The sequence below is a fragment of the Hevea brasiliensis genome, chromosome 8, assembly GCF_030052815.1.
Source record: "Hevea brasiliensis isolate MT/VB/25A 57/8 chromosome 8, ASM3005281v1, whole genome shotgun sequence".
In the NCBI taxonomy this organism is placed as follows: domain Eukaryota; kingdom Viridiplantae; phylum Streptophyta; class Magnoliopsida; order Malpighiales; family Euphorbiaceae; genus Hevea; species Hevea brasiliensis.
In genome coordinates, this window is record NC_079500.1 from 8,487,694 (window position 1) to 8,614,737 (window position 127,044).

Below are 127,044 nucleotides of genomic sequence, written 5' to 3' on the forward strand. Positions count from 1 at the left end.
TCTTGTTCAAAATTACAACCACACCGCAGTTGTCTCTTTTGCTTGTCTTGGTCAAAATTACAAACATGCGACTGTATAAATTTTACTTTTAGGGTGTATTTAGTAGAAGGTTAAAAAATTAAGGGTTACATTTTATCCTTATAAGTTTTAATATTTAATAAGGGTAATTATTAACCTAGGCTCCTCAAGGTTAACATTTAACCGCTCCAGAAGGCATAAATATTAATGATGTGAAAAGTTAATATGATTTCTTTAAAAATTTAAACAATATTAATGGAGGGTTAAAAGTTACAAGGGTAACAATTATCTCTTTGTTAACTTCTTACCAAACACGCCCTCTTAAAATTTTGAATTAATTACGTGATTGCCACCCTTTAATCGCTATGTAGATTCTGTCAAAATTTACGAGCACGCCACTAATTTGTTGTTTCTTACTCGCACTTTAGCTCTTCTTTGATCATTTTACAGTAATGTCTCCTCTGCTCGTTGCCATTGGTCTTTCAATTACTTATTAAAATATTCGTTTTATTTGTGTGATTATGTATTATTTTATTTAATGACGTAATTTAATATTTATTTTTTTATATTTTATAAAATTTATTAATGATTAATTTCTTAATTAATTATGTGAAATGGAAGTTAAATATGCATTAAAATTATTTTTTAAATAATTATTAATTATTTTCATTTAAATATTATATATATATATATCTTATATAATATTTTTGTAGTATGATTGTAATTAAAAAAAGACTGTACGGTTAAGATATATGTTCATGATAAAAAAAATATATATATATATATTAGTAAGTATGCTCCAATATATTACCTTAAATATCATGTTAATATTCAAGAAATAATAATAAAAAAATTATAAAAAGCCATAATCACTGAAATTTTGACACTACAAGAAATTTAAAAAGTAGTTACAAAAATTACCGAACATAAAATTTCATTGCTAATTATCGACGATTTAACAACTTTTACCGATAAAAAAGGGAAGCCACAAGAATTAAAATTTAACCAATTTATGCCGATAAAATTATTGACCGATTAACAATGAAACCTTTACCAACGACACAATTTTGTAGGTAAAGGTGGCGTAAATATTGGCATCAAATTTAGTGACAAAATAGAAAACGTACAGACTAAAAAATTCATTTGTAATTATAGACCAACTTGTATTTTATCAGTAATATTAAAAAGAAAATTTAAAAAATAAAAAAAAAATTGTATTTGGTGCTAAAGTTAGTGACAACATAAAAAAATATACCGAAGAAAAAATTTATTGATAATTACCGATCAACTCGTATTTGGTTGGTAATATTGAAAAGAAAATTAAAAAAAATTAAAAAATTTTATCTACAAAAATTTCTTATCGGTAATTACCAATAAATTTATATTTGGTTGGTAGTATTAACAGAAAAAAAAAATTAAAATAAATTACCTATGAAATGGTTACTAATTACCAACGAACTCATATTTGGTTACTAATATTAAGAAAAAAAAATTAAAAATCTTAAAAAATTTCACTTACAAAAATTTTATATTAGTGATCTGGATGAACTGGTATTTAATTGGTAATATTAATAAGAAAGTAAAAAAATAAAATTTTAAAATAAATTGCCTACAAAAATAATTCATGAGTAATTACCAACAAACTTGTTTTATCAGTAAATCAGAAAAAATGTGAAATTCTCACATCTTCTTTTAATAGATTGGAGAAGAGTTGGCTTCCCCATAAAAGGGAAGTTACTCCCCAACTTATGCAATCGTGGCATAGCCACTATATGGGGCTACTTTGGGCTGGTAGTTATTTTTTAAAATTCATTATTCTTAAAAATAAAAATAAAATTTAAATTAAATTAAAATGATTAATAGTTAATTTAAAATATAATATAACATTTTAAAAAGTAAAAAATAAATAAAATTAAAAATTTAAATTAAATTAGATTTAAATTAAATTAAATTAAATTTAGAAATTAAATTAAATTAAATTAAAAATTAGAAAATTAAATTAAAAATATGAAAAAAAATTACCTATGGAAAGTTGTCGTTGGTAATTACGTATTACTAACGCAAAGTGTCGTCATAAATAGTCGGTAATTTAAACCTACGATCCCCCACAAAAATTACTTACAAAAAATCCTAACTTACCTACAAATAGTTCATCAGTAAATTTAGCAATAACATTTTTTCATTGGTAAAAAATACCTATGCTATAATTTTTGGACAAAAAAATTTTGTCGGTAAGTATTCAATAATTCTAATTACCTATGAAATATAAGTATATTTGGCCACTATCTTTTGTTGCTATGTTTTTATTTTTTTTTTGTATTGCGATAAGTGAAAAGATGGAGATTTTAAGAATCCCTATATCTTGTATTCAAGAGAAGTGAGCAATGAATTTAATTTCGAGTATTAATAAATAATTTTTTTAAATGAAAGATAATGATATAACGATATAATAGATGATGATATAATTTTTTTAAGTAATTAATATGGCACATTACGATATTTTAAGTTAATTAATATGAAGTATGACAATTTTTTTGATAGTAGTGGATATAATTTTATAATAGTAGTTGATATAATTTTATATCTAATAATAATTTTTAATAGCAGTTGATATAATTTTGTAATAATAGCTGATATAATTTTATATTTGATATTTTTTTTATTGTTAGTTGGTATTGTCACGACCCAACTCTATATATGGGCTGGACTAATACTAAGACTTGAGTCAGTATAAAGCCCTCGAAGCTCCTAATAAGCCTTACTGCTTTCAAACCCTTGACTAGACTCAATTTTGAAGCTGAACAAGTAAAACAAAATGATATAAAGAATTATAAAATAATTTGGGCTAATTCAACCTAATAACTATAAGAAATCTACAACTAGGGGAGTCCAGCTCAACCCTAAAATCCAGTATGCGCAAATAATTTAATACTATTAATTTTCATTAATTAATATAATATATTTATACACTTGTATCACAGTAGAGTTCTAATAATTAAACAAATAGATAAATAAATAAATAAACACAATAAAAACTACTAACTAAGAAGCATAACATAGGGTGTGACGAAATTTTTACACTGGTTGTCACCTACATAACCCTCCTCTTTTATCAGGGCTTGGGACCGCTAAGCATAAACTATTTAAGCGGAGTTTAAGAAGCACAACATACAAAGAAAAATGTAGGTTAGACCCAAAAATAAACTTACTCCTCTTGCAACGGAGAAAAATATTTAAACAGAAATGAGTATTTGACTCAGAAAGTTTAAATATTGATTATAGATGTAATTTCTATAACTACCTAAAACTGGTACAATCCTACTATGAAATGAACACCCATTATATATGATAGATAATTCATCCAATATTCGCACGAGAAGATAATTTGAAACTATTCACGTACCCAGTATATCACGTCAATGAATAAATAGATAAAATTTTATAAACAACCCTCTATAAACCATTAAATTCTAAATGCATTAATGATTTAAATTGAATCAATATGGGTAAAGAATAACAGTTGATTATGTCGATAATGGAACTTTGATTCATTGATTGAGAGTCCTCATTAATGAATAGAATTCTCTAGGCTTTAATCGACATATTCTCTTTTGAATTGAAGTCTCAATCAAAAGAAATGAAAATCGAAACCGCATATTAGTTCAATTTTTATCCATTTTTTTTATATATCCACTTCACACATAGCACTCTATATTATTTGGATACCAATGATGAGATTAATAATGAGTAAGCTGAGAATCCTCCTTATTCGTTGTAAATCTCTAGGAATCAAATGATACCTCTTCAAAATTAGAGTCCTAATTTTATGGAGGACTTAAACAAAAAATAATCAGAGTCAAAATTCAATTTAGAGTCATCCCATTTACTTTTATTCTTGGGTCCACTCTAAATAGTGAAACATTGAGCATTCCTATAGCAAACACCGGAACCAATATCATAATTAAACTCCAATAAAATTATCGATATTAACTTATAAAGAGCACATTCTTCCCCACACGCATACAACCTCGAACCCTGAATCTCTATTTTTAGAAGCGGTAAAAATTATTTCCTCGACTTTAATAATAAATTATTTTCTTTAATTTTTCCACAAAATAGAAGTGGTGACTCCTCACTTTCCATTTCAGTGAGAATTGCCTAGCGACTGTAAAACTCTTGCGACAATAGTACACTAAAGAAATTTAATTATTTTTACATATAATATAATTCAATCTTAAACTAATTGAATTTATATTAACAACAACAACAATAATAACAATAATAATAAGAATACATGTAAAATAATATTCATTTAAAAAAATATCGTTAGGAAAAATATTAATTTAACACAATGAATAGAATAGTAATAATTTAATAATTTAATTAAAAAATATTTTATTAAAAAGAATCATGTTGTTATAGGTATAATTATATCATTATATTATTTTTTTAAGTTGCCAGTTGACGATTTTTTTAATAGCAGATGATATAATTTGTATTTGATATAACTTTTTAATAACAGCTAATATAATTTTTTAATAGTTTTGAATATAATATTCTATTTGATAAATGATATAAAGATATATATAATTTAATTTTATATTTTTTAATTGCATTTGGTATAATTTTTTAAATTGGTTAACATGCCATGTAGCAATTTTTTAAATTTGGTTAATATGGCATGGGGCGTTATTTTTATAATAACTCATATAATTTTACAGTAGTATCTGATATAATTTTGTAATGGCCGCTTATATAATTTTGTATCTTACATAATTTATTTAATATAAGTAGTTGATATAATTTTGTAATAGCAGTTGATATAATTTTTTAATAATAATTATATAAATTTTAATAGAATATGATATAATTTTATATTTGATAACAGATATTAAGACTAAGAATGACAAATATAAAGTGGTGGACAAAAGCATAAAGATGGTGTGAAACCAATTTCATAGTGGGAAAGGATTTTCCCAACTCCAAAATTTTGACGATTGTAAAAAAGTATTTTTCTTAACTTATAAACTGGTCAAATCGGCTTATAAATATTAAATATAGACAGATTTATTTATTTATAATAATTTTTATATTTATAAGTTGAGCTTATAAGTAAAAAAAAATAAGTTAGGGTGATCCAACTTTTCATTTTGATGTTTATAACTAATTCACTTATAGGCTAATTTGATCAAGTATTTTATTATATTATCTTCATTTAATTTTTAAAATTGCATCATAAATCTCATTTAATATCTTTTTAGTTATTTTAATAATAAATAATGTGTTTATAAACTATTTTTCACCAAACACATTAACTACTTATTAATCACTTATAATCATTTTAACTAAATACGTAACTATTTAAAATTTTAAATGCATATAAACCCAAATCAACTTAGAGCAGTAAGTGCTTATAAGCTGTTTTTTATAAGCCAAATGCCCTCTAATACTTTGGCATTGAAGACGCAGAACCTCAAATACTGTACAAAAGCTGAAATAACAAATTAAAGGGGCTGTTTTATGGGCACTCATTCTGTTGTTTAAGAATAAATAATTTTTTTATATAATAATTAGGTATCTATAATAAAGAATATCTCTTAATAAAATCTACTTATTGTAATACAAAAAATAAAAAAATTGAATTTTCTGATTAATTATCGTATTTCTTAAAAATAATTTTAATGTTTTAAAATTAAAAAAAGTTATAATAACAAATTAAAATTATAAAAAGAAGATGGTTTTCTTTATTTTATTGACTTATTTTATAAAAAAAAATATTTTGAAAATTAAATAAAAAATATAATTGGTACCAAATAAGCACCTAAAAGCAATTTTGTCATCTGATTTCTATACAATACAAAGAAGCACAGCTCCCTACTTAAAATCCAAACGGATTTTTAAACAAAATGTAGATTTATATTATATTGTTTTTCTTTAGTTAAAAAAAAAAAAACAAAAACTAATCATTTTCAACTAAAATGTTAACGTTTTAAGAAATTAAAATATAATTAAATTTTAATATTTAAGATATTAAGGTACAATATAAATTTATAATTTTTCTAAATTAGGATTAAAATTATAAACTAATAATACTTATTAAAATAAAAAAATATGGTGAAAAATCTCAATGAAATTTTAATTATTGTCATATTTTTAAATACACTTATTTTAATATTAGTAATTAATTCTTATGGTAATAAATATACATGAACTTGTTAACATGATGTATTGTTTAAGATAAAAAAAAAAAAGATATTTTATTAATGGTTTCACTTTCTCTTAAATAAATTTTTATACTCAACTCAACTCAACTAAGCCTTTTGATGCATACATTTTGCATAATCATTTAGGTTTAATTTCATAGCCATTTTATTTTATTATTAGTTATTTTTAGCTAATTTCATTAGTTATTTAGTTAGTTTTTCATAATTGTCAATTTTGGATTAATTTGTAATTTTTACTTTGTTTTGTAGGAAAAATGGTGTTTTTGAAGGACTGAAGAGAAATTTTGCCATTAAGGAGTGACTTCTACAGCCAAAGATGTCAAAAACAAGTTTTCAAGCTGAAATATGCATTGACCAAATTGTGCATAACTTGCCGCATAAGCTATGAAGATCTGCATAAGGAGAAAAATCAATGTTCCAATACCTGCCGAATGGTGCATAAGGAGAGTGCATGGCTTATGCAGATTCACGCCTCCCTTATGCACTTTCACGGAATTGTGCATAACCTATGCACCAATTCATGCGGTTTCGCATAAGTGAACCAGAAACAGCCGAAAACTGCATAAGGGATTGCATAACTTATGCAGTCCACTTATGCAGTCCCACAAAGGTTTCATTAATGTGCTGGCAGAAGATTCCCTCAGAAAATTCCTCCTAGAACACACCATTTTAGGGCTCCATGTCGGAAAATGCTATAAATAGTCCCATTTCCCATTTTAGAAAAAGGGGGGAGAAGGAGCAGAAAAGGAAAGGAAGGGGAGAGGCAGCAGCTGAAGGGTCACATTCACCTTCCACACCATTTCCAATCAGATTTGGAGATTTCTTTCTTTTCTTACATTTTTTCTACATTTCTAGTGTTTAGCTTTTTATTTCTTAGCTTAGATTAAAGCTTTATTTCCATTTAAATTCAGAATATTTTGTAAACATTATGGATAGTGAGTAGTTTTACTTTGATTCTGGAGTAAGGGTTATAATATTTGAGATATTTTGTGGATTTTGATTGGGTAATCCATATTTTGTGATCTTAATGAGTTTTATTCATTTCTTGTGTGCTTAATGACATGCTTAGTGTAGGATCCCATTAAGTGATGTTCTTAATCCATGGTTGAGGCACCGAAAGGAGAAGGCCTTGTGATAGATAATCAAGGAATTGGACTTAATTAACTTAGATCTAGAAATAGACTAAGGATTAAGAGGATTCACAGATTAATTAAAGAACTTAATGGGTCTTAATTAACTCTAACTCCACGAAAGTAGGATTAGATTGATTAAGGTACTCTTTGTCTCACTCGAAAGGGAATTCAAAGGATTTAAGAATTAATCTCCTTAAAACCCATAAGTTTCATAAGATTGGATAACCAATTTGAAATCCCAAAATAGCTCGAATATGAAATTCCGAAGTCCGGAATCGCCTTTTCATCATTGTTAATTTTTAATTGAATTTAATTGCTTGCCATTTTAATTTTGCCATATTTCAACTTGCTTATTTCAATTTGATGCAATTTTAGTTTAATTAATACATTGTTGAATAGATTATTAATTTTGCACATATAGATTGCATACTCAATACCCATCAATTTATTACTTTAATTTCAAAAATAGTTCAATTTAGTCAACTTTTTATATCAAAAATTCAATCATTAACACAACTCCTCGTGGGAACGATATCTTTTCTATATTACTTGTACGGCCCGTGCACTTGCGGTTGGGCCACATCAAGTTTTTGGCGCCGTTGCCGGGGAGTTGTTTGTTTAAGATTGAATTCTTGATTATTTTAGTTGTTTATAGTTTTATATTTGTTATCTTTTCATTTTGTGTTTGTTTGTTCTTTTTCAGGTACTTTTAATCTTTTATGAGAAGACCTAGAAGCACAAGTGACACATCCTCACTGTTTAATCCTGAAATTGAGAAATTTTGTAAAGCCAACAAGAAAGAAACCAGAAGAAGAAAAGAAGCTTTGAGAGAAACTGAATTAGAAGCAGACATGGCTGATGAAAGAATTAGAATTGGTGGCGGTAATGCTGGAAATGATCGAAACAATGAAAATGCAGCCCAAGGTGAAGAGGTTATAAATGCTAATTTACCTAGGGGAAGTATGATGGATCATGCTTTTCCTCGTTTTGATGACTTGAGAGAGAGCATAGCAAGACCAAGGATTGATGCAAATAGTTACAAGATGGATTTTGGAGTTCTTCAAATGATTCAAAATTCTCAATTTGGGGGACATCCTTCTGAAAATCCACACACACATCTGAAGAAATTTGCTATGATCTGTGACATGCAAAAACAACCTGGAGTGTCTGATGATGCAGCAAGATTGAAGCTATTCCCATTCTCTTTGAAAGATAGAGCATTGGATTGGCTTGATTCTTTACCTCACAACTCCATTACAAATTGGGAGCAACTCACTGATGCATTTCTTGCACAATATTTTCCACCTGGAAAAACTCAAGAGTTGAGGAATCAAATGACAGCTTTTAGACCAAGAGAAGATGAAACTCTTTATGAGTCATGGATGAGATGGAAAGAATTAGAGAGACAATGCCCACATCATGCCATTCCAAAATGGATGATAAACCAGAATTTTTACACAAATGTCACTCCTGCAATTAGAGGGATTATTGATGCTCAAACAGAAGGAGAATTCATTATGAAGCATGAAGATGAAGCTTATGAGCTATTGGAGAAAATTGCAAAGAACACTCATCTTTGGAGTAGTCCAAGAGGACCAGCTCCAACTCAAAAGAGGCAAGCTGCTGGAATGTATGATCTTGATCCGTTCAACATGATTAATGCAAAGTTTGATGCACTTACAAATGTTTTGGCTAAGAAGATGGAAGATTTGAGTATGTTGGTTAGTTCATCATCATCATCTGGAAGTTCACAACAAGTCGCTTATGCAGAGGGAACTACCAGCTGTGGAGTAGACTATGGAGAGCAAGCTGCATATGTTGGTAATTATGGAAACAAGTAAATGGGGAATCCTTACTCTCAAACTTATAATCCAACTTGGAGGAATCATCCTAACTTTTCATGGGGAAATCAGCAAAGTCAAGTTTCAAATCAGAATTTTCAGCCACAACAGCAACAAGGAATTCCATATCAGCAAAATAGGCAACCATTGCCTAATTTTCAGCAGAAAAATATGAATCCTCCACCAAAACAGCAAGAACAAAGTTCTACCACAGAAGCTGTATTGCAACAAATTCTTGCTAACCAAACTAAGCATGATGAGGAGATGAGAGAGATGAAAGCAAGGTTAGAACAGATGCAGACACATAACAGAATGCTGGAAAATCAGATTGCACAACAAGCATCTTCCTCAGGTACCAAGTCTTTTGGAAAACTTCCAAGTCAACCAGAAAACCCAAGAGAGCAGTGTCAAGCTATTACTTTAAGAAATGGGAAAGTTGTAAATGATGAGAAGAGTGAAAATAGTGAGAAGAGAGAAAATGAGAAAGAAACTGATGAGAGTGAAAAACAAGAGAGTGCAGAAAAATGTAAAGAGAAAATTGAAGAGAAGGAAGAGAAGTATATACCTCCAGAGCCCTACAAGCCACAACTTCCCTTCCCACAAAGATTTCACAAAGCCAAGCTTGATAAGCAATTTGGAAAGTTTTTAGAGGTTTTGAAGAAGCTTTATATAAATGTGCCGTTTGTTGATGCTCTTTCACAAATACCCTCTTATGCAAAATTCTTGAAAGAAATTCTCTCAAACAAGAGGAAACTTGAAGACCATGAAACTGTAGCTTTGACAGAAGAATGTAGTGCTATCCTCCAAAGGAAACTTCCTCCAAAGCTCAAGGACCCAGGGAGTTTTTCAATTCCATGCCACATTGGGGAATCATGTTCTACAAAAGCTTTATGTGATTTAGGGGCTAGTGTTAGCCTCATGCCCCTCTCCATTTATGAGAAGCTCAATATGGGAGACCTTAAACCAACCCACATTTCTCTTGATTGTTGTGGATCAATTAAGTATCCTGAAGGGATTTTGGAGAATGTGCCTCTGAAGGTTGGGAAGTTCTATATACCTGTTGACTTTGTCATTTTGGACATGGAAGAGGATTCTAATATTCCAATTATCTTAGGAAGACCCTTTCTAGCTACAGCAGGAGCATTGATTGATGTTAAGGGAGAAAAATTGACTCTTAGAGTTGGTGAAGAGCAATTGGTTTTCAATATTAATAATACTATGAAGAAGCATCATTCTGAAGCTGATACTTGCTTGAGAGTTGATATCATTGATGAGCTGGTTGAAGAACACTTCAGAAAGAAATATCCGGAAGATCCACTTGAAAATTGTTTGGTTCATGGAGGAGGCATAGACTATGACAACCCTCATGTGGCTGCATATGCTCAACATCTAGAAGGTAATCCACCATTCATCTCTGCTCCAGTTTTTCAACTAACACAAAAGGAAAAAGTTGAATCTAAGCAACCATCATTGAAGGAAGAAGATGCACCTAAGGTAGAACTTAAGCAACTTCCTTCTCAGTTCAGGTATGAATTTCTTGGCACCAATAACACTTATCCAGTAATTGTAAATGCAAATTTGAGTACCTTAGAGGCTGATAAGTTGTTAAGAGTGTTGAGGCAATTCAGAAAAGTCTTAGGATATACCATAGATGACATTAAGGGAATAAGCCCACACTTTTGCATGCATAGAATCAGTTTGGAAGAAAATTGTAAGCCATCTATTGAACATCAGAGGAGGTTGAACCCAAATATGAAAGAAGTTGTTAAAAAGGAAATTTTGAAGTTGCTTGATGCAGGGATCATATATCCTATCTCAGACAGTACTTGGGTGAGCCCAGTACATGTTGTCCCAAAAAAGGGTGGAATGACAGTGGTCAAAAATGAAAATAATGAATTAATTCCCACAAGAACAGTGACTAGTTGGCGGATGTGCATAGATTACAGAAAATTAAATATAGCCACTAGAAAAGATCATTTTCCACTTCCCTTCATTGATCAGATGTTAGAAAGATTGGCTAGGCATTCTTATTTTTGCTATTTAGATGGATATTCAGGTTTTTTTCAAATCCCTATCCATCCAAATGATCAAGAGAAAACTACTTTTACTTGTCCATATGGAACCTTTGCTTATAGGAGGATGCCATTTGGGTTGTGTAATGCACCAGCCACTTTTCAAAGGTGCATAATGGCAATCTTCTCAGATTTCATTGAAGACATAATGGAGGTTTTTATGGATGATTTTTCTGTTTATGGATCTTCATTTGACATATGCTTGGCTAACCTTTCTAAAGTTTTGCAGCGATGTGTAGACACTGACCTTGTGTTAAACTGGGAAAAGTGTCATTTCATGGTCCAGGAAGGGATAGTGCTTGGACATTTGGTGTCTAACAGAGGAATAGAGGTTGATAAAGCCAAGGTTGAAGTGATAGAGAAGATGGCTCCTCCTACCAATGTCAAGGGAATTCGAAGTTTTCTAGGACATGCCGGGTTCTACAGACGCTTTATCAAGAATTTTTCTAAAATAGCTAAACCTTTGTCTAATTTGTTAAGTCATGACATACCATTTGTATTTGACCAAGAGTGTTTGGATGCCTTTTGCAGGTTGAAGCAAGCTCTTATCACTGCACCAATCATGCAACCACCTGATTGAAGCCTACCTTTTGAAATTATGTGTGATGCTAGCAACTATGCAATTGGGGCTGTTCTTGGTCAAAGAAAGGACAAAAAGGCTTATGCTATTTATTATGCTAGTAGAACACTGGATGAGGCTCAAACAAATTATGCAACAACTGAAAGGGAATTTTTAGCAATTGTCTTTGCATTAGAAAAGTTCAGACCTTACATTATTGACTCAAAGGTGGTTATATTTTCAGATCATGCAGCCATCAGGTATTTGCTCCATAAAAAGGAGGCTAAACCTAGGCTCATTAGGTGGATTCTGATGCTACAAGAGTTTGACTTGGAGATTAGAGATAAGAAGGGAGCTGAAAATGTAGTTGCTGATAATCTTAGTAGGTTGAAATTGGATGATGAGGAAATGGATGAAGTCCCTATTTATGAGTTTTTCTTGGATGAACAACTTTTCTCTCTTATTGCTAAATTACCTTGGTATGCAGACCTGGTGAATTATCTATCTTGTGGAGTTTTGCCTCTAGGTATGACATGGCAACAAAAGAAAAAATTTTTGCATGAGGTAAAATTTTATAGATGGGATGATCCTTTACTCTTTAGGAGATGCTGTGATGGTTTAATAAGGAGATGTATTCCTGATGAAGAGACACAGAGTATTATGCATCATTGCCATGCTTCTGATTATGGAGGACATTTTGGAATCTCTAAAACAGCTAGTAAAATTTTGCAAGCTGGTTTCTTTTGGCCAAATCTTTTTAAGGATGTGAGGAAATTTGTGTTAGAATGTGATAAATGTCAAAGGAGTGGAAATTTGTCAAAAAGAGATCAAATGCCCCTAAATGATATTCTTGAAGTGGAATTATTTGATGTCTGGGGAATAGATTTTATGGGGCCATTCCCACCTTCATATGGTAATAGATACATCTTAGTTGGGGTTGACTATGTGTCAAAGTGGGTGGAAGCTATTGCAACTCCAACTAATGATGCTAAGGTTGTAGTGAAATTCTTGAAGAAATTTGTCTTGAGTAGATTTGGAGCTCCTAGGGCTATAATTAGTGATGGTGGTTCACATTTTTGTAATAAGCAATTTGAGAGCTTAATGAGGAAGTATGGTGTAGTGCACAAGATAGCTACCCCATACCACCCTCAAACTTCAGGACAAGTTGAAATTTCTAACAGAGAGCTCAAACATATCTTGGAGAAAACAGTGAGCAATTCTCGGAAAGATTGGTCTGTCAAACTAGATGATGCTCTATGGGCATATAGGACTGCTTACAAAACCCCTATAGGAACTACTCCTTTTAGGTTGGTGTATGGTAAGTCTTGTCATTTACCTGTGGAGCTAGAACATAGAGCATATTGGGCCATTCAGACTTTGAATTTTGATCTTAAGCAAGCTGGTGAGAAAAGGTTATTGCAACTTAATGAGCTTGAAGAATTGAGGATGGATGCTTATGAAAGTGCCCGTATTTATAAAGAAAGAACTAAAGTTTGGCATGATAAGCACCTTAGGAAAAAGGAATTCAAAGAGGGTGATTCAATTTTGTTGTTCAACTCAAGATTGAAATTTTCCCCTGGAAAACTTAAATCAAGGTGGACTGGTCCATATAGAGTTTCTAAGGTTTTCCCTTATGGAGCAATTGAAATTTGGAGTGAAAAATCTAGGAATTTTAAGGTCAATGGGCATAGATTGAAACATTACATAATTGGAGACCCAATAAAAGGAGCAAGCTATTACAAGCTCTCCAATCCCCCACCTCTTTTCAGTGAAATACATGAAAAGTCCAGCTAAGGACTATAAATTAGCCCTCTTGGGAGGCATCCCAAGTCCTTTTTTTTTTGTTTTTGCTGATTTACTTTTATTTTCATTGCTTTTGTTTTTATCTTAAATCTCCCCGAATTCAATTTTTGACATTATTGAATCTTGTCACTTGTAGATGTATTTTAATGGAGGAAGGTTGGTGAAATGCTGGGGAGTGATTCTTTACTTGAAAATTTTGTCCTTCAAACTCTCCCAAAATTGATTGATTTTTGCTGCATAACCTGTGCAGGTCTGCTACCTGGTTTATGCAGAGAGGAAAATGAAATCTGCAGTAAGGAAAGGTCTGCAGCAGATGAATTATGTTCTTGGGTTGCTACCTGGTTTATGCATAGCAAAAAAAAAAAAGACATTTTGCAGCAAGGAAGGGTCTGCAGCAGATTACTTATGTTCTTGGTGAGGTTGGGTGTGTAACTTTTAAGTATTTGTGCTTATAATGTTAATATAGTGGTAAGTGAGTCATTTTTACAGTTTTGAACTTATTTGGGTTGTGGGATTCAAGGTGGATATGCTGCATTTCCTTGGTATAACTTGGGGAGTCACTTCATCATTTATGGATAGATGCAACTTTATGCAGAATTTATTGAGTTTTATGTGCTAAAGGTTGATTTGCAGAATTTGAGTTGAAATGGCATGGTTCACAAAGGCCTTTTATGCAGGATTTACTTCTACAAGCTTGTGTGATGCAATTTTGATGCACTTTGTATATACTGATGTGTTTTTGATGACAATTTCTCATGATTTATGCTTCATAGAATTATATTTCTTCATTCTAGGGTATTTTTCACACTTGCAAATCATTTTCCATTGTAATCTCAATCTTGTTGAATTGTGCATAAGCAACTACATGGCTTATGCAATCCTGCATAACCACAATTCTTGTCATTTTCATACCTGTTGCAAACTGCATAAGGAGGTGCATAGCTTATGCAACTCTGCATAGTCACATTTTTGTCAAATTTCAAACCTACCGAGACTTGCATAAGTGTGTGCATGACTTATGCACTTTTGCATAACTTCAAACTCTGCATTTTCTCTCTCTGTCGAGATCTGCATAAGCGGAGTGCATAACTTATGCACTTCCGCATGACCAAAATCTCTGAATCCCAAAATCTGCCGAGACCTGCATAAGGAGGGTGCATGACTTATGCACTTCTGCATAACCACAAACTCTGATTTTCAAAACTTGCCGAGACCTGCATAAGGGGAGTGCATAACTTATGCACTTCCGCATGACCAAACTCTCCAAAAATCAAAACCTGCCGAGAGGTGCATAAGCAGGGTGCATAACTTATGCACTTCCGCATGACCGAACTCTCTGAATCCCAAAACTTGCCGAGACCTGCATAAGCAGAGTGCATGACTTATGCACTTCTGCATGACCACATTTTCCAAACACCAAAATCTGCTGAGACCTGCATAAGGAGGGTGCATGACTTATGCATTTCTGCATAACCACAAACCCTGAAAATCAAAACCCACCGAAAAGTGCATAAGCAGAGTGCATGACTTATGCACTTTTGCATGACCTATTTCTCTGAAATCCAAAACAAGCCGAAACTTGCATAAGTTAGTGCATAAGCTATGCACTCTTGCATAATCAGTTTTTCACACTTTTTTATCACCCACCGAATCATGCATAAGAGAGTGCATAAGTTATGCACACTCACTTTTCACTTATGCAGTCTTACACAACCAAATCCAAAATTTTCATCGGCACCCATTTTTCCCACCTCCCGTCTTTTCTGTTCATGACCGTCCGTTCACTTCTATTTCGCCCGGCATTTTCCCTCTTATTCTTCTCCACTCAACTTTCCGCCGCATTAACCCTAGCTACCATCTACACCTTTCATCTTCTCCCTCACCTCCTCCATCTTTACCATCGGGAACCATGGAGTCGCCTCCTCATTCTCCTCAAACTTCCCCTCTCCAGGTTTTGCCATTATCAATGCGGCCTCCCAACCCCGACTCCCCTCCACAAGAAACTCCTCCTCCACCTCCACCAACCACTTACAAGCGGAAAATTAGGTCGAAATCTACGCGACCCATTGCTTCTGCACCTCCTCTCTCAAAGCGTAAAGAACCACCCACCACCCCAATGTCAGAACCTCCACCCAAAAATCCAAAAACTTCAGCCTCCACACCCTCTTCCAGCAAAAAGCAAATGTCAGCAACCTCACAGGTCTCAAAACTACCTTGGTCCCTTCCTGATGCAACTCACAAAGCAACATTTAAACGACTTAAGGAAAGGAAGGTGCAACCCACTAGGTATATTTCTGCGGATTCCCTTCAATCACTTGGTTTATTTGATAATGTGGTTGCATACCTTGAGGGCTTAGGGTGGATGGAATTTGTGCATAAGCAAGAAATTGTTTACCCAGCTTTAGTTTTGGAATTTATTTCCTCATTCTCTGCCACCCTGAAATTGCATGATGTAGATTTTAAGCCAACTATGAAATTTAGATGTTTGGGGCAAAATAGAGAGTTATCATTGGACCAATTTCATAGCATTTTTGGTTTTGCAATTGATGGGCTATTTAGAGTGCCATATACAGGGGTAGAGGTAGCAAACAAGGGTATTTGGAATGCTGCTCAATTTTGGAGAATTATCACAAACCAACCTCAGACTTTTTCTGCTGGCAGATCAAAAACCTCTCAAATACTTGACCCTGCACTTAGGTTTATTCATAGACTGATTGCTAGCACTATCTTGGGCAGAGGGACTAGTTCTGGTGCTGTGGGGAAATCTGAATTATTCATGTTATGGTGTGCTTTTCACAAGGTCAAGGTTTCTCCTGGTTATTTCTTTTGTGAGCATGTGTTGCATATTGCCACTAAATCCATAGGTGACATTGTCTTGGGTGGGCTCATAACTGTCATAGCCAAGCATTTTGGTTTTAATCCTGAAGAGCATCCAATACCAGCACTTGTAGACACCTTATATTTTGATGCTACACACCTATCCAAAACAGGATTCAACCTGCCACATTCTGACATTGCACAACCAGCAACAGAAACTGAACCCATTGCACAACCAGAAGCCCAACCTATCCCATCAGTCCCACGACCTCTCATCGAACCTACCCCACCCCTCAATGCACAGACACCCCAAAGCCTTCGCACAACCTACACCTCCTGTAGCTGAACCTTCTTCATCCACAGCCCCTCCTGCCTTCAACACTAAAGCCTTATTCACCTATCTTGAAAGGCTTAGTGATGATATATACTTTGTGGATAGGAAGCTTGACACTGGTCTTGATACCCTAAAGGATCGTCATGATCAACTATTTGACCTTGTCATGGAAACCAGGGACAAGCAGAAAGAATTGAAGGAGATGATGAAGAAACTCATGATTTTTCTGGGAATGCCACCTCCACCTCCATCACCTCCTCCAGCACCATCATTTCGACAAAGCCCGGATGCAACCAAATTTCTTAGCAACATCTATGGACAAGGGCAAAACAATAAAACTAGATTAGTTTTTGTTTTACTTTTGTTCAAACTTGTAGGACTTTTTCTTTGTAAATATGTTCAAACAATTATAGTTTGTTTTGAATTCTGTTTTTCTCAAAAGTTCTATTGGCTGGCCATTACATTAGTTTTTCATTGATTTTCATTGCCTTTACTGCCCTCTTGTGCATAATTGTCTATACACTGTCTATATTTGTATGCTTCTACTGGTATTTGCACATTTTTCCTTGCTAATCATCATGCAGCAGCTTTTGAATATACTGCACAGGCTGTGAATTCCCTTATGCAAATATTTTGCATAGCCTGTGCAGTCCTCTATGCCACTCATGCAAGAACTGCATAGGCTGTGAATCCCCTCATGCAAATGTTCTGCATAGCCTGTGCAGTCCTTATTGCCACTCATGCAGAACCGCACAGCTTATGCACCTCCCTTATGCACTTGTTCGACAAGATTTCTTCTCGCATAACACGTGCAGCTTCTTATGCATCCCCATTATCTCTTGAATTCTCATCTGCTCTATACCAGGTAACTCTTTCTTTTTACTCTTAACTTTCACAATTCCTGGTAATTATTACTTGCTTTGAGTTTTGGTAATATACTGCTTGAGACATTGAGGGCAATGTCTAATTTTGAGTTTGGGGGTGCACATTTTGATTTTTGCTTCATTTTTCACATTTTGAGTATAGGAGCATCTCATCCCATTCCATTTACATATATTGTAAATATTTTACATATACATCCTTACATACCTATACATACAACATTTACACACACATTTTACATCACTTAGAAATTGTACACATTGCACACAAATAGACTTCCTCCACTTAGCTAATGCATTACTCATTTTTAGGAATCATGCATCATGCATTAAAATCTTTTGCCAAATCCCTTGAGTATTGAAAAGTTACCTATGAGAGTGATTTGACTTACCTTTAGTTGGGTTTGTGGATTGAAAGTTTCCTAAGAGGTGCAAGGTTTTGAAGTGTCTATCCCTTGCCTATATCTTCTTAGCCAAAAAGCCACCCAACTAGTCCTTTAGAGATTGGAGTGTTTAGAGGGAGTTATTAGATATAAGGTAGTCAAATGATGTCTCACCAATCCTAGAACAAATTTTCTAAACCTTTCAAGGCGAAATACTAGCTTGTACTTGAAAAGAGAGATGATTAGGCATTCTTTGATTTAAACCTTCTCATTTTAAACCTTTACCCCTTTTCCTAATTAAAATTGACCCTTGCAAACCCCTTTGAGCCTTTTTATCCCTAATTTTTCTTGAAATCCTTATTGCTACCTAGACAATGAACCAAACACTCCAACCCTTTTCATGAGGATAATTGAATATTATGTACACTTTATAAAAAAAAAAATACAATAAAAGGGAGAAGAAATGCTTGTCATTTTGTAAAAGTGCTAGTATATGTGCTTTTCACTATTGTCATTCAAAATGAAAGAAATCCACCCAAAGTATTAAAAGAAATGAGTTTGGGGGTGGCAATTTTAGGGACAATCATCAAAAAGAAAATGCAAGATACAAGCTAAAGTATCAAAATGTCCCTCCATTTTTATGTGTTTTGTAAAATATGCTAGCACTTGACAATTCTCATTGTGTATTTCTCTCCCCCATATAAATAAATAAATAAAAAATAAAAAATTAAAAAAAAGGGAGAAAAAGAAAAAAATATAATAAAATAAGAAGTGTACCTTATGTTGTTAAGATTGAAAATATTCTCATGCTTTGAATCTTTTTTACCCATTCTTCTTCTTAGCCTCATTTTGAACCCCATGGCCCCATTACACCCCTAAAAAGACCTTTGATCTCTTGATAGTACTTGCTACATTAGTGGAGATGGGAGTAGGGAATTTGCCTATGGGATTGGAAAACTATCCATTCATTCATTTAATTCCATCATTCTATATAGAGACACTTTGGTTATTGATGGTCCTAGAATTCCTTTTGAGCATGACTCTCTCTTTTGATTGGTTGATTTGGGGATTTTGAATGATAATTGACTTGATGGCTAAGCAGTGAAAGCTTGGATAAGCATTAAATTCTTTGCATTTTGAAGGATGGGTATATGGATTGCTGGTATGGCTGAAGGTGTGTTAAGTTACTTTAATAGGTGATTTTCATAGTTCTTTGGATAAGGCACCCCTAAGAATTGCATTACATTTTAAAGTTTGCTTGACGACAAGCAAAAGCTTGAGTTTGGGGGTATTTGATGCATACATTTTGCATAATCATTTAGGTTTAATTTCATAGCCATTTTATTTTTTTATTAGTTATTTTTAGCTAATTTCATTAGTTATTTAGTTAGTTTTTCATAATTGTCAATTTTGGACTAATTTGTAATTTTTACTTTGTTTTGTAGGAAAAATGGTGTTTTTGAAGGACTGAAGAGAAATTTTGCCATTAAGGAGTGACTTCTACAGCCAAAGATGTCAAAAACAAGTTTTCAAGCTGAAATATGCATTGACCAAATTGTGCATAACTTGCCGCATTAGCTATGCAGATCTGCATAAGGAGAAAAATCAATGTTCCAATACCTGCCTAATGGTGCATAAGGAGAGTGCATGGCTTATGCAGATTCACGCCTCCCTTATGAACTTTCACGGAATTGTGCATAACCTATGCACCAAGTCATGCAGTTTCGCATAAGTGAACCAGAAACAGCCGAAAACTGCATAAGGGACTGCATAACTTATGCAGTCCCACAAAGGTTTCATTAATGAGCTGGCAGAAGATTCCCTCAGAAAATTCCTCCTAGAACACACCATTTTAGGGCTCCATGTCAGAAAATGCTATAAATAGTCCCATTTCCCATTTTAGAAAAAGGGGGGAGAAGGAGCAGAAAAGGAAAGGAAGGGGAGAGGCAGCAGCTGAAGGGTCACATTCACCTTCCACACCATTTCCAATCAGATTTGGAGATTTCTTTCTTTTCTTATATTTTTCCTACATTTCTAGTGTTTAGCTTTTTATTTCTTAGCTTAGATTAAAGCTTTATTTCCATTTAAATTCAGAATATTTTGTAAACATTATGGATAGTGAGTAGTTTTACTTTGATTCTGGAGTAAGGGTTGTAATATTTGAGATATTTTGTGGATTTTGATTGGGTAATCCATATTTTGTGATCTTAATGAGTTTTATTCATTTCTTGTGTGCTTAATGACATGCTTAGTGTAGGATCCCATTAAGTGATGTTCTTAATCCATGGTTGAGGCACCGAAAGGAGAAGGCCTTGTGATAGATAATCAATGAATTGGACTTAATTAACTTAGATATAGAAATAGACTAAGGATTAAGAGGATTCACAGATTAATTAAAGAACTTAATGGGTCTTAATTAACTCTAACTCCACGAAAGTAGGATTAGATTGATTAAGGTACTCTTTGTCTCACTCGAAAGGGAATTCAAAGGATTTAAGAATTAATCTCCTTAAAACCCATAAGTTTCATAAGATTGGATAACCAATTTGAAATCCCAAAATAGCTCGAATATGAAATCCCGAAGTCCGGAATCGCCTTTTCATCATTGTTAATTTTTAATTGAATTTAATTGCTAGCCATTTTAATTTTGCCATATTTCAACTTGCTTATTTCAATTTGATGCAATTTTAGTTTAATTAATACATTGTTGAATAGATTATTAATTTTGCACATATAGATTTCATACTCAATACCCATCAATTTATTACTTTAATTTCAAAAATAGTTCAATTTAGTCAACTTTTTATATCAAAAATTCAATCATTAACACAACTCCTCGTGGGAACGATATCTTTTCTATATTACTTGTACGACCCGTGCACTTGCGGTTGGGCCACATCACCTTTATCCCAAAAATTTGGGGTCGGCTATATGGATTCGCTTTCTCCACTCTAAACGATTTTGGGTTAAATCCTCAGAAATTTGTAATGCTTGTAGGTCATGTTGTACTACTCTCTTCCAAGTCAATTTAGGTCTACCCCTTTTTTTCTTTCTATCCTCTAATCTAATGTGCTCTACTTGTCTAACTGGAGCCTCCGTATGTCTACGCTTCACATGACCAAACCACCTCAATCTCCCTTCTCTCAACTTATCCTCAATTGGTACCACTCCTACCTTTTCTCTAATACTCTCATTACGGACTTTATCTAGTCTAGTATGGCCACTCATCCACCTTAACATTCTCATCTCTGCAACTCTCATCTTAGACGCATACGACTCCTTCAATGCCCAACACTCACTACCATATAACATAGCCGGTCCTATGGCTGTACGGTAAAATTTTCCTTTCAACTTATTGGGAATCTTGAGTTCACATAAAACTCCTGTGGCACGTCTCCACTTCAACCATCCGGCTTTAATCCTATGACTAACATCCTCCTCACATCCCCCTCACATCCCCCATCTACTTGAAGGACTGAGCCGAGATATTTAAAGTGATTACTTTGGGACAGTACCACTCCATCGAAACTAACTCCTTCCCTATCGCTAATTTGGCCTTCACTGAACTTGCAATGCATATATTCTATCTTCGTTCTACTTAACTTAAAGCCCTTTGACTCTAGAGTACTTCTCCAAAGCTCTAGCTTTCTATTGACTCCTTCTCGCGTCTCATCTATCAGAACAATATCATCTGCAAACATCATGCACCAACGAATACTCTCTTGTATATGTTTCATCAATTCATCTAAAACTAATGTAAAAAGGTAAGGGCTTATAGCTGATCCTTGGTGTAATCCAATTGAGATCGAAAAATCTCTTGTGTCCCCTCCCACTGTGCGCACAATAGTACTTGCTCCTTCATACATATCTTTCAACACTTGTATGTACATAATAGATACCCTCTTTTGTTCTAACACACTCCATAGGACATCTCTTGAAACACTATCATAAGCCTTCTCCAAATCAATAAAAACCATGTGTAGATCTTTCTTCACATCTTTATATTTCTCTGTCGACACCATATTTTGGCCGATCCCCAAAACCGATAAAACTTTGAAACCGATCCCCAGCACTAGGTCTCCCTGCGCCAGCCAATGACATTTCCGATCTCTCTTTATCTTTCTTTGCCAGATAACCATATTTTCGAACTCTCCTCAAAAAGGAATCGAATCAATGCTAAGTCCCCATGTCATTTAAAGCCTCACCGACCTCTCAGACCAATTGTCAAATCTTCTAACTAGTCTATGACATTCCCGAGCTCTCCTAACAAACGAAATTGAACCAACACTAGATCTTTATGTCGCCAGTTTTATTGCCGATCTCCCTTTTAAAAGTTTAAAAACAATCAAGTTAAATGAAAATCCCGATCTTAAATGTTCAAGCCAAATCTTCAATTAAGTTCTGTTTAACGTTGGGTCCTTAACGATTTCATGCATGTTGTGTTTTCTGATCTCTCACACTTAGGATAATAATCGCTTTCAGTTATACTCAGACAATCAAGTGTTTAAAGATTTCCTGATCACAACCATTCATCGAACAAAAAGAGTCATTTCATTTCATTTCATTTCAGAATTTGTACAAGTTATTCGGCTGGGGGATCACCCCCAGCCTGATCTACATTTTGCTCACTCTCTCTCTCACCCTCTCCCTCCTCCTCACTATCTTCACCATCACCCCCAGGAGCCAGGTCGGCCATCCAAGAGAAGTCCTCCTCTGGGTAACGCTTCTGGAGTTCGGCCAAGAGGTCCTTGTGAGCATTCACATAGGCTCCGGCTATTCCCGTCATCATCTCTTCGTCTTTCTCCTTAAGCTCTTCGTCTTTCTCCTTAAGCTCCTCGATAAGTTGAGCGACCTGAGCAGCTTCGTTGGCCTGAAGAGCCTGGATTTCTCTAAGAGCCCGATTCCTTTCAGCTAGAACATGAGACTGTTCGGCCAGCTTGTCTTCATAGAACTTCGCCCGCCCCTCAACTTGAGATATATAATCCTGAGTAGATGAGAGCTGGGATCGGAGGGAAGCCACTTCCTGATTCTTCTTCTCGATCTCCTTACCCAGACGATGAGCCTTTTCCCGAACCATGGTCTGATTCACCAGACACTCCACGTTCAGGCTCATGGATCGAGTCAAGATATCATCAAGGCTGTTCGGGGATAGCCTGTCCCGATCCTCCCGAAGGAAGATGGAAGTCCCCAAGACTTTGGCAAAACCGGGGTTCTCCCGAACAGTCCGGTTATTCTTCAGGGAGTCGATCAGCGTCTGAGCTCCACGAGAAGAGGTCCTCCCAGAAGTTTGAGAAGGCCCCCTTTCTGTGCTTGGAACAACTGAAAGAGCCGGAGGCTGCTCTTCTCGTAGAGGAGGAGATTGGATGGCCTCTGAGATCGGTGGACCCGAAGGTCGAGGCGGGTCTCCTTGTATTTCCCCAGGTTCATGACTGGGTGTTTGTAGTGCCGCACGCTTCATCTCCTTTACTCTCCAGGAAATCTCTTTGTCCTTCTTCCGCTTCCTGGAACCCTCACCACCCGCCATACCTGCACAAAGAAGAGGTCAGTGAGATCGCTAAGGTCCTGAGATCTGAGATATAGAAAATACCAATGCCGAGGTCAGAGAGCGGAAGTTCGCGATCTTGGCCGGTGATCAGCTGCATGGTCCAATGGTGCAGCTCGGCAGTCACCGCATTTAAACAGGAATACTTTTGAGTGGCAGCCTGACTCTTCAGATCCATCACTATTAAGCTTTCCTCCTGGTTCAGGGTAATGCGCCTCGGAAGCAAGGGCCCCTGGTACCACCAGCTACGGGGGAAGTCCTCAAAGCAGCTCGGATCTTTGCTCCTCAGAATGAAGAAACGGTTCTTCCAATTCTTAAGGGAGGAGGGCAGATCGGTGAAGAGCCCGCAATGAGGCTTCGCCTAAAAGAACCAGTGGTCGTCGTCCTTTCGGCAAGTTAGCCTGTGCAGTTCGGCGAACACCTTAGCCGTAGGTCTGATTCCCTTAGCTCGGCATAGGCCTCGGAAGGCTACCAAGATACGCCACGAGTTAGGGTGAACTTGAACAATGAACACTCGGTGAAGTTTTAGGACCTCCTTGTAGAAGTCATCCAGAGGGAATCGAAGACCGGCCTTTAACTATTCCTCGTATACAATAACCCTGTCATTCTCTTCGAAGAAGTGATCGACACGAAGATTGCCGTGGCACTTAATGAGCTCGTACGAATCAGGCCGAATGTTGTATTCTTGGCTAAATGATTGTAGGTCGGTCTCTCAAAGGATCAACGGTAGCTCATCTATAGGGAGAGTCTCCCTCCCTGAAGAAGGTCCATGCCTTGATGGTATGATCCGCCCCCGAGCTGGAACGGAGACCCTAGGAGGTTCTGGTTGTGCGCTCGGCCCGACCACCTCTTCTTCATCAGACGACCACGAAAACTAAATGGAAGGAGGGCTCGCCGCTCCCTGACCTTCGGCACCGCTCATTTTCAAAGAAAATAAAGAACTTAAGCTAGAAAGAAGATCAAAACCCTTACCGGAGTCTGATCGGCGTCGGAAGAACTTGAGGAAGCGAGAGAACTTTGAGGTTGTGAGCAGGAGACTGAAAATGGAATGAGAGAACATCTGGCTGACCCCTCACCCCTATTTATACTAGTCCGAGCATTTAATGCTCACGAGGTTCCAGGCAGTGCATCGATTAACGGGATTCGCCAGCTGTTCTGACACGGCTCTCGAACGTTCCAAAGAGATCGGCATAATAAGTTGAATATTTTGAATAAAGGATCAGTTAAGAGTCGTTTTGTTAGGAACCGGATCGGACAAATGTATCAGAGATCGGAAAATAATTAATAAGATAACAATTGGCAAAATAAATTTTAATTACAAAAGATCGGATTACATCATTTGGGCGATCTAAGGATCGGAATACATTAGAGATCTGATTACATCAAAAGGCCGATCTAAGGATCAGCAGAACATCCTATCTAAAGAGTCCCGGGTTTATAACTGATCCCAAGGATGTTGCCGACCGGAAGCTTAATCCGCTGTCGGAACACCCAATGTGGAGGGAAACCGCTGTCGGAACACCCAATGTGATGAGAAGCCGAAAAAACTCAGTTGAGCGACTCGAGATCGGTACAACCGAGGTCCGCAATACAGATCGGTCAATTGATCCAGTTCTCTCACCATCATCAGTTAAGGTCACTACGTTTATTCGATCACCGGGATCGTAAATTTTCAGTCGGTGAGTAAAGAAGTCCATCGGAAAAAGATCTAGGCCACAGTTGTAGCCGGAACTTCCACCGGAGCAGCTAGAACTGGGAAGTCAGAAGGAAGAGAGGAAATCAGATGAAGGAAATGTCTCTGTCGACAGGGGTATATATAGGGGAAAATGAGCATTTATTGCTGGGCAGAAACGGCTTAACGCTTCGGGAATCGAGGGGTAATTAATGCTTTGACCGGACCGAACCTGAGAAAGGGAAAGATCGGGATAATAGATCGGAAGATGGGAGACCGGCATGAAAGATCGGAGAAAGAGCATATTAAAAGAGATCAGAAAAAGGGAGGATCGGAAGGCAAAAAGAATAAGACAAATCCCAAATAACCGTCGTCAGAATCAGAGCTGAGGTAGTTAAAGCGTGGCAGACGAGATCTCCACCGCACGCCTAAGAATCGCCCGCAATGCTGACAGGTGCCAGGGTATGTCATGACAGTCCTGTACATCTCAATCTCCACCGTTGATCTCACTTGTAAGGACGAACCCGGAACCCTTGGATCAAGAGAGAAGACGACAAGACCAGCGTCTTTCGCTCTTAGCCCTCAAATCGTTCCAGACGAGAAGATTTGGGACCGTTAGATTGAAAGAAGAAAAGGACAAATATTCTGAAGAGTGATCTCGGCCATTCATTTTGATTCTCTTTAATTCCTGAACATCCGATCATGTCCTTTGAAATCTTGACCCTCCGTCTCCCTCAAAATAAATCCTGACCCTTCATGGGGAGCACCCGATTCCTATAAATACCTGCATGAAAAACTGTTCAAGGGACGGGCAAAAAAAAGAGGTAGTTATTATAGCGGAAGAACTCTGAAACTTCATTCAGTTTGTTACTCTGCTACTTAGAAGGGTTGATTAAAAAGACTTTTGAAACAAGTTTTCTGAAGTGTCTTCTTGAAAAGGATTCTGAATACTGGAACTCTACATTTCCAGTTTGTTCATTATCTGGTCACACTCTCACTTTCAGCCCTTTATCATCTCTGTTTTCATTCCCATTGTCCAAGCTGAACTTCATTCCACTCGGTTTTTTTTATCTTAATCTGATTGCATTTTAGCTAAGCATCTTTCAGTTCACGACGAACATCAGCCCTCAGGCTAATCAGTCAGCTGCCTTATCACTAGTTGCCACCCCGTAGTTATTTTCAATAGATTTGGCTCCTCACAGGTAAGAGCTCATATCGTTGTTTTATTAAGTGTTTACGTTTACTTTTCGCAGTTTCTTTGTTCTTCTTACGTATGCGATTTTCTCCAAGTTCATTTTTGTGCAAGAGAATACCAAAGAACGTTACTCTCGAGTTATCTCTTTAGTGTTTAGTCCATCATTTTATTAATCTCCGTCATTTCTGAATGCAAATTTTCTAGCTCCTAGTAGCGTGTAAGTGGTCAGGTAAAACGTAGGTAACTGCATCTTAAGGGTCTCTTTTAAAAGAGAGGACCTGAATAACACGTCAGGAAAATAGCCAAACTATTAGGCTGACGTAAACGGCAATTCGGCAAGACACCATAAAGTGGAATAAAACCGAAGCAAACGAAACAGAATAGATCGGATGTTAATAGGTATTGGTAAGATGACTACATGGAAGGTCGGTAAATCAAGTCCAGTATTCCCCGTTTAGTCACAAGGTATCCAGAAGCCTTATCCCCCAGCATCTTTGAATGCCGGAATCCTTAGCTTTAGGCTCTTATGACATGTAGCTGAAATTAAAAATTCGGGAGATCGGAAAAGTCCTTTCCAGGATCCTGTTAATCTAAAAGAGATCGGAGGAGAGTTCTTATCCGGTCTCAACTCAAAATTTAAATAATATTAAATAGGGATCGGAGGAGAGTTCTTATCCGGTCTCCACTCAAAATTTTTAATAAATATTTAAAGGAGATCAGAGGAGGGTTCTTATCCGGTCTCCACTCAAAATTTTAATAAGTAACTTAAAAGAGATCGGAGGAGAGTTCTTATCCGATTCTCACACCAAATCTTAACCTATACACAAAAATAATCCAAAACCAAAAACGATATGCGATGTTAATTCACTAAGGTTGTCTCATTTACTTATGTATCTGGGTGATCCGAATTTAGTGAAAAATTAAAATTTCCTTTTGACAAAAGGATTAACATGTCCATTCAAGCCCTCCTAACTAATGCAAAGTTAAATCTACTTACCCTTATTAAGGGACGAGGTGGGGTGCCTAACACCTTCCCCACCCGTTTACGGGCCCCGAACCTAGAATCTCTACCTTGAAGTGGTTTCATTTTTAATTTATCTTCTCAAATGGTTTTCTTTAGTTTCCCTCAAAACTAAGGTGGCGACTCCTCACTCTTTCCCACTTCGGTGAGTGATCGTCCAAGCGACCGCAAAATCTCTTGCGACAGCTTGGCGACTCCACTGGGGACATCAATGTGACTTAACCCCGGTCTAGAGGTCCAAAAGTAGATTTAATTTTTGCAATCGAATTATAGTTAGATGGGCTCATTCGGCGATGTTTTATGAGTTAATTATTGTTATTGCTGCTAACTATTTTGTTTGTTTTGCCTGTTTTATTTCCTACAGTGCTCTTCATTTCAAAAGAAAAAAAAAGGAAAAAAGGGGAAAAACAAAATCCCCCTGAATTAGGAAGAGGTAAAGGTGTCCCTTCACACACTGAACACTCACACGATGTCCTCACACACTTCGGCCCTATACTCGGGTTTTCTTACCCTTTTAGGAAAGTAGGAGGGGGTCATGTAGCGGTACCCGTGGGTTCTACCCCGTTAGTATTCTTGAAGGCTTCTGCTCAAATTGAAACTCGTTCTATTCACCGTGATACCGGTGGAATTTTCCCGATAATATCATGGGGGTAGAATGGGGCTCTACTGTTTACAGTAGGGGCAATTTGGGAACCTGTGGCTTTTAGAAAATTAGATCCTGAGCTAAACCATCACGATAGCTGAAAGCCGTAGTAAGCTACCCTATAAGATAGAACTATCCAATTAGGTAGCACTCACCCGGTATCAGGAGTCTCCCTATTCTAGGACAAAAGGGGCATATTTACTCTTACCCTGCTCTGCTTTAATTTCTTTTGTTCATTTTTGTGAGGGTAATCTTGAATTCTACTAAACACATACACATTTTCCTACTTTGATAAATGTGTGTGTCACCTTGTCAACAGTATGATTCAAAATTACCCAAATTCATCTTGCTAACGGGTTTTTCCGCAGGCATCATCAAACCAAGGGTCTGTGTGAAGGATCGGCGTCAATTTTATCATGGCATCCTCGAGTCAGTCAGCAGAAGAGGTTCAGAACCCTAAACTTTGGTCCAAGTCGGCTCGTAGTCCTGTATTCTCGCAAGATGATGTTCCCAAGGCACACGCTAGCTTACTACCTTCATTGGATCTGAATAAAATTGAGGTCAGAATGAACAGCCTCGAGGGTCTGTCTAATGGATGGAGGTCGCTTCCCGATCAGGTCAGGGCACGATTTGAAGAAAAGTACGGGAGGATTGCAACCTTAATGCAAGTCAAGGTCCAAATCCCGGCGTTAAAGGCCATGCTGTCGGTTTGGAATCCTAAGTACGTGGTATTCTCTTTCAATGACATTGATACGGTTCCCACTATGGAAGAATATCAGGCATTGCTAGGGATTCCTTACTCATTGTAGAACTGGATCTACCTACACCTCGAGCATAGGCAGACCTGGAAACGACTGGCACATATGTTGGGTACTCCCCCAGAAGAGGCAAAGTCAAAAGAAACTGTCAAAGGGAACACGCATGGATGGTATTGGACCTACCTCGAGAAATGGTTAGATTGATGCCTCCGAGAGAAACAGTGGGATCAAGCTTCAGTAGCACTTGCCTTGGGAATCTATGGTCTGATTTTGTTCCCGGGACCATTGGGAATCATAACTTGCAACGCGGTGGAAGTATTCTGGACAGTAGAAAGGCAGGAGATCAACCCGATACCAGCAATTCTTGCAGAAACCTTGTTAACCCTAACCTACTGCAGACAACAGGGCAAAGGGACCATTAAGTGTTGTTCTCAGTTGCTATACCTCTAGATTATCAGCCACGTGTGTCCTGTGGAGACAAAGGGATTGACTTGGTACCTTGACCAGCCTCCCCTTGAGAAGATGACCCGGTTAGTAATCACTCTGAAGAATGAACAGCAGTGGTGGGAACGGATTTGGAGTTTCAATAGCCATAATTACTGTTGGAGGAAGCTGTGGACGTCAGGCCAACCCGTTCTGATCGGTACGGGGGGTAATCAGTTGGTATCCCTAATCGGAGTAACCGGATACACAAGTTACACTCCGGCATTGGTAATGAGGCAGTTTGGCTCAACACAGTCCGTGATCAACATCGAAGAATACCATCAAGGTCACTTCTACCATGAGCTCAAGGGAGAGGAAGGATTGAAAATGGCTCGCAAGTCTTGGGAAAACATTACTCTGATGGAGAGATCGCCAAAAGGCCCGAGTGCCTCGGGTGATTATCTTAAATGGAGAGCTGACAGGGGCCGAGAACACTCAACTGTAGAATTCGAGGACAGCAACCCTCGCCAAAGCGCCCTATTAGAAGAAGCTGATAATCGCCTGGCTGACTCACTACAAAAAGCAAACACCGAGAACTCACAATTGCAAGAGCGAATGAAACAGTTGGAGGACCAGCAGCAAAGGCTTAAAAGAAAGGTAAGAAGGCTCAAGGAAGAGGCAAAGGTCGAAAGAATGGGGTTCGAAGAGCGAGAGATACAGTGGGAAAAGGAAGGAGACTCTTTTCAAGCTGAGATCAAAGAAATGAAAGTGCAGAATAGTAAGCTTCAGGAAAAGATGAAATACCAAGAAATACTCGTCGAAGAGTATAAGCAAGAAAATAAAAAGAAGAGGCTCGAAGCAAAAGAACAGGCACTACTCATCAATGATATCTTGAAAGAGTGTGCTAAAGAAAGGAAAGAGAAAGAAAAACAAGCTGCTCTCTATCAAGGACTGAAAGAGAATGTGGACCAGCTGGAAAGAACAATAGCACAGGGAAAACAAGAGTTATTACCTGAATCCGAATATGCGCTCAAAGCATTCGACCCTGCCAAGCAAGAAGAAAGGTTATACAAGTATCTCAGAAGATGTCATCTTATTATAAAGAACCTTCCAGAGCCTAGGCCAATGTAAAGAATACGATGTACAAATTATTCAGTTAATGAAATGATTTTTGGACCATTGTTTAGCGAATTGGTGAATGAATAATATGACTCCCGTAGGAACTCCCTCGCTAGGGTTATGTGAAAAATTGGATGCGCTATATGGACAGGTATCATAAATGAGCATTCAATCCCGTCATTCACAGTCAGACTATCGAACGATGCCATGATAAAGTTGATGCGATTATCCTTTTACAGATTTCAACCTGGCTCTCAAATGCCACTGTATCCTTCGTCCAGACCAGGACTTTTAGTTTCTTTGCAAAATTCAGAATTCATTTAAATTTTTTTACTCCTCACAGGAAATCAATATTGCTTCAAACAAGGCAAGTCTGACCAAGCACACGATTCAACCCAAGCGAGTGTACTTAACAAGATCCCGAGCTAAGAAGATAATGGAAGATCAGGAACAAGTACAGAACCTACAGGGGCAGGTTTCCGATTTGAAGGATCAGGTCTCAGAACTTATGAGACTAATGAGGGAGATGTCCCAGAATAAACCCACAGCAGAGCCTAGCCTGCCGCTACCTCCTCCCACACCTCCTACAATGGTTGATTCTCACTACGCTTCAACCTCTTTCACTTTCCAGCCATCAATCCCGGATCCGACGGTCACTGTCAATCCGGTTCCACTAAATAATGAACCTCCTTTTTCTTATTATCCAGCCATCCCGAATGCCGAACCATCCCTTTTGGTCCCGAACCCTCCAATTCATTCTACCCCTCATTTCCCAGTTGGGGGAGTACCTCACACAACAGGAGGAGAAAGTAAGATGAGAGAAAATGAGAAGCTGTCCGCCCTGGAAGAAAGATTGAGAGCTATAGAGGGCCTGAATATATATGGCTCAGTTGACGTGGCATCACTAAGATTAGTACCAGATGTGGTAGTGCCACCCAAATTCAAGGTCCCCGATTTTGACAAGTATACTGGGAATTCGGACCCTCGAATTCATTTGGCCACCTATATTGCCAAGATGTCCTCTATGACAGATGATGACAGACTGTTAATCCACTTCTTTCACGAGAGCCTCTCTGGAGCAGCCCTGAGGTGGTGCGTTCAGTTAGACAGGAGCAGACTGCGCTCCTGGAAGGATTTAGCCGAGGCCTTTTTGAAGCAGTACAAATTTAACTGCGATGTGGCCGCCACAAGGAGGGATCTCCAGAATCTGGTGCAGAAAGACCGGGAAAGCTTCAAGGAATATGCCTAGAGATGGAGAGAAAAGGCGGCAGAAGTACATCCCCCGGTGACCGATAATGAGCTATGCTCTCTGTTTATCGAGACTTTGAAGGCTCCCTACTTCAACTTGATGATTGGAAACACTTCCAACAGCTTCTCTGACATCATCCAGGCGGGTGAGAGAATTGAGGCTAACTTAAGAATGGGACGACTGCAGAGTACCGAGAACCTGCGAAGAAGATCACACTTTGGCAAGAAGAAGGAGGGTGATGTGCATTCTGTCACCCGTCAAAACAATTATTCCCCATTCCCTCAAAACAATTATCGGCCATATCCTTCCTCCGCCTCCTCTCCCAAATTATCCACACCCGCGCCCACAATATCCCCCGTCCACAAATTTCCAACCAAGACCACCTCTTCCTCCCGTTCAACCAAGACCACCACAAAATAACCCAAGACCTCCAAGGAACCCTGATCCACCTCTTCCCCTCCCTCTCAGTGAAATATACTGATACCTTGTCGGTATAAATCAAATTGTACCAGTCCCCTTAGACCCAATCCAGCCGCCATACCCCAGGTGGTATGATGCCACTGCCCGTTGTGAGTACCATGGAGGGGCACAAGGGCATTCAACTGATAACTGCAGGGCACTCAGAGGGAGAGTGCACGCTTTAATCCGAAATGGGTGGTTGAAGATCGAGGGAAATGGTTCCCTCCCCAATGTTACCTCAAACCCACTGCCTAACCATAATGCGGGCAGTGGTGTAAATATGATAGAGTCTAATGGAGAAGGGTCAACACCGGAAGTAGACAAGCTGGTTCCTTACTTTAAAGAAATTTTTGCTATGGCAATGAGGGAAGGCTACCTTTGCCCCCAGGTGACGGGATTAGAAGAAGGTACGGGGTGTCCTTACCATGGAGGGGCAGCTGATCATGAGCTGCGGGGCTGTGAGGAATTCAGGCAAGAGGTTCAGAACTTGTTATCCCTCAAAGTTTTGAGATATCAGACGAGGTCGAAGACGGAAGGGGGAGTGAACACCGCTAGATTCAGCCAAACTGCTTCTACCTCCAAACCCAGAATCACCTTCCTACCCCCAGTAGCCTCAACGCCAGTAACGGTTATCCGAACTCCGCCCCAGCTCCCCGTCACCAATACTCACGCTGTCCCTTGGAACTATAATTTCCAAGTTTTCACTCAGGCAGCGTCAAGCAGTACGTCCACTCCTAATCTTGCCTCACCGCCGGCACCACCAAAACCATGTTTTGCTCCTCACGAGCATTTCAGAATGACTTATGCTGGACCTGCTAGCAACATTACTCCCCAAACCAGTTCTCAGCCCGTTATCGCAACTAAGCCCTCTCCACCTGAGCAAGAAGTCGAGTTTATAACTCGAAGTGGGAGGTGTTACGGGAACGAAGAAAAAGAAAAGAGGAAGGGGAAAGTAAAAATGGGAGAGTCACTGAAGAACACTGAAGAGGAGGATGAAAAGACAGAGAAAGTAGAGCCTGCTGAGCATAAAGAAGAGGAGGAACTGCTGCTCCAAATCATGAAACAGAGCGAGTATGATGTGGTGGAGCAATTGAGGAAAACACCGGCCCGAATTTCGCTGTTATCACTGATCTTGAGCTCGGAAATCCACCGACAAGCCTTACAGAGAATCCTGGATCAAGCCTTTGTAAACCCCGACATCACACCTGGGCAGTTTGAGAAGATAGTAGAACAAATCCAGGCATCCAGCTTTGTAGCCTTTTCTGAAGAGGAGGTAGACCCTGCAGGCTTAGGGCACAATAAAGCTCTGCATGTAACTGTGAAATGTAAGGGTTGTATAGTAGCCAAGGTCCTCATCGATAACGGATCAGCCCTCAATGTACTGCCTAGCGCTACCTTAGCCAGGCTGCCGGTCGACCAATCGTATATACGTCAAAGTGCTATGGTGGTAAGGGCCTTTGACGGTACCAGGAGAGAAGTACTGGGAGACATTGACCTACCGATCTAAGTCGGGGCCTGTACTTTCGACGTCACGTTTCAGGTGATGAATATTGAGCCGGCCTACACTATGTTGCTGGGGAGGCCTTGGATCCATTCTGCAAACGCCGTTCCCTCAACTCTGCACCAGAAAATAAAATACATTAAGGACGGCAAAATCATCACTGTAAGGGGTGAAGAAGCCATATTGGTCACCAAGCCGCAATCACTTCCTTATGTGGAAGCGGCCGAGGAATCGTTGGAGAGTTCTTTCCAGGCCCTTGAATTGCAAGATACCGGGAAGGAGGGGGCTATGGCTATGGTGGCCAAAGTAATGTCAAGGAATGGATATCAAGAGGGGAAAGGCTTGGGCACCACATTGCAAGGAATCGTGGAACCCATACCGTCTATTCAGAAGATAGGCCGTTGTGGTTTGGGATATGAAGAGGATGCCCTCATGGATGGACGATTCTGGATGAGGAAAATACTTCGGGATCAGAGGTTCGATCAGAAAATGGGAAGAATGAAAGTAGTCCCGAGAATTACAGAGATCTTCACTAAACCGGTCATTCAACATCCGGCAAATACAGAGGAATCACCCGATGATCCATCCATAGATGTCATCCAACTGGACTCCTTGTATGAGGCCCTAGTCTCGCCAATGGCTGAGGGGCAGGAGCTGAACAACTGGACAACAGAAGACATCCCTGTACTCAATCTCGAGTAAAGTACCTTTGGTTATCTACACTTGATCATTTTGTCCATGGTGACAAGTGTAATACTGTAAATGGACCTTTTCTTATGGCATTAATATTAATGAATTGATAGCGCATTTTAAATCCAATACTCTCTTTCTTTCCTTTTTAATTCCATCCTTATAACACATTCTATTCTTTATTCATTCAGGACCATTCATCAATTAACACCTAATAATCCAATAGACTCAGAAATTCCTCTGGTCAATTAACACCTATTGCATATTCAAATTTAGAATCACCTATTTTGCAGAGAATAGAAAATGAACCTGGATTCTTACACTTAGGGGGTAATTTTTGCTGAATTAATGCCGATGCCGACACATTTTCCCCCACACTGATATTCTCATTATTCCTCAACTTACGCTTTGTAGTGCATAGTTCCTTAAGGAATTTAGCATACTTAGGAACTTGTTTGATCGCATCAAGTAAAGGTATATTCACCTCCACCTTTCTGAAAGTCTCCAAAATTTCTTTCTCTTGTTCTTCTTTCTTATTTTTAGGCAACCTGCATGGGAATGGAGGAAGAACAAAATTATTAACCTTATTCAGTTTAGGTTCAGTATTTACCTCAACTTCAGGAACTTCAGACTTTTTTTCTCCTTGCTTTTTCTTTTTTGTTGACTCATGTGGAGTCTGATTATCAACTTCTTTCCCACTCTGTAACAGTATAGCACTCGCATTTTCTCTAGGGTTCATGATTGTTTGTGATGGAAGCTTTCCAGAACCTTGAGCTTCGAGCTTACTCACAGATGAGGCTAACTGACCAATCTGCCTCTCTATGTTTTGAATGCTATTTCTGGTCTCCTATTGAAACTGTTGGGTATTGTTAGCCAAATCCTTAACAATTTCATCAAGTGACATACCTTGATTTGAGGGACGCGGAGGTGGAGGTGCTTGATTCACTTGTGGTTTTGCTGCTGGTATCGGTTTTGCATCGGTTGATTCCCATAACTCAAATTGGGATGATCTCGCCATCCTGGATTATAAGTATTCGAATAGGGATCATACCTGCGTTGTGGCTGTCCATAATGTCCTACTGCATTAGCATGTTGCACTAATTCATCCTTTTATAACGTAGGACACATATCAGTAGCATGACCCAAACCCGAACAAATTCCACATACCTTAACAGTTTGCATGTTCCCTACAGCCAATTGTCTCACAAAAGAAGTTAAATCAGAAATCTATTTCTCAAGGTTAGATGTACTTACCTCATTAATCTTCATGGGTGTGTGATCCATTCTCATTCCAAACTGCTGAGAATTTGCTGCCATGTTAGCAATTAGCCTCCTTGCCTCTTCTGGTGTCTTGTCAACCAAAGCTCCTCCACTGGCAGCATCTATCATACTGCGGTCCATTGGTAGCAGTCCCTCATAGAAATACTGAATCAAAAGCTGCTCACTTATTTGATGATGGGGACAGCTTGCACACAGCTTCTTAAATCTCTCCCAATACTCATACAAACTCTCTCCATTGTACTGCCGAATGCCACAAATTTCTTTTCTTATATTGGCAGCATGGGAAGCAGGAAAATACTTCTCCAAAAATATCTGCTTCATTCCATTCCATGAATTGATAGATCCAGAAGGAAGGTAATACAACTAATCCTTAGCTGTGCCCTCCAATGAGAAAGGGAAAGCCCGAAGCTTGATCTGATCCTCTGAAATTCCTTGAGGTTTCATGCTGGAACACACAACATGAAATTATTTTAAATGCTTATGTGGATCCTCACCTGCAAGACCATGAAACTTAGGCAACAAATGGATTAGTCCAGATTTCAACTAAAAAATAACATTTAAAGCAGGGTGTTGGATACACAAAGGCTATTGGTTTAGATCAGGAGTATCCAACTCTTTCAAAGTCCTAGCAGCCATGGTTTCATTTTCGGAATTTAACTCTGAATTCGAATCCAAACTTAACTCCTTTGGAGATTGAACTCCTTCAGATGTACTCGGAATCTGCCTAGCTTGCTTAGCTAATTTTCTCAACCGTTTAGCTGTTTTTTCTACTTCTGGATCAAAGATCAACTCACAAGATTGAGAAATTCTTGTCATAAACCAAAAAAAAAAAAATCAAAGTAAAAACAGAAAAATGCCTCAAAACCCTAGAAAACAATCAAATTTGGCCTCAAGAGCATGAGGCCAGAGAATCTTATGGATTCATTGGTCTTGATCAGAGCGTCGTTTCCTTCAAGATAGGTATGGGCCACCCTCCAAATTCAACCAAAAGTCTTAATGAACAGTAACACCGTAATTTTTTTTTTCGAAAACCTGAAAATAGCAACACTCCACAAAACAAAGTTAATAACAAAATACCCTAACACTAAAAACACGAATTCCAATAAATTTTAGTCCCCGACAACGGCGCCAAAATTCTTGATGGGTGTCGAATCCACCAGAAATTAAATTAACTGAAATCACCAATTATGAAATATTTTCTGCAGTAAGTGGTAAATCCAAGTCCAACCCTAGAGACTGAATTATTAAATTTCGTGCACTTGTGTAATGGAAAAAGAAACAAAGGTTGGGGGGGTTAATTCATAATCCAAAGAAGAAATCAAAAATCTAAAATTAAGATATAAAAATAAGAAACTCTCCAATTAAACAAACTTCTGTCCAAGGTAATTCACATTCCAATGCATTGATTTGATCATAGACAAAAGAAAAACAATTATATCTTATTGAATACTTAACGTAGATTTACCAAACAGCGAGGTAAACCCCTGACTTCCCTATACTCATCAATTCGAGCTCAGCACTCTTATTGACTCTAATTATCAACTGAGTTGGTATTAAGCAATACTTATCAAATTAATAACTGCTTTAAGAAAAGGAAGTAGTTAAGCTAAACAACAATTTATGAAGCACAAATCATTTAATCTACCCTATTGTTTCCTTAGGTTATTATCGAAAACTTGGAATATAATCAATAAAACCTAATTGCTACTCATGTTCAATCTTACACAATAATTACGGATTATGAAGATGAACTAGCAATTGATCAAATCAAACAATTAACTAATAGGCTTTTTTAGCAAATCATTCAACATATAAAAAACAATTAAATCAGAAAACAATAGATATTCAAAAAGACATAAATTAAATTAAGAACCTGATCTCACAAATCACACATAAGAACTTGAATCCGTTAAATTGAATTAAAAACTTAGCCACTCATGTTCATGGCTTATAGAAAAATAAATAAGAAATCTAAAAAGAGAATGAAGAACGAAGGTTTTCTATGGAGAATGAAGGTCTGAATTGGGATGCTCTTAGCTGCTGCCCAAAGATGTATTTATAGTAAAAAACCTAATCCCAAAGATAGGAACCAAACTAGGAAAAGTTTTTAAACTCAAAATGCAGATTTTCAGCCTGCATTCACGTCTCTAGAATCAAGGCTGATTTTCAGTGACTTTCTTTCCGAATCTACCTCTACCCTCTTCGGGAAAGTTGTAGCCCTATTTCTTAGCTTTCCAACGGGTACTTATTTGCCCAAATCCGAGGTCTACAGCCCAAGTTATGGCCCAAAAACTAGGACTGGTTCAGACAGACGGTCCAGCCCATAATGACGACTTCATTGCCGTTTTTGACAATTAAAATGGCCTCATCTCATGTCTAGCCCCTCATAGAAGTTGTAGAGGTGGCTCTTAAGGTTCAATTGGGCTTGGGCTTGCTTCATTTGGACGTCTGAAACTCCAGATACAAAATAAATACTAAAACTGGTCTTGACACATCAAGTCTGGGCTTTTGCAATAGATCCATAGCTCATTTTGTCAACCTTGGAGACTGATTTGGGCTTTGGTCCCTCTTTATCATTTGAAGTGCTCTATCTTAGCTTTTCAATAGATTAAACAGCACTCAATTTGGAGACCCACAACTTTAGAAACACATGAAAAATACAGCAAAGGTCAAATGCTGAAAATTTCTCCATTTAACACAATTATTCCAAAATTATCTAAAAACATGCGTAAATGATAAATATATTTTAACTACCTGAATTAAACATAAAAACACACTAAAAACACTAACTGTGATGGGAGTAAAATTAATAAATTATGCACTTATCAATTGGTTTGGGCTTGATGATATGGATAATTGACCCAAGGCTAAACGGTGATAACTTTGGTAAGGATTGAATTCTTTGTACCTTGAAAGTGGGTATATGGTTTGTTGGTGGCTAAAAGTAAGCTTGAGAGTTTGGATAAGTAATTTTCATAAATTTAAGGTAAGGTATCCCAAATTGCATTAATTGTTTTTAATTTGCTTGAGGACAAGCAAAGGTTTGAGTTTGGGGGAATTTGTTGCACTCATTTCATATAGGCATTTTAGGGTAGTTTTGCATCCATTTTGCCCTTATATTTTAGTATATTTTATGTTTTTAGCTTTATTTTAGCTTATTTGTTAACTTTAGTTACTTTATATTTAATTTTTGTAATTTTATTATTTTTAATAGGTTTTTGTGGCAAATTGAGGGTCAATGAGTGCATTAGAAAGTGATTTGAAGAAATTTGGAGCTCCTTGAGCATGGAGGAAAGTTAAAGAAATCAAGCCTTGAAAGATCAAGTTAGCCGAAATTTGCTTGAGACTTTGCTTATGATGTTGCTTAGGGTATGTCATATTGCTTAACCTTAAGCCTGGTCAAGCCGCAAGTCAAGCACGGCTTAAATCCTACACATTCAAGTTTTCATCCGAAAACCTGTCGAGAATTGCTTAAGATCCTGCTTGAGATCCTACTTAGGGTAAGCAGCAATGCTTAAGGGGCAGCACAAGTTAAGCTGGAAGTCAAGCATGAGCAGAAAAACCCATTTTATTCCAAGCCTACCGAGATTTGCTGAGGGTCTGCTTAACCTTAAGCAGACAGTGCAACCAGAGGCTGAAATTTGCTGAAGAAGCTGCTTAGGGTTAAGTAGTACCCTAAGCAGACTGCCTAGAATGTGAATAATGCTGCTGACTTGGATAATTTTACACCTCATTTCCTATCCACTCCTTGGCTCTTATCTATTTTTAGGGCAACCTTTGGGACCATATAAAAGCATCATTTTCTAGCTTTTGCCACAAGAGGAAACGGGAAGAAACAAAGAAAAGAAAAAAAATTATAAATAGAGAGAGGAGGAGGACACCATTTTTCTGATGGAGGAGCTGCTGCAACTATCTTTGGGAGCTCTAGAAATCAGAGTTTTGGGTTCTTCTACCTGGGTTTTTCTATTTTTTGTCTTCTTATCATGTTTTTCTTTACTTTTCCATCAATTTTTCCTGTAAATACCAATATGAGTGAGTAAACTCTTTGGATTTCAGAGTTGGGAAATATGTTTTAGATTAATTTGTGGATTTGGACTGGGTATTTCCATATTTTATATAAATATGAGTTTTGATTCCTTCTTTGTGTGCTTGTTTTACTTGCCTAATGTTGGTACCCATTGGGTACTGTGTTAATCTTTGATTGAAGGATCAAAAGGTGAAAGTCATTGATAGATAATCAAGGATTGAAACTTAAAATTACTTAGATTTAGAAATAAACTAGAGTTTTAAGAGGAATTAATGATTGATTACAAAACTTAATGGGTTTTAAATTAATCAAATATCGTATGAAAGTAGGTTTGGTTATTTTAGAACACACTTTGGTTTGCTTGAAAAAGATATCAAAGGAATTTAGAATCAATCACCTTCAAACTCTATTTTCCCTTAAAATTGGAATACGCAAGACAAATCCCAATTAATTTATGCATAAACCCCCAACTCTGGAATCACTTTTAACATAATTAGATTTTGATTTAAATTACCCGTTATTAATTTAGTTTAATTGCAAACTAGATTTAGAATTTATTTGTTTGCTCTTTACCCATTCTAATTAGATTAATCAAATTACTTTGCTCATTTATATTTACCATTTATTCATCAATCATTAGTCTAAATAATCACTTCATTCATAGTTTGGTACTCAAACGATAAATTATCATGGGAACGATACTTGATTTATCACTCTATTACTTGAGACGACCTGTATACTTGCGGATACGCCCATCATTTCCCATGCACAAGTCATGAATAACTTGCGTTGGGGCAAAGGGCAACTGATACAATAAAAGGATGTCCACTCCCTATTTGGTAATATAGAAATAAATAGCTAAAAGAATATACCCCCTCATTAAAGAATATGCTTCCACCTAGAGGAACATGCCAAAGAATATGCAACACTCTCTACTTTCCCTATAAGTAGATCGAGGTAAGAAAGTAAAGGATTCTCTCTCTCTCTCTGTATATATATATATATATTCACTAAAACAAATGTAATTATATTAATAACACCAAAAATAATAAAAGAATTATAACTGTCAATAATGTTTATAACACATTTTTGATATTTTATATTTTTCATTTCTTTATTTATATATAACTTACATACACATTTTTTTAACAATGATCATTTATGTTATTACAAATTAATTTTCAACATGTTCATTTCTCTAATTTCTCAATTTTTTTTTATTTTTCAATTTTCCTTTATAAATTCTTAATTGAAATTTCTATTCATTATTAAAAGCAATATCATGTTGAAAGAAAAGATTGTTTAATTGTAATTGTATAGATAATTTTATGATATATATATATATATATATATATATATATATATATATATATATATATATATATATATATATATATATATAGTTATAAGCGTAATTGTATAAGAAAATATTACAATTTAATTAGGGGTGTGCACATTATCATTATAAGCGAAAAATCAAACCAAAGCATTTTAATTCGGTTTTTTGGTTGATTAATTTGGTTTTGGTTTTTGTTTATACAAAATTCAGTTTTTCAATTCGATTTGATTAATTCAGTAAAAAAAAATAAAAAAACCTAACCGAAGTGCTTCTATATAAATTCTATGCCGTTTAGGTTCCTTGTACGAAAACATTTTATGCTCTTCGTCATGCCTTCAGAGACTTCATTCAGTCCTTTTCATAGTTCCTTAAGCCCTCCCCTCCTTTACATTTTCTTCGTCTTCCATTTGTTTTCTTGAAACTGCGCCATTTCTTCTTTCTTTTCTTTACTCAAGCCCTTTGCTCTTCATATTTGTGTGGCTGTGCCTTATAAAGTTTAGGTATGTAAAAAAAGGCTTTGATAAAGTTGAAGGTGAACTTATGTATATGGTTTTCCTTAATTAGTTCAATTTTTATATTTCTAAATCCATATGTATTAACTAGGCAAATTAAATTTTAAAAGTAAATTAATAAAAAATATATATTCTTAATTAATTTTGCATAAATAATGTTATTTTAATTGTAAATAAAATGAGATAGAACATTTAACATATTGTATTAACATATATATTAAAGTGAATATATATATATATATATATATATATATATTAAAGCTTAACCTTAAAATTGATTTTATAAGAATGTGCTGCATAATTTAATAAAAATGCTTAAAAAAATGCTACGTGGTGTAACCTCATTTTTTATCTTTATTTTTGTAGTTTTTATATAAAAGAAGTTAACATATTGAACTTGAATTTTTATCTAAATATTTTTAAATTTTAATTACTAAATCTTATCCCACCCAAAAAGAAAATTAGTTATTTAAAATTCTTTTTTACTACATTTAAAAAAAATAATATTTTTAAGTATATAATTTCAGACATTATAAAACTCTACTCATCATCTTATATATCTCCAAAAATTAATTGTTTTTTAATTAAATTTTCAGTTAGATTGGAGAAAGGGTGAATTATTTTTTAAAAATTATATTAATATATATATTTAAATAATTATTTACTAAAAACATTTATAAAATCTAAGCACTTATTTAAAAAAAAAAACATTTCTTATATTTAAAATCTAGGAATTTTAATAATGATGCTTCAAAAATCATCACATGGCATATATGTTTTTTTCCCTCACTTTATTTATACTTTTATTAATATATGTTAATTAATTTAAAAAAATAATTTAAAATAATTTATTAATAAATTTATTTTAAAATTTAAAATGAAATTGTATATATTTTTGTATCTTTTATAAATGCAAAATTATATCAGTTGTTGTATTAAAAAAATTATTTATTAGCACTTAACATAACATTATAATTAATTAAGAATTTTATCATTAATTAAATATAAAATATAGAAAAATAAATATTAAATTATGTTATTAAAATAAAATAATAAATAATATGCTTAATGCGCAATGTGCAACAAAACGATTTTTTTTTTTTTTTTTTTTAAGTATTGGCTATGCGTGTGTTAGTAGCATGTTGCTTTATTCGTATTTAGCAAGGTGAATTCAGTTGATAGATGCGATAGGCCAAAAAATTATAAATCAAGATTTGAATGAAAAGTCAAGTACATTATAAATTTGAATACAATCAGTCTAAATCCATAAATAAATTTAAAATATTACACCTAACTCTAAAATTTTAAGGTAACTACTTATTAATGGTTGTATATATAATGGAAGATGACAAAATAAGTAAAAGAAATATGAAAATAAATTAAGAGTAGAAAAACTCAGTTGAAAAAGAATTCAAAACTCTGAAAAATTATAACTGAACGTCACTGGCCAGCATCTCCCCAGTAAAAACAACATCATTTCTCTTCTATTTCTTTCCTTGGTTTTCTCTCTCTTACTCTTTATGATTTTTTTTTTCCCAAAGATATATTCATTGCATTGCCTTAAATAGGCATTGAATTAATTACAAAGTTTGTTTGAGCCAAAGGATTAAAATTAAAGGAATCATCCGAGGTGATCTTTCTAGCAAGGCTATGGGCAGCCATGTTCTTTTTCCTATTGGCATAAGAAAAAACAACCTCTTGCATTTGTTCAGCCAGCTTTAGAATGTCCTGCACAATTCCATCAATTGACTGACATTTTGATACACCCTTAATTGCTTGTATCACCAATAGTGAATCTCCTTCAATGATAATTCTGCTATATTGACGAGCTTTGGCTAGGAGAAGGGCCTCTTTGCAGGCTATGGCTTTAAGAGTCAAAGGATCAATGACACCCTTGAAACGACTGCACTTCCAGCCAAATGGATTGCCATTTTGGTCTCTAGCAATCACAGCAGTTGCTCCACAGTTTCTTACTGAGTATGTTGCTGCATCTCAATTAATTTTAATCTTCCTTGTGGGAGGAGGAGACCAAACTGCAAAATCTTGATGGGTCCCCCTTTGTGGTTTGCTTGGGATAGCTTGAGAAGAGCATAACTCATTAAAATTACTAAATTGCCCTTACCATGACATCTTGAGGAGAACATATCTGATCTCTGAACACAAAATTGTTCCTATGCTTCCAAATTTGCCACAAAAGGAAAGCCATCAAGACTACTAGATTATCATCATTATTCTGGTTCCCCAGGGAAGACACCAAAGTTAACCAGCATTCTGGGAAGGAAGAGTCATTGATCATAGTTGATCGAAGCACGAGTGGTGATAAAACCATACCTGAGATGCTTGCGGGCATTCCAAAAATAAGTGCTTCAGTGTTTCGATTTGACCACACAACTTGCATTCAGGTGTAATCATAGGCATTTTCAAATTTATAAGCTGATTGCACAGTAACCTTTCTCTCAAAAGTTTCCAAAGGAAAATTGAGATTTTTGAAGGAAGTTTTAGCTTCCATAATTGGCTCCACAACTGGACTGGAATATTGGAAGAGGAGGATCCACGACTTCTTGTGGAAGATGACAGCATTTGTCGTCTGATATTACAAGCCACCACATAACCTGACTTCACCGAATATTCCCCTAATGGAGATAAGTGCCAAATCAACTTATCCTCACCTCTGAATATGTTGATGGGAATTGCCAAAATGCTGTTAATCTCCTCTTCGTTGAAAATTGCTCTAATAGCTTGAATATTCCATGAGTGGTCCCTTTCATTAATAAGTTGACACACCCAATTAATGGAAAGATTTGCATTCTTTTATTCTTGGACTTGCAGGGAAGGATTTTGGGATCCAAAGTTCTAATTTGCAGAGAATAGATTTCCCATCATTGCATTGCCACTTGAGTCCTTTTTCCAAAATTTGGCGTCCCCAAAGTATGCTTTGCCAGCCCTATGAAGGACAGGATCCTTGCTTAGCTTGCATTAAGGAGGTAAAAGGAAAATATTTTCCTTTCAACACCCTAGCCATTAGGGAGTTTGGTTTAGAGATTATTCTCCATCCTTGTTTTGCTAGTAAGGCCATGTTGAAGCTTTCTAAATCTTGAACCCTAGTCCTCTAAGTGTCTTAGGATTACACATAGAATCCCATGAAATCTAATGAATCTCTCTCTTCCTCCTTTTGGCCCCACCAGAATTTAGCAATCATGCTATCAATAGCTTTGCAAAGAGTGGAAGGGAGCCTAAAACTTGTCATAGCAAACACAGGAATAGCTGTAGCAATGGCCTTTATGAGCATCTCTTTACCTCCTTGTGATAACAATTTTTCCTTCCAACCAACTGCTCTACTTTGAATCTTGCTTTTGATGGCTTCAAAGGCTTGAGTTTTAGATCTTGAAATAACTATTGGGAGACCTAAGAATTTGTCTTGTCCCCCTACATTTGGGATTCCCATCAAAGAAGATATTTGGTTGCGGATATGGTATGGCGTATTAGGGCTGAAGAAAAGGGCTAATTTAGTAAGATTCACCTCTTGACCACATGCTTCCAAATATACTTGAAGGGTGTACCGAATTTTGCGAGCTTCTGCCAATGTAGCTTTGGAGAAAATAATGGAATCATCCGCAAACAATAGATGTTTCACCACTGGCCCTTGTCTTGAGATTGATACTCCTTGTATGGAGGAAGTTTGGAGTTGATGGGATAGCCCTTCTGCATAGAACAAAACAAGTATGGGGAGAGAGGATCACCTTGTCTCAATCCCCTAGAAGGTTTGATCAACCCTATTCGATGTCCATTAAGTTGAATAGAGTATGAGACAGTTGTGACACATTCCATAATCTAATTTATCCACAGTTCATGAAACCCAAAACAATAAAGCCTATGTTTCAAGTAGTTCCACTCAACACAATCATATGCTTTACTAATGTCTAACTTCAATGCCAAACCATAATCCTTCCCCTTCCTTTGCATTTTAAGATTATGCGCAATTTCTTGACTAACCAAAATATTGTCGGAGATTAATCTCACCTTGGTAAAAGTGTTTTGCTCCTCACTAATCAAAGAATTCATAAAGGGTTGGAGCGTGCTTGTAAGTACCTTAGAGACAATTTTGTAGAAAATATTGCACAGTCCGATTGGTCTTAAATCTTTCATAGTAAACACTTGTTTTACTTTAAGAATCAAGGCAATGACTGTGTGATTGAAGTTTCTCAGCATTCTGCTGATTTGAAAGAAACTGCATACGGCTTCAGAAATTTCTCCTCCTAGGATTTCCCAAAATTTCTGAAAAAAGAGTCCAGTTAACCCATCCTCTCTCAGAGCTTTATTAGGATTAATGGAGAAAGCTGTTTGTCTGATTTCATCATAAGTCACTAGCTTTATAAGTTGATTATTCATTTCGAGAGAGACTCTTGGACTAAAGCCAGTTGTTACTTGATCAAAATTATAAGGACTGTGGGAAGAATACAACTTCTGGAAGTAGTTAATGGCAACTAATGAAATGTCATGTAAGAAATAACGCCACATCCCATTGTCATCTTTGATACGAAGAATAGAATTTCTTCGTCTTCTACTAATCACCTTAGCGTGAAAAAAGCAGTGTTTTTATCCTCGGGATAAAGCCATTACTGTCTTGCCTTTTGTGCCCAAAATTTATCCTCTCGAAGCAATTCATTCTTTATCTCCTGTTCCAGTCTTTTTATGTCATCCTCCTGCCAATTGCCATTCTGATTTTTAGCAATGATAAGTTGATCTTATAGCACCTTGATTCTATTCCTTGAATTTCGATTTGAGTTTTTTTTCTCCAATCTACCAGTGAATTCCTATAGTTTTTAAGCTTTGAAAATACTTGAAACATTCGAGACCCTTCCCTCTATTGCTGCCAAGCTGAATGAATTACTTCCTCCACTTCTTGTTGATCAACCCATCTTGCATCAAAGTAAAATCACTGCTTTAGTTTCGGCCATGTATTATCAATGGGTAAAAGAATTGGCCAATGATCAAAGCTAATATCTTCTAAGTGATTACTCATGGCATTAGGATATGCCGACAACCATGAAGAAGTAGCAAGGCCCCTATCAATTCTTTCTTGAATGTTACTGGTGCTTCCACGTCTATTGTTCCATGTGAATTTTGGGCCATTGAATCCCAAGTCAAGGAATCCTACTGCATCAGTGAACTGCTTAAAGCTAGCAATCTTGGGCTGAAAATGATCGTCTCCCCCACGTTTCTCTGATGGCTTGAGAAAAGAATTAAAATCTCCCATAATTAAAGTCATTGCATTTGGGGAGGAATTAATTCGTAGCAACTGGTTGACTTGATGTTGACGGATATCATCATCAGAATTTAAGTACACCAATAGTAAATTCTAACTCAAATTTAGTTGCAAATCAGTCACGTGAGCCTGAATGTAAAAACCATCAGAGGAAGTGACATTAACATCACATGAGTCTTTCCAAGTTATACATAAACCACCAGCTAGACCTCTAGGATCAATAAAATAAAAGTTAAAGAAATCACAACTTTGAACAAGCCTCTTAACCACTGTACACCTATTTTTGGTTTCCATCAAAAATAAATATCAGGGGAATGGAATTTGGGTATTCCTTTAAGATGATGAGCTGTCAGGGGGTTCCCCACACCCTGACAGCTCCAGCTCATAAGCCTCATTTGTTTCCTTGGGGCCAATCGGGGTTGGCTTCCTCCACCTTGTCATAGTGAGAGCTGTTGAGATAAATTTTCTTGTTACTTCCCTCTACAATTTGATTTCCCTTCCTTTTGTCACTTTGTATTGCCATTTTACTTGGATCCTCTTTATCTTCTGTTCCCATATTCGTCTTCTGATTGAGTTCATCATTCCTCTCTCCCTCCTTATTCTCCCGCCTTAGCTCCCTTATAACAATTCCAATGTTGTGTTGGTGTTGCTCCCTGGCCATCCTCTTCCAACTACGGGCAGTTTTTGACTTAGTTGTGATGTCAATTCCATCGTGTGGCGATGACTGGTTGGGATCATTATTAGCAGGCCTTCCTTTCGGGTAGAACATGGCCGAAGCTATTTGAATTAATTCATCTAAAGATAACATCTCTTCAGGCCCCAAAGTATTAAGTATGATGGTAATCGGCTGGCAATTTTCAACAGAACTTTTCTTTCTTCTGCTCCATTTAGTCTCATCTGGTTGGGCATTGTTTGTTCTTTCAACTTGTGTTTGGGCTGGGTTCTTTTGATTGACTGTTGAAGAGGTTGATCCATTTGACTTATCTTCCTCAATAAGAGTGTGCTTCTGCTCTACATTAGGAGAACAAAAAGAAGTATTTGGGTGAGCTGTATTTTTGGTCAGAGTGTTGTGTGGCTCAGGTTGATATTGTTGAAGAAGTGTAATGGCTGCTAATTGGAAGTAATGGAGCAAATAGCGAAATCTTTGAAAAAAAAAAGTAGTATCAATTGCCTCTAATCCCATTTCAGAGAGATATTGGTGAAAGAGGCCAGGGATTTGGTCGGCTGGGATCAAATCTGTCAGACTACTTTTTGTGGATTCCAAAGGCAGCTCTGTTACTGAAGTTTCATAGTAATGGAAAGTGTTGGTTTCCATGGATTCTGAAGGCAGAGAATTGCTAAAATGGGAAGGTTCGATATCTGTTTGCTTTGGCTGGGTTAGATCGACTAGCGAAGGCTTTATGGGTGTCTCTGTGATGGTTGTGGCTAGCTGTGGAGCTGGTAAGGGATTTCCATGGTGCTGGTTTAGTATATTGGTCGATGTAGGAGTTGTTATAATAAGCACGCAAATCTAAAGCACACACACAAATCGCACAATCACACAGTATTGAAAAGAGAAGAAGAATAACACAGGATTTAACGTGGTTCAACTGTAAGGTCTACGTCCATAGGCAAGACAAGAGAAAAAAAGTTCCACTATGATGAAAAGAGCAAGATACAATCAATCAGAACTCTCAAACTCTAACCCCAGTATGTTTCCCCAATGTCTCACAACTCTATCATAAAAGGTAGAATATTACAATATTTATACTTCCATACCGCGGGGGCGTTGCCCTCGCACCCCCAAAGAGATCAATGGTGGGCTTCGAGCCCGGGCCTATTGACCTGTGCCCTCTGCTACCACCACAGATCTCACTTTTTATCCCAATTGGGTCACAACATGAAACTTCTCACACCTTACCGCATGACATGTTTCCGTAGAATACCTAATGAACTACCGAAATTCACCTACCGATAATTTATTAAGTACACTACAAGGGATTTTAAAACTATTTTCTTGCATTTTGGAAGTGGTGAGCATTTTGGTAGAAATTAAAATCATTTATTCAAAACTTATAAACTAGTAAAAATTTTTGTCCATTTTTATTTTTCTGCAAATTTTATAAAAATTTCGGCAGAGTGCCGTCTGTATTTTGAGAAAACAGTTCTTCAAATACCTGAGAAAAATACTTCCAATAATTTTTCACAACCCCCAACCTCCAAATAATTCTCAATTCAACACAATTCAAATCATTCCACAGTTCAACCAACAATTTATCAACTTAAATATTTCATAATTCCATCCACAGTGCATATAGTATGAAATTCACAAATATAAATCTTAATTTACAGAAGAAAATCCAAAAATAATATTATTACAATTTATTATACAACTGCTCAACTTTACATTGATACATAAAACATTACAGTATTTACATCAAAATTAACTACAAGGGCATAAAACAATACCCGTACAAAAAGATCAGTGTAGTCCTCAATTCAATAGCAGCTCACTCTGCTGCTTTCTCCAAGAATCTGCGAGAGCAAAATAAGCTATCGCTGAGTATAAAAATACTCAGTGGTGCACAATAAAAATTTTAAATACAATAAATAAATTATTCATTAACAAAACACAATTTAAATATTTCTCAATCACATTTCATAAATTATCAAAACTCACAATAACACAATTTAGTCAAATAATTTAATAAATACAGTGTTGCCAAGTCATACACAACTTAAGCCATGACTCAAAATTTCCGATCAATGCCATGTTGTACACCACGACAAAGCAATCTACAACCCCACTAATCGAAATCAATGAGGGAGGTGGCTAGCTAGCTAATGAGTACTCATACGATCTACAACCTCAACTGGTAAACCAGAGAGGGAGGAAAAATAATCGATCTCACCCCATAAATAGAGGAGGAATAATAAGGCACTGTCATGCTAAGTGTGAACACAAAATCAATTCAAAACAATTTAATCAAATAATTTGTGAGAAATCTGATCAATTTCCAAAGTCATATATGTGATCATAAAATGACAATACAATACATAATTAGTCACAGAAGTCAAATTTTCAAGAATAAAATATTTAAACAAGAATTATTGTGCACACACCTGACGTAAGTCGCCTCTAGGCCTTGACTCAATCTCTCAGACCTTCCAAGTCTTTTTCAGCTGAAACACACAGTTTCACAGTGTTTCAGTACCATAACTTAGCATAAATCCAAAAATAAATTTAACTTCACTTTTACCTAGCTCTAATGTGCTAAACTCGACGTTCTTGAAATTTTTGTGTTTCGGGTTACTATTCACTACACTATTCAAGTCAAATTGTTGACTTTCTAAGGCTTAATAGGTATAGGAATTCCAACTTCACCCACATACCACATTTTGGTTATTAAATTTGTTGGTTTTGATTGTTTATCCAAATTCTAAGTCTTTTAGGCAAAATTGCAAATTTTCAGTTTTGGTGCCTTAGGTTGCACTGTTCCATTGGTCATTTTACTGTTGGAATTTGGCAAAACTTCCTTCATAGAAAATGTTTCCTAATGTCTTAAGTTTATTCTCCTTTTTGAATCACTCCAATTGGAGTTTTGAGCTCAAGTTATAGCCATTTGAACCATGGCTGCCAGATTGGACTTAACCCAGAATTCTGGGCAATTTTTGGTGCTGGCAGTTTTGGGTCACCAAATTGGGGTGGCCAAATGACTTGGTTAATGGCATAATTTGGGTTTTTGTTCTTCATGAAAGTTTTAGGTCTATATCTCATCTAACCACTGGTAAAATTTTAGGTCATTTAGACCTTCCTAACTCAAGTTATGGCCAAATGAACAAACACTGTTCATTTAGTCAGTTTGTGCGAGCATTGTAATTTTCTAAGTTTGGTCAATTTGTTCACTAGGTTTTAGTCACTTTTTGGGCATGCTTCCTAAATGAAAATTGTGTCATTTAGTGTCTATTTTCATACCCAATTGGTCTCATACCAATTGGACTTGTAAAATTTCATTTTTAGTCCCTCAAAGGTAACTTGGTCATGCTGCCAGCAGCATGACCACACTCAATCCGAATTTGGCCTTAACTCCAACCATTCCAACACACTTCATTTGGTCACAAATGACCATTTCTCACTTCACATTAGATAAAAAACATCATTTACCACTTCCTTACATTTTTGGTCTCTAAACTCTAATGTCCAAAACCCTAATTCACAATTTCCTTGCATTTAGCTAATTCAAGCCTTTAATCACAACCATTTAACTACTTAAAGTTCATATCAACATCTAAGTTAATCAAATCATGCAATCACACCCCCATATACATGCTGGCCGAAAATCATTCATGGTCCCTCAACAAATTTTTCTTTTCATTTCTTTGGTTTCTAAGCTCATTTAAATAACTAAACATGCATTTGAAGTAGAAAATTAAAAGTTAGCATACTAACCTTTCTTAGAAATTCAATTCCTTCAAACCTCTATCTTTTGTATTTTTTTCCACTTTCAATCTTCTTCTCAAGTGACTAAAACAAGCTCTAATAAGGTTTTAATGGAAGTTATTAAGGTTTAATGAAGAAGTTTAAGCTTGAGTGCAAGCTTTAATGGAAAATCAACAATGGAGAAGTGAGGGTGAGTGAGGCGGCAACATGGGTAAAAGAAGAAGACAATGAATTTTTTTTTCTTTTCCTTTCTTTTATTTATTTTGTCTTATGGAAGACCCCAAAAATCCATTTAATCAAATTATTAATTATGGGATTTATGGCTTCATGCATGATGTCATGCATGATGTCACCTTCCTACACCTTTTTCATTTTTTTTTCTATTAGTTCTTTAATTTAATTCTCGATTCCGAAATTTTCTTTTCTCTGATTTAATTTGACAGTTAGGTCAGGAGTCAGCTCTTGGGGTCAATTGACCAAATTGCCCCTAACCGGTTCAACTCGGTTTGCAAATAATTTAATATTTCTTCTGGCTCCCTGACCTAATTATTTGACTGGCTTAACAGTTCTTTTTCATGATTTTCTCTTTTCCACTGTGTTCGTAATGGTCCTAAGGACCGCGGTATCACATTTTATGGTTCGAAATTCGAGTTTAAATCGACTTCGCAGTCGTTCCCGAGAAGGTCATCCATCGCTGTGACTCTCGGCTCGTTTAACTTCTTATGTTCTGTTTTTCTTATTTATACTTAACTAATTGGCAATTACTAATTATTTGTGTTTATAGGTTATCTAGTTATCTTAGATGTGGTTCTAATCCCTTTAATTGTCCGGACCGACACCGGTCACCGGAACAGTGAGATCTACCAGGCTATGCAAACGGGGGTGTTACAAAACTTTTGGGTCGGGTCACAATTCGGGCCCATGAAAAAATATATACAAAATTCAAGCTACAAAAATAACAATTCTTCTCCTTGGCTTGATTCCCTTTATCATCAACAAAATAACCATAAAATACTCTGTCTTGCCATATGCCATCGCAAGGGCATTACTGAGCACTACAAATACCAACCAAGTCTAGGCAATGCCTAAACTTGCTTACTGAGACTCCCTTGGTCATCATATCTACTGGATTATCATGTGTAGAGACTTTCTGCACAACTATAGTCCCCTGAGATATAATGTCCAGAATGAAGTGATATCTAACATCAATGTGCTAAGTTCGCTCATGGTACATCTGATTCTTTGTGAGATGTATTGCACTTTGGTTGTCACAAAATACTGTTGCCTTGTTCTATATCAACCCAAGATCACCCTCCAAATCTTGTAACCATAAAACTTCCTTTACTGCCTCTGCTAAGGCCAAATATTTAGCCTCTGTGGTAGACAAAGCAACTGTAGCTTGTAATGTTACCTTCCAACTGATAGCACTTCCAGAAAGAGTAAAAAAATAACCTGTCAAAGATCTCCTTTTGTCTAAGTCTCCTGCAAAATCTAAATCCACATAGCCAATAACTGAATCACTCATCTTGGCCCTGTCAAATATCAGACTAACATCTGTAGTACCCTTCAAATACCTCAAAATCCATTTCACTGCCTACCAATACTCTTTCCCAGGACACGCTATGTATCTACTCACAACACTAACTGCATGTGAAATGTCAGGTCGGGTACATACCATAGCATACATGATGCTACCAACAACACTCGAATATGGAACACTAGACATGTGCTCCATCTCCTCATCTGTTTTTGGTGACATGTCTGCAGATAACTTGAAATGGGCAACAAATGGAACAGTCACAGGCTTAGCATTATTCATGTTGAAACGCTTAAGCACTTTCTCAACATAGGCCTGTTGAGATAAGAAAAGCTTCCCAACACTTCTATCCCTGGTAATTTCCATTCCCAATATCTTCTTTGTAGCACCCAAATCTTTCATCTCAAACTCATCACTCAACTGCTTTTTCAAAATGTTAATTTTTGACATGCTTTTAGCAGCAATAAGCATGTCATCCACATACAACAACAAATAAACAAAGGAATCATCTGAAAGCTTCTTATGATACACACAACTGTCACATAAACTACGATTAAAGCCATTACGAACCATGAATGTATGAAATGTTTTATACCACTACTTAGGAGACTGTTTTAGAGCATATAAAGATTTTTTAAGTAAATAAACACGGTTTTCCATACTTGGAATGAGAAATCCCTTAAGCTGACTCATATAAATTTGCTTCTCTAACTCACCATGCAAAAATGCTGTCTTCACATCTAATTGCTCAAGCTCTAGATCATGAAGAGCAACCATTGCAAGTAAGACTCTGATAGAATTGTGCTTCACAACTGGAGAAAACACTTCATTAAAGTCAATCCCCTCCCTCTGAGTAAAGCCTTTTGCTACCAACCGTGCCTTATATCGAGGTGCTTCAACCCTTGGAGTGCCTTCCTTTTTCTTGAACACCCATTTGTAACCTACCACTTTTTGTCCCTTAGGCAATGTTACAAGCTCCCAATTCTGATTCTTGTGAAGAGATTTAATTTCTTCACTCATAGTGTCACACCTTACCCCTCCGTAAGGCATAACATGATCCCGTAGAATACTTAATGAACTACCGAACTTCACCTACCGATAACTCATTAAGTACCCTACAAGGGATTTTAAAACGATTTTCTTACATTTTGGAAGTGGTGAGCATTTTAGTGAGAATTAAAAACCATTTATTCAAAGCTTAAATACTAGTAAAAATTTTGTCCATTTTAAATTTTGCCGCAAATTTTATAAAAATTTTGACAGAGTTCCGTTTGAAACTGGAGAAAACAGTTCTTCAAATACCTAAAAAAAACACTTCCAAAAATATTTCACAACTCCCAACCTTCAATAACTCAATCATCTCAATTCAATGCACTTCAAAATAATTTCACAATACAAATCAAGATTTCTCATCTCAAAATATTTAATATCTCCATTCACAAAGCATAAAGCAGGAAATTCATATGTACAAATATTAAATTTACAGAAGAAAATCCAAAATAATATTATTACAATTTATTTACAACTGCTCAACTACATTGATACATACAACATTTTTATATTTACATCAAGATTATCTACAAGGGTATAAAATAATACCCGTACAAAATGGTCAGAATAGTCCTCGATTTAACAGCAGCTCACTTTGCTGCTTTCTCCTTGCTCTTATCTGCGACAGTAAAATAAGCTATCGCTGAGTATAAAAATACTCAGTGGTGCACAATAAAAATTTAAAATACAATAACTAAATCATTCATTGTCAAACACAATTTAAATATTTATCAATCACATTTCACAAATATCAAAGTTCATAATAACACCATTTTGTCAAATAATCTATTAAACACAGTTTAGTCAAACAATTTCATAAACACAGTGTTGCCAAAGTCATACACAACTTAAGCCATGACACAAAATTTTCGATCAATGCCGCGTTGTACACCACGACAAAGCAATCTCAACCCCATTAACCGAAATCAATGAGGGAGGTGGCTAGCTAGCTAATGAGTACTCATCCGATCTACAACCTCAACTGGCAAGCCAGAGAGGGAGGAAAATAAAAGATCTCAACCCCATAAATGGAGGAGGAATAATGTGGTATCACATGCTAAGTGTGAACATAAAATCCATTCAAAACAATTTATGCAAACAATTTATGAGAAATCTGATCACTTTTCAAAGTCACATTTACGATTATAAAATGGCAACACAATACATAATTAATCAAAGAAGTCAAATTTTTGAGATTAAAATATTTAAACAATTATTATTGTGCACAAACCTGACTGGAGTCGCCTTGAAGCCTTGACTCAGTCTCTTTGAGTTTCCAAGTCTTTTTCAGCTGAAACACACAGTTTCACAGTGTTTCAGTACCATAACTTAGCATAAATCCAAAAATAAATTTCACTTCATTTTCACCTAGCTTTAATGTACTAATTTCGACGTTCTCGAAGTTTTTGTGTTTCGGGTTACTATTCATTACACTATTCAAGTCAAATTGTTGACTTTTTAAGGCTTAATAGGTATGGGAACTCCAACTTCACCCACATACCACATTTTGGTCACCAAACTTGTTGGTTTTGGTCATTTTCTCAAAGCTTAAGTCATTTTGGCCAAATTGTCAAATTTTAGTTTTGGTGCTCTTAGTTGCACTATTCCATTGGTCAATCTACTGTTAGAATTTGACAAACTTTCCTACATAGAAAATGTTCCTTATTGTTTTAAGTTTATTCTCATTTTTGGATCACCTCAATCGGAGTTTTGTAGCTCAAGTTATAGCCAAAATACAATTACTGTTCACGTGCACTGTTCATGCTGCAATTTTGGTTCTGGCATATTTTTTATCCAACTTTGTTCAGTAATTTGATCAAGTTAAATTCATAATTTGATCTAACTTTCTTCATATGAAATGTTCTACTATGTCTTAGGTTTCCATCGGTTCAAGAATCACCTAAATCAGAGTTTTCTAGAGAGAGTTATAGCCATTCAAACATTACTGCTTAAATGGCAATTCTGCAGTTTTGCAGGTACAGTAACTCAACTTTGCTCAATAATTTGATTAGGTTAATGGCATAATTTGGGTTGGTGTTCTTCATGAAAGTTTTAGATCTATATCTTATCTAATTACTGGTAAAATTTCAGGTCATGTTGACCTTCCTAGCTCGAGTTATGACCAAATGAACAATTACTATTCATTTGGTCAGTTTGTGCAGTGGCAGCCTGCTCTCATTTCACTTTGGTCAATTGGTTCACTAAGTTTTGGTCAGTTTTTGGCCATGGTTCCTTAATGAAAATTGTGCTATTTTATGTCTATTTTCATCCCCAATTGGTGGCATATCAATCGGACTTGTAAAATTTCCATTTTGGTCCTTCAAAGTTGACTTGGTCATGCTGCTAGCAGCATGACCATTTGCCCTACGAATTGGACTTCCATTCCAACAATTCCCACACATCTCCCTTGGCCATTATTGACCATTTTTCATCTCACAATAGACCAAAGTCATCATTTAAGCATTTCTCCAAAATTTGGTTCACAACCCTAACATTCAAACCCTAACTCATTCATCTCATGCATTTAACTACATTTAATGCACTTAACCTTAACCATTCAACTAATCAAAGCTTTTAAACTCATTCTAATGCATCAAACCATACAATTTCATACTCCCCTCAACCAGGCCGAAATTTCAGTTTGGTCCTTCTCCCATGTTTATTTCATTTAAGGTTATTTACATGCTCTTAATGCCATATAAACACTAATTAAACAAAGAAAAATTGAGGTTTGTATTACCAACCTTGAGCAGAATTTTCTTCCTCCTTTTCTTCAAATTTTCCTTCTTTCTTTCTTGCTCAATCCTCTTCTCAAGTTGCCTAGATAAGCTTTAACTATGGTGGCTTACTTTTCTATGGTGAAATCTTATAATATACAAGCTCAAAATTGAGCTTTAATGGAGTTTGTGGAGAGGGAGTGAGGCGGCAAGTTTATGGAAGAAGAAGTGATTTTTGTTTTTTTTTTTTTCTTTTATTTTCTTTATTTATTTTAGTTATGGAAGACCATAAAAATTTAATTTAATAAATAATTTAACTAATTCTTTTATGACATCATGCATGAGGTCATGCATTATGTCATCACCTTTTTGCTTTTTTCATTTTCCTCTTTTTTTTTCTATTTTTCTATTAGTTCTTTAATTTAATTCTCGATTCCGAAATTTTCTTTTCTCCGATTTTATTTGACAGTTAGGTCAGGAGTCAGCTCTCGGGGTCAATTGACCAAATTGCCCCTCGCCGGTTCATCCCGGTTTGTAAATAATTTCATATTTCTTCCGGCTCCCTGACCTAATTATTTGACTGGCTTAACAGTTCTTTTTCGTAATTTTCTCTTTTCCACTATGTTTATAATGGTCCTAAGGACCGCGGTGTCACATTTTACGGTTCGACCGCGACGTCACATTTTACGGTTCGAAATTTGAGTTTAAAACGACTTCGCAGTCGTTCCCGAGGAAGTCACCCAGCGCTGTGACTCTCGGCTCGTTTAACTTCCTATGTTTTGTTTTTCTTATTTATACTTAACTAATTGAACATTACTAATTATTTGTGTTTATGGTTTCTCTAGTTGTCTTCAGTATAGTTCTAATCCCCTTAATTGTCCGGACTGACACCGGTCACGAATGATGAAATCTACCAGGCTATGCAAACGGGGGTGTTACACATAGCACCGACCCACTGATCTACATCTGAATAAGAAAGAGCTTCTATGTAATTGTTGGGTTCATGCACATCAACGATTTCAGTAACTGACAAGGCAAACGCAACTAGATCTGCATATGCATATCTCTGCGGTGGTCTAATCTGTCTTCTCTCTCTACCAGTTGCAATGTTATATGGTTCCTGTTGATGTTGCTCAGGTGCATCCTCTTGTTGATCAGGATCTTGCACCTCATCCTCTGAATCACTGGACTGAACTGCTGAAGTATCAATATCAAGCTCCACCTGTTCTCTGACACCGTGATCTGATTCTGCTATTGAATTCTCCCTCTGACTATCCAATGAAGCAGACTCATTAAATGTCACATCCCTGCTGATAATTAATCCTAGAGACTTTAGATCATTGCACCACAACCTGTAGCCTTTCACCTGCATGCATACCCTAGAAATATGCATTTTCTTGCCCTCGGCTCAAGCTTACCATCTCTCACATGAGCATAAGCAGGGCAACCAAATACTCTGAGAGTAATTAACAGGTGAACCGGACCAGATCTCAAAAGGAGTTTTGCACTCAATAGCTATAGATGGAGATCTATTAACCAAGAAACAAGCTATATTAATTGCTTCAGCCCAGAAATCCTTTCTCAATCCTGAATGTGAGAGCATGCTTCGTGCTTTGTCACAAAGCATTCTATTCATGCGTTCTGCAATACCATTCTGTTGTGGTGTCCTTGTACAAGTGCGATGTCTCACTATACCTTCATTACTGCAGAATGCATCGAACTCATGATTGCAAAATTCCAACCCATTATCAGTTTTAAGACGCTTGACCTTCTTTTCTGTCTACTTCTCAATCATTGTCTTCCACTTTACAAAGGTTGAAAATGCCTCATCCAAATTTTTAGAAAATACACCCACACCATCCGAGAGTAATCATCAATCAAAGTCATGAAGTACCTGGCACCGCTCTTGGAAGAGATTCTATTAGGACCCCATAGATTTGAGTGGATATAATCTACCGTTTCTCTGGTCTTGCGCACTGCCTTTTTATCTGACTTCACCCTAGTCTATTTGCCAAACACACAGTGTTCACAAAAGTCCAAAGATTCTGTTTTCTGCTCATCCAATAAATCCCATTTGCTTAACACAAATAATCCTCTTTCACTCATATGTCTAAGATGCATATGCCATAATTGAGTCTGATTCTAATTATTGCTTCTAGATGCTACTACAGCTTCCCCTGAAACTGTACTACCCTGAAGAAAATACAATCCTGAAACCAAACTACTCTTCATGAGTACCATAGAGCCCTTGCACACTTTGAGAACTCCATTTTCTGCATGGTAACTGAATCCATGAGAGTCAAGTGTCCCAAGAGAAATTAGGTTCCTCTTTAGTCTTGGAACATGCCAACACTCTATAGTTTTGACAACGCCATCAAATATCCTCAATCTGATGTTACTAATTCTTTCAACAGATAATGCACGATCATTGCCCAGAAACACCTTGTCACTCATCTGTTTGTAAGTGACAAACCAATTTCTGTGTGGACATATGTTATAAGTAGCACCAGTATCAAGAATCAAAAAATTTTGTCCATGATCTGAACTCACAGATAAAATTTCTCCAGCACTGTTATCACCATCAGAATCAATAAAACTATCAACCACATTTGCTGAACTTTCTAGTTGCCTTCCCTTTTTATTTTTCAACTTGGGACAGTCTCTCCTGTAGTGACCTTGCTCCCCGCACTCAAAACAGTTGGCCTTTTTCATTCTTGACTTAGATCTGGTGTCGCAAGGGGTTTTGCGATCGCCTGGACGAACACTCACCGAAGTGGGAAAGAGTGAGGAGCCGCCACTTTAATTTTGAGGGAAACTAAAGAAAACCATTTGCGAAAATGAATTAAAATGAAACCACTTCAAAAAAAAACAGAGATTCTAGGTTCGGGGTCCGTGAATGGGTGGGGAAGGTGTTAGGCACCCCACCTCGTCCCTCAATGAGGGTAAGCAGATTTAACTTCAAGCTCTAGAATTGATAGTTAGGAGGTTCGAACGGAGATGTTAATCCTCTTGGTAAAAGGGAATATTTGATTTTTCACCAATTCGGGTTACTCAGATACATAGATAAATGAGTCGACCCTTAGTGAGTTATTGTTGCGTATCAGTTTTGTTTAAGGGGTCATTTTGCATATTTATTAGAATTTGATTTGAGAATCGGATAAGAACTCTCCTCCGATTTCTTTTAAATTAAAATTTTGATTGGAGACCGGATAAGAACTCTCCTCCGATCTCTTTTAAATTAAAATTTTGATTGGAGATCGGATAAGAACTCTCCTCCGATCTCTTTTAAGTATTTGTTAAATTTATGGGCTGAGGATCGGATAAGAACTCTCCTCCGATCTCTTTTGGGTTAAAATTAGAAATTTTGGATTGAGAATCGGATAAGAACTCTCCTCCGATCTCTTTTAAGTATTTATTAAATTTATGGACTGAGCATCGGATAAGAACTCTCCTCCGATCTCTTTTAGGTTAAAATTAGAAATTTTGGATTGAGAATCGGATAGGAACTCTCTTCCGATCTCTTTTAAGTATTTATTAAATTTATGGACTGAGGATCAGATAAGAACTTTCCTCCGATCTCTTTTAGGTTAAAATTAGAAATTTTGGATTGAGAATCGGATAAGAACTCTCCTCCGATCTCTTTTATTTTAACAGGAGTCGGATAAGGACTTTTCCGACCTCTCGAAATTTGATTACGGCTACACACCACAAGAACCTAAAACTAAGGGTTCTGGCATTCAAAGATGCCGAGGATCGGAATAAGGCTTCTTTTAACTCATTGGTACCTTGTGACTAGACAGGGGATACTAGAATGAATTTTTCGACCTCCTATGTGGTCGCCTTGCCAGTACTTTTTAATACCCGATTTATTCCGTTTATTTACCTTAGATTTGGTTTTATTCCGCCTTATGGCGTTTTACCCAATTATCTTCTGTATTAGTCTAGTACTTTACTATTTTCCTGACTTGTTATTCAGACCTTCTATTATTTAAAAGAAACGCTTAAGACACAGTTACCTACATTTTATCTAATTACTTCTACGCTACTCGGGACCAGAACTCCTGCATTTAGAAGTAACAAAGATTAACAAAGGATGGACTGATTAACAAAGAAGTAAACTCGAGAATGACCTTCTTCGCGTTTTTTAATGCAGTATAAACTTGGTGAAAATCACAAACATAAAAATAAAGGAAATACGTAAAATAAAATGAGCACTTGATAAAGCAGCGATATAAACACTCACCTGTAGGGAGCCAAATCTACTAAACTGACTACGGAACCACAAGACGTAGTAGGACTGCAGGTTGATAGCCGGAGGACTAAGGTTCGCCTTGAAATGAAGAATACTTTGCCGAAATGCAGTCAGGTCAAAATAACCGAGTTTGAATGAAGTTGAGCTTGGACAACGGAAGTGGAAATGAGGATAACAAAGTCTGTAAGTGAGAGTTACAAGATAATGAACGAACTGAAAATGAAGGATTTCAGTATTCAAAAATCCCTTTACAAGAAAATACTTCAGAAAACTAGTTTCAAAAGTTTTTCTTATGAAAGCTCAAAAATAGCAGAGTAACGAACTGAATTAAGTTTCAGAGTCCTCCCGCTATATTCACTATTTTTTTCCGTCATTTGTTACAGTTTTCATGCAGGTATTTATAGGGACCGGGTGCTCCCAATGAAGGGTCAGGATTCTTCTTGAGGGAGATGGAAGGTTAGGATTTTAAAGGACACAATCTGATGGTTGGGAATTAAAGAGAATCAAGACGAACGCCTGAGATCTTTTTCAGAACATTTGTCCTTTTTCTCTTCTAATCTGACGGTCCCTAATTTTCCTGTCCAGGGCAATCCGAGGGCTGTGAATAAAAGGCGCCGGTCTTGTCGTCTTCTTCTTTGATCCAAGGGCTCCGTGCTCGTCCTTACAAATGAGATCAACGGTGGAGATTAGGATGTACAGCACTGTCATGACATACTCTGGCACTTATCAGTAATGTGGGGATCTAAATGCGCAATGCTTTAACTACCTCGGCTCTGATTATGATGACGGTTAGCGGAAGTTGTCTTATTCTCTTTGCTATCCGACCTCCTCTCCTTTCCGATCCTTCCAACATAATCCCTTTTCCGATCCCTCGTGCCAGATCTTTCTCCTGGTCTCGCTTACTCCAGCCTTCTCCTGTATCCGGTCCAGCTCAGTCAAAGCATTTATTTCTTTCGATTTCTGAGGTATTCGCTTCGTTTTCTGCTTAGCAATAAATGCTCGGTCCTCCTCTATATATACCCTCCATAGGAAAAACCTTCCACATTTGATTTTCTCCTCTTTTCCTCTCACATTTCCTATTCTGATTGCTCCGGCAATAGTTCCGGCCATGATAGTAGCTTTTGATTTTTTCCCGATTGGGCTTTTCATTCCCCGACTGAAAATTTACGATCCCGGTGATCGGAGAATTATAATAACCTCATTTGATGATAGTGGGAGAACCGGACTAATTTGCTGACCTGGATCGAGGACCTCGATCGTGTCGATCTCGAGTCGTTCGTCCGATATAATCGGCGAACTGATTTCGGGCGAGAAGACTGCTAATGTTCCCCTTAACATCGGTGACTGCCCCTTGACGTTCATCTGGCTCTTCACCACACTGGGTGTTCCGACAGCAGCTCGGTTTCGAGCGGTAACTTTGATGACGACCTCTCTCATTCTCATGAGAGTCATAATCCCCCCATCTAAGCTGTACATCTATCCGATGTCAACAGCCGGTCTCCTGGTCAAACACATCTTTTGACTCAGCCACGAGACTAGGCTTTGACATAGGCCTTTTAGATAGGATATTCCACTGGTCTCTAGAGATCGCCCCTATGATGTAATCAGACCTTTAATGCAATCCAATCTCTAGAGATCGCCCAAATGATGTAATCAGACTTTTAATGTAATCCGATCTCTAGAGATCGCCTAAATGATGTAATCCGATCTTTTGGAAATAAGAATTTTATTTTGTCAATTATTATTTTATTATTATTGCATTGGTTATTTTCCGATCTCTGAAGTATTTGCCCGATCCGACTCTTAATTTGAATGACCCTTATCCGATCCGTAATTCAAAACACCTTAATCTGCCGCTCTCTAGTTAGCCGATCTCTTTATGGAATTTCTGGAATATTCGTGAGACGTGTCAGAAAAGGCTGGCAGATCTCGTTAACCGATGCGCTGCTTGGGACATCATGAGCATTAAATGCTCGGATGGGTATAAATAGGGGAAGGGTTAGCCAGTTGCTCCCATATGTCATTTTCAGCCTCTCGCGAACAACTCCAAAATTCTCTCGTTTTCTCAAGTTCTTCCGACACCGATCAGACTCCGGTAAGGGTTTTGATCCTTCTTTTGGTTTAAATTCTTTATTTCCTTTGAAAATGAGCGGCGCCGAGGGTCAGAGAGCGGCAAGCCCCCCTTCCGTTCAGATCTCGTGGTCGTCTGATGAAGTGGAGGTGGTCGGACCAAGCGTGCGACCTGAACCTCCTAGGGTCTCTGTTCCAGCTCGGGGGCAAACAGCACCATCAAGGCATGTACATTCTTCAGGGAGAGAAAATCTTCCTATGGATGAGCTGCCATCAATCCTGCAAGAAACCGACCTGCAGTCGTTCAGCCAGGAGTACAACATCCGGCCTGATTCATACGAGCTGATTGAGTGTCACGGCGATCTTCGAGCCGATCATTTCTTCGAGGAGAACGATATGGTCGTGGTATACAAAGAACAATTAAAGGCCGGGCTGCGGTTTCCCCTTGATGACTTTTTCAAAGAAGTTTTAAAATATCACCTAGTGTGCATCGCCCAAATTCATCCGAACTCGTGGCGGATCCTGGTGGCCTTCAGAGGCCTCTGCCGAGCTAAGGGACTCCGCCCTACCGCTAAGGTATTCGCTGAACTACATGAAGGAACGGAAGCGTGAAAAACACAAGATTATACCATTGAATTCAAAAATTTTCACCTAGGGTCACATGCACCAAGCAAGATTTATTTTTATCTATTTGATTTCAATGATAAACAACATATTAAAACTCTTTTAATATGTTTTTGGATCTGTATTTGCCATTTAAGATTTTAAAATTAATCAGATTAATTTTAGAACCCTAGATTAAATCAAGAACGATTACACTAACCTCTTGATGTGCTGCAGCGTGTCTGCGCCTTTGAGATTCGTCTTCAGGACACCAGATGTTGTCCCTCTAGCTTGTCCACACCAAGAACACCTATGGCAGCCCTTGAACAGCTTCTAAAGCCTTTTCTATTAATTAGAAATTCAAGTTCTGCCTTTTAAGAGATTAGAGATGCAAACAGGACACTAGAAACAATTTCTAGTGTTCTTAATTCAAGAGATTGATGGCTAATCTCTTTGAATTGATGAGAGATGAAGAGAAATAGCTGGAGGGGCTCAAAGTGGCGTGACATATGAGAGGAGAGGCTGCTGGTTGTGTTTTCTTTTCATAACCCCACTTAAATAGCTAGGTTAACACATTAAACCCTAGCCACATGTCACCTTTTGATTAGCTCTAGGTTTAAGTGACCCAATCACATTGTGCCAAGTGTCAAACCTATATTTAATCTTGATTTTAATCATCTTACATGATTAAAAATATTTGGCAAGCTTATGTGTTATGCCATGTGTCACCATCTCATGGTGCCACGTGTCACACCGCAAAATGACCAAAATGCCCTGTGTCTTAATTTTGAGTTCTTAACCCAAAATAATTATTTTCTTCTTCTAATTAATTTATATCAAATATAAATTAATTAATTAATCTCTATTAATTAATTTCTCATCAATTAAATTCATATTTAAACACTTTAAATATAAATTTAATTTATACTACATCCAATAATCTAGATTTGGTTTCAAGTCATGCTAGGGACTTTGCAATTTTATTGCAAACCAAATCTATTTAATTAATCAATTAAACTCTTTAATTAATTAATTAAATCATATTTAAATAGGTGATAACTAGTGTATGTGTGTGACTTACTATGCTCATCACTAATTGGCAATGAGACATGATATCAACTCTTAATATCATCGAACTCTTTCTTACCATAAATGATTTCTCTAAATCATTTTATGAACCTCATAGACCATGGTTAACACCTAGCATAGCATGCCATTGCCACCCAATTAGTAATAAGATTTACCTTAAATGAACCTATAATCATATGTTACCATGCACTAGAATCTCTGTTACAAAATCCCAACTCAAGCCGAGTCATGGTTTATGTCAAACTCCATTTGCTATGAATATTATGTTCTCTTTTAATTCCAGTTCTTGATTAAAAGATTTTTCTCATCGAAACTCTTTTACGAATAAATCTATCTGTCTGGCAGGAACTTGAAACATCAAGAACAATTAAATGAACATAGGATTTTATCTCTATTTACTTAGAGGCAGATTCCTTCTTGATCAACACCTACCTCCATATATAACTAGCAGGAGCCAACACATGCCCATATACCCATACATAGTACAAGTATGAAAGCAGTATCAAACTCAAACTACCTATATACAAGATAACTGTGCTATCTCAGGTCTAAAGATTATATGCCCTGATATGATTTATGACAAAACATTGACAAGAGTAAACTCCATGTGCTTGTCATAAGTGTCCTAGTTCGGCCTACTTATCATTTATAAGTGCCTATCATGTTTGTTATATGGCATGAGACTCACCATTCCATCTTATTTATATCTCATATAAATAACTTGGGAACAAACATGAATACAATCTTTCTGGATAAGTCATGTCCTTATTATGAAGTATCCTCGATTGTGAACCTATTTATGATACTTTGTGCTAGAAATATTGTCACTCATATTCTTAACAACTTAAGAATAATATTTCTAACAAAATATCAATGGACCTTTTCTATTACACATAAATATATTATGTAAACGGAAAAGTGGAAATGCCTTTTATTATTTAAAATATGTACAAGATACATACTAAATGATATGCTCTAGGGCATACTACTAACAATCTCCCACTAGCACTAGAGCCATTCATTACAATATCTTAGACCTATCTTCTCAAGATGTCGGTCTAACTGAGTCTGTGACATAGGCTTAGTGAATGGATCAGCTGGATTTTCAGCTGATGCTATTTTCTGCATGGCTACATCTCCTTGCCCAACTATATCTCTGATAATGTGGTAGTGCCTTTCTATGTGTTTGGATTTTGGGTGAGACCTTAGTTCCTTAGCCTGTATGACTACTCCATTGTTGTCACAGTGTAATGGAACTGCTGACTCAATGGAAGGAACTACTGTAAGTTCTGTCATGAACTTCTTTATCCAAACAGCTTCTTTTGCAGCATCTGATGCAGCAATATACTCAGCCTCAGTAGTGGAATCTGCAATCGTGCTCTGTTTGGAACTCTTCCAACTGACTGCACCTCCATTACAAATGAACACATATCCAGAGGTAGACTTTCTATCATCGATATCTGATTGGAAATTAGAATCAGTATAACCATCCAATTGCAAGTCTCCACCTCCATATATCAAGAATAAATCCTTAGTTCTTCTCAAGTACTTAAGGATATTCTTGTGACTATCGATGTTCCAAACTCGGATTGGATTGATACCGCTAGTCAAACTAACAACATATGCGATATCCGGCCTAGTACACATCATTGCATACAGTAATCTTCCAATAGCCAAGCATATGGAATATGGCCATCTTATCTCTTTCTTCGTGTGTCTTTGGAGACATCTCTTTAGAAAGGTGGAGACCATGTCTCACTGGTAACAATCCTCTCTTGGAATCAAGCATGTTAAACCTCTTTAACACCTTTTCCAAGTAGAGACTTTGGGATAAACCAATTATTCTTTTTGCTCTATCTCTATAGATGCGAATCCCAAGAATATAGGTTGCCTCCCTAAGTCTTTCATGGAGAATGTATTTGACAACCATACCTTTATAGTCGTCAACATACTGTATCATTACCCATCAACGATTATGTCATCCACATATAAGACAAGGAAAGTGATAGCCTTGTCACTAACCTTCTTATATACACATGGCTCATCCTCATTTTTGATAAAACCAAAAGATTTAATGGCTTCATCAAAGCGGATGTTCCAACTCCTCAAGCTCGTTTCAACCCATAAATGGATCGCTTTAGCTTGCATATCTTGGAACCATCTTGGGATTCAAATCCCTTAGGTTGTTCCATGAAAATGTTTTCTTCAATGTATCCATTGAGAAAAGTTTTGACATCCATCCGCCAAATCTCATAATCATAGTATGCGGCTATTGCTAATAAAATCCTAATTGATTTAAGCATGGCAACAAAGTAGAAAGTCTCCTCATAGTCTATTCCTTGCCTTTGGCGAAACCCTTTCGCTACTAACCTTGCCTTATAGGTCTCTACCTTTCCATCGTAACCAATTTTCTTCTTGAAAACCCATTTGTTCCCTATAGGTACAATACCTTTAGGTGGGTCAACAAGATCCCAAACTTGATTCTTATACATGGTATCAATCTCGGATTTCATAGCATCAATCCATTTTGAAGAGTCTATATCTGATATAGCTTCTTCATAGGTAAGTGGATCATCTCCATGATCTACTTCTTCATGAGTAGACAACTCTTGTTCTTCTTCATGAAGAAAACCATATCTCACCAGTGGGTGAGATACCGGTTGTTCTACGAGGAACAGTGTAGATGTTTCATCAATGGGTATAGGTTGACTAGATGGATCTATATCCATCCGATGCTTGGTTGGTCAGAATTCTCCAATTCTAACTCTATTTGCCTTCCTTTGCCTCCTTCTTGAACAAACAGTTGTTCAAGAATGTGGCATCTCTACTTATCACAACCTTTTGTGAAGTAGGCAAATAAAAATAATATCCAAAACTATCTTTTGGATATCCAACAAATCGACCTTTTACGATCCGGTCTCCAATTTATCGTTGTTCGCTTTTTGATATAAGTGGACAACCCCAAATCTTAACATGCTTAAGACTTGGTTTTCTTCCATGCCATATCTCATAAGATGTGGAAGAAACTGATTTTGATGGAATCCTATTCAGAATATATAAAGCTGATTCTAATGCAAATCCCCAAAAGGAGATTGGCATATCAATATAGCTCATCATACTACGTACCATATCCAATAGGGTACGATTTCTCCTTTCAGATACACCATTCAGCTGTGGCGTTCCTGGAGGAGTCAGCTGAGAAACAATGCCATGCTCTCTCAAGTATTCATCAAATTCAAGATTTCAAATATTCACCTCCACGATCTGATCGAAGAGCTTTAATATTTTTTCCTGTTTGATTTTCTACTTCAGATTTAAATTCTTTGAACTTTTCAAAGGATTCATGTTTGTATTTCATCAAATACAAATACCCAAACCTTGATTTATCATCAGTAAAGGTAATAAAATAATGAAAGCCCCCTCTAGCCATTTCTTTAAACGGACCACATACATCACTATGTATTAGTTCCAAAATATTTTCAGCTCTTAGCCCTTGTCCAACAAAGGGTGATCTAGTCATTTTGCCTTCAAGGCAAGATTCACAAGTTGGAGTAGGCTCAGAGCCCAATGAGGATAGAATCCCCATTTTCTCCAGTTTTGCAATCCTATCTTCTGCAACATGACATAACCTTAAGTGCCAAATATATTTTGAACTTGAGTTGGTTTTCACCATGGCATTGTATTCATTTAGATTACTATACCGCCGGTGGAAACACTTTCATCGGGCAATGGAAACACTTTCCTATTGGCAATGGAAACACTTTCCTGTTGGCAGTGGAAACACTTTCCTGTTGGCAATGGAAACACTTTCCTGTTGGCAATGGAAACACTTTCCTTTGCCTTCATCAGCTTTAGTCTTCCTTTTCTGTTTAGCTATTTTCTTAGAAGGACCAGGAATCTGAGGTTTCTTTTTCTTATTGCCCTTCTTCTTGTTGGACTTTCCAGCAGATGAAAATGCAACCAAAGTTACCTCTTTTCCTTTATTGCCTGGCATATTCTTTTGGGCAATAACCAGCATGTTGAGTAATTCAGCTAAGGTGCATTCCTGTTTAGTCATATGGAAATTTGTCACAAAATTCCCAAAAGACTCAGGAAGGGACTAAAGGATCAAATCCGTTTGTAGTTGGAAATCCATGTTGAAGTCAAGATATTCCAACCGCTCAATCACCGAATCATCTTGTGGACATGATCCCCAACATTCGTCCCTCAGAGATCTTCATGCGAACATTTGCCTAGATATCTCATACCTAGCATTCTGCTTTGTGCTCACCATACAACTCTTGTAGGTGAAGGAGGATCTCACTCGCACTCTGCATGTTCTCATGTTGCTTCTGTAACTCATTACTCATAGAAGCAAGCATGTAACACTTAGCTCTCATATCATGCTCCTTCCACTTGTCCAAAGTATCATGTTCTTCTTGTGTGGCCTCTGGAGGTAAGGGACCAGGAACATTTGAATATAGAACATATCCTATATGTTCAAGGTTCAGGACAAGTTTCAAATTTCTTAGCCAATCGCATGATTAGGTCTGTCAACTGTTGTGATTAAGTATGCTTGCAAGGATATTGGATGGTGGTGGTTGTTCTCTGCTCATTATTATCAGAAAATTAATTGCAGAAATAACCAGATTAATTAGTAAATGTATCATGTAATTAACCAAATATGATTATGGTCTTTTAATCAAATTGGTCCTCCCACTAACTTAGCGAATCCTACACTTCCAAAGTAGAAAACGGAAATCCTAGTTGGATGGATTTCTAGTGGGTGATTGAATTCTTATAATTCTATTGATCATCCTCAGGTACATCCATTATTGGAATTACAATAAACTATAAGTGAGCAACTCCTTGCCCATCACATCTCATGTGAGGTTCAATCCTTTTGCTAGCCCCTAATGCTCAAAATCTCAGGTACATCCAATATTGACTTATCTTGCATTAGTTAAGTTGATCCCATTGAGCCAGTAATTATGCAAATAATTTTAATGTCCTCAGGTACATCCAATATTGGCCACCAAACCATTTACATATTTACAACATCTCATGCTTAACAATTATTCTTAAGAAAATCTCTTAAATTAATTGCATCTCATGCAACTATTTAAAATTTCTTAAAATAATTGCCCCAATGGAGGGCTTATGTTATAATTACTTTAATTATAGCATTTCCAACTTAATCATTTGTTTGGAAGATTTTATAGCCATCCTAATTACTATTAAGGTCTCACTTTGCACATTATCCATTTAGCATGCATATATCATATAATTGCATACATTCCCATACATCTCATGCATTCATGGATAAGCGAGAAATATGGTATGATCATGGACTTTCTAAGGGATTCAATCGAGCCACCAAGAATTGAATCAGGCATTCCTAGGTGCATTTCATTCATTCATTTTACAAGAGTTGCTGAAGGAGTACATAATCAACACTTGATATTGAATTCTCCCACTGGTCCCACCAATGCTCTTGACCTCCTTGAACTTCTTGCAATCCAATATTACATAGTAATCCTTGGCATACCAAGGCGAATTTACAAGAACTTAAATAAATGAAATTACAACCCAAAAATATTACAAACTTAATAATACATGCCCAAAATAAATTAAAATAAATTAATTAATTTACAATCCCAAAGAAACATAAAAGAAATAAATCCAATCACATTGGTCTTTTATAGTCCATGATCATCCATCATGCATATCACTATTTAACAATTAAATAAAACATACATACTTAAATTAAATTGAATATCTCATATTCAACTTAAAAATCCAGATTTGAATATGATTCAAATAAATTTAAAAATTCAGATTTGAATCTCATTCAAACAAATTTAAAAATTCAGATTTGAATCACATTCAAACAACTTCAAAAATTCAGATTTGAATCACATTCAAACATTTTTAAAAATCAGATTTGAATCACATTCAAAAAATTCTTAAAAATCAGATCTGAATTTTATTGAATCAATTTTAAAAAATCAGATTTAAATATGATTCAAACAACTTTAAAAATTCAGATTTGAATCACATTCAAACAACTTTTAAAATTCAGATTTGAATCACATTCAAACAATTTTTAAAATTCTGATTTGAATCATAATTTAATTGTGTGATTAAAACAACTAATTAAACACTTTAATTAGTCAAAGAATAGGCCTTAGATCATACAACAATTGCAGAATTAAAAGCCAAACCTTGAACCACCCATGGAACCATTGTTGCCGCCACCAATGGTGGCTTCTCCATGTGTGACGCCACATCTCATGATCCAACCAGCAATGAATCTCTTGATCTCATGATCAAACACACAATTAAATTATATAATCAACAATCTAAATGGCAAATATAGTGGCTCTGATACCAATTGAAGGAACGAAAGCGTGAAAAACACAAGATTATACCATTGAATTCAAAAATTTTCACCTAGGGTCACATGCACCAAGCAAGATTTATTTTTATCTATTTGATTTCAATGATAAACAACATATTAAAACTCTTTTAATATGTTTTTGGATCTGTATTTGCTATTTAAGATTTTAAAATTAATCAGATTAATTTTAGAACCCTAGATTAAATCAAGAACGATTACACTAACCTCTTGATGTGCTGCAGCGTGTCTGCGCCTTTGAGATTCGTCTTCAGGACACCAGATGTTGTCCCTCTAGCTTGTCCACACCAAGAACACCTATGGCAGCCCTTGAACAGCTTCTAAAGCCTTTTCTATTAATTAGAAATTCAAGTTCTGCCTTTTAAGAGATTAGAGATGCAAACAGGACACTAGAAACAATTTCTAGTGTTCTTAATTCAAGAGATTGATGGCTAATCTCTTTGAATTGATGAGAGATGAAGAGAAATAGCTGGAGGGGCTCAAAGTGGCGTGACATATGAGAGGAGAGGCTGCTGGTTGTGTTTTCTTTTCATAACCCCACTTAAATAGCTAGGTTAACACATTAAACCCTAGCCACATGTCACCTTTTGATTAGCTCTAGGTTTAAGTGACCCAATCACATTGTGCCAAGTGTCAAACCTATATTTAATCTTGATTTTAATCATCTTACATGATTAAAAATATTTGGCAAGCTTATGTGTTATGCCATGTGTCACCATCTCATGGTGCCACGTGTCACACTGCAAAATGACCAAAATGCACCTGTTTCTTAATTTTGAGTTCTTAACCCAAAATAATTATTTTCTTCTTCTAATTAATTTATATCAAATATAAATTAATTAATTAATCTCTATTAATTAATTTCTCATCAATTATATTCATATTTATACACTTTAAATATAAATTTAATTTATACTACACTTCCAATAATCTAGATTTGGTTTCAAGTCATGCTAGGACTTTGCAATTTTATTGCAAACCAAATCTATTTAATTAATCAATTAAACTCTTTAATTAATTAATTAAATCATATTTAAATAGGTGATAACTTGTGTATGTGTGTGACTTACTAGGCTCATCACTAATTGGCAATGAGACATGATATCAACTCTTAATATCATCGAACTCTTTCTTACCATAAATGATTTCTCTAAATCATTTTATGAACCTCATAGACCATGGTTAACACCTAGCATAGCATGCCATGGCCACCCAATTAGTAATAAGATTTACCTTAAATGAACCTATAATCATATGTTACCATGCACTAGAATCTCTCTCATACAAAATCCCAACTCAAGCCGAGTCATGGTTTATGTCAAACTCCATTTGCTATGAATATTATGTTCTCTTTTAATTCCAGTTCTTGATTAAAAGATTTTTCTCATCGTAAACTCTTTCTCAATAAATCTATCTGTCTGGCCAGAACTTGAAACATCAAGAACAATTAAATGAACATAGGATTTTATCTCTATTTACTTAGAGGAACAGATTCCTTCTTGATCAACACCTACCTCCATATATAACTAAAGTGAGCCAACACATGCCCATATACCCATACATAGTACAAGTATGAAAGCAGATCAAACTCAAACTACCTATATACAAGATAACTGTGCTATCTCAGTCTAAAGATTATATGCATCGATATGATTTATGACAAAACATTGACAAGAGTAAACTCCATGTGCTTGTCATAAGTGTCACTGGTTCGGCCTACTTATCATTTATAAGTGCCTATCATGTTTGTTATATGGCATGAGACTCACCATTCCATCTTATTTATATCTCATATAAATAACTTGGGAACAAACATGAATACAATCTTTCTGGATAAGTCATGTCCTTATTATGAAGTATCCTCGATTGTGAACCTATTTATGATACTTTGTGCTAGAAATATTGTCACTCATATTCTTAACAACTTAAGAATAATATTTCTAACAAAATATCAATGGACCTTTTCTATTACACATAAATATATTATGTAAACGGAAAAGTGGAAATGCCTTTTATTATTTAAAATATGTACAAGATACATACTAAATGATATGCTCTAGGGCATACTACTAACACTACATAGATTAACTCGTCGAAAGGACGACGAGTATTGGTTCTTCCAGGCGAAGCCACATTGCGAACTTTTCACCGATCTGCCATCCTCCCTGAAGAATTGGAAGAATCACTTCTTCATTCTAAGGAGCAAAATTTCGAACGGCTTTGAGGGCTTCCCTCGCAGCTGGCTGCATCAGGGCCCCTTACTTCCGAAGTGCATCATCCTAAATAGGGAAGAAGGCCTGATGGCGATGGAGCTGAAAGATCAGGCGGGCAGAGAGAAGTTCTCTTGTTTGGATGCAGTGACAGCCGAACTGCATCACTGGACAATGGAGTTGATTACTGGCGAAGATCGCGGGCTTCGGCTCTCTGACCTCGGCATCGGTATTTTCTATATTTCAGATCTTTGGACCTTAGCGATCTCACTGACCTCTTCTTTGTGTAGGTATGGCGAGTAGTGAGGGTTCCAAGGAGAGCCGGAAGCGGAAGAGAGAAATCTCCCGGAAGGTACGGGAGATGAAACGATCCGAGCTGCTCCAGACACCCAGGCATGAAGCTAAGGAAATGCAAGGGGGCTCGTCTCAACCTTCGGGACCGCCGGTCACAGAGGTGGTCCGATCTCCTCCTCGCTAAGAAGAGTCGACTCCACCTCCTCCAGTCGCTTCGAGTGCGAAAAGGGGGTCCTTCCCAACCTCCTGTAAGGGCCCTTTCCCGCGGTGCCCAAATCTTAATCCACTCGCTGGAGAAGAATCGCACGGTTCGAGAGAACCCGTGTTTTGCTAAGGTCTTGGGGTCTTCCATTTGCCTTCGGGAGGATCGAGATAGGCTGTCCCCGGACAATCTTGATGACATCCTGACCCTATCTATAAGCCTGAACGTGGAGTGCTTGGTGAACCAGCACATTGTTCGGGAGAAGGCTCATCGCCTGGGTAAGGAGGTCGAGAAAATGGGTCATGAGGTGGCTTCTCTCCGATCCCAACTCTCATCCGCTCAGAACTACATATCTGAAATTGAGGGGCGGATGAAGTTCTACGAGGACAAGCTGGCCGAGCAAGCTCATGTTCTGGCCGAGCGAGATCATGTTCTTGAGGAAGTTCAGGCGCTCCGGGCCGGTGAAGTTGCTCACCTCACTGAGGAGCTCAAAGCGAAAGAGGAAGAGGCGGTAACAAGGGAGGCCGGCGCTTATGTAAGTGCTCACAGGGATCTCTTGGCCGAGCTCAAGAAGCGTTATCCCGAGGAGGACTTCTCCTGGATGGTCGACCTGGCTCCCCAAGACGAAGAGGAAAGCGAGGAGGAGGCTGAGGGTGAGAGAGGAAGTGAGCAAAATGTAGATCAGGCTGGGGGTAATCCTCCAGCCGAATGACTTGTACAAATTTTAATATGAAATGAAATCCCCTTTTTGTTCAGTGAATGAATGTGATCGAAAAATCTCTAAATTACTTAAGCACTTGATTGTCTGAGCATATTAAAACAACTAAAAGTGATTATTAATCTAAGTGTAAGAGGTCGGAAAACACAATAAGCATGAGATCGGCAGGGAACCAACGCTAAACGGGACTTGATTAAAATTGGAAATTTGGCTTGAACACTTAAGATCGGGATCATCATTAAACCGGATTGGAACCTTAACTTGATTATTCCTAAACTTCTAAAAGGGAGATCGGCAATAAAACTGGTGACATAAAGATCTAGTGTTGGTTCAATTTCATTTGACAAAAGAGATCGGGAATGTAATTGACTAGTCAGGAGATTTGACAATTGGCTAAAGAACTCGGTAAGTGATTTGAGAGACCAGTGAGGCTTTAACTGATATGGGGACTTAATATGGATTCAATTCTTTTAAAGAGAGATCGGAAATGTGGTTGTTTGGCAAGGAGAGATCGGAAATGTGATTGAACGACATGTGGATTTGGCCTTGGAGATCGATTTCTAAGTCTTTTGATTTCAGGGATCGACCAAAATATGGTGTCGACATCTGGCCTTAGATTTCTTCCTGCTGGAAAAACCCTCCCTTGAATGTGTTCTTCCCCTACTCACCAAACCTTCCCCCTCAAATCTTTATTTATTATGTGGAAATTTCTTTTTCAACTCCTTCGATTTTAGAGAATTACTAACATCATCTAGTGAAATACTGTCATTCCCATATAATAGAGTATCAACAAAAGTTTCATAGGAGATTGGCAAAGAACATAACATAATGAGGGTCTGATCCTCACTATCAATCTCAATATCAATATTCTTCAGGTCCATAATGATTGAATTGAATTCATCCAGATATTCTTTAATGGACGTACCTTCGCTCATTCTTAGATTGTAGAGCCTTTTCTTCAGATACAGGCAGTTGGTCAGCAATTTGACAGAGTATAACTCCTTTAATTTCTTTCATACCACAGATGCTGAGCTTTCACCAGCAATCTTGCATAGGATATTATCAGTTACGCTCATGAAAATTGCACTAAAGGCTCTCTCCTTTAGATCAGCCTTCTCCGCCTCTTTCATACATTCTGGAAAAGTTATCCTCGATTGCTTTCCATAGGCCTTGTAAGATCAAGAAAGATTTAATTTTAATCTTCCATAGACTGAAACTCGATCCACCATCAAACTTCTCTATCTCATACTTCGTTGAAGACGACGCCATCTGTAAACCCTAGGTTTTGCGCACAAAGCTCTGATACCAATTTGTTATAACAAGCATGTAAATCTAAGGCACACACACAAATCGCACAATCACACAGTATTGAAAAAAAAAGAAGAATAACACAGGATTTAACGTGGTTCAACTGTAAGGTCTAAGTTCACGGGCAAGACAAGAGAAAAAAAGTTCCACTATGATGAAAAGAGCAAGATACAATCAATCAGAACTCTCAATCCCTAACTCCAGTGTGTTTTCCGAATATCTCACAACTCTATCACAAAGGGTAGAATATTATAATATTTATACTGGTCCATACTGCAAGGGCGTTGCGCCCGCACCCCCAAGGAGATCAATGGTGGGCTTCGAGCTTAGGTCTATCAGCCCATGCCCTCTGCTACCACCACAGATCTCACTTTTTATCCCAATCGGGTCACAGCGCGAAACTTTCAAGTCGGATCACAATTCAAGTCCATGAAAAAATATATCCAAAATTCAAGCCACAAAAATAACAGGAGTATTTGTTTGTGAGTTGGGAATTTGAAAGCTTGATGTGTGTGTGTGATATTGGAGGTAATAGCCAGTCGATCTTTGATGATGTGCTTGGTAATGTGTGCAGCTCTGTGGTTTTGATACTGCTAGAGGGATGAGTATGATGTACAGCTTTCAACCATGGCCCAAACTTGAATTTTGGTTTGTCTAAGGTATTAAAGGATTGGAGCTATTGCTGTTCTTCACACAGTTGGCTAATATGACCCATCCGTCCATAAGATAAGCATATATTCGGCATCCATTCGTACTTCAGATTGACCCAATGGGTTTCCCCATTCATCTTTTTGTTTTGAAATCGCACTTTGAAAGGTTGATTCAGGACCAAGTTAACTCGAATTCTTAAATGACTGGGGTAACCCATAGCCCCACTTTGAGTAAAATCAACCTCCAAAATTTGTCTGAGAAAATTTCCAATGATCTCTGCATTTGTTGGGTTAAATTGATTGGGTGGGAGTCCATGTGCCTGAACCCAAAATGGTGAGTGCGTGAACTGAATTTCTTCAAAGGCTAAATCTGGTGGCCAAGATTGAAGGGATAGATGTTGATTGTGCACTGACCATGGTGTGTTTTCTAGAACATATTTGACATCAACTTCATGCTCGAATTGAAAAACAAAGCGTTGGCTCTTTTTGCCGTGACTTTGAAGTCCCTTCTAATTCTCCAGGATTTGGATAGGATCGATTTCATGGTAAGGGCACTGAATGTTCTTGAAGAAATAAGCTTGCCTACGACCACATTTTGGTGTAGCCCCTAGTGAGATGCATTAGTTGTGAGTTGCATGATCTCATTCTCACTGAGTAAATTCTAAGTTTTGTTTATTAGTTCAGCCATGTTTGGTGGTTGGTTGGCCATAATGGAGGGTTATATGAGGGTATTAAAGATGGTAGATGGTATGGTTAGAATGAAAAAGGAAGCTGCCCAAGAAAATAACGACGTTACTTGAAGAGAGAAGTGCAGATGCAAGGTGATGGAGTGAGGCAGATCAATTCGGAGAGACAGATCAACACAACACTGATCAGTATGAACTCTGCGTCAACAAAATGCAAGTGAAGGGCTAAAACCTAGATTTTCCCTCTCTTACTCTTTATGATTAAAAGGAGAAAATGTTGAATATATATGCATCCAAAGATCTGCCCCATAATAGACTAAAAGAGAATTAAGACAAAATATATAAAAGTATTGAGGTGTAAAAAAAAAAGAAATAATCCAATTCAGTACATGCTTCCGTGCCATTCAACATGCCTGGTACTTGGGATGCGCCATGTTGAATTCAAAAGAAGAGTTTCCCTATAGAGCTAATGCGGTACGCCCTACTAGCATGGGACATGACATGAGCTTCTTTGTTGTGCATGCCCTGCAGCATGGGGCATGGTACAGGGTATGCAAATCTCTATTTGGGATTCTTAAACAATTTTTTTTCAATTTTCCCACAACTTAAGCTTTCGAATCACTTTAAATTATCTCTACTTGCACTATTAATTTTCAAAATATCTTTTAACCTATTAAAATATTAAAAATTTCATAAATCAATTATAAAAGAACTAGAATTAATATTTAACTAAAATAAAAAATAAAATAGACGCAAAATTATTTTAAAATGCCATTATGAAATATATGTATCAATATATAACTGATAAAAATTTGTGTTCAATGACATATAATTTACTATTTACATAAATTAATATTGATATTTGTTGGCCAAAACTTTTAGACAACATGTTAAATTTGTTTTAGGTTTTATCTTTTTTTTGTAAACATTTGTTTTTTTTATAGATAATTATATAAGAAAACATAAATAACAATATTGCATTCATATAAAGATCTAAAATTAAAAAATTCTATTTTAATTGTAAATTTTTCATAATAAATCTCACTTTTTCTCATACTCATTCACAACTTTTTAATTTCTTATTTAATTGTTATATTCTCACTTTTGTTAACATAAATTTATAAGGCTAAATGATTAAAAAAAATCCAAACCTTTATAAGTTTTTCAATTTTAACAAAATATTTTAATTTTATCAATTTAGTTTCAAATTTTTGCATTAATTTTAATTTTAACAATTAAATTAATTAGATTATTTAATTAATAAAAATAATGAAAATATTTGCCAACTACATTATAAAATTGCTAAAGAAGATAATCCCGGGGAAAAGCCAATGCCCAAATACAGTTCAGAACTTTTTTTTTTTATTATTATTTTTTATATGCAAAAGATTTACTCAAAAGGAAGAAATAGGTAAGGGGAAAAACAGAGCCACCAGGCCCTAACTCCTTGCAGCCACCTAGAACTATAAACACCAGTTAATGAAAAACCCCTTACAATTACAAACACAACAAAGAATGACCAACAGTTCTATACAAACACAGCATACACCAACCTATAAACATGATGTTACAAAATGATTTGATTCTCTGCAAGTTCATAACCAAGCTCTGCTAGCATTTTTTTCGAAAAAAAAAAACAAAAAGGGAAGCAACATGAAGAAATGCTCATAAACACTCAAACGTTTGTTTACACAATTCAAGCTGAAGAAGAAATTTTAGCGAGTTGATTGAAATTTGACAAAAACTAAAAGCCAGAATCGTTCACAAACGGATGCTTCAAAAGCTCATCAGCAGTTTGACGCTTATTTGGATTGCGTTTCAGACACTGCTTGATAAAATCTAGTGCATTCTCTGACAAAGAATAATTAGGAAGATGATCTATAATTGACCCTTTTTGAACTTCCAATTCTAGATTTGCATTCAAATTTTTCAAATGAGAGTATGGAATATTCCTGATTAACATCTCCAAGACGGTGCAGCCAAAGCTCCAAATATCAGCTTTAAATCCATACTCTTTGTCCTGTTTTATAACCTCCGGGGCCATCCAATTTATTGTCCCATGCCGAGACTTCATAAGACTATTTAATTCAGCCACTCTTGCCAATCCAAAATCCGTAATTTTCACACATCCTTTCTCATCCACCAATATATTTGCACATTTAATGTCTCTGTGGACTACCTTTCGCTCATGGAGATACTTCAAACCTTCCAGTATCTGTTTGCTGTAGTGGGACACTTGGGAATCTTTCAGTTTAAAACATTTATATACTTGTCGGAGGGAGCCTGTACTTATAAGCTCAAGAAAAATATTGACCTTTGACTCCTCCTCTTCAGTGCCATAATATTTAACAATATTTGGATGACTGAATTGACACAATAAATTAACCTCTTGGTTAATTTTGTCAATTTCTCCTTTATTTTTAATTTTTATTACCTTTACGGCAAAAAAGAAACCACCAGCAGCATAACCCTTGTACACATCTCCGAAACCCCCTCTTCCCAGCTTCTTACCATCCTTTTGCCACTTTGACTTCGTAATCTTCAGTCTTTGTCTATTAATCTGCCAAATTTCAACAAACTATCTCTATTAAAATTTGATAGAAATTGCAGTAATAATCATGGTTATGCTAATGAAACTTGATATCCCGGAACATTTCTTTTAAAACATTTGCAACATTTATAATAAAACCATGAAATTGCTGAAAGGTCCTAAAGAAAAGTCCAAAAGCCTATAATTGCTTTAGAAAGATGAGAAAACAAGTTCTTTATTTCCAAAGAAGATTCCCCTAATAAAGCAACTCATGTAATAAAATTTTGAAATCAATTTTCAGAGCTTTGATAAGTATTGAAAACGTATAGGAAACAATAGTTATGCTTTAGTAACACAATGGAAATTCTGTAAGCACATACCTTCAGGAACTGGGACATCAGAGGTTCACTTTCATTGTTGCCATGATTCACATGCGTTCTCTCACAAGAATTAAATCCAAGATTTAAGTCTCCTTTTAGCACCAGGTTAAGATCATCAAGATCTATTCCCCGATAAGTTAACAGTTCGATGATTGATTTTCCAAAAACACTGTCAAAGCCTTTTCGGAAAAAATATATTTGTTCAGAGATATACTTGATGAAGTCATCTCGAATTTGATGATCAGCAAAACGTTCCTTAGCCTTGTTATTGTAAAAAGATGGATATGCATCTTTTACATCATCTCCAGAAATATTCTTTCCAGCCAGTTGCAAAAGAAACACACGATGAAAGGCAACACCTACTTGTACTTCATGCATCAATGCCAATGCAATCACCTTACCAGAAAATTCAAAACAGTCGAAGTGTAATGGTTCTAACTTCAATTCTGCATATATATCAAAGTGAAAAAAGAATCTATCCTTAACAGCAGGGCAAGGTAGTTTTATGAAATGATAGTAAATTATCACAAACTTAATTATGATTTGATCATATGAACAGGATAGAATCCAACGGTAATTTTAAATTAAACCCAGAAACACATTTCGACACAACTCAACTATGAAATTTTAATTACCCTATGCAAAACTTCAATACTTAGGACCTCACTCGGACACACCTAATGTACACACCCTAGCATAAACATTTCCTTACACTACACTAAGGGCCTAATTCTTCATTACACTAATGAATCAGTAATCAAAGTATATATTGCAATATTTAATAATATGAATATCCACCAATGAGCTGCTGTCTTAGCACTATGAGGTTTCGAATTGTATATTTAATAATAGTATCTCATAAATTAAATATATGATAAATTTGTTACAAAAGCTTACATCAATCATTTCTCAAGGAAAAAAGCAGGACAAGTAACAATTGTGGATGCTATTCATAGCAAGGATCAAAAGATATGATCTTACCTGGATTAGGATAGAACTTCATAGGATCATTTGAGCACGCCAGAAAGAGGAGATTTTGCGGTTTGAATATAGCTTGGCATAACTTGTATAACCAATCCTGCAATTTTTTAGGACTGGTAATATTGTTATTTTTCAATGACTCATACAACTCTTCGTCTAGAAATCTAGACCAGTGAATGAGTGGCTTGTAGAACTCAGCATCGAGTAATTTTTCCTCAGGGATCATCATCATCGTAACTAAATGCATCCTGGATTTCGAATCAATCACATCATTGTGCTTAAGAAGCCAATGATAATCATCTTTCCTCGTAGTTTTTTCAAGTATCAGCTGTAGTGAAATCTGCTGGTTCATTAATACATGCTGAAATTGCTTTTGTTCATTCTCCCAAAGTTGAGAAATGCTGTTTAGCTCTTTCAAAATGTCCAGATACACAATCGAAACAGAATGCAACCAACCACTTGTTTCGAATATTCTTGCTGTCTCTGGTATAAGTCTAAGATTATTCTCAATTTTATTCAACAGGTAACTAAATACACCTTTAATTTCTGTTGACAACAAATCAACTATAGACTTATCCTTCTCTTTGGCATTATCTATACCACAAATTGCATTACGTAATACGCATGAAAATACCTGGAATTCACGAAAACAAAATTTCAATGACTCAATGAGTGGGATTGGATATGAGTTTGGATTTGATTCCTGCATCTTACTCAATAGGAGGCTTAAGGTATTTGCCATCTCAATAAACCAGTGTCTAATTTGGAAAATTGAGCGTAGGTCACTAAGGTTACCTCTTTCCAACAACTGCTTTAGAGTAGCCCGCCATGGCTGATACAGAGGATCACCATGTACCGTACTAAGCCAAGCACAAAATTCTAATGCTAAATGTATACATCTATCAACAGAAACATTTGGACAATTCGATATTTTTTCCATAGAAAACACTATCAAAGCATAAGCATAGGCTTTGTGTTCTGGAATTGCTGACCTGTAAAGCATAACCAAAGTCGCAGGGACAGAATACGAACTCATAAGATTCTCCGATTCATCTTCTGTTAGAAGTTCCAACAGTGCGACAATCGTCATCCAGTTATCGTCAAAAGCAGCTTCCGAGAGATATTCCCCTAGGCACATGCGACAAATGTTTGAACTCATTTGGTGAATCTTTTGGAAAAGTAAGGATGTGTCATCAAATCCAAGCTTCAATTCGAGGCAATCGTCGTTTTGAATTGAGTAGTCTTCAAGTGTCTGCCACCGCTGTAGCTGCTCCCCCTTATAATATAATTTCTGTTCCGTAACTGGAATTTTACAGTCCCATAGAATTGCCTTGTGGATAGCCTTCACTAGAGTTTTAGATTCAAAACAGCGCCGTAGAAGATCTTTCCCGTTCGGCAATAGGACAGAAAATCGAATGGAATCGGATTTTCTGTTTTCCATCTGCTCTGGATCAGTAGTGGCACAAAACAAAGTTTGAAAATATTTGTTCCTTAAATAGAGATTATATTGTTTATAAAATTATTTTTCTTTTATTTTTTTCCTTTTATTTAAACAGTGAAAAGAGAATAAAATTATTTTTTCTCCTCACTTTAACCTTTTTTTTTTTTTCCCTTTTGACTCTAAAATTAAGAGATAGCGTAAACCTCACGACCGACTGTCGGTTGCTTTTATGTGTATTTTTAATTTACTAATGGAACACAAAGAAAAGAACAACGATTCCATTGTTTTCTTTCACATTGGAAGACTTTTGAACTAAAATAAAATAACTTTAGTTGACCTAATAACAGCTTTTTATTTTTGTACTGTTGCTCACCTACTCTGCCAAATAAAATATAACAAATCACATTAATTCAAATATTCGAGTCTGATTTAATTTTTTTATTAAAATTTATTAAAAAAATTAAAAATTTTAATATTTTCATAATTATAGTCAAAACTTTAAATTCTATGTATTATAGTTCAATTTTAATTAGTTGTAACAACTATAATCAAAGGAACTAAATTGAATTTAATAAAGTTAATGATAAATTATAATATAGTCTCAGAAGTTTTATTTAATTAATAAAATAATCTATTAATTTAATTTTATATTTAAAAATTTTAAATTTTTTCTCTAATAGGTCTTTTATTAAAAATCAAAATTAATCAAATATATTTAAATTTTTATTTTTAATTTTTAATATTTTAATTTTTTTTATATTTTAATTTGAATTTAATTCAATTTTTAATTACTCGTATTCCGTTAAATCTAATTTAGATCTGATTTAATCTCGATTTTTGAAAAGGTTTTATATATAAATGACAAAAGACTTATTTTGACTCTTTAAATTATGTCAAATAGCTACATGAGTTGTTAATATATTTGGGTTCAATTAAACCCTTTAACTTTTATAAAAGATTAAATAAGTTTTTTAAATTTTAAAAATAGATCAAGTAAACCCTTAAATAAATAAGCTCATTAACTTCTAAGTATATATATATATATAAAAGATTAAATTATTATTTACCTCTAATCTAAATTTAGCTAAAACCATGCATTAAATCTTTTAGTGTACGAGATTCTTATTAGTAATTTTGCGTATTCGATTTGCAACATCTTGATGGATATCTGCTACATTTTAGAGTAGATTGATATATTGTTATTTACCAAATGATTCAAGAAACTTCTTTACAGAAAATATGCCAAGATGATGAACTCATAGAAAAACTTTTTGAATCATTTGGAAAAGATCAACATATCAATCTGCTCAAAGATGTAGTAAATATCCACTGAGATGTTACAAATCAGATACACAGTATTAATGATGAAGACACTGTGTACTAAAATATTTTTATGCACGATCTTGACTAGTTTTTTAATAGAGTCAAATTATAGTTTACTATTTTTTTTTATCTATTTTTAAAAGTTAAAAAGATTTATTTGTCCTTAAATAAAATGACTTATTTGATCTATTTTTAAAATTTAAAGAATTTCTATGACTATTAACTCATGGTTTGAAGGCCAAAATAAGCCTTTTGCAATATATGATTTCAACTATGAAAAGTAAATTACCATTTAAATTTTATAGTTAATTGTCATTTAAGTTATATCAAGACTATATACTTTTCTTCCATATATATATACACACAAATCAGAATAACACCCTAACAACTGAAATTTTTTAAAATATAAATATTTTTAATTTTAATATTATTAATTTATTTAAATATTTTTTTTCATGTAACTATTTTAAAATTTTAAATTTTCATTTTGATTATCGAATTTGATTGTATTAAAACTTATATATATTATTATTTTTTTTAATTTTAATTTTGTGTTATTGTTGACTTCTTCTTCTTCCTCCTCCTCTCCCATTACCCCTCCTTCCCCTGCCATTCTTGCTCTGGCTGGCAAGACTCCATACGGCACCAACAAGATCCGGTGGTGCTGCTTAGGTGAAGCACAGCAGCTAGTAGCGAGGAGAAAGAAATGCAAAGGCCAAAACTTGTCTCTCCCATTTCTTGCAATCTAGACCTCCATTCGGCCATCCCACCACTGCCAATCAACCCACCGTCAATCCAGAAGTATTTTCTGACTGGCCTCACCGCCAATAGCCATCGGAAACGCATGAAACAGAGAGAGAAAGATGGTTTTTCACCACTTTGCCGCTAGATTCCGGCCGATCCAGCCGTTGGATTAGCGATCCGAGAACAGCCCAGGTAGCTGCATACTCCCCCTCCCCCTACATTTGTAATAAAGAAAAAGGTAAATTTTGGATGAAAATTTTTAGTGATAAATTAATAATATTAGTCACTAAAACTAAAATTTTAATAAATATAAAAGAATTATTAATTAGAACAACAAATATATATCATAAAGACAAAAAGTATTTTACTACTTGTTTGGTTCAAATGAACCATTTCCTGAAAACTCTATTTTCAATAAGTAAGTTGTCCAATTTACGGTAAGTTATCTAAGTAAAAGAAAAAATTATCTTTCACTTTTTAGAAAGTGGACGCTTACTCTTAATTAAAGAAATCATTTTTTCACACTTCAAGAACTTACAATTCCCTAACTTATTTACTCTCAACCAAATAAGGTCTGTCTAAAAAATTAAGTATGATAGATAATTATTGTATTGGTTTCTATATATTTATCCCTAAAATATTATTTTGTGGTAGTCCTTACAAACTTGTTGCCTTACCCAAAATAAAAACAAATTAGAATCCTGAAATAAAAGCGATTTACAATCTAAAACATCATGATCAAATTTTGATCAATCTTGGGAAGTAATCTATCTTTATTACTCCGTTATCACATGCAACATCTAAAAAAAAAAAAAAAATGTATCACATGAGCATGCCAGATATATAATTAATATTTATATTAATTATTTATGTACATAATTAAATATTTATAAAATGCATCAGCATGTCAGATATATAATTAATATTGAAATTACAAAAATAATCAATATCCAACTCACAGACAAGTTCACTGGACTGCAGCTGATCCAGCTGGAAGGAGAAGATGGCCTGCATCGATCACCTAAATATAAACACTGACCTCTATTAAAAGACTGACAAAATTAAATAATTAATTTAAGCTATATAATCAAAATAAATCCTAAAGTTTTGCCAAAATTTTGACAGAATTTTTCCTATAACTGGACCTAACTCCCCTGCAAAAAAATGAACCAACAATAATACACTGGGCCTCAGGCCCACAACAACAATTATAATACCCATTTGGAGCCTACAAGAATCCTAATATAAGTCCAATCCTTCAAATTTTAGCTCGGATCCCTAACTCCTCTATAGTTTAAATATTTATTTTTAGCACTTTAAAAATTAAAAAAATATTCTTGGAGGTCTTCTACATCGTCCTTATATTAATTAAAATTATTTTACTTAATTTTACTAAGTCATAAATATTTTAGCTTAACCAAGGTAAAAATTACACAACTTAAGTTCGGGACTACCTTTACAAATTCTGCTACTTTGAATGCCTCTAGGACGTCTAAAAATGCTAAAATCGACTGTAATATTAACTATGTTCTGAGACAAGCCATTGGGCAGCTGAATCAAGTCGAAAACTCGATCCGAGTGCCGATGAGCTAATATCGATCCGATTGCACCTAAACAAAGCCCACAAATTGTTAAAAATTATCACATAATTATTTTTAATTTATAGGAATCAAAAAGGTCTGAAAATCTCATAAAGTGATTTGGACTATCTGATAATTGATTTTTTCAAATGGTGTATGATCGAAGCGGGGTCAATCCCATCTCGAAGGTCTCAATGCGTTGAGTCCATTGGTGGTCTCGGATCGTTAGAAATCTTATCAGAAAGCTAGAAAAAATCCATTTTCTCTCTCCTCGATTTGTGCGAATCCGACGACCATAGCAGCTACCATGGGTCAGAAACTCTTCCATGGGCTGAAGGGCATCGATCTGGACTGGTTGGGTGGCCGAAGGATGGCCAGAATGGCCAAAAAAGGGCCTTGAAAATTCGATTCTCTTTCCTATCTCTCTCTTCGATTCCTCACCGGTGAGCTTCTGCTCTTCGTCATCCGACCTTGTGTTGCCATCGTCTGCCCAGGGAAGAGCTGCCGAAAGTCTCGTCGGCAGTGACAGTTGGTGGGCTACCAGAAAAAAATGGAGAAGAGAGAGGGGGAGGGAAGTGAACGGGAGAGATGGGGGGGGGGGGGGGGGTGGGCGCCGCTACTGTGATTTGATCTTTTTCTCTCTCTCTTTTTTTTTTTTTAACTTTTAATTACTTACTAAATCCCTGAAGTTTTGTAAGTTTTTCAATCAAGTCCAAACATGTTTTTCAATAGAAATCAACATTGCATTAATTAATTAAAATTAGATTTTTAAGTCAGATACAACAACAATAAATAATAATAATAATAATTAAATTAAATAACAATTTAGTCAAATCTTAGAACCAAGATTGACAATAATGAAATAATATATTTTGATAATTGATTTGATATTAATTTTTAAAACTAATCATTTCAATTAAATTAGACTATTAAATAATTTATAAAATTTGTTTAAAAATAACATTAAAAATGTATAAGTGAAAGTTTTACAAAAATTATAAATTAGCTAGATAATATTAAAATAAGATTAAAATACTATATAAAAATATAAAATTTATGTTTTAAAAATTCAGGTTATTACATGTCAAATCTTTGATCAATAAAATTTGTAGACAAACGGAAGAAGCATTAATTGCTCCAAATTTTCTTTAAAAAAATTTCGACTCAACGATTGTGAAGAATGAAGATAATATTCCTTTTTGAACATAATCACGCTGTAAATTTTGTCAAAGAGAACTTTTATTTCGAAAAGAATTTATTTCATCTATTTTAATTCCCGTGAAGGATAAATTCCTAAAACTAAAACGATATGGATTGCGTGTTACATATATCAATATTAAAAAATAAAATAAAATAAAATGAGTGGGCTCCATCCATGTTGAAGAATTTGGTGAGTGGGGCCAATTATGAACCCTTTGTCCCCAAAACTTGCGCTCAATTGAAGGATTGAATTTTCAATACATATATAATTTTTTTTTTAAATATTTGAGAGGCGGTTGAACATGGCTCTGCCCTTTGGTGGTGGCAATAGTATTGAAGGAGATGATGCTGGAATTTTAGAGAGGAAGATGATATTTTTTATTTTGATATGAGAGAATTTACTCTATTTTAGTACTCTTTTGGTATTTTTTTATAGGGTGGTATTTTTTTATAGGGGGATTAGGAGAATAGAGACCCTAACTTAGCACCTGTTAGGTGAGTGATGTGTCTATAGTTATTGGACTAAGCCACATTAGATAGGGATGGGCACTCATTAGTTTTAATCAAAAAATCAAACCGAACCAATTTAATTTAGTTTTTCGGTTTGGTTTTTTGATTAATTGGTTCTATTTCGGTTTTGATTTAAAAAAAATTCAATTCTTTTATTTGAGTTGGTTAGTTCAGATTTGTGCAAGGATTTGATTTGTTGGGATTTGTTATTTACTTCTTTAAGATTTTGTACTGTTGATCTGAGATTGTAAGATTGTAGAATGTTTATTTTGTTTAGCGTTGATCTGTTATGTTGATTTTTGAGTAATCAACAAATTGCATCAAACCTATTATTTTGATTCAATTCAATTTAGTTGATTCTATTAATCAGTTTGGTTTAATTCCTCAAAAAATATATTTCACTTTTTTGATTTTCTAGTTTAGTTTGATTCGAAATTGAATCGACCAAACACACAGGCAATATAATTATATATGGATAAAAGTATAAAAAAAAATTACGTTGTAAACAAGGCTAGTTTTAAATAGTGTCTCACAATTTTTATTTTAATCAATTAATATTTTTTGATTAAGTTCGTTAATAGAAAAGATTAAATATATTAACACCGTAATGTATAGATTTTTGGTCTTTTTAAAATAGATGTAAATTTTGGTAGATAAAAGAGTTAATAAATGGTAAAAGAAAATAAAAACATCACCATAAATTCTCACCACCCCCCCCCCCCCTTCTCTCTCTTTCTCTCTATATATATATATATATATATATATATATATATATATATATATATATATATATATATATATATATATATATATATATAATTGATGTAATTACATCATATAGATATTTAAAAATTATATCGATTGCATTTTATTCATATTTAGTTATTTATTATTTTATTTTTATATGTTTTTAGTTATCTTTTAGATTTGCTTAAATTGGGTATGATCCCATATTTTTAGACTTTATTAGGTATACTTTGATAGTCTGGGAAGGAATGAAAGGGATTAGAGAGGAGTTGGAGCATTAAAATGTAATTTTGGAATTCATTGAAGATTACACTGAGTGTGTAATAAATTACACAGCCCGTATAAATCAATTATTAAAGATTCTAAGTTACATGGCCCGTGTAACTAGACTTATGTAATTTCCCTTGGCCCTTGTAATCCTCTGTGTAGAAGAAACTTCGAAAATTTAAGGGACATGAAATTGCACAAGGCAAACCTCTGTTAACTAAAACAATTACATGGGTCATGTAGTGACTCAGAGTCAGAATTTTAGACCTAAACAATTATAATACCCATTCGAGGCCTACAAGAATCCTAATATAAGTCCAATATTTCAAATTTTAGCTCGAATCCCTAACCTCTCTATAGTCTAAATATTTATTTTTAGCACTTTAAAAATTATAAAAATATTCTTGGAGGTCCTTTACATCATCCTTATATTAATTAAAATTATTTTACTTAATTTTACTAAGTCAAAAATATTTTACAAATTTGTCAGCTAGCTTAACCAAGGTAAAAATTACACAACTTAAGTTCGGGACTACCTTTACAAATTCTGCTACTTTGAATGCATCTAGGACGTCTGAAAATGCTAAGATCGACTGTAATATTAACTATGTTCTGAGACAGGCCACTGGGCAGCTGGATCAAGCCGAAAACTCAATCCCGAGTGCCGATGAGCTAATATCGATCCGATTGCACTTAAACAAAGCCCACAAATTGTTAAAAATGATCACATAATTATTTTTAATTTATAGAAATCAAAAAAGCCTGAAAATCTCACAAAGTGATTTGGACCATCTGATAATTACCTTTTTCAAATGGTGTCCGATCAAAGCGGGGTCGATCCCATCTCGAAGGTCTCAATGCGCTGAGTCCATTGGTGGTCTCGGATCGTTAGAAATCTTATCAGAAAGCTAGAAAAAATCCATTTTCTCTCTCCTCGATTTGTGCAAATCCGGCGACCATAGGAGCTACCATGGGCCGAAGGGCATCGATCTAGATTGGTTTGGTGGCCGAAGGATGGCCAGAACGGCCAAAAAAGGGCCTTGAAAATTCGATTCTCTTTCCTCTCTCTCTCCGATTCCTCACTGGTGAGCTGCTGCTCTTCATCGTCCGACCTTGTGCTGCCATCGTCTGCCCATGGAAGAGCTGCCGAAAGTCTCGCCAGCAGTTACAGTTGGTGGGCTAGTAGAAAAATGGAGAAGAGAGGGGGGGGAGGGAAGTGAACGGGAGAGATGAGAAGGATGGGGGGGGGGGGGATCTTTTTCTCTCTTTTTTTTTTTAACTTTTAATTACTTACTAAATCCCTAAAGTTTTGTAAGTTTTTCAATCAAGTCCAAACATGTTTTTCAATAGAAAATCAACATTGCATTAATTAATTAAAATTAGATTTTTAAGTCAGATACAACAATAATAAATAATAATAATAATAATAATAATAATAATAATAATAATAATAATAATTAAATAACAATTTAATCAAATTTTAGAACCAAGATTAATAATAATGAAATAATATGTTTTGATAATTTATTTGATATTAATTTTTAAAACTAATCATTTCAATTAAAATTAGACTATTAAATAATTTATAAAATATGTTTAAAAATAACATTAAAAATGTATAAGTGAAAGTTTTACAAAAATTATAAATTAGCTAGATAATATTAAAATAAAATTAAAATACTATATAAAAATATAAAATTTATGTTTTAAAAATTGAGATTATTACATGTCAAATCTTTGATCAGTAAAATTTGTAGACAAACGGTAAAATATGTTTTAAAAATTGAGATTATTGGAGTTCGGACCTCAATCTGGTAAAACTCGAAATTATACAACTTGAAACCAACAATCTAACATAAATTTTTAGATTTCAAATCCCCGATCAAGTGCAAACCCAATAGTTACGTATTTGACATTTTTTTATACTTGCATCAAATTTCATTTCCAGAATCTGTTGTTTGAGACGTGAAAGAGAAACTGGATTAGTACAACATTGTCCACAAGAGGATTTGTGATTTTGGGTTTGGTTGCTTGTCATTTTGTGAATTAAGGTCATTCTTGTAACAAATATAAATTAAGCAATTGTTATAAATATAAATTAAATTGTTATAGATTACATGATTAGAAAATATGTGTACTTGAAAATACGCTTATGTCCATGATTTTCTATGAACAATCACGAACCAAAGCGAAAGGGTAGGTTCACAACTCTCAATATCCACAACATTCAAATTCTATTAGAATTCTATCTAATATTAAATGGGGTCATATATATATATATATATAGGACGTTGGAGCCTCTTCCTTAGTGGCTTATGGACAGCCTGACCCATTACAAGCTTGCCCAATCACATGACCTAATCCATTTAGATATTGCTAATTACTAAACTTATTATTTGGTATTATTATTTAATCCTAACAATTAATTATTGTTAATCCATATCCAGATACAAATAAATAATCCAACAATCTCTCACTTAGATCGCAGTAATCAATTTAAGCAATTTAACCTATAAAATTCAGTTAATGAAATGGCAAACAAAATAACATTAAATCCTATAGGGAAAACAATATTATATATATGTGCCAACAAAATCTCAAAAATAAAAATTGAATTTAAATGGAATATGTGACAAGATATGTTCAAATTTCAGGTCTCATCTTGCCCCTGGAAGAGAGTATTGATAAAGAAAAAGGAGTAAGATGTAATGGTTTTGGAAGGATTGAATCATGGGTAATTTCTGGTTATGAAGAAGGATCACCTGTTATTTGGGTCTCAACTGGATTAGCATATTATGATTGTATTAAACCTTCTTATAAATACAGAGATTCTACAATCTTTTCTTTGAAAAGGCCCATGCATGCGTGGAGGTGTACAGGAAGTTATCAAGGACATATGGTGGAAATTCCAATATAGGTGTTGATGAACTGATTGCAGGTGTTGCACGTGCAATGAGTACTAGTAAGAATTTTCCTCAAGGCATGTCCATCAAGGACTTTTTTATTTCGTAGGGTGAATTTATTCATAATCAACTTATTGGTTTGGATGCAACAGCAAAGAAAAATGATAAGATGTTTACAGGTTTGCCTGTGCTTGTGGCCCTTAGGGAAGAAAAGAAGAAATTTGAGAGTTTCTTGACTTCAGAAGCCGCAACCTCGGGTATAGTGGGAATACAAGTCTAAAAGTTGTTGAAGAGTCAGCTGATCAGTCTACTTCAACCACTTGTGGGACTGAAGAAGATGAGGATATGAAATTGGCCAGGTTGCTACAAGAAGAGGAGAACTGGCTGTCAATGAAGCAAAATAATCGACAATCTTCAATTCCTCCATCAAAATTCTATATCAAGATCAATGAGAATGAAATTGCAAATGACTATCCTCTTCATACATACTACAAGACCTCTGTTGAAGAAATTGATGAGTTTCTTGCCATTTGCAATGATGGCAGTAATGAACTTCCTGAAAACATGCTTCATAATTGGACACTTTACAACTCTGATGCTTGATTAATTTCTTTGGAGCTCCTTCCTATGGGGTGTGCTGATATCAATATGATGATATTTGGGTCAGGTAATGTTATTCAGGATGCGGATGGAAGCGAATATTGTCTTGATGATAGTTCTAACCAGTCTTCATCAGCTTGTGTTGAAGTAGAAAATGGAATTGGACTTCCAATATATTTAAGTGATTAAGGAATGGAAGATTGAATTTGGATCATCAATTATTTCGATATACATTCGAACAGATTTGTCCTGGTATGTACATGTAGGCTTATGTTAACTTGTTAGTATGATGGTACTATTAGTGTTATATTTTTCCTTTCAGTCTCATTAATTGAAGTTTTATTTTCCCCTTGCAATTGATTCATCAGGTTTCAATGAATTTCACCTGCTTCTTTATTTGTGCTAGTTTCTTAAATTTCACAAATCTTCCCCGGTTTTTAAAGCTGGCAATTTCTGTGTAAATTAGTTATTGAGAAGCTAATGCAATTGTTTGCCATGAGCCATCTGTAGAAAACAATAAATTCAAAAATGAGCTAGATAGACAAAATCATCAATAGAATAGTTATCGGGAAGCTAATGCAATTTCATGGCTCATTTCTGCTTCTCAAATATTATTTCTTATTCAAGATGATTGTATTTATGTCCGAGACATCTGTAGAAAACAATAAATTTAAAAATCTTCAGTTTTTCAGTTTGTTGAAATATTGTGTACTTAACTAACTTTATTTATATTGTTTTTGTAACATAAGATTATTGCAGACCTGACCTGATATGAAAGTGTTTTGTAATTGATTTTTCAGGTATACTATAGTGAATATTTAATGACAGTTCCTATTGTGGCAATATAAGGCAAGTGTGAAGTTAGGAAGAAGCATGATCTTCCACCTTTGGACAGCCCTGCCATCTTTGAGCATATAATGTTCTGTGAACACGTGTAAATGTAGCTATCAACCAGGTGATTTTCTTTCCTTGTTGTGTGATATTTATGAAATCACCTTGTTATTAGTTCCAATGGTCATTTTTCTTGTACAATCTACATTTGTCTGCTTGTGCGGTGGAAATTGTGTTCATTGAACCATGGTTTCCTCTTTTTTACCTGAATGACTATGATCATTTTTCTGCTGCCAGTTGCCCGTTCACATAAAGCTTAGCTCTTCAAAAGAAAGGATGATCGATGATTTTACGTATCAAAAGAAAAAGAGCAAGTTTAAAGAAGGGGAAAATGGTTTTAATAATATTGACAAATTATCAAAAGCATTATCTAAAAATCGGCTGGCCACCCTAGATATCTTTGCTGTTTGCGGAGGCTTGTCTAAAGGTTTAGAGAGTGCAGGTATCCATTTTCACAATTGCTCTACTCATGAGACGCCAAATTTAACTCATTTTTATTATGTTGTCCATAGCTAACCTCATCTATTCCTATTAAATACCTTTAGGAATGTCTGTGACAAAATGTTCAATTGAATATGAAGAACGTGCAGGGGAAGCATTTAAATCTAATCATCCAGAGGCATTGGTCTTCATTAATAGCTGCAACATGATCCTAAGGTGGACCCTTGCTTTCTATGAAGTGGATTTTAGTTATGGTGTTTTTCACCCCTTTGTTTTAGCAGATGTTTAAGTTGTTGTAAATGATTGCTGTACTGCACTGCGCTGCTATGTTACATATTTATATTTGGTTGGCTGGCATTGAATTTTCTGGGATATATTTTTATCCAGTTAGTGAAATAACGTATCTGTTTTTATGTTCTTTCAAGCTTATACCAATGCCAATTATTGGATTAATATGCAGGGCTATCATGTCTGCTTGTGGGGATGCAGATGATTGTATATGTACTTCTGAAGCTTCTGAGTTGGTAGCAAAACTTGATGAGAAGGAGATTAATAGTCTTCCTCGGCCTGGGGAAGTTGAATTTATCTGTGGAGGGCCTCCTTGCCAGGCGTGTAAAACTTCTTGCTTTACACGCACTATTTTTGTTTCTTAGACAATTTGAGTATCTATCCATAGTTTGAGGCTATTAACTTCTTTCTTTCTTCTTCTTCTTCCTTTTTTTCCCCTCTTGTATGTACAAAACATATTTTTATATTTTTCATTTTCTTAATCTACAGGGATTTTCTGGAATGAATCGGTTTAATCATGGCTCTTGGAGTAAGGTCCAGTGTGAGATGATCTTAGCCTTCTTGTCTTTTGCTGATTACTTCCGCCCTAAGTTCTTCCTTCTATAAAATGTTAGGAACTTTGTATCATTTAACAAAGGGCAAACATTTCGTCTGACTCTAGCTTCACTCCTTGAGATGGGCTATCAGGTAAACACACGTTTTTCCCTTTATTCTATAAAAAAATACTCCAATTTTTTCAAGCATTTCTGTTTAATGGGGAAGGGAATATCTTAGAGCTTTATGGTGTGCCATTGTCATTTCCTAGGAAATCATAATCCATTTTTATCAGCATAACTCCATAGTCTGATGTAATCTCTACCTTCATATGATTAAGAAGGAACTAAGAGAACTAGCTTATTGATTTATTTTAATTATTGTAGGTGAGGTTTGGAGTTTTGGAAGCTGGAGCTTATGGTGTTTCGCAATTTCGCAAGCGTGCGTTCATCTGGGCTGCTTCTCCAGAGGAAATGCTCCCCGAATGGCCTGAGCCAATGCATGTGTTTGCTGGCTCAGAGCTCAGGGTTACCTTATCAGGAAATTCCCAAAATGCTGCAATGAAAAGTACGGCAAATGGTGCTCCTTTCCGAGCAATAACCGTTAAAGATACAATTGGGGATCTCCCATCTATAGGGAATGGGGCTTTGGTGACAACTATGAAAGTAGGACTTTCTTCTTTTGATACTCATTACCTTACACACGTACTTATCTACTCAATGGCTTATTTCTTTTACCTTTGTTTTACTTTCCAGTATGAGAATGAACCTGTCTCTTGGTTTCAAAAGACAATTCGACGAGACATGCTGGTCTTAACTGATCATATTTCAAAAGAAATGAAGCAGCTCAATCTCATTCGTTGTAAAAGAATTCTGAAGTGACCAGGTGCTGATTGGCTTGACCTCCCAAATGAACAAGTATTTACTTTTCCTTTTCTGAATATGCGTATTTGTTCTGATTATATGGTGCTCGTCTACCAGAGGAAATTTCTGGCTCCAGAAAGTTAGCCACCATAACAAGTTGCTGGAATTATGAAGTTGTTTAACTTGTTTTGCAATTTCCTCTCCTGCAGGTTAAGTTGTCCACAGGTGAAGTGGTTGATTTAGTACCATGGTGCCTGCCAAACACAGCCAGGAGGCACAATCAATGGAAAGGACTATTTGGAAGGTTGGATTGGGAAGGAAACTTCCCTACTTCTGTTACTGACCCTCAACCAATGGGTAAGGTTGGGATGTGCTTTCACCCTGAACAGGATAGAATAGTCACAGTCCGTGAATGTGCTCGATCCCAAGTACGCTATTTCTCTTTGTAAGCAATTTTCATTATGTGCTTGGATTTTAAAGCTGTATGGTTATTTGGGTTTCTGGGAATTAAAATTTTGTGAAAGAAAAAGCATGTAATGCTGAAAATATAAGTATCATGAGGAAATAGATCTGTTGGGGACTGCTTTCATTGAAAGTTGCTGTCATATTGAGAGCCACTATATCTACAACGACTGGATGTTCTTCAATGGTTTGCTAATTATTTGATGAGCACTTAGTGATATGAAAATTACTGAAGTTGCCAGACATTTCAGCAGCTATTGTCAGCGCTTGACCTTCAAGATTCTCACTTTTTTGTGCATGTAGGGATTCCCAGATAGCTATAAGTTTGTAGGAAATATTCATCACAAGCATAGGCAGATCGAAAACGCTGTTCCTCCTCCTTTGGCAATTGTTCTTGGGAGGAAGCTCAAGGAAGCAATAGAAAAGAAAAAAGCTCAACATAATGCAGCTTCTTCATGTATACAGTGAGATTGCTAAATTGGATTTGAAGTTTGGCATCCCAAATAAATCAAATCTATCATTTCTTTCATTACTGTAGGTGCTTGTGCAAGAAGAGTGAAGATTGTTGTTTAGAATAGTTAGCCATGCCCTTGCATTTTCACCCAATAAATACAAACTCGGTTGTAAAATTTGTTGTTTATAGTGCCAAACAAAGCTTCAAAGTTTCCTTCTGCCATCAATGTGTTAATGCTGCATGCAACTGGCCTTAAATTTTCTCTTCCCCGAACCTTATTAGTATCTTACCTTATTAAACTAAAATACATGTGATTCTATGGTATCTTGACCTCCCTCCACGACCTGGTGGAATCAGGGCCAACTAGAACCAACCAATGTGGGAGACCATGGACTTGCAAGTTTGCATACAAGGAATTGAACGATATGCCACTGGAATTCATAACCTTTGACAGCAATGTTGTGTTTCTGTGTACATTTGATATGGACCAGAAAAAGATACATATTATCAGCTGCAGATTTTAATTCCCTAAGCTTTAATTAAGGATGTTACCCTTTTGATTTAGAATCCTAGCGTTGTTAACCTTTGTTCCAAGTATCATCAACTCCATTGCTGTTCCTGGTTTTACTCAAATTTATGGCCTAACCATTCAAAAAATGCGTAAGGGCATTTAAGAAATGCATTGAAACTTCAATAATGATCATCCCATGATTCGTTGTCAACTTCACTAACCCGGAAGTTCAAAATATTATGCGTGGCCGAGGCGAAGAGGGGAGAGGGAGGAGAAATCATTCAACTTATCGTGGTTAGCAAGTTGAATTATAATATAAGCGGGAGAGAGATGTTTTCATTGTATTTAAATAATAGAGAGAAGAGAGGAAAATTATAATATAAGCCACATTTAAACTAATGAATTTAAACGAATCAACTTTAACTCAGTAGTAATGAGATTTTGAATTTAAAACATAATCAAAATTAATTATATTAAAAAATTAAAAAAAAAACTTTTAAAAGGGAGTAAACATATAATCAACACCAACTTAATAGAAAGGAAATAAAAAAAGAATCACTATGGTTGAGGTCCATGGGTCAATTGGACGTGCCAAGAGATTGGTCTTTCGAGATCTCATATTGGATGTAGAGTGTGTATATGTGTGGGCTACATAGAAAAAAAAAACTACTAAAATTACTATAATTTTAATAACGGTTTATTTCTACCGTTACCTTGTGTGTGTGTTTTATTTAAAAAAAAAAAACTTTTCTCTCATTTCTTTAAAAACTTAAAATGCCCAAAAAAGTGAAAAAATGTTAAAAAAATTTCTCTCTCTTTCCTTCTTCCCCATTTTAGCTTTTGGCATGCATGGTGGTGTATCCTAAGATTATAATCTGGGGCCAACAGCTTACAAGAAATAATTAATACAAACTCCAATGTGTGAATTCCAATTGATTTAATGTGGGTTAGAAAGGAGAGAGTTACCTCATATCATTTAATTCAAACTCAATTAATCTTTGAGGGAAATTGTAAGTGAACGAATCGAATATTTACAGGTGCTTGATTCAATCAAATTTTAATAAAATATATAATTAAATTTAAAATAAATTTGAATTTGAAAAATAATACTCGAATTTGAGTCTAATTCAGATTTTATATATTAACTATTGATTATTCAAATCTATTTATATAATTAATTAATTAAATATAAAATATATATTTGTTATAGTAATATTTATAAATGTTTATATATAATATTTTTAATAAATAGAATTTTTGCTAATACAGGAGATATTTATCAGGCAGTTTTGCTTTTATACAAGCTTCCTAGAAGTATATTCATCTCTCCAGCAACTTACTTTTCCAGGCCATCCATGGTTTTGTGCAAATATAATGGTGGCAAGAAAGCTTGGAAACCGTTTGCCGTATTATAATTTATCATAAGAGTGCACCATTACTCCAGCAGAATAATGCCAGATATTTATTATCTTCAATATACATTGACAAATACTAAAACTGAGAAGAAATTAACATACAAATTTAACAAGAAAGAGAAATCCAATTTGTAGCATGCTCATGACAAGTAAAATGGTTGGATAGCAATACATTTTCACTACATGAACAATTATAGTTAATTTCATGATAAAAAGATTAATGACATACCCCAACTGCTCATTGATTATAGGTAATTTCATGATCAAAAGCTCAATCCATATATCACAACCATCAGACCTTACAGGTTAGAAGCCACATTCTTTTGCCTCAGCCAACCAGTGCATATAAACAATGAACATAGTAAGTTCCTCCTCTACCTAAAGACTATTTTCAGTAAAAAATATGGAATTCGTTGTAATTCAATTTTAGTATTGACTGGTGAAGAATTTTTTGTTTGAAAGGCATGATACTGTTCATAATGAACAAATGCCCAAATGGTGATGATGAACTCTCGTCACAGTAAGAGAGGTGCTACCATATGCTTCTCGTTGAGCATCATTACAGCCTCAGAAAATTTCATCACACTGTAAGAGATGCACCATTATCAGCTCCTGTTAGATTGAGTATCATTGTAGCTGCCTTTGGGGCCCTGATGATTCATGAGCAACAGGTTAAGTGAAAATTAGAAAAGCCTCCAGGATTTTCACAATTAGGAAATGGAGTAGAAGTTATTTAATATATATTAACAAGCAATATCAACACAAAGTCAGTGAAATATACATATAGTATAAACCTAAGTTGGTGGCACACCTGCACAAGTTGGTTACTAGACCTGATATACATGCGTCACAACTCACAAAGAGACCTGTCTGCATATGGAAGCCATGTCGTATAAATTGGCCAACAGCAGCATGAGACCAATAAGTACAACTTATTGGTATAAAATAGTAGTAACTTATTGGTATAAAATAGTGGTAAGAGGATAAGAAGGTTCTTCTGTGTAGAATATGAATGAGAGAGAAATTATATAAATTAAATCTACAAATTATTATGTCCATTTCATTTTTTTTTCCCCACGTCAATGAAGTTCATTGCCTATCATATTTATAAAGAAATAAAATAAGTTGAGAGTGAGGCATCAAGGCTTTGGCTCAAGTTTGGAGGGTTACATTACTTCATAACTAAGACAAGCTTCTTGGCATTTAACACACAATAAGCAGATCCATAAACAATTTCATCATGTCTCTGACTTCACATGTTAACATTGCAACTTAGCTCCATTTCCTATGGTGATATAATTGCTCTATCTCTGGGAGTTTCTGGTTCAAGAAGATTTTGAGAAACAAAGTAGACACTAACAAAGGACATGTAACAAATAAGTTCTGCAAACTGTAATTTTCAGTAAAAGTTTATACACAGGATAAGATTTATACTCGTGTTTTTACAGGAGCAACAGCTCAATTCAATGATCATTTGCAAGTGTTTCTTCAATGGAAGTAACATAATTATATGCACATACTGTTAAAATGGGAACAATGTGCAGACAATTTTTTAAAAATATATATAAGTAAGCATATAGATAATCTAATTAAAGGAAAACTAATTACCATGCATCGGGTGCCTGGTAAATTGAAGCTGAAGTGCCAAAGCATGACTGGAGCATTTCAGTGTGTATCACTCCCGGATTAAGTGCAATAACTGCCATCCCATCAGGCAACTCTTTTGCAACTGATCTGGTCAAACCCTCAACAGCCCATTTAGATGCACAATAAGGCGCAACCTGTTAAAATATAATCAGATGAAAATCTGGAAAGTGAACTTGAAAGGAAGAACCAACATAAAGCAGAGGGTAAACATTTAGCACAAAATCCTACTACCATAAGCGTTGACACTCCACCAGCAGGCATCACAAATAAAAACTAGCATTTGTTGAATGAGCTACATCCCACATTTTTATACTGATTTTACAATCAATTAAAAGGAAACATTAGAGCATAGCTACAGAAAATCAATTTTGGGGAAATTCATCTTACCAGGGCAGCACCGGATCTTCCCCATCCAGAAGAGAAGTTAACAATAATTCCTTGCTTCTTGGGTAACATTAGAGGGATGAAGTGACGCAAAACATTAGCTATTCCTTTCACATTCGTATCAATTACAGCGTCAAACTCTTCCTCTGGAACTTCCCATATCTTGTTGTTTCTGTTAATGGTACCCGCATTGTTCACTGTTTAACAAAATTAACAAGTAAAGGAATTTTCCTTTTTTTTTTAAGAAGAATATTAAAATTTAAAAAGAAAAGGGAAAATTTTGTATATGAAAATTCACCTATGATATCTGGAACACCCTTCTTTTCTATTACAGCTCTTGCCAGCTCTTCGACGCTACTATTAGACCTCTAACAATCGCCGGCCATTGAAATTAAACAATTAAAAACCAAAATAATGAAAGAAAGATTAAAAATTGATCAAGAAAATGTAGAATGGGGGGAAATACCACGTCGGCGATGAGGAGCAGGTGGTGGTTGTTATGGTCGGAGGAGAGTTCAGATTGGAGGGAATTGAGCTTATCCTGAGCACGAGAGCAACCGATGATGGTGTGACCTCTCTTGGCTAGTTCTATAGCTAAGGCTCTGCCTAGTCCTTTGCTCACTCCGGTAATCATTACCGTCTTACCGCCAGAGCTCGCACCTGCAGCTCCAGCCGCGGATCTGTTAACCGCCCCAAACGACGCCGTTTTCATCTCATCTGCAGCAGTGGCAAACTGCTAAAGGGAAATGAAATGAGAAGGCTCTATATTTGAAGTTTCAATGGTAAAGGCTTTTGCCGCTCTTCGGGCCATTGCCACATTGTGGTTTACATATCCTATGGCAGATTCTAGATGCACCGCCTGGTTCCTTGATATGGCTCACCAGGTAGTCATATTTATTTAGATTAATATTCATTTTAATTTATAAATTAAAAAATTATTTAAAATAAATTAAAAGTAAAATAAAATTATATATTTATTTTTAAAAAATTTATTAATCAAGTAAGAGGTTATATTATTTTAATAATTTTTAAAAAATATTAATAATATTTTTATTTTAATAATCATAAAACTCAATGATATGTCTATTTTAGTTATATTTTGAAAAATTAAATTTTTTAAGTGTCTTTTAATTAAATACTTAAATTATTTAAAAGTTAATTTAAAATAATTTTATTAAATAATTATTTATTTATTTTTAAATTAAACTTATAAGTTGAAAGTAAATAATCAAATAAAAAATTTTTTTTTTCCTATTAAGTGGATATTTAGCTTGATTTATAAATCAGTTAAACCTATTTAAATAAAAAATCATATATATATATATATATATATTAGTATTTAATTTGATTTATAAATTAAAAAAATCTACTTAAAATAAGTCAAAAGTTATAAGTAAAGTTATTTATGACTTAACTATTTATTTTAAAACTACTTTTAATTAAATGAAAGACTATATTATCTTAATAAATTTTAAAAATATCTATATTATCCTCATTTTAACCGCTACAACACTTAATTATATATATTTTTTATAATTTTAACTAATTAAATTACTTTTAGTCATCTTCTAACTAAATATTTAAACTATTTAAAAATTATTTTTAAATAATTTTACTAAATAATTAACTACTTATTTTAATTTGACTCAAAATTAAAAAAAAAAATATTTTAAGTAAAGAATTAAAAGTAAGTAGCCGAACTAAAATACTCTTTAAATGCTAACACACCAAGCATCTACGTAATTTTCATGCTTTTATTTATCCTAGTATATTTGAAGCACGTGACATTATATGTGCATCAAATAATTTATGATATATAATTATTTTATTTATATATAATAACTAAATATAGGATTCAATTGTTTAAATAAAAATATTAAAATAATTAATATTAACATTTAATTAATGTGTGTAATATAATATATAAGTATTTAAATTTTTTTCATATCTATATTTTACTGTTATAAATTTTTTTCATAAGATAAAATTTCTTGAAATATGATAATTTTATTATACTTGAAAGCTATATTCTGTGTGAGTAATAACTCCAAATTTTCATATATATATTAATGCAGTTAGTGCCAAATGATTTAATAATACTTGAAAGCTATATTACTGTGAGTAATAACTCTAAATTTTCATATATATATATTAATGCAGTTAGTGCCAAATGATTTAATCATATGCACCATTAGTAATGATATAGGTCTTTACAAAAAAAACTATTATACCATTAAATATTGTAGCTAATATTTTTGATTCCCTAAAATATAAAAATATATGATAAAAAATATAATTCAAAGTGAATGTCAAATTAAGATCATTAATTTTAGTCTGATTTTAAATTTTAATAATATTATGGGCATGCTTAATTGAACTTTTTAGGTGATCATAAGCCATAAAGATGTGTGGCTTTAATTTTGATTTCATACTTAATAATGGAACCGAAATTATATTTTAATTTGATTCTTTAATATTTTAATCCGCGTTTACCGTGATAGCTGAATTTTAGTGGCAAGTAGATATGTTTATCATTTCCTTTTTTTTTACGATAAATATTGAGATTACGCCCTCATATTTTGCTAGGAATTTAAAAAAAAAAAAAAAAAATCCTTAACCACTGCATATGGGCTCCTTCCATTGCTTTTCCTCTTCTTATTAGTAATAATCTCACCGCCTCTCTCTTGTTCTCGCGGTGATGTCGGCACTGCTAGCCCTCCATATTTACACAAGTACCCTTCAACATTCACCCATCAATCCGCATTTTCTTCTCGCGCAGCCACCGGAAGACCTTCTGCTGGGGATGAGAAGATCACAGGTGAAAGCAAGGCAGCTTCTATACAGAGTAAAGGCGAAGGATGCGTATCAGAGCCGAATCCCTGTACCCTCCTTCCTATCCATGATCCTAGTCATTGCAACTGAAATTCCACCTGCAAATCAGATCTTTTCATCAATGGCGGAGCTACTTGGGTAGGAGGGGGCTTTTCATTTTCCTGGGATACACATATGATGTCGAAAGTTGTTATTTTTATCTATTAAAAGTTTACCATTTGATATATAAGTTATTTTATGTGAAATAAATGAAGCTTAAATAGAATAATTAAAAAAAAAATTGAATTTAATTCAAACTTTCTAAGTTATTTTGATTTTGATTGCAATTAAAAAAATAACTGAAATTCAATTTGATTGAAGTTCAATTTAATTTAATTTTTTTTAATCTGAAATAAATCAAATCTTATTCATTCATCTACAAAATTTAAAGTCGTGAACAACAACAACAATCATTGAAATCCGAGAAGCAAGCAAATTGCATAAAAAAAAATAAATCCTAAAAATAATTCCTTAATATTTTTGTAAAAAATTTCAGATCATAATATATGAAAATAGTGAATAAAAATAAGACAAACCGAAATGAGTAAAAGATCTAATAAAATATAATTATAATTTAATAGATTCAATATATTTATAATTTTAAATTATTAAAAAAAGTTAAAGAAATATATATATATATATATAATATTAATTATTTATATTAAAATTGTATAATGTATATAAAAGATATTAATAAATTATATATATAATTGATTTTAATTTTGATTCTTTGAAAAGAAGGGTGTTTGTAGAAGGCATGGGTTGGGTTAAAATCTTTCAGACCAAAATCGAGCTTGAGCCCAGAACTTTGGGCCTTTAATATTTTTTTAGTCAAACCGTGCTCATGTCCACCCTAATTTAACTGCATTTTACGTTTATATTATGATTAGAATTCTGCCCTCGCATGGGCGTAATTATTATTAATACATTATTTAATTAAATAAAAATATAATTATATAATTCTTTTGAATATATTTATACTTAATTTATTTAAAATATTTGAAGAACAACTTAATAAATTTGCAAATAGATATAAAAAATAAATGTAAATTAAAAATAAATAATAAGATTATATATAATTAAATTCTGATCAAGATTACCGTAGTAGTGATATTTGTTTATATTGTTTTTCATATTCTTTTAATGTCTTAATTACTAAAATATCATTTTACAAGTTTGAGAAAAAATATCTTGATTAGACATTATATTTTATATTGCATTAGAAGAAAGACTAATTTAATTTTTAATTTGTAATTTTAATTTATATAATTTATGAATATGACTTTTAATTTTTTAATATTAATTAAATTATAACCATTGCTATAATTTTTTTATTAAAAAAATTAAATACATGATTATGTGGACAATAAAAAGATGGCTTTTGTTTATATAATTTATAACTATGAATCTTAGTTTTCCTAACATTAATTATTTATTATTATTATTATTATTATTATTATTATTATTATTATTATTAGTTTTCCTATTATTAATTAAATTATAACTATTATCATAAGTTTTTTTATTATTAAATGTCTTATACATAGATTTATTGTAACACCCTCACTGTAATAATTCCGTACATTCTACTGTTCATGTGACCGGTGTCAGTCCGGACAGCTAGAATGACTGGAAAAATATTTAGACTAAAGTGAGGAGCCATATTTAACTCAAATATTAACAAGAAAAATGTTGAAAAAATTTTAAAAATAAAATACAACCAAGTTAAATGAGCCAGTGCCCTAGCGATGGGTAATCCAGTGAGAAGTTGCGGTTTTCGCAGCTAGAAGCCCTAAACCTAAGGGAACCCCGTGAAATAATTTCTGGGATGCCAGAGAAGAGTTACGGCACCCTAAGTAGCATTAGAATGCCAAGAAAATGTTAGGAGAATTTTTAAGATCAGTACAGACAGTTTTGGCTTCTTAAGCCAAACGGAGGGCATTTTGATCATTTCATCTTCAAATATGATTTTTGATCAACTTGTCCAATTTAGTAAATAAAATATAATACATAAAATATGAATAAATATTGTTTAAAAATTAAATTAAAAATGAGTGAAGAAAAGGAGATTGAAAATGGAAAAAAAATTTGAAATGGAAAATGGAGTTATGACATCACCTAGATGATGTCATAAATGTGAAATAAAAATTGTCCACCAATTGGACTTCAACAAATACACTTAAGAAGACTTAAAGAGGGATAAGAAAAGGAAAAAAAAAAAAGTCATCTTCCACCTTGGGCAGCCGAACCAGAGAGAGAGAGAGAGGAAAGAAAACCTCCATGGAAGCTTTGATCAAGCTTGAGTTCACCCACTAAATCACCCAAAAACCCTAGTTTCCCTTCACAAAAATTTATCCTTACACCTAGAACAAGTCTTGGGCAGCAAAAAGAAAGAGAAAAAGAGAAGTTCTCAAGCTTTTGGAATTAGCTAAATCAAGATTAGTACCAACTAATCTTAATTACTTTGTATATACATCATGGAGAACATGAATTGAGTGTGAAATTAAGCTAATTTAAATAAATTTTGCATGGTTGAATGTCACCAAATTTCGGTAGCCTTAGGGTACATTAGGGTTTTTTTTTTTAATTTGAATGAATTATAGTTGTACATGGCTGCCATTGAACATGAACTTGATGCCTTAACTCATAGATTGCATGTATATGAAGCATTGAAGTTGTTGGAGTTAGGGTTTGAGGGAAAACTTGGGATTTTGTTCATGTGTTGGTGAATGGAAGTTCTAATGGTCAATTAGTGACCATTTGGCTGAGTATAATGAGGAATTAAAGTGAATGGTAGCTTGGGATTTGAGGTTGGGTGTGCTGCCTTGAGTGCCTTGCAGGTCTGAATGTGAGTCCAGCATGTTTGAGTAGCTATAACTTTGGTTGTGTAGGTTCAATTAGTACAAGGCCAATTGGACATGAAATTATACACATAATGGCACAACTTTGATGAAGGAACTCTGTCTAGAAACTAAACTTAGGATACCCTAAAAATTGACCAAATCTGGGTAGCACCAATTCTACCTGGGCAAAATGACCAAATGAACAGTGTTCATTCATTTGGTCATAACTCAGTGTAGAAAGATCCAATTGACCTGAAATTTATATCAATGGAAAGCTGAGGCAATTTAGAACAACTTTTATGTAGAACACAAACTCAAATTATGGACTTAACTAAATGAAATTACTAGCCAAATTTGGACTACTAATCTGACAGAACCAAAAATTGCCCAAAAATTCTGGGTAAAGGCAATCCGACCAGTTATGGTGCAATAACCATAACTTGAGCTAGAAAACTCCAAATGGAGTGATTCAAAAAGTAAAATATAACTAGACACAATAAAAAAATAACTTCGATTAAGAATACTTGGCCAAATTCTCACTGTAAAATGGCCTAATGGAACAGTGAACTCTAGCACCCAAAAACTGAAATTTTGATTTATTCCCCGTTGGTTAGAAGTATGGATTGGTAACTAATGCCAACACTTTTGGGAACTAAAATGTGGTAAATTTATGTGATTAGGACTCATGTAGCTATTATGCATTGGAAAGTCAATAATTTGACCTATATAGTAAAATAAATAGTAACCTTACATGTAAAACATGAAAATTCAATCAATAACTTTGTAATGTACCCTAATATACCTAGTAAGATTAGTTTGGATAGGTTGGCATGCCAATAGAGTTCAGTTAGCAGTACTACATATGGCATTATACCATTCTGTGATTTTATGGCTTTTAGCTATTCTGATATCAGTGTGATACTTGGCCTTGTGCCCAATGTTTATTACAGCTTATTAGTTGTTTTGTTGCACACCGGGAGACACATTATGACCGATGGTGTGACAGCCCAAGGTACTTGGTACCCAGTGCGGTTACGTTTATCGATCGATTATCGGTATAGGTTACTTGGGCAATCAAAAATGGAAGTTGATAAATTTAATGAAATAATAGATATAACAAGTATCAAATAAATAATACTACAAATAATTACCAATAATTTATTTGCATGAGAAATTAACCCATACACTGCATATTTATTTTCTTTTAGTTCTTTTTATTTTATTATTGGCACTATTAAGCATCATTATTTAGCGCATTACTTTTTGCCACGCATAGGTTAGGAGGCGACAGAGAGCCCAGTAGACCACGTGGGTGAGTGTCCCTGATTACGCATAGTATCCGTGTCACCTCACAGACTTCAGTGCATTGGTAGAACACTAGGTCCTATTTTAATATTTTGTACTGTTTGTATTTTGTAATTAAACTTTTATTTTATCATGTATAGTTAAAACTCATGTAATATATTTTGGTATTAATGCAAATATTTGTAATTTGTGTTTATAAATGAAAATTTAGTATTTATTTATGATTTATACATAATTAACATGTGAAATGAATGAATGTCAAATAGAAGAAGTTTTGAGAAATATTGAGATTATATTGAAATAATGAAGTTTGAGAATGATGGGAAATGTATTAGAAGTGTTTTTCACAGGTTCCGAAAAACTGTTTTATTCATTTTTAACTGGTACTCTGCCGGATTTTCTATAAAATTTTCGAAACCTCAAATAAATTTATAATTTCAATGAATGACTTAAATGAGTCAAATTTCATAAATTGCATTTCATCACCATAAAGAAATAAATTAAGGAAGGATAAAAATAATTTAAATAAAATATGGTGCTCTGGTACACTGTGTGGCATATCTTACTCGGCTACACTGTAGACCGGTAAGGGGTGTCACATTTATCATCTAATTATATTTTAAAACTATTAGGAGAATAAAGGTAAAATGAAAAAATATGAAAAAAAATTAATGGAGTGTAATTTATCACTTTTTGGTGAAATTTATTTTGAGACTAGCTTTATTATATTATATTATTATATATACATAGATAGATTAGTTATACAAATTAAATAAGCAAACTTAAAATAATAAACAAAAACATTCTTCAATAACATGATTTGTTTAGTAAATTATGCATGTTGCTCCCTTTGGATTTATGATCCAGTACAAAATATGCAAGTTTGCAAAAGTTTGATAACAAGAGCTGATTTAGAAGAGTCTGTCTCCATAGTTGAGTCTCAATTGAACAAATGAAACAGAAAAAAAGAACTGACCTAGAAATCCAGGATTTCTATATTAATAAAAGAACTTGGAAAAAAAAATTTCCTCACAGCTGATCACGTTTCAGCTGCCACAATTTAAGCTGAAATTAATACAAATTTGTCAAGAACGAGAGTCGCTGCAGCCTGCAAGCATTCACCTATTTATTTACAAATGGATGTTCTAAAAGCTCAGCAGCAGTGGGACGATCCTTTGGATTAACTTGTAGGCATTGCTGGATAAAGTCTCGCGAATCATCTGACAGAGAATCAGGAAGAGAAGGTCGGTGGCCTTTTCCAATCCGATAAATTAATTGACCTTTTTCCAAACCCAAATCAGAGTATGGAGGTTTTCCGGTTAACATCTCCAATACAGTGCACCCAACGCTCCATATATCAGCTTGAAACCCATACCCTCCTGCTATCTTGCTATTAAAAACCTCAGGAGCCATCCAGCATGCAGTCCCTTTGCAGGACTTAATGATTGCATTTAAGTTGGTTACTTTTGCTAATCCAAAATCTGCGATTTTCACACATCCATTTTCATCCACCAATACATTGGCACATTTGATGTCCCTGTGAACAACATTTCGCTCATGGAGATAATTCAAGCCTTTCAATATCTGTTTCGTGTACACAGACACATGGGAATCCTGCAGCGGAAATTCTTTATAAACCTTTTCAAGGGAGCCCTTACTTACAAGCTCGAGGAAAACATAGAGCTTCGATTCATCCTTACTTGTGCCAAAGTATTTAACTATATTTGGATGGGTGAGCTGACATAATAAATCAACCTCTTTCTCAAGTAGGTCAATAATCCCTCCATCTGGCAATAGAAGTTCCTTCACAGCAAAGAAGAATCCATCAGTCGCAAATCCTTCATAGACTGATCCAAATGACCCGCTCCCCAGTCGCACACCCCTCCGCCAATTTGTAATATTGCGACCCTGTCTTCTTACCTGCCAAGTAAAATTGCTTCTATGAGTTGATTTTAGAAAATTCACAGCATGTATGCGTTTTACTAGGAAAGTGAATTAGTAATCATGGTTCAATGCCAATGAGCTTTAGCTTAATAGTTTTAGAGTAATCTCCACAATTGTGAAGTCTAAGTTCAATCACCGATTGAATTCAAATAAACTAAAAGGAAAAATCATGCTTCAGAAATTATGGACTTCCTATTCCACATACCTTTTGGAACCGATGCATCAGGGTATCACTTTTATTGCAGTCATTGTTCAAAAATTTTCTCTTGTTGAGTTGTGAAGTTCCACTAATTGTGCATCCGCATAGTGACTCATTAAAGTCTTTAAGACCCCGTCCGTTAAAAGAGAACAACTGGTCGATTGATGTACCAAAAACATTATCAAATCCTTTTCTGAAAAATAATAGCTGATTAGAAATAGATTTGACAAAGCGATGTTGAATTAGACGATCAACATAAAACTCCCTGCTACGTTTGCTATTCACGTGGCTTAGTTCTGTGCTCCATTGGCACCCCAATTCAGCTTCAGCGAATTCTAGAACTTCAGAGTCAATGAGCTCAGCATCTATGAACTTGTTGCACCAACTATATAAGTAAGGATCTACCTCTTTTACATCTTCTAGTGAAATTTTCCTTCTTCCAGCCAGTTGCAAAAGAAACAAATGGGCGAAGGCAACACCCACTTGTACTTCGTACATCAAAGCTAATGCAACCAACTTCCCAACAAATTCCAAGCAATCGAAGTGGAAGGGTTCGAGCTCAATTGCTGTGTATTTAAATAAAAAATAAATAAATACTACGTACATACGCTATTCTTGATGTCATGAACCGGGATACTAATATATATACATAGTGATCACAGCTCAAACCAACTTTTGAAATCAAATTGCTTGCAAGTTCCAGATTTAATGTTTGAATCATAATCCAAAATTATATAACAAAGCATTACAACAGATTAGTGAATTGATTATGTCAAGATTGAGAAGGTAGAAACAAACAGTAACAAATAAATGTCAGTTAAGTAATCAAAGGCAGTGCAAGCGTACAATGATTAGGATAAAACCTATTAGGATCATTTGGGCACGCTAGGAAAAGGGGGTTTTGTGGATTGAATATAGCTCCACATAACTTGCATAACCAATGCTGCAGTACTCCAGGATCTGTAACTTGCTGATTTTTGAATTGCATATACAGATTCTTGCTCAGATTTTTTGACCAAACAATGAGCATCTCATATAATTTTGCATCATGTATTTTCGGAAATTGCCATGCCTGCATTTAATTAGGAAAGTGAATTAGTAATCATGCTTCAAAACGGATGAGCTCTAATTCAGTGCTATTAAATCATCTTTACGACTATAAAGTTTTAAGTTCAAGCTCCAATCCAAGTCAAATTAAAAATCATGATTCAAAACTTATGCACTTCGTATTCCAAATACCTTTGGGAACCGAGACATCAGGGGATTACTTTTATTGTCGAGCTGTAAAGTTGTAGTAATTACGTATCCGCACAGCGACTCATTAAGGTCTTCAAGCTCCAGTCCTTTAACAGACAACAACTTGCCGATTGATGTACCAAAAACACTATCAAATCCTTGCATGAAAAATGATACTTGCTCAGAGATAGATGCGACAAAACGGTGTTGAATTAGATGATCAACATAAGCCTCCCTGCTACTTTTGCTATTCACATAGCTCAGTTCTGTGCTCCATTGGCACCCCAACAAAGCTTCAGGGAATTCTAGAACTTCAGAGTCAATGACCTCACCATCTATGATCTCCTTGCACCAACTATGCAAGGAGGGATCTAGATCCCTTACAGCTTCTAGTGAAATTTTCCTCCTTCCGGCCAGTTGCATAAGAAACACATGGGCAAAGGCAACACCAATTTGTATTTTAGACATTAAAGCTATCGCAACCAACTTCCCAACGAATTTAAAGCACTCGAGGTCTAAGGTTTTGGGCTCAATTGCTGCGTATGTAAAAAAAAAAATAAATAAATACTACATACATTCCCAATTTATGGCTATTTAATATACACACACACACACTTCTTGATGTTGTGAACCAAGATACTATATATACACAATTATCATAGCACAAACCAACTTCTAAAATCAAATTGTTTGCAAGTTACAGAATTAATGTTTGAATCATATTCTGAAATTATATACAAAATATTGCAAGAGATTAGTAAATTTATTATGTCAAGACTTGAGAGGGAAGCAACAAACATTGACTTGTTAATGTCAATCAAATAATTTAGGCAGTGAAAGCTTACCAGGATTAGGATAGAACCTCTTAGGATCATTTGGGCACGCCAGAAAAAGGGACTTTTGAGGATTGAATATAGCTCCACATAACTGGCGTAACCAATACTGTTGTACTTCACGATTTGTAATTTGCTGATTTTTGAATGCCATATACAGATTGGCGTCCAGTTTTTCAGACCAAACGAGCATCTCATATAACTCCACATCATGTATTCTTATCTCAGTCATCATCATCATGGCTAAATGCATCCTATATTTACTATCCATCACATCCTTTCGCTCGAGTAGCCACAAGTGATCATTGGTTCTATCAGTGCATTTAGCTATTAGTTCTAACAGTGAACGCCTTTTGTTTCTTAATACATTCCAAAAGCGTTCTTCACCACTCTTGCAAAGTTTAGATATCACATGCAATGCCTTCAGAATGGTAAGATATTGAGAATATCCACAATAAGCAGATTCCATGTACGAGAAATTTTCAAAATGAGCAAGGTACGCTTCCGTCTTTGAAAGCAAGTCAGAAAATGTAGGTTCAAAACGCAGATAGTATTGTAAAGCGGAATCCACTCGCAAATGAATGGTATTACATAAAACGAGTGAAAATGCCTTAAAGTGACGAACATCAATGACGCCTGAGGATGGAGTGGCCCTGCGATCCAAATCTCTAGGCAAGCTTTCTGCCAATTCTCTAAAAATGAAAAGAATACTTGTTATTGGGTCTTCAAGATACTCGAAATTGATTTTATAATTACCTTTTTCAAACAACTCTGTTAGATGAGTGCGGCATAAGAGATACAGGTGGTTACCATCACCATGATACGACAGAAGAGAGACGCATAATCGTGTAAGTATAGATGCACATTTATCAAGCCAACCTTTTGCTAACATCATCTTCAATAATGAATCCAAGAAAAATCTGATTACCGCATCACCAATCTCTTCGATATTTTCATAAAGCGTAACAAAAGACGAAGGGAGAGTAACTAGAAGAAACGTCGTCTGCTGCCTCAAAATGGAGAAAAGGTCTCTTATTTTGTTGCTTATGCATCCATAATCAAAGGCGACCGATTTCCTCTGGCACATAGCATGTATCTGTGAAACCAAATTTAAAGCCTCAGAAGAATTCTGGCGAGTTACACCATCCTTTCGGAGCACTACCTGGAGACAAGCATAGTTTTTAATTGAGCACTCCTTAAGTGTCTGGCACCACTCTAGCCTCTTCCCAAAGTAATATATTTTCTGTAGGGTAAGCGGAATTCCGAAAACCTCTCGAATTTGGTAATGGACAGATTTTATGGTATCATTAGAATTCGCTGAAATCAACCTGTATGGATCACCGTCCATCATCACGAAGACTAAGATGCTGATAGGTTTGGAATCAGCTTCTGCCATCCGCTGTGGATCAAAGGAATGGTGATACCAATTCTTTGATCGGCTTTCAGAGGAGTAGAGAGAATGGCCTTAGCTAGGAAGGAAGCTTTATGTTCTGTATACTGAATCAGTCAAAGTCAATCCCCTTCAATATTCCGTTTCTTTCTTTTACAGCTTAAAAATGCCAATAATAAAAACCTCTCTATGTTTTTTTTTTAAATAATAAAAAGCAAGTCTACAAGCAACTTTAATTAAATTTTGATAAACATAATTAATATATTTTTATTAATTTTCTTCTGAAAATATATATTAAATTTGACAGAATTATCAATATTAACGTTAATATGTAAGTTTAAAATTGATAAATTAAAAGAAATGCATTATTCATTTTTTTCCCTTTTGATATTTTTTTTTTGTAAATTTACATTTGTTTTTTTTTTTTTTTTAAAAGTAAATGTAAAACAAAATTGATCGAAGAATTATTATGCATTCTTAAAATATTTATTTTTTTTTATATAAAATCATCAGTTCAATTCTTTATAAACATGAAAAAATAAAAATTTATCTCTATAAAAATATAAAGCCATATTCATTAGTTTCAAATGTGTCATGTACGTTGATGCCAAGAATATTATTTAATAAATAAGAAATAGATAAACCGTGTCAATCATCTATTTCTTATTTATTAAATAAAATTCATTAGTTTCAAATGTAGTGCGTCTTCTCTTTGTGGTTTGAATCGACGATGGGATAAGTAGAAGAAATTGCTTAAAGTTATGTGGTTAAATATAAGATATTTAATTATAAAATTATTTTAAACTAAAATAATTAATAATTATTAAAGTAAAATCTTTTTTTTTTAAATAAAATTTGACAATTTTAAATATAAGATATTTAATTATTAATTATTTTAAACTAAAATAATTAATAATTATTAAAGTAAAATCTTTGTTTTTTTAAATAAAATTTGACAATATAATACTCTTACAAGAGAAAAAAAATATAAACATAAATAATTAAAATATTATATTTAGATAGAATATAATACTTCTGAATAGGAAATATCTTTTTTGATTTTGAATTATCAGAAAAATCTTTTATATTGCCCATTTTGGGAACTTGTTATCTCTGTAACCCTACAGAAGACATTAAACTATAAACGTCAACAGAATAATATGCTTCACTATCAATTGGGATGGCAACGGACAGGGTACCTACGAAAATCATCCTACCCGAATCCGAATTCGATTAATATTCTCAAAATCCGAACCCGTTCCCGACTCAATTGTTGTTATTCGAAAAATACCTGAACTCGTTTAATTTTATATATTTAAGTAATAATCTTTATAAAATATTATTTGTATTAATAATTTATATTTTAAAATTTTAATAATTTCATAAAATTTTCAAATTTATTTTATATAAAATAAAATATATAAAAATTTATAAATACTACTAAAAAAATATATATTTTACATTTAATTAAATATTTATATAAACGGATTCAGATAACTGATACTCAACATATAAAACCCGAACTCATTCCAAACTCGATTATATACTATCCAAACCTGTTCTATTAGGATTCGGTTGGATCGAGTACCCACAAAAACCTGACCCGTTGCCATCCTTAACTATCAAGCTCCATTAATAAAATATTATTATCCATACTTGAGTCTCTCACAAAAAATAAAAAAATCAAATTGAAACTTCTGATTATTCAAATCTGTTTATATATTAACTACTGATTATTCAAATCTATTTATATAATTAATTAATTAAATATAAAATATATATTTGTTATAGTAATATTTATAAATGTTTATATATAATATTTTAAATAAATAGAATTTTTGCTAATACAGGAGATATTTATCAGGCAGTTTTGCTTTTATACAAGCTTCCTAGAAGTATATTCATCTCCCCAGCATCTTACTTTTCCAGGCCATCCATGGTTTTGTGCAAATATAATGGTGGCAAGAAAGCTTGGAAACCGTTTGCCGTATTATAATTTATCATAAGAGTGCACCATTACTCCAGCAGAATAATGCCAGATATTTATTATCTTCAATATACATTGACAAATACTAAAACTGAGAAGAAATTAACATACAAATTTAACAAGAAAGAGAAATCCAATTTGTAGCATGCTCATGACAAGTAAAATGGTTGGATAGCAATACATTTTCACTGCATGAACAATTATAGTTAATTTCATGATAAAAAGATTAATGACATACCCCCAACAGCTCATTGATTATAGGTAATTTCATGATCTAAAGCTCAATCCATATATCACAACCATCAGACCTTAAAGGTTAGACGCCACATTCCTTTGCCTCAGCCAACCAGTGCATATAATCAATGAACATAGTAAGTTCCTCCTCTACCTAAAGACTATTTTCAGTAAAAAATATGGAATTCGTGGTAATTCAATTTTAGTATTGACTGGTGAAGAATTTTTTTGTTTGAAAGGCGTGATACTGTTCATAATGAATAAATGCCCAAATGGTGATGATGAACTCGTCACAGTGAGAGGCGTGCTACCATATGCTTCTCTTTGAGCATCATTACAGCCTCAGAAAATTTCATCACACTGTAAGAGATGCACCATTATCAGCTCCTGTTAGATTGAGTATCATTGTAGCTGCCTTTGAGGCCCTGATGATTCATGAGCAACAGGTTAAGTGAAAATTAGAAAAGCCTCCAGGATTTTCACAATTAGAAATGGAGTAGAAGTTATTTAATATAACTTAACAAGCAATATCAACACAAAGTCAGTGAAATATACATATAGTATAAACCTAAGTTGGTGGCACAACTGCACAAGTTGGTTACTAGACCTGATATACATGCGTCACAACTCACAAAGAGACCTGTCTGCACATGGAAGCCATGTCGTATAAATTGGCCAACAGCAGCATGAGACTTATTGGTATAAAATAGTGGTAACTTATTGGTATAAAATAGTGGTAAGAGGATAAGAAGGTTCTTCTGTGTAGAATATGAATGAGAGAGAAATTATATAAATTAAATCTACAAATTATTACGTCCATTTCATTTTTTTTTCCCCATGTCAATGAAGTTCATTGCCTATCATATTTATAAAGAAACAAAAATAAATTGAGAGTGAGGCATCAAGGCTTTGCCTCAAGTTTGGAGGGTTACATTACTTCATAACTAAGACAAGCTTCTTGGCATTTAACACACAATGAGCAGATCCATAAACAATTTCATCATGTCTCTGACTTCACATGTTAACATTGCAACTTAGCTCCATTTCCTATGGTGATATAATTGCTCTATCTCTGGGAGTTTCTGGTTCAAGAAGATTTTGAGAAACAAAGTAGACACTAACAAAGGACATGTAACAAATAAGTTCTGCAAACTGTAATTTTCAGTAAAAGTTTATACACAGGATAAGATTTATACTCGTGTTTTTACAGGAGCAACAGCTCAATTCAATGATCATTTGCAAGTTTTTCTTCAATGGAAGTAACATAATTACATGCACAGACTGTTAAAATGGGAACAATGTGCAGACAATTTTTAAAAAAATATATAAGTAAGCATATAGATAATTTAATTGAAGGAAAACTAATTACCATGCATCGGGTTCCTGGTAAATTGAAGCTGAAGTGCCAAAGCATGACTGGAGCATTTCAGTGTGTATCACTCCCGGATTAAGTGCAATAACTGCCATCCCATCAGGCAACTCTTTTGCAACTGATCTGGTCAAACCCTCAACAGCCCATTTAGATGCACAATAAGGCGCAACCTGTTAAAATATAATCAGATGAAAATCTGGAAAGTGAACTTGAAAGGAAGAACCAACATAAAGCAGAGGATAAACATTTAGCACAAAATCCTACTACCATAAGCGTTGACACTCCACCAGCAGACATCACAAATAAAAACTAGCATTTGTTGAATGAGCTAAATCCCACATTATTATACTTATTTTACAATCAATTAAAAGGAAACATTAGAGAATTCCAACAGAAAATAAATTTTTAGGAAATTCATCTTAACAGGGCAGCAACGGATCTTCCCCATCCAGAAGAGAAGTTAAAAATAATTCCTTGCTTGTTGGGTAACATTAGAGGATGAAGTGACGCAAAACATTAGCTATTCCTTTCACATTCGTATCAATTACAGCGTCAAACTCTTCCTCTGGAACTTCCCATATCTTGTTGTTTCTGTTAATGGTACCGCATTGTTCACTGTTTAACAAAATTAACAAGTAAAGGAATTTTCTTTTTTTTTTGTTTAAGAAAATATTAAAATTTAAAAAGAAAAGGGAAATTTTTGTATATGAAAATTCACCTATGATATCTGGAACACCCTTCTTTTCTATTACAGCTCTTGCCAGCTCTTCGACGCTACTATTAGACCTCTAACAATCGCCCGCCATTGAAATTAAACAATTAAAAACCAAAATAATGAAAGAAAGATTAAAAATTGATCAAGAAAATGTAGAATGGGGGGAAATACCACGTCGGCGATGAGGAGCAGGTGGTGGTTGTTATGGTCGGAGGAGAGTTCAGATTGGAGGGAATTGAGCTTATCCTGAGCACGAGAGCAACCGATGATGGTGTGACCTCTCTTGGCTAGTTCTAGAGCTAAGGCTCTGCCTAGTCCTTTGCTCACTCCGGTAATCATTACCGTCTTACCGCCAGAGCTCGCACCTGCAGCTCCAGCCGCGGCTCTGTTAACCGCCCCAAACGACGCCGTTTTCATCTCATCTGCAGCAGAGGCAAACTGCTAAAGGGAAATGAAATGATTCAGATGGAAGGCTCTGTATTTGAAGTTTCAATGGTAAAGGCTTTTGCCGCTCTCCGGGCCATTGCCACATTGTGGTTTACATATCCTATGGCAGATTCTAGATGCACTGCCTGGTTCCTTGATATGGCTCACAAGTTAGTCATATTTATTTAGATTAATATTCATTTTAATTTATAAATTAAAAAATTATTTAAAATAAATTAAAAGTAAAATAAAATTATATATTTATTTTTAAAAAATTTATTAATCAAGTAAAATATTATATTATTTTAATAATTTAAAAAAAATATTAATACTATTTTTATTTTAATAATCATAAAATTCAATGATATTTCTATTTTAGTTATATTTTGACAAATTAAATTTTTTAATTTTTTTTATTAAATACTTAAATTATTTAAAAATTAATTTAAAATAAATTTATTAAATAATTATTTATTTATTTTTAAATTAAACTTATAAGTTGAAAGTAAATAATCAAGTCAAAAAAATTTTTTTTCCTATTAAGTGAATATTTGGCTTGGTTTATAAATCAGTTAAACCTATTTAAGTAAAAAATCATATATATATATATATATATATATATTAGTATTTAGTTTGACTTATAAATTAAAAAAAATTTACTTAAAATAAGTCAAAAATTATAAGTAAAGTTATTTATGACTTAACTATTTATTTTAAAACTATTTTTAATCAAATGAAAGACTATATTATCTTAATAATTTTTAAAAACATCTATATTATCCTATTTTAATCGCTATAACACTTGATTATATATTTTTTTTGATAATTTTAACTAATTAAATTACTTGTAGTCATTTTCTAACTAAATACCTAAACTATTTAAAAGTTATTTTTAAATAATTTTACTAAATAATTAACTACTTATTTTAATTTGACTTAAAATTAAAAACAAAAATATTTTAAGTGAATAATTAAAAGTAAGAATAAAAACTAAAATATTCTTTAAATGATAACACAACAACCATCTACATAATTTTAATTCTTTTATTTATGCGAGTACATTTTGAAGCATGTAACATTACATGTGCATCAAATAATTTATGATATATAATTTTTTTATTTATATATTATTTTTAATTATTCGATTCTATTTTTTTAATAAAAATATTAAAATAATTAATATTAAATTTTAATTATTGGATTTATTTTAATTTTTAAGAATTTTAATTTTTCATATCTATATTTTACTATTATCAATTTTTTTCATAAGAGAAATTTTCTTGAAATATGCTAATTTCATTATACTTGAAAACTATATTTTGTGTGAGTAATAACTCCAAATTTTCATATATATTAATGTAGTTAGTGCCAAATGATTTAATTATATGTACCATTAGTAATGATATTGGTTCCCTAAAATATAAAAACTATGATAAAAAAATATAATTGAGTGAATGTCAAATAAAGACAATCAATTTTAGTTTAATTTTAAATTTTAATAATATTATGGACATGCTTAGTTGAACTTTGTAAGTGATCATAAGCCATAAAGATGTGTGGCTTTAATTTCGATTTCGTAGTTAATAATGGAGCCCAAATCATATTTTAGTTTGATTCTTTAATATTTTAATTTTAATTTATTCTTTTTTTTAGACATAAATTCTTGTTCAATTTGATTAGATTTCAATTCAGATTTCAATTATAGAAATAATTTTATGCAATTATTATTATGATATTTATACATTATTATTTAAGTTTTAAATTCTAAAGTTAGTTGTTAATATATAACATATCATATAATATATTTTTTTAATTATCTTCAATTATATAAATTTTAACTATTGTGGGTATATATATATATATATATAAATTTAAGCAATTAATTGTAAACACATTTAGAAAGGAAATGTTATACTAAAATTCTACATGTTAATATATCATATTTAAAATAAAAACATATTGAGACTTTATAAATTAAAATTAATTATATAAGAAATTACTGTAAAAAAATAATGTATAATTTTTAACAACCTCAATTAATTAAATTAAAAAGCTAAATAGAAAAATTAAAATAAACATATACGAATGTTATTTATTACATATATCCAGTTGAATTTTATTTTATTTTTTAATTTATTTTCATAAATAAATGAGAAAATAATGGCACTAAATGTAGGATTTTTACTTTCCCATAAGTAAATTATAACTAAAATTAAATTTAAATATTTATAATTTTAAACCTTTTGTAAATATATAAATTTAATAATGTATGTTTATTAGTCAAATTGTATATTTACTTAGTATTTATAATATTTATTGTTATTATATTCATAATTTTTTAAATTTTAATATTTTTTGATTTTGCATAAACTTCTACTTTTAGTAGTCTACCTTAGGTTTTATTATAATTTAAATAGATAAATAATTAAATAATAGTAATTTTATAATTATATTAGAGATATTTTTATTTATTAAAAATTTACCTTTTATATATAAGTTATTTTAAATGAAACAAACCAAACTTAAATAAAATAATTGAAAAAAAAATTAAATTTAATTCAAACTTTCTAAGTTATTTTGATTTTGATTGCAATTAAAAAAATAACTGAAATTCAATTTAATTGAAATTCAATTTAATTTAATTTTTTTTTAATCTGAAATAAATCAAATCTTATTCATTCATCTACAAAATTCAAAGTCGTGAACAACGACAATCATTGAAATCAGAAGCACGCAAATTGCATAAAAAAAAATAAATCCTAAAAATAATTCCTTAATATTTTTGTAAAAAATTTCAGATCATAATATATGAAAATAGAGGATAAAAATAGGACAAATCGAAACGAATTAAAGATCTAATAAAATATAATTATAATTTAATAGATTCAATATATTTATAATTTTAAATTATTAAAAAAAGTTAAAGGGAATAAGAAATATAAATATATATATATATATAATATTAATTATTTATATTAAAATTTTATAATGTATATAAAAGATATTAAAAAATTATATATATAATTGATTTTAATTTTGATTCTTTGAATAGAAGGGTGTTTGTAGAAGCATGTCAAAATCTTTCAGACCAAAATCGAGCTTGAGCCCAGAACTTTGGTCTTTAATATATATTTTTCTTAACAAGCATGTCAAATCGTGCTCATGTCCACCTTAATTTAACTGCATTTTACGTTTATATTATGATTAGAATTTTGCACTCGCATGGGCGTAATTATTATTAATATATTATTTAATTAAATAAAAATATAATTATATAATTCTTTTGAATATATTTATATTTAACTTATTTAAAATATTTTAAGAACAACTTAATAAATTTGCAAATAGATATAAAAAATAAATGTAAATTAAAAATAAATAATAAGATTATATATAATTAAATTCTGATCAAGATTACCGTAGTGATATTTGTTTATATTGTTTTTCATATTCTTTTAATGTCTTAATTACTAAAATATCATTTGACAAGTTTGATAAAAAAAATCTTGATTAGACATTATATTCTCTATTGCATTAGACGAAAGACTAATTTAATTTTTAATTTGTAATTTTAATTTATATAATTTATAAATATGATTTTTAATTTTTTAATATTAATTAAATTATAACCATTGCTATAATTTTTTTATTAAAAAAAAATTAAATACACGATTATGTGGACAATAAAAAGGTGGCTTTTGTTTATATAATTTATAACTATGAATCTTAGTTTTCCTAACATTAATTATTTATAACTATTATAGTTTTATTATTATTATTATTATTATTATTATTATTATTATTATTATTATTAGTTTCCTGTTATTAATTAAATTATAACTATTATCATAAGTTTTTTTATTATTAAATGTCTTATAAGTAGATTTATTGTAACACCCTTCTTGTAACAATTAGGTACATTCTCTTTGTTGGGTGACCGGTGTCGATGCAGGCCAGTTAGAACAACTGAAAAATATTTAGACTAAAGTGAGAGCCATAATTAACTCAAATATTAACAAAACAAAATGTTAGAAAAATTTTAGAAATAAATACAACCAAGTTAAATGGTAGGTGCCCGACAATGAGTAATCGTGGGAAGTTTGGTCTTGTGACTAGAAGCCCTAAACCTAAGGGGAACTCTGTGAAATAATTTCTGGGATGCCAGAGAAGAGTTACGACACCCTAAGTAGCATTAGAATACCAAGAAAATGTTAGGATAATTTTTAAGATTAGTATAGACAGTTTTGGCTTCTTAAGCCAAACGGATGGCATTTTGGTCATTTCATCTTCAAAGATGATTTTTGATCAACTTATCCAATTAAGTAAATAAAATATAATACATAAAATATGAATAAATATTGCTTAAAAATTAAATTAAAAATGAGTGAAGAAAAAGAGATTGTAAATGGAAAAAAAATTTGAAATGGAAAATGGAGTTATGACATCACCTAGATGATGTCATAAATGTAAAATAAAAATTGTCCACCAATTGGACTTCAAAAAATACACTTAAGAAGACTTAAAGAGGGATAAGAAAAGGAAAAAAAAAAGTCATCTTCCACCTTGGGCAGCTGAACAATATAGAGAGAGAGAGAGAGAGAGAGAGAGAGAGAGGAAAGAAAACCTCCATGGAAGCTTTGATCAAGCTTGAGTTCACCCACTAAATCACCCCAAAACCCTAGCTTCCCTTCACAAAAATTTATCCTTACACCTAAAACAAGTCTTGGGCAGCAAAAAGAAAGAGAAAAAGAGGAGTTCTCAAGCTTTTGGAATTAGCTAAATCAAGGTTAGTGCCAATTAATCTTAATTACTTTGTATATACATCATGGAGAACATGAATTGAGTGTGAAATTAAGCTAATTTAAATAAATTTTGCATGGTTGAATGTCACCAAATTTCGGCAGCCTTAGGGTACATTAGGGTTTTTTTTTTTTTTTAATTTGAATGAATTATAGTTGTACATGGCTGCCATTGAACATGAACATGATGCCTTAACTCATAGATTGCATGTATATGAAGTTAGGGTTTGAGGGAAAACTTGGGATTTTGTTCATGTGTTGGTGAATGGAAGTTCTAATGGTCAATTAGTAACCATTTGGCTGAGTATAATGAGGAATTGAAGAGAATGGTAGCTTGGGATTTGAGGTTGGGTGTCTTGCCTTGAGTGCCACTGCAGTCTGGATGTGAGTCGGTATGTTTGAGTAGCTATAACCTTAGTTGTGTAGGTTAAATTAGTGCAAGGTTAACTAGACATGAAATTATACACATAATGGCACAACTTTGATGAAGGAACTCTGTTTAGAAACTAAACTTAGGATGCTCTAAAAATTGACCAAATCGGGTAGCACTAATGCACTTTGGGCAAAATGACCAAATGAACAGTATTCATTCATTTGGTCATAACTCAATGTAGAAAGGTTCAATTGACCTAAAATTTATATCAATGGAAAGCTGAGGCAATTTAGAACAACTTTTATGTAGAATACAAACTCAAATTCTGGACTTAACTAAATGAAATTGCTAGCCAAAATTGGACTACCAAATCGTGAGAACCAAAATTGCCCGAAGTGCAGGTAAAGGCAATCCAACCAGTTATGGTGCAATAGCCATAACTTAAGTTAGAAAACTCCAAATGGGGTGATTCAAAAAGTAAAATGTAACTAAACACAATAAAGAACAACTTTGATTAAGAATACATGGCCAAATTCTCCTGTAGAATGGCCTAATGGATGATGAACTCTAATACCCAAAAAGCGAAATTTTGATTTATTCTCCATTGGTTAGAAGTATGGATTGGCAACTAATGCCAACACTTTTGAGAACAAAATATGATAAATTTATGTGATTAGGACTCATGTAGCTATTATGCATCGGAAAGTCAATAATTTGACCTAAATAGTAAAATGAATAGTAACCTTACATGTAAAACATGAAAATTCAATCAATAACTTTATCTTGTACTCTAGTACACCTAGTAAGATTAGTTTGGATAGGTTGGCATGCCAATAGGGTTCGATTAGCGATCTTGCATATAACATTATACCATTTTGTGATTTTATGGCTTTTAGCCATTCGATATCGATGTGATACTTGGCCTTGTGCCCAATGTTTGTCTGACTTATTATTTGTTTTGTTGTACAGGAGACACATTATGACCTATGGTGTAGCGGCCAGTACTTAGTACCAGTGCGGTTACCCATTTATCGATCGATATAGGTTACTTGGGCAATCAAAAATGGAAGTTGATAAATTTAATGAAATAATGGATATAACAAGTATCAAATAAATAATACTACAAATAATTACCAATAATTTGTTTGTATGAGAAATTAACCCATACACTGCATATTTATTTTCTTTTAGTTCTTTTTATTTTATTATTGGCACTACTAAGCATCATTGTTTAGCGCGTTGCTTTTTGTCATGCGTAGGTTGGAGAGAGGCGAGAGAGCCGTAGACCACAGGTGGGTGAGTAGTCACGATTCTACATAGTGTCAGTGTCACCTCACGGACTTGATGCATTGGTAGGACACTAGGTCCCATTTTGGTATTTTGTACTGTTTGTATTTTGTAATTAAACCTTTATTTTATCATGTATAGTTAAAACTCATGTAATATATTTTGGTACTAATACAAATATTTGTAATTTGTGTTTATAAATGAAAATTTAGTATTTATTTTTGATTTGTACATAATTAACATATGAAATGAATGAATGTCAAATAGAATAAGTTTTTAGAAAAATTAAGATTATATAGAAATAATTTATTTTTAGAATGATGGGAAATATATTAGAAGTGTTTTTCACAGGTTCCGAAAAACTGTTTTATCCATTTTTAGCCGGTACTCTGCCAGATTTTCTATAAAATTTTCGGAACCTCAAATGAATTTATAATTTCAATGAATGACTTAAATGAGTCAAATTTCATAAATTGCATTTCATCACCATAAAGAAATACATTAAGGAAGGTTAAAAATAATTTAGATAAAATATGGTGTTCAAATTGACTGTGTGACATATCTTACTCGGCTACCTGTAGGCCGGTAAGGTGTCACAATTATCATCTAATTATATTTTAAAATTATTAGGAGAATAAAGGTAAAATGAAAAAATATGAAAAAAAATTAATGGAGTGTCATTTATCACTTTTTGGTAAAATTTATTTTGAGACTAGCTTTATTATATTATATTATTATATATGCATAGATAGATTAGTTATACAAATTAAATAAGCAAACTTAAAAAAATAAACAAAAACATTCTTCAATAACATGATTTGTTTAGTAAATTATGCATGTTGCTCCCTTTGGATTTATGATCCAGTACAAAATATGCAAGTTTGCAAAAGTTTGATAACAAGAGCTGATTTAGAAGAGTCTGTCTCCATAGTTGAGTCTCAATTGAACAAATGAAACAGAAAAAAAGAACTGACCTAGAAATCCAGGATTTCTATATTAATAAAAGAACTTGGAAAAAAAAAAATTCCTCACAGCTGATCACGTTTCAGCTGCCACAATTTAAGCTGAAATTAATACAAATTTGTCAAGAACGAGAGTCGCTGCAGCCTGCAAGCATTCACCTATTTATTTACAAATGGATGTTCTAAAAGCTCAGCAGCAGTGGGACGATCCTTTGGATTAACTTGTAGGCATTGCTGGATAAAGTCTCGCGAATCATCTGACAGAGAATCAGGAAGAGAAGGTCGGTGGCCTTTTCCAATCCGATAAATTAATTGACCTTTTTCCAAACCCAAATCAGAGTATGGAGGTTTTCCGGTTAACATCTCCAATACAGTGCACCCAACGCTCCATATATCAGCTTGAAACCCATACCCTCCTGCTATCTTGCTATTAAAAAACTCAGGAGCCATCAGCATGCAGTCCTTTACAGGACTTAATGATTGCATTGAAGTTGGTTACTTTTGCTAATCCAAAATCTGCAATTTTCACACATCCATTTCATCCACCAATACATTGGCACATTTGATGTCCCTGTAAACAACATTTCGCTCATGGAGATAATTCAAGCCTTTCAATATCTGTTTCGTGTACACAGACACATGGGAATCCTGCAGCGGAAATTCTTTATAAACCTTTTCAAGGGGCCCTTACTTACAAGCTCGAGGAAAACATAGAGCTTCGATTCATCCTTACTTGTGCCAAAGTATTTAACTATATTTGGATGGGTGAGCTGACATAATAAATCAACCTCTTTCTCAAGTAGGTCAATAATCCCTCCATCTGGCAATAGAAGTTCCCTCACAGAAAGAAGAATCCATCAGCCGCAAATCCTTCATGGGCTGAGTCCAAATGACCCGCTCTGAGTCGCACACCCTCCGCCAATTTGTAATTTTGCGACCCTGTCTTCTTACCTGCCAAGTAAAATTGCTTCTATGAGTTGGTTTTAGAAAATTCACAGCATGTATGCATTTTACTAGGAAAGTGAACTAGTAATTATGGTTCCAAGGCCAATGAGCTTTAGCTTAATAGTTTTAGAGTAATCTCCACAATTGTAAGTCTAAGTTCAATCACCGATTGAATTCAAATAAACTAAAAGGAAAAATCATGCTTCAAATTATGGACTTCTATTCCGCATACCTTTTGGAACCGATGCATCAAGGTATCACTTTTATTGCGATCATTGTTCAAAAATTTTCTCTTGTTGAGTTGTGAAGTCCCACTAATTGTGCATCCGCATGAAGTGACTCATTAAAGTCTTTAAGACCCCGTCCGTTAAAGAGAACAACTGGTCGATTGATGTACCAAAACATTATCAAATCCTTTTCTGAAAAATAATAGCTGATTAGAAATAGATTTGACAAAGCGATGTTGAATTAGACGATCAACGCATAAGACTCCCTGCTACGTTTGCTATTCACGTGGCTTAGTTCTGTGCTCCATTGGCGCTAATTCAGCTTCAGCGGAATTCTAGAACTTCAGAGTCAATGAGCTCAGCATCTATGACCTTGTTGCACCAACTATATAAGTAAGGATCTACCTCTTTTACATCTTCTGGTGAAATTTTTCCTTCTTCCAGCCAGTTGCAAAAGAAACAAATGGGCGAAGGCAACACCACTATTACTTCGTACATCAAAGCTAATGCAACCAACTTCCCAACAAATTCCAAGCAATCAGAAGTGGAAGGGTTCGAGCTCGAACCTGTGTATTTTAAATAAAAAATAAATAAATACTACGTTACACATACGCTATTCTTGATGTCATGAACCAGGATACTAATATATATACATAGTGATCATAGCTCAAACCAACTTTTGAAATCAAATTGCTTGCAAGTTCCAGATTTAATGTTTGAATCATAATCCAAAATTATATAACAAAGCATTACAACAGATTAGTGAATTGATTATGTCAAGATTGAGGAAGGTAAAGAAACAAGCAGTAACAAATAAATGTCAGTTAAGTAATCAAAAGGCAGTGCAAGCGTACCATGAATTAGGATAAAACCTATTAGGAGATCATTTGAGCACGCGCTAGGAAAAGGGGTTTTGTGGATTGAATGGCTCCACACCAACGCATAACCAATGCTGCAATGCTCCAGGATCTGTAACTTGCTGACTTTTGGGTACCATACAGATTCTTGCTCAGATTTTAGACCAAACAATGAGCA

At 34.5% G+C, this 127,044-nt stretch overlaps 3 protein-coding genes, 2 non-coding genes and 3 pseudogenes across 6 annotated transcripts; 2 read left to right on the forward strand and 6 right to left on the reverse strand.

Moving 5' to 3' along the window:
- Nucleotides 1-8,693: 8,693 nt before the first annotated feature.
- On the reverse strand, nt 8,694-8,801 carry LOC131182598 (small nucleolar RNA R71). Its single transcript, XR_009150862.1, has one exon. It is a non-coding gene; the product is annotated as a small nucleolar RNA R71 (small nucleolar RNA).
- A 26,983-nt stretch (nt 8,802-35,784) lies between these two features.
- On the forward strand, nt 35,785-35,891 carry LOC131182574 (small nucleolar RNA R71). The gene has a single exon (XR_009150838.1). It is a non-coding gene; the product is annotated as a small nucleolar RNA R71 (small nucleolar RNA).
- A 42,630-nt stretch (nt 35,892-78,521) lies between these two features.
- On the reverse strand, nt 78,522-82,360 carry LOC131182260 (E3 ubiquitin-protein ligase UPL5-like). The gene is made up of 3 exons (XM_058151200.1): nt 80,857-82,360; nt 79,876-80,321; nt 78,522-79,525 (listed from the first exon to the last, which is right to left on the reverse strand). The coding sequence occupies exons 1-3, from the start codon at nt 82,295-82,297 to the stop codon at nt 78,710-78,712; spliced, it is 2,703 nt and encodes a 900-aa protein (XP_058007183.1). The 5' UTR covers nt 82,298-82,360; the 3' UTR covers nt 78,522-78,709.
- An 8,928-nt stretch (nt 82,361-91,288) lies between these two features.
- LOC131182013 (DNA (cytosine-5)-methyltransferase 1A-like) lies at nt 91,289-96,382 on the forward strand (annotated as a pseudogene).
- A 1,893-nt stretch (nt 96,383-98,275) lies between these two features.
- LOC131182261 (NADPH-dependent pterin aldehyde reductase-like) lies at nt 98,276-100,773 on the reverse strand. Of its 2 annotated transcripts, none has more exons than XM_058151201.1 (5): nt 100,528-100,773; nt 100,360-100,429; nt 100,065-100,258; nt 99,639-99,811; nt 98,276-98,680 (listed from the first exon to the last, which is right to left on the reverse strand). In XM_058151201.1, exons 1-5 carry the CDS (start codon nt 100,771-100,773, stop codon nt 98,611-98,613), a joined length of 753 nt encoding a protein of 250 aa, XP_058007184.1. In that variant the 3' UTR covers nt 98,276-98,610. The 2 variants fall into 2 exon arrangements, with proteins under 2 accessions (XP_058007184.1, XP_058007185.1); XM_058151202.1 differs by having other exon boundaries at nt 98,276-98,615; nt 100,528-100,732.
- A 7,214-nt stretch (nt 100,774-107,987) lies between these two features.
- On the reverse strand, nt 107,988-112,855 carry LOC110663784 (E3 ubiquitin-protein ligase UPL5-like). The gene is made up of 5 exons (XM_058150632.1): nt 111,305-112,855; nt 110,463-110,995; nt 110,070-110,295; nt 109,230-109,819; nt 107,988-109,000 (listed from the first exon to the last, which is right to left on the reverse strand). The coding sequence occupies exons 1-5, from the start codon at nt 112,686-112,688 to the stop codon at nt 108,203-108,205; spliced, it is 3,531 nt and encodes a 1,176-aa protein (XP_058006615.1). The 5' UTR covers nt 112,689-112,855; the 3' UTR covers nt 107,988-108,202.
- A 3,911-nt stretch (nt 112,856-116,766) lies between these two features.
- On the reverse strand, nt 116,767-117,566 carry LOC131182014 (NADPH-dependent pterin aldehyde reductase-like; annotated as a pseudogene).
- Nucleotides 117,567-124,845: 7,279 nt separating this feature from the next.
- The window catches only part of LOC131182015 (mitogen-activated protein kinase kinase kinase 1-like), a 5,084-nt pseudogene continuing 2,885 nt past the window's right edge, over nt 124,846-127,044 (reverse strand).

Excerpts from the sequence above, each read along its gene's own strand:
- LOC110663784 (XM_058150632.1), bottom strand. The coding sequence starts at position 112,688 with ATGGCAGAAGCTGATTCCAAACCTATCAGCATCTTAGTCTTCGTGATG. Across the intron at positions 110,996-111,304 it reads GAGGTTCTATCCTAATCCTG|CAATTGAGCCCAAAACCTTA; the intron begins GTAAGCTTTCAC and ends TTACATACGCAG. Across the intron at positions 110,296-110,462 it reads TGATGTCTCGGTTCCCAAAG|GCATGGCAATTTCCGAAAAT; the intron begins GTATTTGGAATA and ends AATTAAATGCAG.
- LOC131182260 (XM_058151200.1), bottom strand. The coding sequence starts at position 82,297 with ATGGAAAACAGAAAATCCGATTCCATTCGATTTTCTGTCCTATTGCCG. Across the intron at positions 80,322-80,856 it reads GAAGTTCTATCCTAATCCAG|AATTGAAGTTAGAACCATTA; the intron begins GTAAGATCATAT and ends ATATATATGCAG. Across the intron at positions 79,526-79,875 it reads TGATGTCCCAGTTCCTGAAG|ATTAATAGACAAAGACTGAA; the intron begins GTATGTGCTTAC and ends GAAATTTGGCAG.
- LOC131182261 (XM_058151201.1), bottom strand. The coding sequence starts at position 100,773 with ATGAAAACGGCGTCGTTTGGGGCGGTTAACAGATCCGCGGCTGGAGCT. Across the intron at positions 100,430-100,527 it reads TGCTCCTCATCGCCGACGTG|AGGTCTAATAGTAGCGTCGA; the intron begins GTATTTCCCCCC and ends GGCGATTGTTAG. Across the intron at positions 98,681-99,638 it reads TACCAGGCACCCGATGCATG|GGCCCCAAAGGCAGCTACAA; the intron begins GTAATTAGTTTT and ends ATGAATCATCAG.